At 40.8% G+C, this 144,179-nt stretch overlaps 3 protein-coding genes across 9 annotated transcripts; 2 read left to right on the plus strand and 1 right to left on the minus strand.

The window, feature by feature from the left end:
- Positions 1–23,477: 23,477 nt before the first annotated feature.
- Positions 23,478–30,404, plus strand: LOC147603764 (shaggy-related protein kinase epsilon-like). Of its 3 annotated transcripts, none has more exons than XM_086796148.1 (14): positions 23,478–24,293; positions 25,528–25,806; positions 25,977–26,069; positions 26,294–26,353; positions 26,869–27,141; positions 27,231–27,305; positions 28,119–28,175; positions 28,324–28,464; positions 28,646–28,696; positions 28,864–28,959; positions 29,054–29,137; positions 29,523–29,625; positions 29,723–29,811; positions 29,905–30,404. In XM_086796148.1, the coding sequence occupies exons 1-13, from the start codon at positions 24,234–24,236 to the stop codon at positions 29,803–29,805; spliced, it is 1,455 nt and encodes a 484-aa protein (XP_086652274.1). In that variant the 5' UTR covers positions 23,478–24,233; the 3' UTR covers positions 29,806–29,811; positions 29,905–30,404. The 3 variants fall into 3 exon arrangements, with proteins under 3 accessions (XP_086652274.1, XP_086652273.1, XP_086652275.1); XM_086796149.1 differs by having other exon boundaries at positions 23,549–24,293; positions 25,534–25,806; XM_086796147.1 differs by having other exon boundaries at positions 29,723–30,404.
- An 18,973-nt stretch (positions 30,405–49,377) lies between these two features.
- Positions 49,378–78,901, minus strand: LOC147603765 (Protein kinase superfamily protein). 5 transcript variants are annotated; one of them, XM_086795827.1, is made up of 9 exons: positions 78,727–78,901; positions 78,431–78,587; positions 77,102–77,192; positions 76,954–77,025; positions 67,244–67,332; positions 66,950–67,068; positions 66,653–66,793; positions 63,396–63,472; positions 49,378–49,688 (listed from the first exon to the last, which is right to left on the minus strand). In XM_086795827.1, the coding sequence occupies exons 1-9, from the start codon at positions 78,833–78,835 to the stop codon at positions 49,542–49,544; spliced, it is 1,002 nt and encodes a 333-aa protein (XP_086651953.1). In that variant the 5' UTR covers positions 78,836–78,901; the 3' UTR covers positions 49,378–49,541. The 5 variants fall into 5 exon arrangements, with proteins under 5 accessions (XP_086651953.1, XP_086651954.1, XP_086651957.1 ...); XM_086795828.1 differs by lacking the exon at positions 63,396–63,472 and having other exon boundaries at positions 78,727–78,900; XM_086795831.1 differs by lacking the exons at positions 49,378–49,688; positions 63,396–63,472 and adding an exon at positions 65,149–65,166 and having other exon boundaries at positions 78,727–78,900.
- Positions 78,902–138,518: 59,617 nt separating this feature from the next.
- On the plus strand, positions 138,519–142,036 carry LOC147603766 (proline dehydrogenase 2, mitochondrial-like). Its single transcript, XM_086795786.1, has 4 exons — positions 138,519–140,222; positions 140,530–141,175; positions 141,339–141,579; positions 141,818–142,036. Exons 1-4 carry the CDS (start codon positions 138,990–138,992, stop codon positions 141,858–141,860), a joined length of 2,163 nt encoding a protein of 720 aa, XP_086651912.1. The 5' UTR covers positions 138,519–138,989; the 3' UTR covers positions 141,861–142,036.
- Positions 142,037–144,179: the final 2,143 nt, after the last annotated feature.

The following is a 144,179-nucleotide window of genomic DNA, read 5'->3' on the forward strand; positions in this document are numbered from 1 at the left end:
ACCTGTAAAACTGATCCAAGATAGACTCCACAACTTGGATATAGGCTCAAACTTGAGTTCGAGCCTCCTCTACATAGAACTTATGTGTTAATGCTCGACCTAGATTGAGACTTTGTTCTCCATACTAGTGCACCGGCCTTAAGGCTCGAACTTGAGTTTGAGCCTTTGCTCTCCATGCTAGTGTACCCCGCCCCAGCCTTAAGGCTCGAACTTGAGTTCGAGCCTTTGTTCTCCAATCTAGTGTACACCGGCCTTAAGGCTCGAACTTGAGTTGGAGCCTTGGCTCTCCCCAGCCTTAAGGCTCGAACTTGAGTTGGAGCCTTGGCTCTCGCCAGCCTTAAGGCTCGAACTTGAGTTGGAGCCTTGGCTCTCGATGCTAGTGTACACCGGCCTTAAGACTCGAACTTGAGTTGGAGCCTTGGCTCTCGATGCTAGTGTACACCGGCCTTAAGGCTCGAACTTGAGTTGGAGCCTTGGCTCTCCCCAGCCTTAAGGCTCGAACTTGAGTTGGAGCCTTGGCTCTCGATGCTAGTGTACACCGGCCTTAAGGCTCGAACTTGAGTTGGAGCCTTGGCTCTCGATGCTAGTGTACACCGGCCTTAAGGCTCGAACTTGAGTTGGAGCCTTGGCTCTCGATGCTAGTGTACACCGGCCTTAAGGCTCGAACTTGAGTTGGAGCCTTGGCTCTCGCCAGCCTTAAGGCTCGAACTTGAGTTGGAGCCTTGGCTCTCGATGCTAGTGTACACCGGCCTTAAGGCTCGAACTTGAGTTGGAGCCTTAGCTCTCCCTAGCCTTAAGGCTCGAACTTGAGTTGGAGCCTTGGCTCTCGATGCTAGTGTACACCGGCCTTAAGGCTCGAACTTGAGTTGGAGCCTTGGCTCTCCCCAGCCTTAAGGCTCGAACTTGAGTTGGAGCCTTGGCTCTCGATGCTAGTGTACACCGGCCTTAAGGCTCGAACTTGAGTTGGAGCCTTGGCTCTCGATGCTAGTGTGCTTAAGGCTCGAACTTGAGTTGGAGCCTTGGCTCTCGATGCTAGTGTACACCGGCCTTAAGGCTCGAACTTGAGTTGGAGCCTTGGCTTTGAGTTGGAGCCTTGGCTCTCGATGCTAGTGTACACCGGCCTTAAGGCTCGAACTTGAGTTGGAGCCTTGGCTCTCCCCAGCCTTAAGGCTCGAACTTGAGTTGGAGCCTTGGCTCTCGATGCTAGTGTACACCGGCCTTAAGGCTCGAACTTGAGTTGGAGCCTTGGCTCTCGATGCTAGTGTGCTTAAGGCTCGAACTTGAGTTGGAGCCTTGGCTCTCGATGCTAGTGTGCTTAAGGCTCGAACTTGAGTTGGAGCCTTGGCTCTCGATGCTAGTGTACACCGGCCTTAAGGCTCGAACTTGAGTTGGAGCCTTGGCTTTGAGTTGGAGCCTTGGCTCTCGATGCTAGTGTACACCGGCCTTAAGGCTCGAACTTGAGTTGGAGCCTTGGCTCTCCCCAGCCTTAAGGCTCGAACTTGAGTTGGAGCCTTGGTTCTCGATGCTAGTGTACACCGGCCTTAAGGCTCGAACTTGAGTTGGAGCCTTGGCTCTCGATGCTAGTGTACACCGGCCTTAAGGCTCGAACTTGAGTTGGAGCCTTGGCTCTCGCCAGCCTTAAGGCTCGAACTTGAGTTGGAGCCTTGGCTCTCGATGCTAGTGTACACCGACCTTAAGGCTCGAACTTGAGTTGGAGCCTTGGCTCTCGCCAGCCTTAAGGCTCGAACTTGAGTTGGAGCCTTGGCTCTCGATGCTAGTGTACACCGACCTTAAGGCTCGAACTTGAGTTGGAGCCTTGGCTCTCGATGCTAGTGTGCTTAAGGCTCGAACTTGAGTTGGAGCCTTGGCTCTCGATGCTAGTGTGCTTAAGGCTCGAACTTGAGTTGGAGCCTTGGCTCTCGATGCTAGTGTACACCGGCCTTAAGGCTCGAACTTGAGTTGGAGCCTTGGCTTTGAGTTGGAGCCTTGGCTCTTGATGCTAGTGTACACCGGCCTTAAGGCTCGAACTTGAGTTGGAGCCTTGGCTCTCCCCAGCCTTAAGGCTCGAACTTGAGTTGGAGCCTTGGTTCTCGATGCTAGTGTACACCGGCCTTAAGGCTCGAACTTGAGTTGGAGCCTTGGCTCTCGATGCTAGTGTACACCGGCCTTAAGGCTCGAACTTGAGTTGGAGCCTTGGCTCTCGCCAGCCTTAAGGCTCGAACTTGAGTTGGAGCCTTGGCTCTCGCCAGCCTTAAGGCTCGAACTTGAGTTGGAGCCTTGGCTCTCGATGCTAGTGTACACCGGCCTTAAGGCTCGAACTTGAGTTGGAGCCTTGGCTCTCGCCAGCCTTAAGGCTCGAACTTGAGTTGGAGCCTTGGCTCTCGATGCTAGTGTACACCGGCCTTAAGGCTCGAACTTGAGTTGGAGCCTTGGCTCTCCCTAGCCTTAAGGCTCGAACTTGAGTTGGAGCCTTGGCTCTCGATGCTAGTGTACACCGGCCTTAAGGCTCGAACTTGAGTTGGAGCCTTGGCTCTCGCCAGCCTTAAGGCTCGAACTTGAGTTGGAGCCTTGGCTCTCGATGCTAGTGTACACCGGCCTTAAGGCTCGAACTTGAGTTGGAGCCTTGGCTCTTCCCAGCCTTAAGGCTCGAACTTGAGTTGGAGCCTTGGCTCTCGATGCTAGTGTACACCGGCCTTAAGGCTCGAACTTGAGTTGGAGCCTTGGCTCTCCCCAGCCTTAAGGCTCGAACTTGAGTTGGAGCCTTGGCTCTCGATGCTAGTGTACACCGGCCTTAAGGCTCAAACTTGAGTTGGAGCCTTGGCTCTCGCCAGCCTTAAGGCTCGAACTTGAGTTGGAGCCTTGGCTCTCGATGCTAGTGTACACCGGCCTTAAGGCTCGAACTTGAGTTGGAGCCTTGGCTCTCCCCAGCCTTAAGGCTCGAACTTGAGTTGGAGCCTTGGCTCTCGCCAGCCTTAAGGCTCGAACTTGAGTTGGAGCCTTGGCTCTCGATGCTAGTGTACATGGGCCTTAAGGCTCGAACTTGAGTTGGAGCCTTGGCTCTCGATGCTAGTGTACACTGGCCTTAAGCCTCGAACTTCAAATTGAGCCTTTGTTCTCCATGCTAGTGTACTCTGGCTTTAAGGCTCGAACTTGAGTTTGAGCCTTTGCTCTCCATGCTAGTGCACCCCGGCCCCTTAAGGCTCGAACTTCAGATTGAGCCTTTGTTCTCCATGCTAGTGTACTCTGGCTTTAAGGCTCGAACTTGAGTTTGAGTCTTTGCTCTCCATGCTAGTGCACCCCGGCCCCTTAAGGCTCGAACTTCAGATTGAGCCTTTGCTCTCCATGCTAGTGCATCCCGGTCCCTTAAGGCTCGAACTCCAGTTTGAGCCTTTGCTCTCCATGCTAGTGCATCCCGGTCCCTTAAGGCTCGAACTTCAGATTGAGCCTTTGATCTCCATGCTAGTGCACCGCGGCTCCTTAAGGCTCGACCTTCAGATTGAGCCTTTGCTCTCCATGCTAGTGCATCCCGGTCCCTTAAGGCTCGAACTCCAGTTTGAGCCTTTGCTCTCCATGCTAGTGCATCCCGGTCCCTTAAGGCTCGAACTTCAGATTGAGCCTTTGCTCTCCATGCTAATGCACCCCGGCCCCTTAAGGCTTGAACTTAAGTTTGAGCCTTTGCTCTCCATGCTAGTGCACCTCGGCCTTAAGGCTCGAACTTGAGTTGGAGCCTTTGTTCTCCATGCTAGTGTACACCGACGGCTTTAAGGCTCGAACTAGAGTTGGAGCCTTGGCTCTCGATGCTAGTGTACACTGGCCTTAAGGCTCGAACTTCAGATTGAGCCTTTGTTCTCCATGCTACTGTACTCTGGCCTCTTAAGACTCCAACTTAAGTTCAAGTCTCCCATACATGGAACTTCGCCTTAAGGCTCAAACTTGAGTTTGAGCCTTGTCTCTCTATGCTAGCGTACCCCTAGCATATGAGGCTCAAACTCAAGTTTGAGCATAAGCTCCAAATGATTGAAAACCCATAGATGCATAATTCCTCCTAATATTTTGTGATATCCATAGTGAGGGGGCTAACTTCTTACTTTGCAACTTTGCAGGCCTTTGTGGAGACCACGGAGCACACATTACATAAGAACTTTGTCAAAAATGATTTACACTTGCTTCTATGTGATGATGATGTATGGCAGAACTGGGTTAAGATCATGAGGCTTTATGCAAAAGGCTTGCTACCAAATACAAAGGGCGAAACTCAAACTAAAGGTCTTGATCAAAATCCCAGACTTCCAACTTTGAAGAGTGGGCAAATTCAACAGGCACCAGGAACAGTCCAACTAGGCCCAACGCTGTTTAGGTGCATTTTAGGCCTTCAGAAGAGTGAAGTTTTGGACATTCAAACATCACTTCTTGACAAGAGAATACTGCTTAAAAAGGGAAAGCAAACCCATCAAAGAATGGATATGGAGGAGATGGCTTGGAAGCTAAAAACAGATCGAGTTCTCAAAGATGCAATAACCACCTTCTATTTTGATCTGACAAGGGAAAAGATGACTTGGGAACAGGTGTGTGAGACATATAAGCTAGGGGAGTATGAGTATAATCAATTGAGGAGCTACAGCCAGTCCTTTGTTAGGGATGCTCTCAATCCTTCAAAAAAAAATCCTTCACTTTCAAAAAGTGTAGTAACTTTACTGAATCACCTATATAGAGCATCTATGGGTATTGTATCTCAACAAGAGTCTATTCCTTGGAAAATTAGGGGGGTGGGTTTTGATATGACAAAGATTATAGCCTTCTGTAGTGAAGAGCATGTACCATTTCAGCTAGCAATCATGGACCTACATGGTACAAAGGAGCAGCTCTCGTCAGAATTTTTCTCCAAGTTGGCACTTGCTTTGAACACACTAAACTCACAATATGAATATATTCTTGTGTGTTTTGTTGATTTCATCACCATTGGAATGCTTATCGAAGGGATTTCTAGCCAGTCAACAAAGGTGCACTATGAATTTGGTGTGATCCACACACAAAAAGATGATGCCTGGACATCTGGAACAGTTGAGATTGCAACTGTTATTCTTTTCATCAGCAAGGTTGACAAGTTTGAGGCCATTGATAAGGTTCTCACAAAAAAGGTATTCATCTCAGGATCTAGTGGCCAAAATAGAGAATTCATCGACAAAGGCTTTATTGATGGTCTCATCACAGGGTTTTGTCCTAAACAGAGCTATGTTGTAGAGATATATTGTGGTGGAGTTGTGCTAGAGGAGAGCTTGCTAAAGAAGAGAGGATGTATTGCTTTATGAAAAGATGATTTGGAAGCGATGGCATTAGAATCAAAGTGCTCTGCTCTTTTAGATGGTCACCCGTCCTTGCAAGAGTGGTGTGGTGCAAGTGGAAGATTGGGGATACAGATGTCAACAAGGCTTTCCATGCTCATAGCCCATCAAGCTCTCAACCAAAGAAAGGTAGAAAAGTGCATTGATAGTGCTTATTATGAATGTACAACGAATCATTGAAAGGAGCTTATCAACAACTAATATTAGCAAAGGTTTTGTTCAAAGTGTGGATTTGTTGAAATAATAATTTGTCTTTTGATTAATACATTGGCTTTTTTGGATTCACTTTTAACATTTTTCTATTAAAGTGAATATTTCTATTCTATTTATCCTTTATTTCATGCCAACGTCTAGTACAAATGATGATGCACACTTACTATTAAGAAATTTCTCCATATCCTAGTGTAGCAGTGAGGCTCAAAATTAAGTTTGAGCCTAATACAAATGATGACGCACACTTACTATTAAGAAATTACACTTACTCCATATCCTAGTGTAGCGGTGAGTCTCAAACTTAAGTTTCAACCGTACCTCCACTTATGTCCAACCTTGGGGATGTCTTCCAACACAAGGCACAATCTCAAGTTGAGCGATCTTTACGTTGCCCTTGTAAGTGAGGCTCAAACTCAAGTTTGACTCTTATGTTATGGTTCCTAATTCATTATGGTACATCAGTCGAAGTTTAGTAATCTAAGTTTGGATACAAAGTATATGTGTAGATATAAAAATGACTAGTATTGTATTAGCCTTGTTGTATTATTTAAATCCTAAAAGTAATAGCATTTTATTTTAATCTTACAGATATATACAAAGAAGGGAAAGACGAAGATAACATTGCTCAACTAGAACATCATCATGAAAGCCCTACTAGAGAGATCAACTCTCATGATTTAAATGCTAGAAATAATGAAGACAACATGGTGGAGGTAGATCACATCAATGATTCAGCTTTGCAAACATCTTCAAGGCCTTCAAGTGATAGGACTAAAGAGACTAAGGACATTCCTAATTTGAAAGTTAATGTTGAGGTTAGTGAGAATAAAGATAAAGTCAATGAAGAGCTTCAAGAGACTTCTGCAACCAAGGAGAGACAAGAAGAGATTGTTGAACAAATGGATGAGGCTACATATGCTACAAATAAAGGGAAAATAGTTGAAATCAAGGACTCTGTGGGGCAGAGGGTGTTGAAGAAATTGATGAGGCTACATATGCTACGAATAAAGAGAGAATAGTTGAAATCAAGGACTCTGTGGTGGCAGAGGGTGCCAAGAAAACTAAAGGTATATCTTTTTCAATAGGATGTTATTTAAGATGATTTATTCAGCAATTTTGTGTGTTAAAAAGTATGTTTCTCAGCGAGAGTTGTTTTTGCAGGTATAGCTGCTTCTAACAATCACAAGTTAAGTACGCAAGAAATAGAGCAACGTGTTGAGGAGCTACGTTCCGATACACAAAAGAGTAGGCCTCTAGGAAGTTTATATTCTTTTGAGAGAGATGGAGATAGATTAGTATTTCAATCTTCACCAATCAATAAGGAAATGCAATCACGTCTAGGAGCCATCGTCATAGATGAATATGGGAGCATGAAACGAAAGTAAACTTGTGGATGTTTTGTTGTAATTAGCTCTCATTGATAATATAGGATCACTTGTTTTAATATTGTTAAGTATGTAAACACATTAAAGTGTTATCATTCTTCTGTATTGTATGCAGAAAATATTCCTCGTGCAATCACCATAAAGAAACATGCACTTATACTTGATCTTAATGGAGTTTTACTCAACAAGGAAGAGAAGAGGCATCCACAAACAAATTGTATTCGAATTGATATTGGTCGCACCACAGTTGTTATTCGCCCCGGGTGTTTTGAATTTTTGGATGAGATTTGCCAGTACTTTCATGTTGGTATTTGGTCCACCATGCTACACAAGAATGTTTGTGCCTATGTAAACACTCTTGAACAGTATGCACATAAGAAATATCATTTCTTTATGGTGTGGGGACAAGAAGAATGTTATATCCATAATCTTCGAAAAGTGTATAGGCCAGATAAGCCTACTGTTGAGGCTATGTTTAAACCTTTACTCAAGGTTTGGAATCAGTTCCAAGATATTTGCAATAAGAAGAATACATTGCTTATTGATGATAGCCCTTTCAAGGGATGTGTTAATCCAAAAGACAACTGTCTCTTCCCTGAAAGTTTTCAAGGAGGGCACGACTACGTACTGTGCAATGACCTTCTACCCTACCTTTTAAATCTAAATAATACAAATGACATTAGGTCTATTATTTTGCTTAATCGGCTAGGTCAATCTCCTATCACACATGGCCATAATTTATTTATTGATTTTCAAGATGTACTGGAAGAATGGCTCCAATTCACCTCCCTATTTTTGCAAGAAGAAGTGGAAAACTCATCTTCTGCATCTTCACACTTACCATTATATGGTGATAAGCTAAAGTATGTCCAATCAAGAGGGGAAAAAAGAGAAGTAGAATCTATAAGCAAGGATCTAGCAATGTTGGCATCCAAAGCTGGAGTACCATTACTATCCAAAGACCAGCTAAGCTTGTTAAAAGTGTGTTACAAAAGAAGGATTTTGAGTGATCAACACGCTATTGCTTATGCTACTCGCTTGGGATATGATCGTGGTCATCTCATAAGTGGAGTTGCAGCAAAAGCATACATATCAAGGCTACAAAAGGCTTACTTGAGCTTATGGGTAGGATAATGTCTGGTTTCATTAAACATTGAGTGACAGTATAATCAGATTCCAACCTAACCCAAACTAGTTATTGCTGTGCAGGTCGAAGGAAACCATTTCTAAGGTCTAAACGTGCAGTTTGAAGTATGAGATCTGTACAAATATCAAGACTTGTTGGGTGCAGAATGTTTGGAGCCATTTTGTACCTAAAAGCCCATAAGATAGACTTAAGCTTTGGCCAAAACAATGTACTTAGATGGGTTTAATTTTTGGATTGTACGAGCCAAATCTTTACACTATTGTATCAAGAAATCAAATGCCTTCAAACTTACTGTCATTTGATTATCTCTTTTGTCAATATTTGCAATTCGATTGCAATAAAGATGTGTTTGTTTTTTATTGAATATATTGCCTTGTCAAGGTGTAAGGCTATGAATATCATAATAATTTAATTTGGATAGACTCAATTATCTCAATAGTGAAAATCTTTTATACATCATATTCAATAAATTTGATGAAATTTAGCATTGACAATATACTCGCTCTTTTATTTTTTTGGTTGAACTAATGAGGTATTGGAGCATTTGTCTATGAAGGTTTAAGACCATCCATATCATGGATGAATTTATGTTGTTGGCACATAATATATTTATTCAAAATTTTGAATGTACATTAACCAAACATTTTGTTTTCAACAGGATATGTTGAAGCATATAGCTTTGATTTCAAGTGTACAGAAAACTTACTATTGAGGTGGCACCAATCATTGGTGACTTATGTACCTAGAGGCAAAAGAGTTCCACCACCCCCAGATACAATAAGGAAACAAAGAAGAGTATTGATACTTGAACTCAATGGTGTTTTACTTAAGACCATTGAGATGCAACATGGTGATGTATGTCCAGACTGGGCCAAACATATGCATCTTGTGGAAGAGAATACAAGTGTTTGGCATTTGATTCGCAAAGATGCATTCACTTTCCTTGATTTTTGTATGCAATGGTTTGAGGTATGGATCTGGAGTACTAATAGACTACAAAGGACTCGACGCATTCTTGAGTTGTGCTTTCCTCGGCACCATCAAAAGTTTAAGGTCGTAGCAGGGCATGCAGCATGTCAAAAGACGGATCTTCTTATTGGATATCGATTTGTATACCACAAAAACTTAGATGTAGCATGGAGAATTTTTCATGACCTGGATGGAAATAACACACTAATTTTTGATGATACCCTCTACAATGTAATGTGGAATATGTCCGGAACCTACTTGATTTTTCCAAAGATGTGGAATCAAAATATAGAGGAGCTTCAAAGTTTTTTGGAGACAACAATCAGCGCATGGTTACTTGGTTGGATTTATGCAAAGAACAAACGGGAGTATACTTGCAACACTTTAGTAAATGAAGCAGCTTATGATAGAGAAACTTTGTATGTATTGGAGCAATACATGAGAAAACGCTATGTTTGAGATACAATTTGTACTCAATTATTATCTTGACGAAGGATTTTTGTCTTCGGATAAATTGTAAACTTGAATGTAACAATCTCATTGAATGTAACAAGTGTTCTTTGGCATTATCATCCCATGTTTTTACTTCAATGTCCCTCAAATTTGAGCATATATATCATGATTTATAATCTTGATATAGTGTCTAAGATGGGTTTTTATCTGTGGATCAATCGTAAACTTAGCATATTGTTACTGTCATTGAGATTTACTTTTTGTTTTGTTGTTTCTAACACCACACCCTTTAGAGATCTCTCTTTTTAAGGTTCCTTTTTATAATGATATTTAGAATTCTTTTGGCAAATTAAATAAACCCCATGTTTTTACTTCAATGTCTCAAAGTGGAGATAGTATTTAACATTATCTTCTTCATATGAAAGGTGTTGTATAATCTCAATTAAGTTTAGTGTCACGTATGTATCTATACAACTACAAACAAATACGCCAAATAGTTGTGTCAAGATATAATCTATTGGCACAAAGATTGCACCAACAAATAGATGTTAGCTCAAACTACACAAAAATACCGAGTTTCCAACCAATCCTATAAGAAATGGGACTCGAATAATTCCCAAAATTCCTAAATTTGTCTTGGTTGCTCTTTTAGGATTAGCATTATTAGGTTCAAATACAACCGGTGATCTTGTATAACACTCAACAATGCTAAGCATGCTCTCTTGAGCTTGCTTTTTGTGTTCTTCATATGTCATATGATCATGATTTTCAATTTGGGGTGGTTGGGTGGGTTCTAGCTTCTTGATTGGTCTGTGAGGTGCACCTAGTGCCGAATCAGAACTTGTTTCATCCTCACTTATAGACGTACTAGAACTTGTTTTATCTTTTGACTTTCATTGGATCTCATTAGGTTTTCATTATGTTTACCCATGCGATGAGAACGAATTTTCTTTCGAGCTTTTGTATTTTGTGTCGCACATATGGGTCTTGTGGTTTGTGTGGTAGACTTTAAGGTGGATGCTTCAGCATTATGTGTAGTTTTTAGCTCTTTTGGGGTTAGGTCTTCCACGGGCACTTTTTCCCTATCCTTTAATTCAACCTTGGTGTCAATAGTTTGTTGCCCCTTGTTTTTCTTTGGTTTAGGTGGTTTTATTTTCTCTTTTGGTTTTTGCTTTAAGGCATGTTCTTCTACCCATGCATTCTTTTTTTCCGTTTCTCATGCCTTGGCTTGCAATCCCATAAGCAGGTATCGTGGACAATTTTCCATTTTATACACTTAAGATGTTTAGAGTTATATTATGTGAGGAGACAGGTTGCAGTGAAGTAACTCGCCTTGGGCAATCTTGGAACATGTAGTCGATGCCACAACGTTCACACAGGGGGTTGCAAAGTGTCAGTGATTGTGGGCATGGGAGTATTCCAAACTGTGCAGTCTGCTACTTTGTGAGGTCCATGACAATAGAAACATTGAAGTGTTTTCTTCACTGCTTCTTGAGCAGTTTCTACGCTTTCGGGTGTTTCTGTTTGGTGCACGAGAAATGGAGGTTTTGAGTTATTTGTAGATGAAATGGGACATTGGGTAGTATCACGATCAAAGGTTTTGCAATATATGCAATACATAAAAACAGGTGCCTTGTAATATATGCAATACATAAAAACAGGTGTCTTGTATGCACAATGGGGATTGGGATGGTCGTAGTGATTACACTTAACACAAGGCATTTTTCTCATCACTTGGAGAGGCATTAAGGATGTTTGGTTTTGGAAGTGCTCATCCTCTCCTAGAGATGTAGGTTGTAAGTTTTCAAGCAAGGCTGCTTAGAATTTAGGGAATGACAATTCCAAGATCAATCTTTCTTTTGCCATTACTTCACTTGGTTTAGATGAGGAACATCTCATAGCACGATCATCTTCCATTATGTTGTCATCTAAACGTATTGCTTCTTTACAACATTGATCAAATGTTTCTGGATTGGATACAATGATCAAGTTGTGTAAGGTATTTTTTTAAAAGCCCATCATGAAACATCTCTTCAATTGAGAATCATTTAATTTTTCCTATGACTCACATCGTGGGTCCAAGAGTTTTATCTGAAGAATAAAGTCTCTAATGGTTTCGTTTTTGGTTAACTCTCAATTGAATATAGTTCTTTCTTTGCACTCCATCGATCACCTTGTCTTGAAAAGCCATAGACAAAGCTATTTTCAAGGTTCTAAAGTTGGTCTTGATCGTCGCCAAATCAATGTGATGAACCATCGACTAGTTCCTCTATTGATGCCATATCTAACGCTGTCAATTGCTCCTTAATGAGCAAGCACACGTGTTTTTTTTTCTCACAGCCTATTCACAGCCTTAGGAGGCTTGGCATACCCTTCGTTGGGTCAAACGAGTGTCCGTTTGTCCTAATAATTAGCACACTACACGCATGTGAACCTCAGAGATATTTTTTCGGAAAAGGTGCACGCTAGTAGCTTCCCAGATGGAAGAGGAAGTCCTAAAACCTATTTTCCATCATTGTCTCACGATGGAAAAAAAATCACAAATTTTTTTCTTGTTTCGTAGCCCGTTTTTGAAGGTGTTCCAAAAGGAATTTGGAAAAACCATGTATGAGAGAGTTGTAGTGTTTTTGGAGTAATACAACTTTGTCTCGCTAAGTCATTCGTGATTTTATCGTTTAGACCCTCAAAAAGTAGCCTGAATATCGTTTGCAATAATTTTCATGCTGTTTTGGGCAATTTTTAGTGCTTTAAGGACCATTTTTGGCCTCGATTTTCAAGTTGCATTTTGAGACTTAATTGGAGACCAAAACGATCGATTTTGCCCTCGGATGGTCGAGACCAATTTCGAAGAGCTCGATGTCGGCTTTCCGATGAGCACTAGACCGCCTTCATCGGATTCACAATTTAGGAGATACAAGTCTCCAAACAGGGCTTCTTTTTTTTGCCGATGGCCCCCCTTTCACATCGTGAACTAGCAGAGTGTAATTCACGGCGTGAAGCAGACTTCATGAATTTTATTAAATTTGATTATTTTTTTGCACCAACTATTTCACGCCGTGAGATGCTTAGTGTTTCACACGTAAAATGCTTAGGGTTTCACGCTGTGAACCAAACTTCACGAAAAATTAAATTTGATTTTTTTTTCACGACGCGGGGACTGTTTCACGACATGAAACACTTAAAGGTTCACATCGTGAACTGCTTTAAGACGTGAACCGATTTTTGAAAAGAAAAAAATTTGGGCGCAGACCCCTAGGACACGAACCCTTAAGGCATGAGTAAAAATTGTTCACGGCATGAGCCACGTGGCTCACACGGATTTTGTTTCCCATGCGGGGACTGTTTCACGATGTGAAACACTTAAGGGTTCACGTCGTAAACCGCTTAAGATGTGAATCGATTTTTTATTTTTTTTCCACCCGCGGGGACTGTTTCACGACATGGAACACTTAAGGGTTCACATGTGGACCACTTACGACGCGAACCGATTTTCAATTTATTGTTTGGGGGCACAGATCCCTAGGACATGAACCCTTAAAGCGTGAGAGTGGAGAAATGGTTCACAGCATGAGCCACATGGCTTACACGGATTTTTTTTTTGTCTACTGGGAAATTTGAATTTCCTTGTTTGGGGGAAATATTTTTTGAATTTTAAATTAAGGAGATATGGGCATTTTTCCAAAAAGGCAAGTGAGAATAAAAAAAGTCAACCTTTTTACACCCCGTTATACCCTTCATAAATGACCCCCAAAATAGATAATTTAACAACTCATGAGCATCTACTCATTCAATGCTCATTAGAGTTATGTAAAAAAAGTGATTAGAAATTAATCAAGAATTAATCCTTTCACTAATCTTTTCCTCTTTGAGACTAATCAAGGGTTCTAATTAACCCCTAATCACTAATTAATTCACACAATTGAGCACATCATTGGATAGAGCAAGGAATTGCTAAGCTATGTGCATCAACTAATGTGTTGCTAAGCTATGTGCATCAACTAATGTGTAAATTAATGTATAATTAGAGATTATTCAAACTCTTAATTTTGGTCTCTTCTTTTAAGGCAAAATTAAGCAAAAGAGAGTCAAATTCCTCCAATTTGATGAAGAAATTGATGTAATTAGGTGTTTTGATGCATCTAGATGCTCTCAAAACACTCAAAACTACTAATTTAGACTACTTACATGACCAAATTAGACCCCAAAAAACATATTTTCTAAAATTTTTGTCTCTTGAAGTGGATTAATTACTCTTAATGACAAAAACCAGTCAATTAAGAGAAATTAGCCGACTACAAGGGTTTTTGATGGTTTTGAGAAATTTTTTAAAGGATTAAGCTACTCCTAATGCTTGCTAATACTCTAATGCATAAAATTCCAACAAAAAACACACAATTCAAGCTAAAATTAATTATTCTAGTTCTATGTTTAACTCTAAAGAGAGTTAACATTCACTAAAAATTGCATTCTATTGCATTGTTTGATGCAACGGATGCAAACTAAACCTAATAAACTCTATGTGCAAGTCCTAAGAACATTAAAAACCACATTATCAACAACAAATTAAGCTAAAAATTAAGTAAAAAGCATTCTTTACAAAAACAAAAAAGAGAGCTATTCTACACCAAATTACATACAAATTACATACAAATTACAATCAAATCCATATCTTTTTCATGGGAAACCATTAATCAAGACAATGGGCAATGGGTAATGCGTAGATTAGAGAAAAATGATGGAAAAAGCCAAGGGATAGCTCCTCGACAACGGCACCAAAAATGTTATGGCTCACCCTAACCCCCCAACAAAAGACTAGCTAGTGAACCGCAACTGTCGTGAGGATCTTTCCAATGGCCGAGCTTATAATCCTTGAGATCTCCAAGCTTTACAACTCCTTGAGAAGCAATTCCAAGGCACCTCCCGCAAGTGTTGTTACACGGCCGCGTTACACTACGTGTACTTGTCCCTCCTCTCACCTCACATCACTCACACACACTCACTAGCATGCATTAGAGAGAGAGATTAGCAAGAGCAAGACTCAATTGCACAATGGGAGAGTATGCTTGTATTATGAGAGATATTCACTTATATACATGGCCATAAGTGTTCACACTCACTTATACTGTGGGGCCGACTGGGTAATTTAGGCTCATAAGAAGCCTAATGCTATTACAATGACTACTCTCATAATATATTCATGAAGTACATCACTTAGGACTTCATCCTAACTTACTACCACACGCTCTTAAAGTGGGAATCACCTTAAGTGTTCCATCGGACCATTACAGGCGCCCGTCCAAGCTGTAGATTTGGACACCATTGCTTCATATCTTGGATGTATGACCTTTTGATGTATCTACCTTGACTCCTTGATATAAGATAATGGCGGTATCTCTTGTTAACCCTAGAAATGGGTTAACAAACCGGTGTTTTGTTACCTAAAGGGCACCAATCACTTTGGGTTATTTTATCCCAAGGGGCTAAATGACAGCTGCATCCATTTACAAACTCATACTGGGCTGGATGTTATGACACACGAGTGTCCACCACGAGTGGTTTTTGTTTTCGCCTTGGTGCCTCATACATGTCATGGCTCAGTAAGAAGCAACCCACTATGGCCACTTTTAGCTGTGAAGCTAAGTACAGGGCAGCATTTACAGTTGAGTGTGGTAAGCTTAGGCGCCTTATTGTTGCTGATTTGGATATTGGCGAGTCCTTAGCCACTACCACCTTCACTGGAAGTTAGAGCGCTATGGCAGTTGCGAGAAATCCAAGTACATTGAGGTGCACTATCATTATGTCAGGGAGAGATGCTCTAACAATGAAAATCAGCTTGGCTTATGAGCCAACACAGGACAACTTGGTAGATTTGTTCACGAAGGCTATCCCAGGAGAGAAGTTTAAAGCTTTTCACAAAGCTTTAAACTTACTTCCCTTTGGGGACTAGTCTAGGCTTCCTATCATAGTTCAAAGAGCCTGGCACATCTCTATACTTTCATCACTCCTAGGGGGGATTTGTAGCCATATTTGGTAGTGATGCATGTGAACACACTAAGACCCCAGCCGGGGCACCTTTTTCCTCTTTAGGAGATTTTTTTCCCCATGCTAGTATACATCCATCTTGGGGTATACTTATCTTTGTATAGCACACATTCATTATCTATCTATCAGCTCATTGTGTGCTCCCTTGAGCTTCTCCACTATGTGCATGTGTGTGTGTGTGCATTCCTACATTCCTATTTCCAACATTAACCCAATACTTATTGATGGTGATGTCTACTTTGATTTCTATCTTTATGCTCTGCTTGAACTTGTTAATTTGATTTAATTTAAAGGTTTAGTTCTATTGATACATTGTTGTGAGGGATTAATTCTTCAAGCTGTACAAAGATCTTGACAATGATATCAAAGCATTAGGTATAAGTACTTGAAGAAGCTCACAAAAATCTAAAGGTTAAGGAAGCCAAGGACATAAAAACCTTTGGAGAAAAGATGGGTGATCTTGGTGAATTTTTTACACCACAAGATTGAACTTTAATCAAGGGCAAGGAGTCAATGTCAGCTTTTGAACAAAAACCACCTTTGCTCATAGAAAAACCACACTTCATGGTAGAAAACCACTTTTCTCTTCGTCGCCTCTCCTTCACATCAGAAGCCACTAATGTGATCCTCTTACCTTGAACCCCTAATACCACTCTCAAATACCATGCTCTTCTTAGTGATTCAACGGCAAAACCAGTAGCTTTAACTTCTTTTTTTTCTCTCCTTGTGCTGAAATTCAATGCAACACCATTTCTTCCACAAAATTAGCTAAGTCTAGCCTAGACTATAAGGCTTTAAGGCCTTTGACTATAGGGAAAAATAAACTACAAAACCTATAATAAAAACCTTTTCATTTCTTCAAAAAGGAAAAATTTAAGAATACATTTTGGGCTGTAAACAACAACTAAAATTTTAGAATTTGGAGCCAATTAACTTTCGTTTTTCGAAGAGTTCAAAAGTAGCGTTTCACAGGTTCCTCATGGTGGCGATTACGTTCTCACTTTGATACTACTTGATAGACTTTTTTGTCACTTGTGAATTATTCTTCTACTGCACACTTGAACAAGCTGACAACTTTCTAGAAATTGCGGGTGAAAGTGATACGAGCTACCATCATTTGAGAAATTTTCAATTCCATCTATTTACATATGTTTACACTTTTTCCTTAAAATCTATCTACATATCTTCTTCACCATGAATCCTTAACGCCTTTCTGTTCAAGAACAACTCTTGGCTTTTCAAACCTAAATAGCCAGATAGGGAGATGAGAAGGAAGTTAGAAAACTACTTAAACCATAAAAAGAGGCGTAAAAGTAAAGATTCCATAGATTCTGAGATGATAAAATTTAGAGAATCTTAGCAGCTACCTTTAAAGCTCAAACTTCTAGAAAGGAATCATGCATTAGCCGAAAATATTTTCAATTTCAGAATTTTGATGGGAAAAAGGATGCATAGACTATACTGTCTTAGTTGAGCTATTTCTTAGGCGATAAATTTTCTAAGAAAGACAAAATCAAGTGTTTAATTGATAAGGCAACATTATGGTGGAATGCTACTAAGAAGGGCCAACATAGACCCAAAACTTGGAAGTCATTTCAAAAGCTCATTAAAAAGTATTTCTTGCCCACAATATAAGGCTAGGGCTTGGCAGCAGTGTATAATCTTTGACAATTAGAGAAGGAGATATTCTAGATGTATTTAGATAAAATTTGGCAAACCCTTATCCAATTGCAAGCCATAAAAAAGGTGTCTAAAAAGAACCAAAAGAGGAAGTTTATAACAGGACTCAAGACTACCCTTCCAGCCAAAGTGAACATGTTCCATCCCCACTCTCAGACTTTTAATATTTCCTTAGCTGTAAGTTGTGAGAAGAAGAATGGAATTCCTAAGGAGGCTAAATATTATGATGCTCGTACTTCTAACTATCAAAGGAATGGTTCTTTTTCTAAAAGACTTAACATGCCTCAAGGATGCAATCACTTTAATAAAGTTCCTAATAGAAACCACACGAATCAGGATGGCAATAAGAAGAATCAAGTTTCAACTTTGACCAACAAAGATGATGTTAGACCTAGACCTATTCATTGCTATAATTGCAACCGGAGAGGGCATATTGCTCCCAATTTCCCGGAGAAGAACAAGCCTTCCGTCTCGCTAAGGTGAACATGATTGAAGATGAAGAATTTGACGATGACGACTATCTTTCCAAGCAAGAGGGTAACTCTAAAGATAATCTTTCTGACTCATAAGGCTAGAGCTACCTTCTCATTGGAGAATTCACAATTCTTTTCATATCAGCTTGTTAAGGCTATTTAGAGGACCAATCCCTACTCATCCTATTTATGAAGAGGCACCCCAACTAGTTAATAATAATGAAGAACAGTTAGTACCTGATGCAATTGTGGATCACCAACACACCACTACACACACTGACAACAATTATAACAAGGACCTTTTAACCTTTAAGAACCATCTAAGAGAAAATTCCAAATGGATGCCTGAGCGATTATTTTGCACTCACCCAGATCTCATGCATTCTCACCCAGATCTCATCCATTCATACAACCAAATAAGTAACTAAGGACAATTGCCAATCTGAGCAAGAGGGATGTTAGCTACATACCTCTATGGTCGATCGAGGATGCTTGTGACGCCATTTTACTTCCTATGGTACATGGGTGGTTCCACACATGGCTGATTTCCACATATTCCGCATGGATAGTATATGCATGATTGGGCCTAACTATTTGTATTTTGCAGGATTATTTGCATGTGTCACAACAAACATTATTGTTTATCATGAGTAGGTGTATGAGAGGTGAGTATTCGCATTGTAGTGTGTCTTCCATTGAAGCTAGCACACAGTTGAAGCTAGCACACAGTTGAAGTACGTCTCTCATGGATGATGATCTATGTGCGGTCGAGTTAGTTTATGGTATATGCGTGTGTCACATGGCTCTATTTATTGAGCATGTATTTTGAGTCATTTATACCATAATTTTGATTATTTTGGACTATGGTCATGTTCCCAATGTGCTAAAATTGTACATATGATCTAGCCATTATTTTTGGGTTCACACATTAGTTTATTAGTTGTACTAAGGTTTATGGTTAGTCCATCTATTTTTGTATTAGCTATACTAAGGTTTATGGTTAGTCCATCTATTTTTGTGTAAACAAACCCAGTTTTGGAAAAGGTACACAACTAATGCTCCTTGGGCTATTTTGCCAAACATGATTAAAATACTCTCATAAGGAAGGAGGAGCCACTTATGCAAAGGGGGATATTCAACCCAATACTTGTTGATGATGGTGATGTCTACCTTGATTTCTATCTCTACGAGATGTCTACTTTGATTTCTATCTCTACGTAGAGGGGAGATTCAATCCAATACTTATCGATGGTGATGTCTAGTTCTATTGATACATTGTTGTGAGGGATTAATTTAGGTTGCACAAAGATCTTGGCTATTAATAGCTGGGGTGTTTTTTGTGTTGTATGTGATAATTCTCTCTCTCTCTCTCTCTCTCTCTCTCTCTCTCTCTCTCTCTCTCTCTCTCTCTCTCTCTCTCTCTCTCTCTCTCTCTCTCTCTCTCTCTCTCCAAATTTAATGATTCTATAAAGACTCATTTGGTTTTGCTTTTCAAAGCTCCTTGTTTTAAGCTAAAGCTTTATAAGGCCGTCAAGGTTAATTAACTAATCCTTATGTCAACAAACTCAATTGTTCTTGCAAAAATATTATCACATACATGTATACATGTTAAGTTGGTAAAGTAGAAATCAAATATACTCCTCTTTAGATCATTTTAACATAGTGTGGCCTACATGACTACTGGTGTAACACACATAGACCATGAGAGGTCTTGATCTTAATCTAGAAATTAGAGACAGAAACCTACTACATACCTATAATTTTATCTTGTCCATTTTCATCTATTTCGGGGGGGGGGGGGGGGGGGAGAGAGAGAGAGAGAGAGAGAGAGAGAGAGAGAGAGAGAGAGAGAGAGACGGGGGAGGGGGGGGAGCGGGAGGGGGGGGTAAGGTGGGCTTTACCAAAACATCTTTTTGCTTGCCAAGAAATTATGCTAAAAGAAGTGCCACAGGTTAAGCTATAACTTCAAGGATCATGCTAGTAAGCATAATATGAGTTGGTAGATGGATATTTGCTAGTGTTGAATCTCATAAAATTAAGGATACGAATAGTACTTGCACTCTTTCTTCTAAGTGAGTGGATGTACACATAACTAAGTGTTGAGCTAAAAATGTGACCCATGAGGTGGATAAAGGACTACAAACTACCCTAATGGTTTTCTTGGAATAGTGTAAGACATAACACATAAGCACGCTCTATGGCACAGAAGCCTCATACTCGAGTGTTGCATCTAATATAATTTATCCTATTCCCAAAGGGTTGTTCATAAGAGGTAGTCTAGAGTTGTTGAGCCTATGGTTGGGTTTATGGTTGCTTTCCATATTTGTTGTTGTTGTTGTGTGTGCGCGCGTGCACACGCGCACATGTATACACCCATGCATGTGTACATATGTGCGTTGATTTGGTGTGCACGTTGGATGCTTGGGGTTGTAATAATGGCATTATGTGTAGTATCACTTAATGATTTGATTAGTGTGGGATCTTTCCTTTCTTGATTTGTTCATGATTTGAAAATGTTTATGATTATGGTAAATGAGAACTAAACAAATGTGAGTTTTTTTCCATTACGTAAGAAGTAAAGTACTAATAGGCCCATGATATAGCAATAAAAGATGTGACAAGTTATACTAGCAATAAGAAATAGTAAAACTTTATAAGAATAATCACTTAGCATATATGATTTGAAAATGGAAATGTTTTTTGAGAAAGAGAAGTCCAATTCAAAATTTAATTGCCATATACGATGTTAATGGTTGTTCTACTATTTGACCCTTTCTTACTCAATGTATAATGATAAGAAATTTTTTAATTAGTATTAAATTCTCATTTAATTTATTGTGAAGAAATGACCAACACTCAATTTTAAACTTCTAGTTATAAGAGGGTGCAAGTAATAAAATTATTGCTATTTATTAAGTATCATAAACCACACTTTTTTCACGATAGGTTTTTCAACTTCTTAATTTACATCAAGCATCGTTTCAATATTAAATTTTCACTTTTGAGTTGATTTTTTTAATATTAAAATCACAAATATCATTGTTTCAATCATTTTTAATAATTTTCACTAGTTTCTATATAGTAATAGTGTGAGAGTTCCTTGGTGTTCTCTTTGACCTAGAAAAGACAAATCAATGAAATTGGTGATCCTATGCCACTCAATGAAGCAACATAAGTCTACAAGTGGGTGGGAAAAAAGTTGCAAGCATGAAAATGCATGCGTATTGGGCAAGCAACATGACATTTTTTTCTCTAATATCCCACCACAATAAAAAAGAAGCATGAATGGGAGGGATAATGAAGCATGATAGAGATGGGACAAGGTGGCTCAAATGCCAACCCATTTTTCACATGCAAGTTGGGAGTGATGAACTTATCATAATGTTTCATTTCAATATAATAGGGAGTGATGGGTGTTTTCCTTTATGTGAGGCAATGCTAGTTCAAGGTGGGGACATATTAGTGGGCGGGATGCACTCCACACAAAAGAAGGAGGAGCACATGGCAAGCCAATCCATATGGCTAGTACATTTGAAAATAGGTTCTTTTTTGTCCAAGTATATGATTATGACACTTAGAATTGGAACATGATTGACATTCTATTGTTGCACTCTTTTTCATTCAAGAAAGTGTTTTTCCACATGAAGACAATGTGACAAGCTGATTCTCCTTCAATAATAATGGAAACCTTTATCTGCTCATTTTCTAAGGAAAAACTATATGGCTTACACTAGTTTAATGTTTGTTATAATAACCATTAAAACATGTAGTGGCCACCTTAAAGCTTTTCACAAATATGGTTAAGTGACTAAGTCCCATCCATGCTTTGAAAATGTTGTTGAATTTCCACCTAAATCAAGGGGCTAATTACATATGGTTGTATTGAGTGTTTCATTGGCATGCAAGTGATGTATTTCCACCTAAATCAAGGGGCTAATTACATGTGGTTGTATTAAGTGTTTCACAAGTGATGCACGATCCAAATTCAAAACCTTTTAAGCCAAAGCTCCTTAGCATCAAGCTTATTAATATTTTTGCAACTGATTAATCAAATGGAATGAATTGCTTGAAGTACCAACTCCTTGGGTCATTGAGTGTTGTAACTATTTCAGAAATGCCATTTGGAATGCAATGCTCTTGTTTATAGATTTAAGTGAAAAGGCAAGGTAATTGCAATCAACAATGGTAACTTTCAATAATTTGCATGCTTGACCTATTTTTGAAATGTAGAACTATTCTTAAATATCAAACTTTTCCTAGTCAACACATTTTGATGGAAACAAAAAATTTTAGGCAAATAAATATGTGCATGAGAAGGATATACCTCCTTAGGTTTATGAGAAAAGGTCAAATGAATTTCAAGTTTGAATGTGAATTGAACAACAGACGTGAAATATAGCTAATGAAATGAGGGCTTTGAATGCATCTACTTTATTACCTTCTTGATGCGCTTTGTGATGCCAATACGGAAATGCTAACTTTCATGGAGTTCTTCATTTTTCATAGATCGAGCAGTTGACAAATGAACATACATTCCTTAAAGTATAATGGAGAAACAATGTACATACACTAGTTTTAAGGGTCCTTTAAGAAATCTCCAATACCCACAATTAGAGGTGCGAGGATTGGATGGGAAGTTCCCCCCGCCCATGGCTTAAGGACAAGTGAGTGAACCCCTTTTTAGGGGTGGAGTTGCCCCCGCCCATGGCTTAAGGACAAGTGAGTGAACCCCTTTTTGGGGGTGGAGTTCTGGGGTTATGTCCTTAAAGTTTAAACACAAGGGTAGATTCGAGCCATGTACATTCCTTTTGGGGAGGCAAGGGTGCAAACATCGGTGGGGACGAAAGCCGAGGAGGCTAGGATAGAAAAAAGCTTGCCCCTTTGTTTTTTTCCCCAAGTTTGAACTTTGACCCAGGTGTGGAGTCTATGTTAGAGTCTCGAGGAGTAGAAAGGGAAAGATTTAAGAAAGGAACTGATGAGGGAATTAAAATTTAAAAAATATATATATTAATATCTATTCCCCCCAAAAAAATAAAAATAAAAAAATTAGAAGGTGTAAACCTTCTCTAGCTATGCTAAGGATAAAGGTAGCCGACAGTCCTAGATTACTCATTCAATATATGTGGGGGCATAAAACACAGAGAAATTACTTTTAATTTTTATTTTTGGGATTTTTTTTAATAAAATGGAGATGGGGAGGTCCCCATCCAGTTTCAAACTTTCTCGGGGATGCTTTTAAGGAAAAGCGTGCTGGTCTTCGCTTGGGCCCAAGTGCCGCCCTGACCAACCAATTCTCGACACGTGGCACGTGATAAAATGGTACCATTGAAGAGGTATATCCCGCCACGTCACCGACCACCTTGTCCGTTCTTTGGTTGACCGTGGGCCCACCTACCACGTCCGCACGCTGAAAAAAGCCCCCTTGCCGCGTCAGCAATTCCAAAATGGCCCTTTGCCACGTCACCCAATCAAAAGAGCGTCGGTCCCATTGCCATATCACCATCTCTGCCAGGCTGGCAGATGACATCGCCCCGCCGCGTGTCGGTAAGTTTGTCCTTACCCAATCAAAAGAGTCCCTGTCCCATTGCCACATCACCATCTCTGCCAGGCTGGCAGATGCCATCCCCCGCCGCGTGTCGGTAGGTTTGTCCTTTGCCGCTTTCCGCGGCACCGACGGCACCGGCTGTGGCCAGTGAACCGGGAAAACGGCGGGGCGCAAGTTTGACGTTGACTGGCTTGTGTAGTAGTATTCAAGCTTAAATTTCAAGCTTAAATGTAAATGACGAGATTAGTGACGATAATTCCAGTTGGTTATTTATAATCAACGGGGGGTCATTTTTGTGTGCCCGCTCGCGCCGCCCCTATTATTTCTTCCTCCTGCGTCATGCCATAGCTTGATTTTTGAAAAAAAAAGCGCTGTCGCTTGGATTAATCAGGGTTTTGTAGGCGCTCTAATCACCGCTCTTGATTCGTATAATTAGTCGTGGTTCGATTCGTCGGAAGAATATCCAAAAAAAAAAACGCATGAGATATTAAAGATAATAGGCTATAAGAAGGATAAAGAGAGAGGAGAAGAGCCCCCGACAGCAAGCCATCCCTGATTCCTTTCTCTCTTTTCCACAGAAAACCCTAAATTTTCCGCAGGAAAAAAGGGAAATTCGCTGTTGGAAAGAGGTTCATGCATTTGGGCTGTTGCTTAACAGGGATTATCAGAATTTGGCGCTTTCTTAGCCTAGATTCTTCGCAATTTCGCGCTTGCTTAGCAACGCAGGAAAGAGATTTGCGCATTTGGGCACTTACTTAGCAGGGGATTTTTGCCAAATTGGGCCTTCATATAAGCAGAGGGCAGAGATTTGTGCTGTTGGGCACCTGCTTCGCCTTGGTCTTGAGCCTAAATTAGAGAGAATCCTGCACTGAGAGAGCTGCAATTGGCAATTGGGGGCGCCCATTCAGCCTTCCCACAGGGTATGGAAAACGCTAGAACCCTGCAGCCCATCACCGCTCCTGCGTACAGAACGAACCTGCGGCCATGCATATGATGCGACGGTTGAAGAGCTTTGCTTCCGGCCGCTCTTCAGTGCCTGACCCAGTAAGTAAACCATACTTAATCCTCGTAGCAATTTACTTAGTGTAAGTAAACCGTGCTTATTCCTTGAAGCAATTAAATGTTCGTTTTATGCTGATTTTGTCTTTGGGGTTCTTCAAAGATATCCTTTCTGTGTGCCCTTTTAAAAATCCTGGCTTGACTCTGCAATTTTATGTCATGTGGTTTATTTGCATCCACTCTTGATGCTTGGTGGGCATTTTTTGTGTGGATTTGGATAGCCTTTAGGACCTTGGGATGTGTCTTTACCGTAGAGCCACCCACCTGTGACTGTCGATATGTACCATGCTTCTATGACCATGGCAAAAAACTAGGTTCTTCCCTCAGTGTTTTACCTTCAGAGATCGACGCTACCTCAAACTCTTAACAGCTACTTTGTTGGGCCTATCCTTGTCCGTCTGCCGATGTTGTTGTGCCCCTCACTTGGGACTTTTTGATGACTCCCATTGTTTCTAGCATCCTGGTGCAATACTGTTTCTGAAGGCAACCTGCACATTGAGGGCAGCTAGCATCTCGGCCAACTCCACCATCTTGTCAACCGTAAACATCATGAAAATAAAAAAACTAGAGTAAGGTAAGGGAACCCAAAAATGACCCTAACTATGCTCTTCTAGCTCTACAGGCTGATCCGGCAGACAATGCATGGGATGCAGGAAAATAATATTTTGCAGGAGCCCTAGGCTCTGATACCAAATGCAGACCTATGGGTGCTATACACAGAGAGATGAACAAAGGAAGATTTGCAGGAATGCAATCATACACTAGCAATCTACTCTAAACTTGTAGTTATTCCGAGAATACGAGCCCAATTATACAACAGGAAGAAGAACATTGGCTATCTAGAACCTACAAGAGATCAATGCTCAGATAGATGAAGCCCAGGTTGACGGAAGACACTGCTATTTTCAAATGCTCGCAGTCTCTTGCTGAGGAAGGAGGCTTGGTTGATTGAATGATTAATGAGTGAGGGGGGTGAGAGACTGTATAGGTGAAATCCCCTGGTCATGGCGTGGTTGGCTGGAAAATCAGCAATAAAATACCTTTGATTAAAGGTTTACTTTTCATACATGTGGGCTCCCAATTATGATGCCTGGCCTCAAAATCCCCTGGTCAATTGAGCCTGGATCTCTGCTTTTCAAGGGGAAAATATGTTTTGCATTTTGTTAAACATTAGTGACTTAAAGTTTTCAATTCATAACGGTAGTTATGTGTTTTAAAGGCGCAGACTGGAGAGGCTGGTAAAAAGAGAGCAAAGGTAGAACAGGAAGGCGTAGTGATCAATCAACATTCTTCTGAGTCATCTTTCCAAGCTGCAGAGACAGCACACTCTTCAAAACAGCAGATGACATCTGTAAGGGTACAGCCTCCCGTGGCTGGTGCTGCATTGGCAAGCTCTAGCATGTTCCATGCAGGATCCATTGGAGCAGACCAGCTTCCAAAAGAGATGCATGAAATGAAGATACAGGATGACAAAGCTAATGTTTATGCTCATGATAAGGTTAATACGTACCATTCCCTTGAAAACTTCTTCATGGAGAAAGTAATCAGTTTTTTTGGCCATAAATGCCATGCTAACTTGATTTTGTTTACAGGAATTGTAGTTTCAAGTTACTGTATTTCGAGTTATTTTTTGCTCAACAAGTGCATCTGCATTATCTTGTGATACAGGAATCAGAACCATCTGTTGTTGATGGCAATGGCACAGAAACAGGCCACATAATTGTTACAACGGTTGCGGGATCAAATGGGCAACCAAAGCAGGTACTGCTTTACTTGCCTCTTATTGCCCATTCTACATTGTATTTGAAGGGATTGTCTGTTTTTCGTGTTCATGGTATGATTGTTTGCATGTATGTTATGATGTGTGTATCTTGTGTATGTGTGTGCATGGGTGCGTGCGTGTGTGTGTGTACTTATAGAGCAAACGTGCACTTTTTTAATTTCTTAAATTTTTTATTTAATTTCAGTCCTTTGGTGGTTTGCAGACTATCAGTTACATGGCTGAACGTGTTGTTGGCACAGGATCCTTTGGCGTAGTATTTCAGGTGTGTGGAATTGAAGGACTCAATTTGAAAACACAATGTTTGGTTTGTTATTGTGACATCTATTACATGGACTACAGGCTGGGATTATTCGTCAATGCCCTGAGAAGGGGGCTCTCCTTTGCATGTTTTTATCCCAAGAGGGCCTTGCACCTCTTTTTTTTCGACTAGCCTTAGGCCCAAGATCCTGTAGGCGCCCACCAGTAGGCGCATTTTATCCGCCCATAGACAATGCCATCGAGGAAGTACCTTGTGGGCTTTTGAACCTAGGACCTCTTGGTCCTAGGCAAACACCTTCACCACTTGGGCAAGAGGTCCTAGGCAAACACCTTCACCACTTTTGCTATCACCTCATTGGCAGCTTTGCACGTTTTTAGAGTTCTCTTTGTTGAATATCAAAAAGATAGCTAATTGGTAATTGTCCTTTTATCCCAAGAGGTCTTTGCACGTTTTTTAGAGTATTCTTTGGTGAATATCATGAAGATAGCTATTTGGTAATTGTTCTTTTAAAAATGCAGGCAAAGTGTCTTGAGACAGGTGAAATGGTGGCCATCAAGAAAGTGCTACAAGACAAGCGCTACAAAAACCGTGAGCTGCAAATCATGCATGTGCTTGATCATCCAAATATAGTGACCCTCAAGCATTGCTTTTATTCAAACACGGAGAAAGATGAGTTATATCTTAATCTAGTATTGGAATATGTACCCGAGACTGTCTATCGAGTCTCCAAGCATTACAGCCGAGCCAATCAACGAATGCCCCTCATTTACGTCAAACTGTACACTTATCAGGTGACAAAACATGCTTTAGTGTTGTGATTATACTAAAGCATTGCCAATATATGTTTTTTAATGACTATTAATGAATTTCAATTGTGTAGATTTGTCGGGCATTGGCCTATATCCATACTGGTCATGGGATATGTCACAGGGATATCAAACCACAGAATCTTTTAGTAAGTTGATTTCTTAGCCCTGTTCTTTATTTGGAATTTTATCTACATTAATCTCAGAAGGAAGTGGCTTGATTATTTAGCTCTGTTTTTAATTTGAAATTGATGTACATTAATCTCAAAAGCAAGTGGGTTGTATAGATTCCACGCACGCACCCACACCCACACCCACACCCACACCCAGAGACAAGAGACAGAGACAGCGAGACACACGCGCACAAACTCAAAAGAGAGAGAGAGAGAGAGAGAGTGGTTTTTGAATGTGCAAGAAAATGTTACTTTTATCAAGCTTTGTGTGTTGTTTAATTGATTTACGTTTTGACTTGTGTCCTAGCTTGGACATTGTACTTTGCCCTTCTTTTGAGCCCTGTTTTAATGCTGAGAGAGAAAGAAAGAAAGAAAATTATATTAACGTCTTCAAAAGACCACTAGGGTCTATGAGACCAAAAATATGTTACAAAGTATCCATGGGTTACAATGATCCTGGTAAATAACATAAATGGAAAAGAACAGCATCATACCACATGCTGTCTTGGTGGATTTATATCTAATTGAATGACAGTTTCACATGATGAGCTCATTTAATCTGTGTTTAAAGGGATTTGGTTACCTAAGTGATGGATAAATGATTGTGTTGATAACCACTTTTGGATCAGTTTGGCCATGGCAAGTGAGCATAGGCACGTGTGCATGTGCCACCTGTTCCACACACATGCATGCAGGCACCACATTTGTGCACCCATCCACCTTGTACTTTGGACTTGCACGCATGCATGCACGTACCCTTTCTTACATTTTCACTTTCAAAATTACCAGGTCAATCCACATACCCATCAATTGAAGCTCTGCGATTTTGGAAGTGCCAAAATCCTGGTAAGGCTAATTATCTTTTGGGATGTATTTCATGATTAAGCTTATAAGGTAGATAAGCTGTTTTTTCCCGCTTTTAAGATACGAGAATCTCTAAGTATTTTGTGTTTCAGTATATAATGACACTGTATGATAATACTATGGTTTGTAGGTAAAGGGAGAGCAAAACATTGCATATATTTGTTCTCGATACTATCGAGCCCCAGAGCTCATTTTTGGAGCTGTGCATTACACTACAGCAATTGACATCTGGTCACTAGGTTGTGTCATGGCCGAGCTGCTTCTTGGGCAGGTATACTACAAGTTTTAAGGTGATATTAATGTATATCCCTTACAAGCATCATACTTAATGTGCTGAGATCATTTTGGTATGTTTCAGTTTTTTTTGTTCTGCTTTATCATGGACTCTGGCTTTTGCATTTGATTTTTGTGGTGCTAGTTGTATTCACAATGGTCATGCCTTTTTTGTCCAGGCTCTTTTCCCTGGAGAGAGTGGTGTCGACCAACTCGTGGAAATAATCAAGGTCAGTGGCATTCAAATAGTACTTCATTTACTATTCTATCAAAAGATATTATTAAGCTGTTGGCCAGCAATAATCTATTTGATTATCAAGATCATCATAAAATGTACATTGGCATGCTGGGAACTTAACTTGGGTGCTGTCTTGATTTTTGAATTTTTTGTTTAAAGGTTCTGGGTACCCCTACAAGGGAGGAGATCAAATGCATGAATCCAAGCTATACAGAGTACAAGTTTCCGCAAATTAAAGCACATCCTTGGCACAAGGTTTGCATACCATCATCTTTTACATTTTTATGGTCGTTTGGTGTTGCTTATGGTTTGGTGGTTTGGTGATATATGCGGCCGTTTTCTGTTTCAGATTTTTTCAAAACGGACTCCACCAGAAGCTGTTGATCTTATCTCCCGACTGCTCCAGTACTCACCCAGCCTGAGATACACTGCTGTAAGTGTATAAGCAGGCCATTGTTGTGAAGATTGTCCAGCCTATTGAGTGAGTGAGAAGGGGGATGAGACATGAAGAAGACGATGGGTTGGAGAGGAGATGGAGAGGGGGAGGGGGACCTAAGACGTGAAGAGGGAGGGGGTTTGAGGGATGTAAGGCATGAGGAGAAGAAGATGAGCGGGAGAAGAGGGGTGAGACATGAGGGATGGGGAGTGCAGAGGTGATGGGAGAGGAGGAGGAGCTCCTCCTCTGAGGGTTGTAGTCCTTTCATGAGTGGACATTTCTCATTTCTACTAATTGAGTGTACTTTGGGGTGTTTGGGATTAGTAGGCCACCAAGGGAGTTGTTATTTGACTTCTCTATCTGTTTTTGTTTCTTCCTGTAGCTCGAAGCATGTGCTCATCCCTTTTTTGATGAGCTTCGTGATCCTGCCACACGACTGCCGACGGGGCGTCCCCTTCCGCCTCTTTTTGACTTCAGGCCTCAAGGTGAGTTATTAGCTTCTATCAGTTTCAATTACATGCTTTTGAAATCATTGCTTCACATTGATTGATTGGATCTGTGGCTGTTGTTGCTGTTTTACAGAATTGAAGGGTGCAATGCCAGAGTTGCTTCAGAAGCTTATACCCGAGCACGCACGAAAGCAAAACCCGATGCTGGCCATGTAGATCTGGGTGGGTTGTAAAGCTTCAAACTCCTTAGAAGCAGTGCGAAGTGTTCACTTTCAAGTAGAATATCACACAACAAGATGTGGCGTATGTATGCAGGGTGGCACATGTTGCCAGTGAGATCATGCTTGTTGGAGGGAAGCATGATATGTTTCAAGAGAACGAGACATGCCACTTTCTCCATGAAAGTTTTTGAACCAATCAACTGGCGCTTGTTACCGGTTCTGTTTGTCTTAGCACTGAAAGCTGACTGGAACTAATTAGAACATACTATTCAGCCAATGCTCAATTAGAAATGGGAGAGCATGTTAACACAAACCTCCGAATGCCAGGAATCCTGGCCTTCTTTGTAGTATTTTGAGGCTTGCTTGAGAAGTTAATGTTAATCAAGCTGTCTTTGAAAGTTTGGCTGGATACACAACCTTCCCACCCAGGCGACGGATGGGTAGATGGACCCACAAGATTGCCCCGCAAGCGGCCTGGATGGACCCCCACTTGTCAGGCAGGGGTTGGTTGTGTATCCATCCTTAGATTTTCCTACAGATCATGTTTTTGTTTTGAAGCCTAGTTCTTTAAAATAGCTTGCATGAATGTGATCTTATAGGTGAGTACTTTATCATGCTTTGCAGCTACACCTTGGCACAGTCTTTGAGTAGTGTGAGACACCTGTGGGGAAAGTACCACCACCACTTCCCAAAATGGTCATAAAATGGGTTTCTTTTATTGGATTGTTGACAAATGCAAGCTCATGTGTTCTTAGAATATGACTTCTTGTGCTGCTTGTGCATTACCTTGGACAGGTAGCATTGTTATAAAACTAGAAGGAAGAGAGGAAGCATTTTCTAGCTTATTGAGGAAGGGTTTGAATAGTGTGACGTCCACCAATGGTTTTGTGCTTAGATGATAAGAAAGTAAGACCTTCAAGACAACTATGATATCAGTATTAAAGCAAGTTCTCTTTAGGTCATCTTTATTCTCCTCTTACCTCTAGCCATCATTGAGTAACCATGTGATGGAGATTTGTTTTTCTCATATATATTTTTAGCTTTCTTAGACCATATGTGAAGAATCTCCTCTCATAGGACTCCATGATTTGAGCTTTTGTGAGAAGGCCATCATCTCTCAAAAAGACTCTATTTGGTTATTGTAACATGATTATCAAAATATAATCCAAAAGCCAACATCATCACCAAAAAGCTCAAATACCAAACAACAAAGCAAAGTACTTGATCTTGTTGGATATCAATGCTCCACTCTCATATTGTTTTGTCCAGGCATCGTACGGGCTCCACTATGAGGAGCAACCATGGTCGAGCAGCTCGGGTGCTTGACATCCTTGTATTCACATGGGAAGATGGACTAAGAGGCTAGATGGTGTAAAGACAACTTGGATTAGATTTGGCACACTACCAAATAGGCTACATGCTACACGGTTTATACATGGAGCAGGTAAACTTTACTCTTAAGACACTCTGTCTTGACATTGCGAGCCCGGATGGTTGTGGGAGGTGGAAAAATTGTTACGTTGTAGCTAGTACATCTTTATAGGTTGAGTCTACGCCACGGATAGTGGCACCAAGTATGACCACGGACCTACCCACCTTGCGTATACATGCCTATGATGATACAGTGGAAAAATTGTTACGTTGTAGCTAGTACATCTTTATGGGTTGAGTCTATGCCACGGAAAGTGGCACCAAGTATGACCGCAGACCTACCCGCCCTGCGTATACATGCCTATGAAGATACATGGCCAATCCCTTCTCCGCACAGTTCATCAGTATTCATAGTTTACGTTCTAGCTTCTACTAGCATACAACCTCTGTCTTAGTAGTTCCAGACGAGCCATCGAAGCTCTCTTCATAGAAGCACATGGGTGTGGGGATTTGCCATCTATTGTATCAGTTCAATATTACATTATTCTTCTCTATCTTTGTTATTCTACAAAGTTTTGTGCTGTGAAAGATCTTACTCCTTGTGAGTGTTCTCTTGTATACACATGTTGTATCCTCTTACATGCTACTATCAAAGCACAAGCTTGGGACAACTTCTTTTTCTAGTTAGTGTCTAGCAGCCTATTAAACGAGAAATGGCATCTTCTATAAGACCACCCACCACCATATTCGGTGTGCTGATGGAAAGCTTAATGGCACTATCCTCTATGAAAGTTCAAAATTATTGCTTTTCTTTCCTTCTATGAGCTCTAGGACACCGTCATTGGTGTTGATATTCACCCGCCGCCACCACCACCAAAGGATGCAGACAATAACCATGTACCACCTACTACTGATCTTGTCCAAGCTTGGAGATGAAGGGATTCACATGCTCTCTGTGCTATTGTCATAGTGTGTTGACCATGGTTCAGTATGTCTCCACAATTAAAGAAGCATGGACCTTGTTGTAGAGCCAGTATGAGACTACAAATCCCTTAAGGATTCAATATCTCGAAAATTAGCTTCAACAAGAGGTTGAATGAAGGTGAAATGGTGGTGGTGTTTCTCACCCGAATCAAAGATCTTCGTGACCAGGTGGCTGTCATCAGTATGTGTGTGCCCTCCTCAGATCTCGCTTGTTGCATTGTCACCTAAGTATGATAGTTTTGTTCCGTCTTTTCATTTTGGTGTCAAGCCTACTCCTCTCACATTTGAGTTCAACTCATTGCTTCGGGATGAGGAGATGAGGATGCAGAGTCACAATGGTAGCGATCAGGCTTTCTTTGCTGACACAAAGAAAAAGGGTAAGGGTTCTAACTCTTCAAATCAAAAGAAAAGGGTTTAATGCTTTTATTGTAACAAGAAAGAGCACATAGATAAATAATGTAGGAAAAAGCAAGCATACACTCTAAAGACCAAGAATAAATCTAGTCATGTTGCAAAAATAGAGTTGTTTATTGTCCTTTAAGAAGTGTGCAGTGAGATAGCTAATATTGCAACACATGATGATTCTTGGATCATCGACACTAGGTTCTAGTAGTAAGGATTGGTATTCCTCCCTAAAATCTTGTGGGAGATGACATCGTGGTGGCATTAGTGTGGGCAATGATGCAAAGGGCCTAATAAAAGGTTCATGTACCATCTCGCTTATGTCTAAAGATGGTTGTACAAAAAGTAGATATGAAGAGAAACCTCCTTTCTGGTCTCGGCCATTCACGGATCGTGACTTACGGGCTCACTTTGACAAGAATGGTGCAGTCATTCTTGATGGCAATGGTAAGATCATTGCAAGGGCATGTTTGCAATCGAGATCGACGTCTTGAGTAGCAGTAAACTTTGGCATGAGCGATATGGATATCTCAATATGCTGACTCTTTCAAAGATACAAAAAGGTATGCTAGTTGAGCATTTGCCACCGATTTCTAACAATCTGGATGTATGTGAAGCTTGCATGAGGGATAAGGCAACACTGGAAACCCTTTCCACAAGAGGCCAGTTTTAGGGCCAAGGCTCCTCTTCAGCTTGTACACGTTGATCTCTATGGAAAGATGAGTATAATTGCACTTGGAGGTTCTTTCTATTTTCTCATATTGGTAGATGATTACAATAGGAAGACTTGGGTGTATTTTCTTAAGGAAAAGTCTCAGGCTTTGGAAAGTTTAAGAAATCATTGCTTGCATTGGTTAAAACTGAGACAAGCACAAAATTGAAGCAATTTAGAACAGATCGTTTTAATGAATTCTTGGGGTTTCTGCAAATAAAGAGGCAACTCACTACCACTGACACTCCATAGCAAAATGGTGGTGTAAAGTGCAAGAGTCATGCTATTGTTATGAGATAGCAAGGATTATGCTTAATAACATGAATCTACCTAAATCCTTTTGAGTTGAGGTAGTTAACAGGCGTGAATATTTTGTACATGTTCAAGATGCTCTTAGAGTACCAAATTGGATATCAAAATCTAGAAATGCAGCTTCTTAGGTTACATCATAGAGTCAAAGGGATATTGTCTCTATAACCCAGCAAATAAGATTCTAGTGAGTCGTGATGTGGCATTCCAAGAACAGTCACATCGGCTGGAGGAGGAGCTTCTTTCTTCTTCATCATGCAACAAGGAAATCACCCAAGCAACACAACCTCCACATGTAACACGGGCTTCCTCGCATCATGATGGAGAAGATGAAGAACAAGAGCATGATGTGCCACAAAATGACAGGGGATCACCAAAAAAAGACCTCACAAACACGAGATGCTCAGTGCAGAGTTTGAGATGACAGATCTTAGGCTCGTAGAAGCTAGATAACATTTACATCTCTCAACAAAATAATACACGTGAGGTACTCAAAGCATTTGGCATGACTAAATGCAAGGTAGTTGGTGCCGCAATGGAGGTTAATCTAAAGCTGCCCATTGAAGGCACCTCATACTTTGTGAATGAGACCTTATACAATAAACTAGTTGTGTAACCCCTTTGGACTTGATGATGAGCAGGTCGCCTTTCCAACCCAAGGTTAGATGTAGTCAGAACCAAAAACCATCTTGGATGTTTGGGAGAAACCTTTCAAGAAGGCTAACAAACACCCTAAAAATTACAGTTTACGGCAATCAAGACATCTCTCCTTTGCTATATCATTATACGAGTGTTCCACAAAACACCAACATCAAGCACATAGAATGCAAGCAAGAGTTCCACCCAACATTAAGTTCGAGACATGTCTGCTTTGCTATATCGTTGGGAGATGAGTGTTCCATAAACACCCAACATCAAGTACAAACAATGCAAGCAAGAGTCCCACCTTCTCAAAAAGCCCACTATAGAAGCTTCTTCACCATTCCCCACGAAATGAAGTTCCAATTCTTCTCAGTTCGGACGAGGAATGGGGAATGCAAGGAAGGGTAGAAAATGGATGGCAGGGTGGACCAGAGCTTGGGTACTTTCCAAAATGAACCTCTCTAGATCTTAGTACTTCCTATTATCCAAAAATCGAAGAGGGTAAACCAAGTAATCGAAGATATTATTCGAGTGTTCTATAAACGAGAACCTAGAAGATGGATGAATTGTTTACATTTGGTAGAATTTTCTTATAATGCATCTCGCCATTCGAAGCATAGGGATGAGTCCATATAAGGCACTTTACGGACAAGATTGTATAACACCCTTAAATTGATCCGATCCACTAATGAGAGTAGAAGTGTCAAAGCAAATGTTGGATAAAATGTATCATCAAATGTAGACTAAAAAGAAGGACATTAAAGCTACCCAAGATAGACAAAAGCTATATGTTGATCTAAAAGCAGGCTACCAGAGACTTTGATGGAGATGATATGGTTTTTCTTCATGTACAACGCAAGAGAAGTTCCTCTCCTTGGGAAAGTATAAGAAATTATCATTGTGGACCCTATGTGATTACGTAGAGAGTTGGAGATCAATTTTATGAACTTTTACTTCCTCGGTACTTAAAAATTTTCATGTGATGTTATTGAAGAAATATGTTCCAGATCCGAGTCATATATTGAATGATGAGTAGGTTGTTTTTCTTGCCCAAGGTCAAGCGGAATTATAACTAGAGATAATTTTGGACGCTAGAGAAAAATCCCTTAAAAAATATATAATCCAATGGAAGTTTTCCCAATTAAGGATGCTACTTAGGAGAAAGAGGAAGAGTTTAGAAAAGAGTTCCCTAGTTTACGAGATGAGGACATCTCGGATCTTCAAGTGGGGGAGAATATAAGATTCCTCTTCCCCTATGCTAATATAACTGAGAGATTATTTTCTAAGGTGTATTTTTCTTGCGAGAGAATGTGAATCTTTAATAAGGTGTCCATTTAAGAAATTAGAAAAATAAAATTTAAGGCTAATGCCCAAGGCTCCGTGCACATAAATTTATTGGGGTTTTTCCATGTACACATGTGCACCGCACATTAAAGTCATAGAATGAAAATTATATATATATATATATATATATATATATATATATATATATATATATATTGTTAAGATATCGAGCTCATCTAGTGAGGCGGTGGACACTGATGACCGACGCCTGGGGGATAGGCCCCACACTTACACCACTGGCATGGTTGGTGAGATCATGGGTGATATGCGGCCAGTGGGATGACAGGCTGTGTGACAATCATTCTTGAGACTGGCATAGTTATAGCACCAGCTCATTTTAGTTGGGTTCACACTATAGAGAACCCTAGTATGTATTTGGTTAAGTACCTTTTCATATGGTGTGTACTCTTATCTTTGTATATGGTGTGTTGAGTGTTGTGTGAAGAAGAAGAAGATTTTCAGCCTCTCACCTTGTGTGTTCTCTTTTAGGGTTTTGTGAGTGTGTGTGTGTGTGCTTGCAAGAGCTCAAGCTCTCTTCTCCCCTGCATCTTTTCATGGTATCAGAGCCTAGGGCTGAGCTGCAAGCAAGAGAAGCACAGGAAGCGGTACGAGGGTAAGAGCTTCATCTACTCTTCCTCCCTATTTGTGTTGGCGACTACACCCTTGTCGGGAGCTCTACGGGAGGCACCGGCAAACGATCTCTGATTGAGGAGCTTTCTTCGTGGAAGTAAAGCTATAGGGCAACTATATTGTCCTATTGGACTAATTTTTTCGGGCCGAAAAAGCATTTTGGGCGCGTTAGGACCTCCGTTTTTCAGAAAGCAGGCGATTTCGAGCACTGCGAGAGTAAGTTATCGATTCTGTGCAGAACTTTGTTTTAAGAACTACAGGAAGACATATTGGTTGTGCAGACATTGTGTGTGCTGCAAGGAGGTCAACAGTTGCCATTGGGTGTATGTATGCACATTGAGGTCACTGGTTGTGGCATTTGAGTGTAGTACAGTACCGCTGTAGAAAATACAGCAGTTTGTATGCGGGACAAACCAGAGTGTTGTTTCTGGTAAATTTGTGTCTGGCAAGATATCAAATGATGGCATAAACCAGATTGTTGCTGAGAAGCTTGATAAGAACAACTTCCATGCTTGGAGGTTCAAGTTGACGAATTTCTTGATGGAAAAGGGTTATTGGGACTACATAGAAGGTGAGCATGAAGAGGCACCGGAGATACCGGAGATCAATCTGACTGCTGCAAATGTGAAAGACTTCAAGGATTGGAACCAAGGAGCCACAAAAGTTATGTATTGGCTCTTTATCAGTATATAGGATACCATGATTAGGCACATACAGGATGCCAAGTCCCCCAAGGAGGCGTGGGACACCTTGGTAAAACTCTATGAAACGAATACCAAGGCACGAAAGATATAGTTGAAGAATGAACTTCATACTGTGGAGAAAAAGAGTATGTCTGTGAATGACTATGCATTGAAGATCAAGGGTATTGTGGAATCCCTTGCATCTATTGGTGTTTCAGTAGATGATGATGATAAGGTGGAAGTCTGTCTACGTGGTCTCGGGCCACAATACAAGGCGTTCAAGACGTCTATTCATACTCGGAAAAGAATTCCCAATTTCATAGATTTGGTGTCTATGGAAGAGAAGAGCTTGGGTGAAGAGACCAACAGCCTTCACAAAATAAAAACAGTTCAGAGCAACAGGCCTTCTCCACAAGTTCAAGAAGAGGACGAGGTAGAGGAGGTCGTGGACGCGGCCAAGGAGGTGGCCGAACAGGTAATCAGAATTATGGCCAGCAGCAGAGCAGCAACAACAACAGTCTCCGAGAATTCACAACAATAACAACACGCAGGTGGAAGAGGCCAATTCAGAGGCAGGGGGAGTCAAAGAGGTCGTGGAAATTGGCAAAGGCAGTATAATGATACACGTGGATGCTTTTATTGTGGTGAGCCTGGACATGTGTAGGCAGATTGTTATAAGAAGCACGCTGACATGCAAAATAGAAAATTGCAGCAAAACAACTATGCATCCTCGAGGAGAAACAATGAGGATAATGAAAGGTTGTTTGTTATATGCAGCATGTCGTTAATGCCATGTCTAAAAATGTTGAAGCAGCACATAAAGATGATGTATGGTACATTGATTCAGGTGCTTCGAACCACATGACAAGTCATGGGGAGTGGTTCAAGGAGATGAAAAACCTTGAAAGACCAGGTTTTGTGGAAACAGGGGATGACACTGCTCATCCAATTGCCCATGTTGGAGATGTACCATTGTCTATGCATGATGGCAAAGTGAAGTACCTTGCCGATGTACTTCATGTTCCGAACATAACAAAGAATCTGGTTTCAGTTGGCCAGATGATTGAGCAGGGTTTGCAGGTTTGGTTTAACCCTGATGGTTGTTATGTTGAAGACTTTAAAGACAAGTGCAGGTTGGTTGCAAAAGGCAACAGAGTGGGCAGAATGTTTACATTGAATGTAAACATGCTTGAAGTGAGTGCTGCGATGTTTGCAAATGATTCAAGAATTGTTGCAGACACAGACATTTGGCATAAAAGAATTGGACATGTGAATGTGCAGAGAATGAAGTCTATGCAGACTAAAGGAATTGTGACACGGCTGCCAAAGTTTAAAGTTGAAGGTATGCAGAAAATATGTGAAGCATGCCAATTTGGAAAGCAAACAAAGCATGTATTTTCATGTGACAAAAATGTGAGCAAAAATGCACTAGATGTTGTGCATTCAGATGTATGGGGTCCTACGAAGACCATGTTTATGGGAGGCTGCAGGTATTATGTGACATTTATTGATACCACACAAGGAAAGTGTGGGTATACTTCATGAAGGAGAAGGGTGAGGTGTTCACTCATTTTTAGAATTTCAGAGTTATGGTTGAAAAGCAAACAGGGAAATATGTAAAGTGCCTAAGGTCAGATGGAGGGGGAGAGTACTTCTCCAATGAGTTCTCTGAATTTTTGAAGAAGAATGGTATTCGGAGACAGTTTACATGCAGATACACTCCGCAGCAAAATGGAGTTGTTGAGCGAAAAAACAGGCACATTGCTGAGATTGCGCGAGCATTGATGGGAGAGAAGAATATGCCGCATAGCTATTGGGATGAGGCTATTTCTACAGCAATTTACATCATGAACAGGACTCCAACTCTGCAGCCATACATGATGTAACTCCAAAGGAGAGGTTTACTGGCAGAAAACCTGATTTGTCTCATCTGAAAGTCTTTGGATGCATTGCATATGTGCATGTGCCAGATGAGCTGAGAACTAAGCTGGATCCAAAAGCTGAAAAATGTGTGTTTATTGGGTATTCCCTTGAGCAAAAGGGATACAGGTGTTATAACCCTGCTACACGTGAGTTGAGGGTGAGCAGGGATGTTGTTTTTTATGAGATGAGCAGCTGGTATGTTGCTGAAAAAGAAGCTGTTGGGGCTGATGTGAGTGGAAATGTGGTTGCACAGAATACAAGTCAGCAACAACAATCATAGTCTTTGAGTGGACCAGGAGAGTCCTCACATCTACTGGTTCAGTTGTTGATAGACCATGGAGTGGCAGGCTGCATCATAATACCAGTCCTGCAAATGTGATTAGTACATCACATAAAGGCAAAGAGAAAGTGGTTGAGCCCCTTAGTATGCCTGACATTTCTGCAGGGGCATTCTCATGTTGATATGGAGAGTCTAGTGGCTCAGAGGAGCCTTGATGAGGAGAGTCTAGTGGCTCAGAGGAGCCTTGATGAGGAGCTTGGGATACCAGCTATGAGAACACCTGGTGTAAAGAAGGATATGGAAGCCATGAATGCAAAGCTACGAAGATCTGGGAGAGTGAAGAATCCTATGCAGAGGTTTACCTATGATGGTTATGTGGCACATCACTATGCATACATGTGGCAAAAGTTGTACAGGTTGTTGTAGAGCCCACATGCATTGATGAGGCTGTTGGAAATGTGTGTTAGGAGAAAGCTATGGATGAGCAGATGGATGCATTATATGGAAATGAGACTTGGGATTTAGTGCAATTGCCTGAAGGCAAGAAAGCCATTGGATGCAAGTAAGTGTACAAAGTAAAACATAACAGTGATGGAAGCATAAGCAGGTACAAGGCTAGATTGGTAGCCAAAGGATATGCGCAGACATATGGCATTGATTATGAGGAAACTTTCAGCCCAGTTGCCAAGATGGCAGCAGTGAGAGTTGTGATAGCAGTGGCTGCGTGAAAACAATGGTCTTTACATCAGATGGATGTAAAGAATGCATTCTTGCATGGGGATTTGCAGGAAGAGGTGTATGCCACCTGGTTATGAGGATGTGAGTCACCCCGAGCATGTTTGCAGGTTGAAGAAAGCCTTGTATGGCTTAAAACAAGCACCAGGAGCATGGTCTGACAAGATTTCTAAATATCTTGTCACTATTGGCTTTCATGTAGCCAATGCACATTTCTCTCTGTATGTGAGACACAGTGATAGAGGGGTTGTGCTTGTTGTAATCTATGTAGATGACCTGATCATTACAAGGGACCATGATGCAGAGATCTTTGATGTAAATATCTTGCTTAGACAGAAGTTTGAGATGAAGGATCTGGGGGAGCTCAGATATTTCTTGGGCATTGAGGTGATTAGGTCACCGCATGGTATTGGATTACTGCAAAGACAGTATGGCTTGGACATGTTGTTCAAGTATGGTATGATAGGCTGTAAGCCTATCTTAGTGCCATTGGATCAGAATGGCAAGTTGAGTGCAGATTCAGGAGAGATTTTGGAGGATCCTACTATGTATAGGTGCATAGTAGGAAGCTTGATCTACATGACGATCACCAGGCCAGATTTGAGCTATGCTATTGGGTTGGTGAGTCAGTTTATGCAGGTTCCTCGTCGGAAGCCGCATTTGGATGCATTGAGATGCATACTGAGGTATGTGAGGTCTACTTTGCATTGTGGACTATTTTATGAAACTGGGACAGAGATGCTGATTGGTCTGGTAGTATCTCAGATAGAAGATCTACTAGTGGCTTCATGTTTTCTTTGTTGGGGAGTGCTGCTGTGACTTGGAGCAGCAAAAGAAGCAGCCTACGGTTGCTCTATCTAGTACAAAGACTGAGTACAGAGGTGCTGCTATGGCAGCATGTGAGGTAGCTTGGTTAAGAAAGCTACTTGCAGATTTGGGTCTATCAGTGGGGATAGACAAGTTGTCATTTTCTGTGACAACATTAGCAGTATATAGTTGGCCAGGAACCCAGTTTTTCATGCTCGCACACGAAGCATATAGAGGTCCACTACCATTTTGTCAGAGAGAAGGTTTTGGCAGGAGACATTGACCTTGTTTATGTCAGCACACAGGATCAGGTCGCTGACATCTTCACCAAAGCATTGGGTACAGAGAAGCTACGTAGATTCAGGGCTTCGCTTGGTGTACATGAGATGGAGTTGAGCTCAAGGGGAGAGTGTTGAGATATCGAGCTCATCTACCTAGTGAGGCGGTGGACACTGATGACCCGCCTGGGGGATAGGCCCCACACTTACACCACTGGCATGGTTGGTGAGATCATGGGTGATATGCGGCCAGTGGGGGATGACATGCTGTGTGACAACCATTCTTGCGACTAGCAAGTTATAGCGCCAGCTCATTTTAGTTGGGTCCACACTATAGAGAACCCTAGTATGTATTTGGTTAAGTACTTTTTCATATGGTGTGTACTCTTATCTTTGTATATGGTGTGTTGAGTGTTGTGTGAAGAAGAAGAAGAAGATTTTCAGCTTGTCACCTTGTGTGGGGGATAGGCCCCACACTTATCTTTGTATATGGTGTGTACTCTTATCTTTGTATATGGTGTGTTGAGTGTTGTGTGAAGAAGAAGAAGATTTTCAGCTTCTCACCTTGTGTGGGGGATAGGCCCCACACTTACACCACTGGCATGGTTGGTGAGATCGTGGGTGATATGTGGCCAGTGGGATGACAGGCTGTCTGACAGCCATTCTTGAGACTGGCATAGTTATAGCACCAGCTCATTTTAGTTGGGTTCACACTATAGAGAACCCTAGTATGTATTTGGTTGAGTACCTTTTCATATGGTGTGTACTCTTATCTTTGTATATGGTGTGTTGAGTGTTCTGTGAAGAAGAAGAAGATTTTCAGCCTCTCACCTTGTGTGTTCTCTTTTAGGGTTTTGTGAGTGTGTGTGTGCTTGCAAGAGCTCAAGCTCTCTTCTCCCCTACATCTTTTCATATATATATATATATATATATATATATATATATATATATATATATATATAAGAAAATAAATGAGTTATTTTAAAGCTATTTTAATATTAATAATTATCCATAAAATATGCTAAGGTGTATACATTAACCTTGGAAAATTTATAAATAGAATGTACATTTAATCAATCTAAGTTTGAATGGATGAAAGTCTAAAGTCTAAGGTTGAAAGGTGCATATGTTTAGACTATAAGTAGTCATTTGAGTGCGAAGGAGTGATGATTGGGATTGTATAAGCACCTTGTTATCCTTTTAAAAAAACTCATGGACTTTTGAAGAGGAGGGAAGCTCATTTGTCTGCACATAGGATACAACAACCCCCTTTCAAACCAATTTTCAAAGGTACAATTAGACCCTTTTGCTTAAAATATTTTTATTTTTTCAATTATTTTAAAATTTAATTATCTATTTCATGGTAATTTAAGTTTAAATTAAATAATAATTATAATTTTCCATTCTCTGCACATTTCCCAAAAATAGAGATCTCTAAGGTCCAATTTTGACCCTTCACCCTTAATGTAATTTAAATATTGCACATAATCTTTGTAGAGACCTTTAAAAATATGGGAGCCTTCCTATTGCCTAGAACCAAAGGAAAAAATTAAGTACTGGGATTAGTCTAAACCTAGGGAAAAGTAATATTTCAATAATTTATGAAAAAACCTTAGGTTAGATTATTTCTTAGAGAGAAGATTAATCTAGGTGCTTTAATTGAAGTAAGATTTTGGATTAGTTTATGGATGGTGACATTTAATTAGGAAGATTACACCCAAATTATGAGAATTAGGAATGCGCCCATGTCTAGAGAGAATGTAGAGTTAAGGGTGTAGAGAGAGAAAGGTAGTAGAAAAATGAGATATTGGTTAACATGAAGTAATTAAGAATAATTAGGATTGAGAATTAAATTTTATTTTAGGAAAAAATCATTGTTGCAAGAGTAGCCAAGGATTCTAGAGAGAGAATGAGAGAGATAGAGAATTTGTTTACTTGCATTAATGTGCATGGGTAGATTTAAGGCTGAGGTTAGCCTAGACCCTAGATTTGACCTTAGAAAGCCAAATTGTGTGAAAGAAGAATAGATTGTATCAATCTCTTCAAGGACAACCTATCTTTAGAGAGAGAAAATCTCAATTGAATCTGGGATATTGGGAGCACCTTATTGATCTTAATGAAGTGCAAAGCTATATCATAGAGAGAAGTCTTGTGTGCCTTAATGTGATCAAATTAAATAACATTTTTGTAATAAACAAGAACTAGGAATAAGGTCAAATTTAGGAAAAGTGAAGAGAACAATATGTGCTCAAATAGAAAAGGCGAAGTCCTTAAGTTTGTAAAGGAATTGACATCCCACCAATAAAAAGGAAAATGAATCCAACCAAGAAAAGAAATCAAGGTTGAGACCATTTGAGAATCCTACAAAGAAGAGGATCTCAAAATTTTAGGTACATAAGTATGCACTAGATAATGACTCTTCGAGATTTTCCACATGAACATAAGACCCAAATAAGAGAAGTAGACGGATGATTTTAGAAAGACCTTCTTTGTATGCAAAGGGCTTTACTTAAAGTTGAATGGAATGACTTATGGAATCAAGGCATAGAAGTAACCCTATGGAAGGGAAAATATTGAGAAGACCTTGTCTAAATATCTGTGGGGGCTGAAGGAATTGACTTGCTTAGAGTTCTAACTTGAGAGTTATGATGTCTCATCGAGCTTGTGATGGTTTACTTTGTTTTGGACATAAATATGTTGCTTGAATCTGTGTCATGGAATTAGTATTTAGACTATGTATTCATGTGATGCATATGTGTTTGTTTATGGAAGCCTATGAGGTACCACACATGTTTATGGATTATCGTGTAGGTGTCATTGAAGAGGTGCACTACATAAAGGCAAACAGACCTTGACCCCTCTCAGCTGACATGGATGTGCTTTTGGCATGATTGGTGTGTGGGATAAGGGAGCGACTTTAGAGTGAATCGGGCAGGGTAATGCCTGGTGGTGAGCTAAATGTGCATATTGGTACTAGGCATACGTGGCTCCTGATGATGGTACCTAGAGTGCTCTTGTTCTGAATAGGTGATGACTGATAGAAGCGACTCCTAGAACTATTTGGCACTTGTGTTGAGGTAGTTGTGATGAGACATGCAGGGCTCCTTTGACCACATCACGATGGTCCGAGAGTTCATGCTCATTGGTGTGTGTTATCTTCGTCAAAGGATCACGGTCATGGTGTGAGGAGATTTATGATGATGATGTGACATTGATGTGTTACTTGTGATATGTGATATGGAAATGTGGAATATACATGATATAAAGGAATTGTATGATATATGTTTTTATGAAAGGATTATTTTACAGGAGTGCATGTGTGAATTTATTTTAAGTGGTGTGTGAGTAAAGTGGCAATTTAAATTATGAGTGCATGAGTTCACACCGACTCCATAGGTCTAGTGGAGGGCAGAAGGCTAGACCCATGGGATTGGATGGGGCTAGGCTAAGCCTATGGATCTAGTTTAAGTAGAAAAGGATCAAACATCAGAAAGTGGGCAACAAGGTGGACCCGAGTTACGAGTTCTTCCCAAAACAAATCCAAAACGAAACAAACTTCATAGATGTTTACAAACAACCCATATATTTGGAGAAGTGTGGGCCCAAGGTTTATGTCAAAAGCAAGACCCTATACATGAGATTCATCGTATTTGTGTCGTTACATGGGACTCTTTTTCTCTTTGAGCAAATATGGATGGTGTTAAGCAAGTGTTGGGCAACTTGATATCAACTTGGATGGAAACAATTGGGGCATCCTATTATAAAGAAAAAAATTGGATGATCAACCCCCCACACATCCACTCTTCTGTTTGGGATCATGCCGAATGGCAGAGATTTGAATTTACGAAATTTGAGGAGGAGAGGGTTGATCTTCTTATTTTCTTTGTACTCCTACCACCTCATGTGCTTGCACAATAGCATGTATGTTAGATTTATTCTTTGGTTATGGCCTAGTAGTCTAGACTGTGAAGATAGCGGAGTGCCACTTGGGCTGATTCCCCACTCTTAAATGCCTTGTCATTTGGCTAGCCTTACACTCTTTGATGGGTGTGCTCTATAGCCATTTCTTCAAGGGTTGCTTTAAGGTAGAGCTGCATGATTAGGATCTCGAGCATGTGTTCACCATCGGTGGGCTCTTGTCGAGGAACATTCTTTTCAAGCTTGTAAATGGCTTCATCATAGTCGTGGATTGGTTACAGGTGGGAGATCCTCTTGCACTCTCTCTTCTTCTTCAAAGAAAAGGTTGATGGGATTAAAATGACCAAGCAGGGGGTCGCACGCCCATTGTGGTGTGGCCTTTGATCTATTCCAAGTGGGACCTCACCTCCTTCTTGTGATCTCTGATCTATTCTGAGTGGGACCTCCCTTCTTTCTTGTGGTTTGTTGCCCTCTTACGACTGTGGTGGTTGCTCAAAAGCTTCGGTGTTTAGGTTTGGGAAGTCGATCCCCTGGGGGGCATGTCTTCTCTCTTTGTGTTCCTTGGAAGGCTACAACATTCTTTGGCTACTCATATGTAGATTTGCCTAAGGGAAACTCTTTCCCCTTCTTTTAGACCCTTTGTTGGCATCCTTGGCATCTTTGTTGGCTCCTTCACTAGGTCCTCCCAGGCATGACCCTCTCGACTTCGCTTGCTTGTAGAGGAAATGGAGCCTTTCCACCTCGATTTCCTTGTTGGATCCTTCACTGGGTCCTCCAAGGCCTGACCCTCCCGACTTCCCATGCTTGTAGAGGAAATTGAGCCTCTCTAGCTCATCAATAAAGTCAAGTGCTACCTCATCACTCTCCATCTTGTCAAAGGTAGGGTAGGCCACTTGCAATAGTTAAAAAAGAGTGATGCCTTTTTCTCTTCACTTGTGCCACAATTATACAGTAGTAAAGGATTACCACGTCAATTGGGTCAGATATGGCACCATATAAAGCTCTTTATGTGGCCGTTGTATTTGCCAGACCCTCTTTGTGAATCCATGTCTCTACATGGTTCATTATTGCATCCACCATGGTTGTGTATGTATGTATGTATATGTGTGTGTATGTGTGTGTTTGTATGTATGTATGTATGTATGTATGTGTGATCAATCTCAACCTTGTTGAAATAGAAAGGTTAGAAGAGACAGCCGTGTAAAAATGACCTATCATGTTTTATGGAGAGGAGGTTAATACATCACGCTTGAACACTGACTAGTGCTAGGTGCTTATCTATATTGTACTGGTTTCTTTGGGTTAATCACGAGTCAAAACACGATTAGGACACTCACGCGTATTTAGCCAATTTTTAATGTAGTTAGTATTAATTTTGCAACATTCTCCAATTTTTTTGACGATCAACGATTGGGTGTGGAGAAATATTTTCTTTATTCATAATAGCTGTGCGACTGCTGAAGCTGCTATTGGATCAACCTCCGCTCTTCTTATTCAGCGAACAGAAGATCGACTTGTATCGATCAATTCGATCTATTAAAATGGCAATTGATCAGTAAATATAGCATTTCTCTAAATCTAATCATTGTGGTGTTCAATTGAAGAACGAGTATTGCTACCGATGGGATCGTGTCACATTCCCCCCCCCCCCTCTTTGATAAGTAAGTTTCTCTCCTTATCCTATACTTCTATATTCTTATTTTTATTTTATCAAAAATAAGGTAATGAAAAAAAAAAGAAATAATTCTCTATAAGCATTATATCCGATTAGGTAAATCATATAAAGAAAGAGAATGTTTCACTTGATAATCAAGAGTATCAACATAAGGGGTGGGGAGAAAGAGGTGTATCCTAACCATTTAAATAAAAGATTATTTTTGGTATATCAATACGATAGGAGTAAATAGACTCAATGGCACATTCAGTGAAAATCTATGATACATGTATCGGTTGTACTCAGTGCGTAAGAGCATGTCCCACAAATGTATTGGAAATGATACCCTAGGATGGATGTAAAGCCAATCAAATAGCTCATGCTCCTAGAACAGAAGATTGTGTAGGTTGTAAGAGATGTGAATCCGCTCATCCTGCAGATTTTTGAGTGTACGCGTCTACTCGGGAGCTCAAACTACTCGCACTATGGGTATATCTTATTGATTAGCCCGGTAGAGGTAGAAATAAATTAAAAATTAAGAAAAATTAATTTTCACTTTATTTCGACTCATACCTCGAGGCTTAATGATCATGAAGTTCGGGTATAAGTCGGAATATTTAGTTTACACAGTCCTTTCTATCAAAAATTCTTTTCTATCCATGATGAGTAATGTACCTCGACTAACGATAATCATTCTCTTTCCAATTTTTGCAAGTCTGCTACTTTTGATGTTGCCTTGTAATGGAAATAGAATCATTCGATGGTATACCCCAAGCATCCATATACTAGAATTTCTACTAATCATTTATATTTTTCATTGAAACTTCTGAATCAATTACCAATCTATTCAATTGATAGAAAACTTTAACTAGATTAACTCCATTAATTTTCATTGGGGGTTAGGTATTGACGGACTTTCTATGGGTCTCATTCTACTAACAGGTTTTGTTACTACTTCAACAACCCCACCAGCTTGGCCGATCACACGTAATACACGGCTATTCTATTTTCTAATGTTAGTTATGTATAGCAGCCAAATTGGATTATTTGCTTCTCAAGACATTTTGCTTTTCTCTTTCATGCGGGAGCTAGAACTAATACCAACCTATTTACTTTTATGCTTGTGGTGTGGAAAGAGACGCTCAACTCAACCACGAAATTTATCTTATACACAGCTGGTGGTTCCATCTTTCTCTTAGTAGCAGCTTTAACCATGAGTTTCTAAGGAACTAAGGTATTCTCTTTTGATATTCAAGACTTGACAAATAAATCGTACCCCATATCATTGGAAGTACTTTTTTACTTGGAGGTTTTAATCGCCTATGTTGCAAAATTACCAATCTTTCCCTTTCATACTTGGTTGCCAGACACTTATGGAGAGGCACATTGTTACTAGCTAGAGTATTGTAAAAAATGGGAGGATACGGAATGATCCAAATAAATTTGGAGTTATTGACCCAAGCACATTCCATATTTGGATCATGGTTGGTACTATTTGGAGCAATCCAGATTGCATACGCTTCTCTAATTTCTCTGAGTCAACACAACCTTAAGAGAAGAATAGAGTATTCATTAATATCCCATATGGGTTTTGTAACCATCGAAATTGGTTCCTTGTGGTCTCTGATCTATTCTGAGTGGGACCTCGCCTCTTTCTTGTGGTTTGCTACCCTCGTACGGCTGTGGTGGTTGATCAAAAGCTTCGGTGTTTAAGTCTGGAAGTCGATCCCCTGGGACATGTCTTCTTTCTTTGTGTTCCTTGGAAGGCTGCAACATTCTTTGGCTACTCATATGTAGATTTGCCTAAGGGAAACTATTTTCCCCTTCTTTTAGACCTTTGTTGGCATCCTTGGCATCTTTGTTGGCTCCTTCACTAGGTCCTCCCATGCATAACCCTCTCGACTTCCCTTGCTTATAGAGGAAATGGAGCCTTTCCATCTCGATTTCCTTGTTGGATCCTTCACTAGGTCCTCCAAGGCTCGACCCTCCCAACTTCCCATGCTTGTAGAGGAAATCGAGCCTCTAGCTCATCGATAAAGTCAAGTGTTGCCTTCATCACTCTCCATCTTGTCGAAGTTAGGGTAGGCCACTTGCAATAGTAAAAAAGAGTGATGCCTTTTTCTCTTCGCTTGTGCCACAATAATACAATAGTAAAGGATTATCACGTTGATTGGGTCAGATATGACACCATATAAAACTCTTTATGTGGCCGTCGTATTTGCCAGACCCTCTTTGTGAATCCATGTCTCTACATGGTTCATTATTGCATCCACCGTGGTTGTGTGTGTATGTGTATGTATGTATGTATGTATGTATGTGTGTTTGTGTGTGTCTGTATGTATGTGTGTGTGTGTGTGTGTGTGTGTCTCAAAGGTGAGAAAGGAGTGACTAAAAATAAATATAAATATAAAGGTTCTCCTAAGAAAAAAAGTATAAGACAAGTATACTCGTAGAGGTGTGTGCATGTGCACACATCTCTACTTCCCTTTCCCACACACACGAACATGCTTGTGGAAAAGAGAAGCGTTCTTTTTCATCTTTTTTGGGGGTGTAGTAGCTAGATTTTATATATTCCATGCATGCAAAATGAGTATGTCTTTCAAACTTAAGCATGACGCATTATATCAATCTCCAAAAACATATATATACCTACATGAATCTAGGAACATGCCCAAATTCACCTTTTAGAAACGTGCATGTTGTAGACTCATGGTAGTCAACCCACAAGACTATATAACGATCAACTCCATTATGCATGGTATGGACTAGATACTACGACATCCCCACTAACGTCATCAGTGCCCAATTGTGGGTGTAGAACTTTGTATCAAGATATGCTCTGACACACGCACTCCACACACACACACACATAAGAGCATATATCACACAGAGCCCTTCATACTAAGTTTCTGTCAACCCTCCGGATGCCTCTTTTATAGAACACGAGATATGTACATCACACTCCAGCTTGACTAAGGAAGAATGGCACATATGGCCTCCCTTGTTTTCAAATAACACGACCAAAATGGTGGCTTGCAAATTGTTCGTGCCAACCAAATCTACAGTCGTAGAAGATTCATGTATTTGTCAAGAATAGCGGTGCATGAAGAACGATAACCCGAGCCAAACATATTGTAATGGTTTAAATAGTGATACAGTTTATACAAATCTGTTCGCTGCTCAAACCCTGGCTGCCTTGGTATGACCTGGTCAAAAACAAAACATCCCTTGAGGAACAATAGCAAAATTTATTAGCTAAGCAGTTTAGAAAAAATTAATGGAAAATCTCGTTTTCGTTCAACATACATCTACACTACTTACTGTCAATTCAAATAAGGTGCATGCAACCATGCATTGGTCTGTTATGGATCATTATATTGCTTACATCCCCCCAACCCATGATGTCATGATGCAAGTCAGCCTCTTATCAAGCATTACCATAAATAAACGGCATTGCACATGATGTGGAACATAGATGGACTCCATAAACCAAGCATTTGAGTATTCCATCTTTCATAAATTCAAGCCAGAAATTGAGCAAGGCTACTGAGTCCTACGTACGCAGAGTTCGTAGGCTCCACATGATTGCAAATGGGAAGTCTAGAAACCATTGGCGTACTAATCATGGAAAAGTATCAACAAGAATACTTTACCCCCACCTGTGTCCACTGCATAAATAACTCTTTTCTAAAACTAGCCTCTCATGGGAAGAGGCATGGAGACAGTCATTTGTCAAACAACACCACCGCACTTGCGGAGAAGCTCCTAATGGGAGTAACCCCCATTTCACATATAATTTCAATGCTTTTGCAAGGTGCTCAAACTCTTTGGCTGCTTGCACACCACACCCCCCCCTCCCCCCCTCCACCTCTCCCACCCCACCCCCATGCACATGGCCCGTGTGTGATTGAGCTCATGCTTCATACTTTTCTCCAGCTCTTTGTTGCAACACTAATAGAGCTTGCCAGAGCAAGGTTCTCCCTGTCCACCATTCCCCACCCCCCCCCTACCCCGCCCCCGCGCACATGGCCAGTGTGTGATTGGGCTCATGCTTCATACTTTTCTTCAGCTCTTTGTTGCAACACCAATAGAGCTTGCCAGAGCAAGGTGTCCACCATCCTCATCTCGAAGACTATTTGCAATGACATGTACTTGTGCATCAAAAAAATGCAGCAATGAAGGGAGCAGAAAAAAATGCAGAACTTTATCCTGTGTGAATCAGAAAAATGTGGCTCAGATCAGAAAAAAACAGCAGGCAGAGGTGCCCACAGCATAGGTGGTGAAGGTTGGGCAGTAGAGAAAAATGCAAGGCTGAATGGAGGAAAAAAAAAGCGCAGGTTTGATGGTGGGGCAGCAATGCTGAATTATGCTTATATATATGCTGAGGTTGCTGGTTGGCCTACAGAGATGCTGTCAGCCAATTCTTGGACAAACAATATTCATATAATATCCTTTAAATGCTGACTTCCATGCTCACCCATGTGATGGACCGACTGGCTGTAGACTAGCTGCCTGCTTGCTTACGTGCCCCTTGATGACTGCCGACTGCTGGCTGGATGCTTCTCATGGATGCCGACTGGGTCCCATGCCCTCCTTGATGTTGATGATGATGATGATGATGATGATGATGTCCTAACTGCTGTCCTAATCAGGGATTATGTTGTTCATGCTAAAGATTAACCATGGCACGGACATGCATGTGACATTTCTTTAAGCAAGAGCTGATGTAACTTGGACACGTTATTACAGTTAACAGTGTCCAACATTGATCATGAAAAGATCGGGAAGGTCTATGAATAGCCAATCTTGAATCAAGTCCTTTTTAGGATTTGTCAACTTCTTCCATACATTTATCTAGAATTATGCAAAGATTTTGGTGCTATCTTTGGAAGTCCAACAACCATACCTTTTGGACGAAGGAGTTGGATGGGTGCTTTAATGAATTGAAACATCAAGAAACCACTACTCCAACAACCATACCTTTTGGACGAAGGAGTTGGATGGGTGCTTTAATGAATTGAAACATCAAGAAACCACTACTCTTATGTTACAAATTGTGAATCCAAGTAACCCGTTCGTGGTTGAAACGGATGCCAGTCATTATGCCATCCGAGCCGTGTTGTTCCAAGATGGTAGGCCAATTGCTATTGGGAGTTAAAGCTAACTAACCCTCAGATAAAGTGGCCTATGCATAAGAAAGAGCTCTTGGTTGTTATTCATGCTTTGAAAAAGTGGAGACACCATCTTTATGGCTCTACTTTTGTCGTATTTGTTAATAACTCATCTCTCAAATACTTTTGCAATTCTCCAAAGTTTAGGGAGAAAAGGCTCGTTGGTCTAAGCTTATGCAAGAGTTTGATTTCAAGATCCGTTATCAAAAAGGATCTACCAACAAGGTGGCAGATGCTTTGAGTAGAATCGGTCATGTGAATCAACTTTCATTTGTTGATATTCAGTCTAGCCTACTCGACTCTCTCAAGGGCTTCTATCCTCGTGATAGATTCTTTGGTAAGATATGGGATATTGTCCACGCTGGGATGACCTTTATTTCTTTGAGTTTGAGGGAGCATTCTATTCGGAATGGTTTGCTCTTCCAAAAGGGAAAGATCTGTGTTGTGTACCCGATGTTCATGGTGCGAGGAGTCCCATCATGTTTGAGTGTCATAACACACCTTTTGCTTGGCATTCAAGTGTGCTGAGGACTGAGCATTTAGTGAGAAGAGGCTCCACCTTACTCACCTTGTCTATCAGACCACACGGCAAAGGGTGATTGGTTTCCATGCGCATGAGTGGAACATAGAGCCTCCACCGGCCGAGGTGGCCATAGAGATTCTGGCGGTTATGGATTTGGGAGGGTCGCCCTCTCACACAACTCCAATGAAACCCGGGGGAGTGGACATGGCATGATCCCTATGGCAGGAGGCTCCAGTCACCCCTTTCTTTGCTTACACCACACAGTTGGGCCGCACATTCAGATGCTAGAGATCGGGGGCACTCTAGCACCAGCAAGGTGCTGGCAGTCTTAGGGCCTCCATCCTAAGTTTCTCTCAGATTTTTGAAAGAGGCTATGGGACTGTTTTCGACAGCAAAAGATCACTCTCTTTCTGTGGCAGCAGCTAGCACATCATCGGAGCCTAGCGGTTGGCACTTGGCTGGCCATAGGAGGTAGGCCAGCAGTCTATTCGAGGTGCGGCCATCTCCAGGAGTCCCACCATCATTGCCTTCGGGATTGCCCGAAGGCTCAACAGGTTTGGCAACGGATTCTCTGCAGCCCACTTGGCACTACAGACCACCTGTGTTCCCCCCTCCCCAAATTGTATGAGATAGCTGTCTCCTACCAGAGTAGTCAGCCGGAGGGAGGGGAGCAGCATCCTTCCCTCTTTTTAGTTTCTTGACTCTCGCTCCCCTCTATGGAGTTGAGTTAGTACTTAGCCATTATGGTTGTTTTGCTCGGTAACTAATCAAAGGATCTCTTGTTAGGGGCTCGCCCGCACGTATTGTGGGAAGCTTTGAGTACCGGCCCACTCGGTCACTCGAAGATTGTCTTATTTTCAGACAGCTGTCCCCAAAGGCCCAAGAGAGGAGCCTCACTGGGATACGGGATAGGGACAGACTTGGCCTCGACATCAACTATTACATCCCCCTAGAGCGGCTGGCCCCGATCCCGGTCCCCACCCCACCCCGCAGTGGGTGGTTGGGAGTGTTCATCAAGCATAACATGCCTTTGGCCGTTCATCGTGCTGATTGGTTTCCATGCACATGAGTGGCACATAGACCCTCCACCAGCCAAGCTGGCCATAGAGATTCTGGCGGTTATGGATTTGGGAGGCTCGCCCTCTCACGCAACTCCAATGAAACCCGGGGGAGTGGATATGGCATGATCCCTATGACGGGAGGCTCCCGGCACCCCTTTCTTTGCTTACATCAGACGGCTGGGCCGCACGATTCAGTTGCTAGAGATCGAGGGCACTCTAGTAGCAGCAAGGCACTAGCAGTATCAGGGCCTCCATCCTAAGTTTCTCTCAGATTTTTGGAAGAGGCTATGGGACAGTTTTCGACCGCACAAGATCACTCTCTTTCTGTGGCGGCAACTAGCACATCGAAGCCTCGCGGTTGGCACTTGGCTGGCCATATGAGGTAGGCCAGCAGTCTATTCGAGGTGTGGCCATCTCCAGGAGTCCCACCATCATTGCCTTTGGGATTGCTGGAAGGCTCAACAAGTTTGGCAACGGATTCTCAGCATTTTCACTTTGGACCGGGCCCTCTCTCGCACAATTACTTGGGGCACAATTGCTTGGGCCACTACGGCCGAGGCCACCATGGCATGAGGAGGGATGTGGGGGACTTGCCCTGTAGGTCTCTCATCTCCGTATTTCTACACTACCAGTTTCAACTCCATCCACTGATCACATTGGACTCCTAGTTCCAACTAGAGATGGGAGAATTGCAGCAGTATTGTTGTGTGGCACATTTGGAGAGCTCGTTGTAGTAAGGCCATCGAGGCCTCACCCCACCAACGGAGTCCATCTGGAGCATCTGGCTTGGTATCATTCATACCCTCCATGGACAGTGGGGAAAGCTTCAGGGTGGCTCCAACCGTATGCGGAAGCGCCGCGAGGTCTTCCTCCTGAGGATTTGGCGTAAAGGTCCCTTTCTCACTGACAGTGGTGGTGAGCCCACTTGGCACTATAGACCACCTGTGTTCCCTCCTCCCCAAATTGTATGAGATAGCCTTCTCCTCCCAGAGCAGTCAGTTGGAGGGAGGGGAACAGCATCCTTCCCCCTTTTTAGATTCTTGACTCTCGCTCCGCTCTATGGAGTTGAGTTAGTACTTAGCCATTATGGTTGTTTTGCTCGGTAACTAATCGAAGGATCTCTTGTTGGGGGCTCGCCCGCACGTGTCGTGGGGAGCTTTGAGTACAGGCCCCACTCGGTCACTCAAAGATTGTCTTATTTTCAGACAACTGTCCCCGAAGGCCCAAGAGAGGAGCCTCACTAGGATACGGGGTAGGGATAGACTTGGCCTTGACATCAACTATTCCATCCCCCCCGGAGTTGCTGGACCCGATCCCGCCGGTCCCCACCCCCAACCCTACAGTGGGTGGTTGGGAGTGTTCACCAAGCATGACATACCTTTGGCCATTCATGGCGCTGATGAGAGCTCCGCCTTACTCACCTTCTCTATCTGACCACACGGCAAAGGGTGATTGGTTTCCATGCACATGAGTGGCACATAGACCCTCCACCAGCCAAGGTGGCCATAAAGATTCTGGCGGTTATGGATTTGGGAGGGTCACCCTCTCACGCAACTCCAATGAAACCTGGGGGAGTGGACATGGCATGATCCCTATGACGGGAGGCTCCTGGCACCCCTTTCTTTGCTTACACCACACGGCTGGGCCGCACGATTCAGATGCTAGAGATCGAGGGCACTCTAGCAACAGCAAGGCACTAGCTGTCTCAGGGCCTCCATCCTAAGTTTCTCTCAGATTTCTGGAAGAGGCTATGGGACATTTTTCAACTGCAAAAGATCACTCTCTTTCTGTGGCAGCAGCTAGCACATCGGAGCCTTGAGGTTCGCACTTGGCAGGCCATAGGAGGTAGGCCAGCAGTCTATTCGAGGTGTGGCCATCTCCATGAGTCCCACCATCATTGCCTTTGGGATTACCCAAAGGCTCCACAGGTTTGGCAATGGATTCTCCGCATTTTCATTATGGACCGGGCCCCCTCTCGCACAGTTACTTGGGGCACAATTGCTTGGGCCACTAAGGCCGGGGCCACCATGGCATATGAGGAGGGGGGTGGGGGACTTGCCCTGTAGGTCTCTTATCTCCATATTTCTCCACTGCCAGTTTCAGCTTCATCCATTGATCATTGGACTACCAGAGATGGGAGATTTGCAGCGGTATTGTTGTGTGGCACATTTGGAGAGCACATTGTAGCAAGGCCATCGAGGGCATCCTCACCCCGCCAACGGAGTCCATCTAGAGCATTTGGCTTGATATCATTCATACCCTCCGTGGAGGGTGGGGAAAGCTTCAAGGTGGCTCCAATCGTATGCAGAAGTGCCGCGAGGCCTTCCTGAGGATTTGGCATCAAGGTCCCTTTCTCACTGACAATGGTGGTGAGCCCACTTGGCATTATAGACCACTTGTGTTCCCTCCTCCCCAAATTGTATGAGATAGCCTTCTCCTCCCAGAGGAGCCAGCCGGAGGGAGGGGAACAGCATCCTTCCCCTTTTTTAGTTTCTCGACTCTCGCTCCCCTCTATGGAGCTGAGTTAGTACTTAGCCATTATCGTTGTTTTGCTCGGTAATTAATCGAAGGATCTATTTCCCAGGAAAGAAAAAAGAAGATAGACAGGACATTTTATCTGAAGGATGCAGCAATGTTGACGGCTTGTCCGGAAGCACTACCAAACCCGTCAATAAGTTAAGCAAGAGGGAACATTCTGCATTGTCCAAGATGAGGCACCAAGGGTGGTCAAGTCAAGTCGTGCAAGTCCCACACCGTAAAGTTGTACCAGTACGACACCAAACATGTAGCCCACTTGCAATGTAATGAAGTACAAGGTGTCACGACACTTAGACAACCCCGGTCAGAGTCAGCCTTTTAGGGCAAGGTCCACCGTTTGTCCAAGGTGCTAGCAACAACCAAGTTAGGTAGGGAACTGCATAGAGTGTTTAGAGGGCTGTGGCCAGCCCCATGAACAACCACACAGGAACCCAGCACAATCAGCCAAGGGGGCAGGGCAGGGCACCCATGTGAAGTCCCTTGTTGACCTCTTCAGGGCCACGACCAGCCAAGGCCTTAATCGGCCAGGTTGGCCAGCCCCAGGCCCAGTCGGGCTGTTCAACCAGACATCAGGTCCTCTTCCTCCCATATCTCATCATGGAGCAAGCATGTCCCTGCTAGGCACAACCAAAGGGCAGCAAGGGGAAGGCAAACGCAAGGTGCAGCAGCAGTAGAAGTCTAAACGTAGGCATCTGAAGGACAGCCAGTTAAGCAGCTAATTCCGGCAGCCCGTATGCGTTGAAGTTAGCATAATCCTACAGAGGAAAACGCATACTTCAGTCCAGTCCAGCAGTTGGGCAGATTCAGCCCCAACTGTCCTCATTGCAGAAAACACAATAATAAAGCATCCGCAGTGGGGGGCCTGCAGTGGGTATTGCAAGTTGCAACCCGATTCAGTGTACAGTGCACGTCTCTCTCTTTATCTCTCTTCTCCATCTGTCTGGCATGCGAAAAACACACATGGTTTTATCTCCATAATTGACAAGAAAGATCTTTTAAGCGTGCGCATGTAACATTGGTATCACAACTCCAGCTTGAGTTGTGCAAAGAGGAACTGTTGCATGCATGCGGAAACGTGATCATGATCAACACAAAAAAAGAGAAATTATCGCTAATCTTGATTAACACTAAACAAGAGAAATTATTAGTTTAGCAAACACACATACAACACGCAATGTAACACTAATCTACTGTATTTTCCAAAACACAAATATGTCCAGTGGTTCTTGGATCTAGATTAGATCCGGTTCATGCATGCTAACCTACTGTGCTTACAAAAGATGTCTTGCTCAATCCACAGCTTGGTTGTGCTCTTCAGATGTTTGCATTCTTGCCTAGAGCTGCCTTGGGTTACCTCCATGTGGTGGTTCTTTCCAACACCTAAGAGATGCTTGAATGAGGGCTGAAACTCTCTTTATATAGAGTACTTTGTTGGTTCGTTGCTCGTCGTTTTTAGGTCAGCCGTACAATGATAGATATAGGCTTCCATGATACAAGTCGGCCTGTAGAACTGTTGTCGGCCTATAGAAAATACCCATGACTAGGAAAAGTACATGTTTTATGCTGCATTTTCACACATGTGGGGTCAGGTTGCTGACATGGCACCCTTGGATGATGCCGACTAGATATACTGTTGTAAATGCTTGCCGACTGGATGATTATGTCCTAAATGAATGCCTGAATTGCTGCCTAATGCAGGATTAGATTAGGGATTAGCATGACACGTGACATCCCCTCCTGCTAAACTTGATGACAGGAACCCAACTTTCACAATCTTTTGACTTTGGATGGTTGTCATCATCCCCCCTTGACTCCGTTGGGACTCCAACTTGTCATACTTCTTCCCTGGCAACTTAACTGAAATCCCTGTCACACCTTTGAATCTGCTCCATGACTAGCGTTGAAAATGTGCATGTTGTTCCAATGTTGTCCCCTTGCTTGCATACCCGTCCCTTACCACACTGATGACTTCTTACTCGGGTTGATCGAGGCACCTAACTAAGGCTGCACCTCCTGTTCCTAGGAAGCCGCTAGTGAACGTCACTCTCAATCAAACCCAGTCATCAGCACCATCCTTAGTAGGGTGCTGGAAGATAAGCAAGAGGGAACCTTCAGGGAGCTAGAAGCTAAGCCAGAGGGGGGTTCAGTAAAGAAAGGTGAGTTACTCAAGTGTCATGGTCATCTCGAAGGCCCCACCCAATTGTAGTCTTGTTTGCCTACGGAAGTACGGAGAATGTCATTTCTCAGCACATTGCCCAACAAGCCCAAATTGACTTCATTCCAAAAGACAATACAGTCGCTGATTTTGGCATAGATATGAGTCTTCAGATCAAGTCAATTGCATGTAGCACAAGATTGGTATTCTTGCAGGTGGAGTTCATGCACGATTTCATAATCAAACCACAGACTGGTGCAAACATGATTTTCAACCCACAAGGTGAAAAGCCAAATCCCATGAAGTGGTTGGTCCACTCTGTTTTGTTCTCCATTACACCAGTTTGCTAGTTTTGAAAGCATGGTTTTGAATGTTAGTTTTTAGGTAATTCAGACATATCAGACAGATAAATCATAAGATTACTCAAGATTGTTTGCAAGCTGAACCAAGAAAGAGGCAAAGAGCACGAAGAAAGAGAAAGACCACCAGCATACAAAAGCAACACAGGACGTTCAGTCATCTGACCCTCACCAACAACTTCGCCATCCACCAGATCAGGCTAGAGGCGAATTCCCGTGGATACCAAAGACCACGGGATCATTGCCTTCAATTTATCTAGGTGGGTACCACAAGAAGGCAACCTTTTCCGATCCCAGAGCAGAAGACCCTTCAGGGGTTGACACAAGATTTTACCAGAATGATGCAGCATGGTTGACAGATTGTTCCAAAGCACTGCCAACCCCATCAACAAGTTAAGCAAGAGGAAATGTCACATGCACCCCGCACTTGAATGCCAGGTGGACATGACTCAAAAGACAATTGCAGGACCTGACAGCAGACACTATCCAAGGACGAGTCGCCAGTGCACAGCCAAGGGTGGTTGAGTCGAGTCCTGCAAGTCCCACATCGTAAAGTCATGCCAGTCTCACACCAAACATGTAACCCACTTACGATGTAATAAAGTACAAGGTGTCTGGACACTTGCTAATTGTTGTCGAATGTCCCAGCGACAACCCGGTCAAAGGCAGTCTATTAAAGCAAGGTCTGAGTGTGTGAACCCGTTTGTTCGCGGAACTAGCAACAACCCCATTAGACAGGGAAGAGCGTTGACTGTTTAGAGGCCTGTGGAGTCTGGACAGCCCCATGAACAGCCAAACAGGCACCCAGGACAGTCGGCCAAGTGCGCAAGATATGGCACCCACGGCCAGAGTCCCTTGTTGACCTGTTTGGGGCCACGACCAGCCCAAGGCCTTAAGAGACCAAGTCAGCCAGGCCCAGGCCCAGGCCCAGTCAGGCTGTTTGACCAGCTATATGGGGGGCTATATGAAGGCCCATTGGGTCCTCTTCCTCCCATATCTCATCGTTATGCAATCAGTCCCTGCTAGGCAGCCAAAGGGCAGCAAGGGGAAGGGCCAAGGCAAATGCAAGGTGGAGCAGTAGATCTCAGTCTAGTCCAGCAGTTGGGAAAATTCAGCCCTGATTTTACTCATTACAGAAAACGCAGCAGTAAAGTAAATAGACCATAGTGACATGGGACGGGTGGAACGGACCCTAGGGACGGGGAACGCCTGGGACGGGGGCGGGACGCCCGCGGGACGGAGGGACGGGGACGGCAGCCAGCCAGCGCAACGGGGACGCCGGGAACGCGTCCCGGGAACGTTCCGGGAACGGCGTTCCCTGTCCGTACGGGAACGGTCAAACTGACCGTTGCGCAGTTTTTGACCGTTGGGCGGGGCTTCAACGGCTGTCTCTCCTAGCCGTTTGGTGATGCGCAACTCCTCCTCAAGGCTGAAGCTCTCCCACATGGCTCTCCTTCTTCTATATAAGAGACCTCCATGCTCTCCTCAAGCCATCTCCTCTCCAAGCTCTCCCTCTCCAAGACCCAAGGCTCAAGGCTCAAGCTCTCCCTCTCCAAGCTCTCCTTCTCCAACATCCAAGCTCTCTCTCTCCAAGCTCACCCTCTTCAAGCTCTCCTTCTCCAACATCCAAGCTCTCCCTCTCCAAGCTCACCCTCTCCATTGTCCAAGCTCTCCTTCTCCAACATCTCCATCCCAATTCTCCATCTTGACTCTTTCTCAAGCTCTACCATCCATCTCAAGCTCTACTCTAGTCTCTATCACTATGGCATCCTCTTCTCAAACCCCTTCCTCTCCTCAACCCGGGTCCGCCGCCGCCTCCACCACTTCAACACCCGCTCCATCACGAAGGAGGAGGCCCGCCGTACATCGATGGAGTTGGTGGGATGAGGTAGAGTGCTCACAATACGGTCAAGGGGGTGGTTCAAGACCATGGGTATGTAAGCTTTGCGGCTACAAGCGAACCGGCGGTGCCCACAAAGTGCGTGCTCACTTCTTGCATGAGCCCGGCAACGAAGTGCAATTTTGCAAGGAGGTTTCGGCCGAGAAGAAGAAGGAGCTCCTTGAAAAGCTTGTGGTTTATGAGGCGGCCGAGTTGGCAAAACGCAATCCTCAAGTGGCCGTCGACCCCACATCCTTTGTGAGGACATCAACGCCGCATGTACCTCGTTCATCAAGAGAGGCATCCGCTTCCCGGGGACGCCAAAGTACGCTTGATGAGAATTGGAACCCTCAATTGAAAGAGGAGGTGGACATGGCGGTGGCACGATTCTTCTTTCATGACCACATAGCATTTCGGGCGGCACGGTAAGTCCTTGGCACTATGCTCATGTACTATTCAAAATTCAAATATCATGCTCTAAACTTTAAACTTTAAAGACTAAAACTTAAAAGACTAAATGATGGTAAAAATCTGAATTTTGTTTGTGTTTTGCATATGGTGTTTTGGATAGATCTCCATACTTTCGGGCCATGTGCAAATTGATAGCGGAGTATGGACCCTCTTATGTTCCCCCCTCTTCGGAGACCATCCGCACCTCTCTCCTTGACAAGGAGAAGGCAAGCGTGGAGGTGGCGGCCAACCACATGAAAGAGCAATGGGCTGAAAATGGTGTTACCCTCGTCGTTGATGGGTGGAGTGACACTAGAAAGCGCTCCATCCATGGAGTTGTTGCCTACTCACGAGGGGAGACATACTTTGTCGACTCCCATGATGCTTCCGGGACGGGGAAGAGTGCCGAGATACTTGCTGCGGAGTGGGCAACAACACTAGAGACGGTGGGGGCGGAGAATGTCATTGCCATATGTGCGGATGGAGAACCGGCAAATAGGGCGGCGGGGACAATTCTCCAAGCAACCTATCCTCGCATCACCGTGTGCTTTTGCATGGCCCATTGCCTCAACAACCTTATCAAAGACATAGGGGCCTTGGATTGGGTTGCACCTGTCATTGAGGGTGCCAACAAAATAGTGACCTTTGTCCTCAACCATCACAGGGTGCAGCACGAGTTTTCCAAGAAGTCAAGCCTCTCTCTTCTTAAGTATTCCGAGACGAGGTTTGCATTCAACTTTCTCATGCTAGGCCGCTTGTGTACATGTAGCGGGGCATTGAGGGGACTCTTCCTCAGTGATGAGTTTGCACGCACTTCAGAGGCTTCCACGACGGTCGGCAAATTTTGCAGGGAAAGGGCGGATGATGCGGCATGGTGGGAGGAGGCCAAGGCGCTTGTGGAGATGGTGCAACCGATTATTGATCTCCTTAGGGTGGTGGATTCCACTCAACCATGCATTGGCAAAGTGTATGAGGCAATGGATCGCATGACAAAGAAGCTAAAAGCAATGTTCAAAGTCAAGCCTCACTATAAACAGGTCAAATCCCTATGTTTGAAAAGGTGGCAAGCCTACCACTCTCCCCTCCATGCTGCTGCCTACATTGTTGATCCTGAGTTTCAAGGCAAAGGACAACACAAGGACAAAGAGGTGAGCAAAGGCCTTCGACAAACCTTGGATCGCCTTTACACTAGTGAGGAGGATCGCCGCACAATCAAGGACCAATTGCAGATTTATAGAGAGAAGCGGGGGGCTTTTGGTTTGGCAGATGCACAGGCGGACCGCTTCAAGGTAGGGTCTGCACTTTGGTGGGAGGATTATGGTGCGGAAACTCCAAAGTTGCAGGAATTTGCTGTGCGCGTACTCTCACAAGCTTGCAGTAGCAGTTGCCTAGAGCAACTCTGGTCAGTTTATAGCCACATTGCCTCTAAGAAGAGGAACCGCCTTGGTGTACAGCGTGCAAATGATTTGGTGTTTGTCAGTGCCAACTTGCGAATGCTTTGCAAGGGCTTGACAAAGAAGGCAGATCCTTTCACCGAATGGGAGCAGGCACAGCAGGACCCACATCTCTCTGATCAGCAGAGGGCCGAGATTTTAGAGGAGCTTGAGGTTGTGCCCGAGGCATTGTCCCCCCCACCTCCCCCTCCCCTCCCACTTGAGGACCAGCCTATGGAGGACTTCACCGAGGAGGTCACGATTGATCTTCACCCTTTTCACCCTCTTGCCTAGTCTCTTGACTCTTGAGTCTTGTATCTTGGCACTTAGTCATTTTGCCTTGAGTGTACACCCTCCTTGGGCCTTTCATTATGCCATTTGGCATTTTTGTTTAGATTGATGATTGATCATTGTACACTCACTTTTGTTTATCACGCCATCGGCGCCCCATTATAGTTTTTTGCTAATACGACTATGCATTTCTCCTCTTTTTGGTGCAATTTTGTGCTTAATGTCTTGGTTTCTAAGTGTAAATCAAGTGTGTTAAAAAAAATTGCAAAAAAACAATCGTTTTCAGATTGCCGTTTTTTCCACCGTCCCCGGGACGGCCTTTTGCCCCGTTCCCGTCCTGTTCCCCGTCCCCGTCCCCGTTCCCGTTCCCCGTCCCATGTTTCTATGAAATAGACCATCCATAGCGGGGGCCCTTCAGTGGGTATTGGGACCAAATCCTGTGTACTATGCACTTCTCTCTCTTCTCCATCTCTCTTTCATGCAAAAACACCGGTTCTATCTGCATAACTGACAATAAAATTTCTTGAAGCTTCCCGATGTAACAACAAAGGAGCATTACATCTGCAGATGCCTAGTGTATGATGAGGTTTGGGGGAGATTTCACTGCCTCTTCTGGGAGGGTTTCAGCCCACTCTCCACGATCATCGACTTCCCAGAACAGCACCGCCAGGGGCTCTTCCAGATGGAGTTCCTGATGGAGTTACACAGACACACCTCCTTAGGGACACAGAACTCAGACTCAGGATACCTCACAGCCCCAATTATGAGCTTCTTCTAGATGATACAGGAGAGCAGTACCAAGCGCCAGCCCTGCAACCCATCAGACACTGAGGATCCCCTCAGACAGTGTAGACAGCATTTACAGGACAAATTTCCCATCCAAGCATAGCTCTCCCAATTCCCTGTCCATCGTCCAATCTCTGACAGAAAAAGCATGGTCGGACACGTGTGAGGTCCCTAAGGCAGAGTAAGCAATATAGTATTCTTCAGCATGAAAAGCACCAAACATGCAGGCTCGAATCACGGAAAGAACAGTTCAATAAATGGGCTTACTTCAAAGTATGCATTGTAAAAAGAAGGTCCGAAACCGGCACACCATGACATCCCAAACTCTGCTTCATTGTGTCCATCTGCCCCATAAATAATGGATCAATCTTACATTCAACCAAGCTTGAATGTACACAACAAAATCATGCTTAACTCAACACTTCTAGCTCATCTTTTCTCCACGCACAAATTTCAGCTGCTCCTTTACCTTAATAAAACAAAGTAACTTTGCAAGTTATTATCACTCATACAAGAAATGTGACAAAACACACGCTTGTCATTACTAAGGCCTTTTAAATGAGCAAATGTAAACCTAGTATGAGCTTCAACAAGACGAGGAAGGGATCTCTCTCTCCAGCCGCTCTCAGACGACGGAGGGATGTGACAATGGTGGAGGGGGTGGAAAAAGCCACACTGGTGGGGGCCTGTATGGTCAATCAGTTCCTTGTCCCCCCTGGTGAAGAAGGGGCCCAGACTCCATATATGCAAGAGGGCTGCACAATGTTGTTGTATCTGCTCCAAGTTGCCTGTGAGGCACTCCCATCTTCCTCTAAGAGTGTGAATGACCGTCCAAATAGAACAGACCGTCTTCCCAGGCAGGATGACAATTCCATCAATAGCCTCACTACATCTGACCTGCCAGATATGCCAGCCGGTAATGCTGCTGATGAGCTCCCAACTCTGGCTCACACCGGACTCAGGGGTCCATTGTGGGACTGGAATCAAGGAAGCAAGAAAGACCTGAAGTGTGAGAGCTGCAGGATGAGACTCGTGCCATCCTCCTCATTGAGTAAAGCCGCACCCACCTCTGTGTCCCAAGAAATTGTGCCTCATGTAACAAAGCAGAGAGTGTTGAGTTCGGAAGCGAACAACCGGAGAATCCTCCACCAAACCTACTGCACCTTTGGGTAATCCCAAAGGCAATGTCATTAAGTCGATGTGCCAATAGCCTGTAACCAATCCCAAGGCTTTTGAGACACTCAATCCACTTAAGACCACAGCCACTCAAGACCACAGCCACACTCAGTCTAGCTATTGATGTGAGTAAACACTTAGGACCACAGCCACACACTCAATCCACAAGCATAAACTTGAAATACAGTGACACCACAATGGGGCCGATCCCCCCTTGGAATATCTTTATTAATGAAGAAGTATTGAACATCTACAAGCTTTGAGGGCTTCTCCTTGCATAAGAATGCCAGATTATCCAAATACAATATTCAAAGGGCCGAAACCATTCATGAAAAGACTGTGGAACTTCAATCGTATCTAATACAGTCGGCATATAAAAAGGTAGTGCTCCTTTGTCTCAACCCCCCAAATGGAGTAGAGCCTGCAGATCCTGTTCCCTTTGCAATGCCATCTATTCTCCTAGTCTTCACTCTCAAACAGTGGGATAAGACTCGCATATGTCCAATCGCTATCTGCATGGCATGTGACATGTGTCAAACTAGACAGGTGGGCTTTTGGATGAAGCCATCATCTGGTATCCGTAAAAAGTGCTCCCACTAAAATTGCAGCTTCATAGGAGCTCTAGTTTGTCTAGCCATGTGTTGCAGATATGTAGCCTGAGCAGGTCACAGTAGATAAGCCACTTGATATCGTTTCTTGGGAGGAAAAATAGTGCAGCTGATTATAATGGAATGGCAATAAGTGATCCATGAAGACTCCATGTCAGAGGAACCATCATGTATTCCTCACATATGATGCCCTATCCTGGCCCTCCTCTGTAAGTCGCCTAGATTACTCCAATGCAAGTCTAGGTAGTCAAGCTCTGTCCATAGTGAGCCTTGAGGGTGAGTAAAAGCATTAACCTGTAGCAAGTTCAAACTTCTAAAACAAGACCCTTTTGATTGTGACTAAAAACTATGGATTTTTCTTTAGAAAAGAAAAAGAATATACAAGTGTGATTGAATGCAACTGCAAGGAATTTAGGAAGGCATTGGGGAGAGAGTGATTTTTCAACAATTTTAAAAAAATGAAAATTTATCATGTTTATATCACCTTGTTGATTTTTGGCAAGTGATGAAAAGGAAATAATAATGCTACTGAATAAAAATGCAAACAAAAACAAGTGGATTTATTTGAAAAAAACCAGAGATTAAGGACGCGAGAAGGGGAAAATAATGCAATTGAATGCAAATGCCACTGCTTTACAGCATATTCTAGAAAATAGAAAAATTGAAACATTTAAGTCATCTTAATTGTTTAACAATAGAATAAACAGTGATGGTAATGCAATTGAATACAAATGAGAGCAAAAAAAGGATTTTACTTCAACAATTTCCAAAAAGACAAAAATGCATTGTGTGAGGTTTGGGTCACCTTAATGATCTTCAGTATATGAAAAGGAGGGAAGTAATGCAAATGCAATCAATTTATTCCCTTGATTTCATGGAAAAGATTAAAAGTGGCCATTCGGTCACATGGATGCTTTTCACGTCCCCAAGATTCAGGGGCACTTGCAAGTGAGACATGGAGAAGTTGCACATTGGCATTCCTAGAGATTGAAGTGTGAAGAGGGCATCAAGAATGGCACAACAGGCTGCCAACAGGAAGTGGATAATGCTTTTTTGACTAGCCCATATATTATTGAGGCTTGTCCACAGCATGTAGTCGAGTTGGTAGTTGATTGAACTCTTGAGCAAGAGGTCTTGGGTTCAATCCCAGCTTGCTGCAGCCAATCTATAGGACTCCCTGCTCCCCATAACTCTTCAAAATAGGGATCGAGATCGTCAGTGACATTGGCAATGACTGAAATGTGAGAATAGTATTGGAACCATCCACCAACACCGCGTTTTGACAATGATCTCATAAATCATATCCATAGATGAAAATCCATACACGAGAAAAGATAACCATTAGTATATACAAATTTATGCATGCTCCAGCATTAAAAAATCTTGATATATAGCCATACATGCAGAAACCATACTCATTGGTAGAAAAAATGTGAGACCCAATACAAGATAACCAAACTAAGGTGCACCAATTTGCATTATGTATAGAGCATGAAGCATGGCGGGCCAACTGGAAGGAGCAATATGAGCAACTGGGAGGAGCAATATGAGCAATGACCATGCTACCTTCTTAAACCTTCACAAATCACACCCATCATAACATATTCACAGTTCTCCTGCATGTGCAATCTTGAAGTCTAGGAGTGAGCTTTTTATTGTTGGCAAGCAGGATCGAACAAAATGAATATCTCAACAATTTAATCATTAAGCCACTTTTTGAAAAGTTTTATATAGTCTTACAGTAGCAAGCAGGATCAAGTATAACCGGATTCCCATCCTTGTCGGCTGCTACATTGCCACTCCAAAGATCTCCATGAAGAAGGCATGGCTTCACCTCTATATCCTTGAAGAGCAGCTGCATATTCTGCAGCAACTTCTGCCCTGCAATGAGGCAGCACATTGTTGAAATAGCAAACTTAAGGAGTGCAAGTAGCAGCATACTGCTTGAGATGCCAGAAGTGTTGTGATACCTATATATAGTTGCAAGTTAAGATGACAATTAATTCAGAAGCACAATGCAGTTTTCGTGCACCTCACCTTTTGCATAAACATCATTGTCCCGGTATTGCTGCTGTGCAAGTTTAAGCTGGTAACCTAGCCTATGTTCACTGTAGAAGGTGACCCAATCATCTGTCCAAGGATTCTGTTGAGGCGTACTGCCAGCAATAGTTAGTTTCTAGTTAATGGCCCATGCCAAACATAACAAGATGTCATTAGCATTTATAAGCATTCAAAGAACTACAGAGACAATATATGAAAACTTCAATACTAGGCAAGGCCTAGAAATATCATAAGTTTTAAAATATGATGATTGTGATATCACCATCTTACCTGCCAATAGTGTTATCCATTGGAAAGCCAAACCCCTTCTCAGTTGTCCCAACCTTGTGCATCTCTGCAAGTTTTCTTCCAAGGTCTGCCTGCAACAAGGTGGAATACATCAAGAAAACATTTTGTGGTGGGCTTTTAAAATGAACAAGATTGAAAAAGGGGGGAGAAAGAAAGAAAAAGAGAGAGATTAGATTAGCATCGCTGGAGACTAAATATAACCTGTGGATGGACTAGACCGTAAGACATCTCAATCTGGTAATTAACAAGATGAAAATGAAAGTAAAATGACAGTCCTACAGGTCTATAGGCTCATCTGAATTGAGTGCACATACACCCTCTTGGGGCTGGGATTCCACTAGCTTTGGCTTCTTGAATTCCCAAATAAGGCATGTAATGGCCCATTTTACTGCCTTAAGTGCTGCTTTAACCTCTTCTCGTTCTAATGTCACATGCATCAGTCCTCACATGCACGTGCCAAGACAACTAAGAACATGTACAAGGTCATCTAGGAGAGTTAGGGTTTAGCTGTAACTTGGTTGAACACAATGCTAATCAATACACTTAAATACACTAAGATTTGATGTACACTTGCTCAAATACAAGAAGTAAATTGCTGAATTGACAAGAGACACACAATGAGCCGGAACGGCCGACCCCTCCCTCAAATAAAGTATATTCATCTTGGGAGAATCAAGTAAATAGTGTCATGGGCATTTCTAACCAGATTTCCATACCAATGCATATGAATACAGTATTGCAAACAAGTGATTGTCGATGTAGACTTGCAATCCACACTACCCTCTCAAGTGCCCATGTTCCCTACCATCTGCTCTCTATTGTTCCACCAATACATGGTAGCAGCAATCTGCAAGAGAGCACGTAGGACAAGAGAACACTACACAAGGTATGTGATCTTGTAATCCGGTTTCTCCCTCCCGCTACTTGCTTCCAAATTTAAGCATAAAAGCTTACCAAATGCAAGTAGAGTTGATGACAGCGGAAGTCTTCGCGATGGACATCCTTGGAGTGTTGAGATCTTCGATTTGTCGCATTTCTTCACGACAAAAGTCTTCAAGAGGATGAAGGGAACCTTGGGAAAGCTTCCCCTAAGGTTCAACTTGAGAAAGGAGGGCTGAAATTAGGGTTTTCAGCAAAAAGACCAGAAATTACAGCAATAAAGAGAGCTGTTTTGCTGAATTTCAGTCATTGGGAGTGTGTAGGAGAGTGGTTAGCATCCGGAAACACGCTTGGAAGCTTGAGAAACACCCTAGCAAGCTTGGAAATGGAGTTGGGAAGGAGAAAAGTGCAAAAAATGTAGCCCAACAGCCCTCATGAAGGAGGCGCCCTTCTCTAGAGAGAGGAGGAAGAGTGAGGTGGTGGGTTGTCTAGTGTAGGTGGCAGGTAGGTGCTTTGTGGAGCAAGCTAGAGTGGACACATGGCTGGTTACTCCCTTTGTACAAAGTGGATAGGGTCTGGGCGGTGGACATTGGGTTATGTCCACCTCAGGACATCAGTGTGTGTGAACACCGAGCTGGTCATAATTTATAAGTGAGTTTTGGTCGCCCAAAACTTAATGAAGTGTGTACACACTCACTTATAAATTAGTGCTAACTCCTAAGGCCAGGTTTATGACCAATACTTACCACCTATCACATGCCACATAACCATATCAGCAGACAGTTTCACACGCATGGTTCGCGGGAAGGCGTCCCCTTACCCGGAACTACACATTGGTCAAGCAAGCATGAAAACAACATGCAATTTCAATTACAAGCAAGTACATAAAGATGCTATGCAATGCAGCATTGGTATGGACAATCCCCGTTCATGAGACTATATCAAAATAGACGTGCTCCAGGCAAGTACACGAAGTACCAAACCCAATGGAACACCAATTCACCAGGCATTTCCGAGCATGTACACGGAGGCACAAGTCCCAACGGAAAGCCAAGTCCAAAAAAGCATTGTGTATGTGCCACTGAGTAGGTAATGCCAATCTGAAAGCCGCTTCATTGATCTTCTCGATCACTCGAAAAGACCCATAGTACCTGGTTGCAAGCTTAGGATATGCACCCTCTTTGCCACGCCTCTTTGCAAGTCTTGCTTTCTCAAATTTTAGCAATACCCAATCATTCTCTTTAACATCCAATTGCCTTCTATGCTTGTCTTGTGACCTTGCAATGGCTGTCCGTCCCTGAGCAAAAGCAATATCCAAGTCTCTTACATACTCATCGGCTGCAAATATCTCATCCTTTGTGCAAAGGATGGGTGGCAAAACCACCTTACCATAAACAATCTCAAACGGGGCCTTTCCCGTAGATGCATGCACCGTGTTGTTGTATGCAAATTCCACAAGCGGTAAGTACATCTCCCAAGAAGACTTCTGATCTACCACATAACATTTCAAGAGATCCAACACGGCTGAATTTGTAGCCTCACTTTGCCCATCCGTTTGAGGGTGATAAGCTGATGAGAAGTCCAATTTAATGCCCATATTATCAAATAAGGCCCACCAAAAGAGACTTGTAGTCCTAGGATCTCTATCTCCCACAATGGACTTCGGCGTTCCATGATGTTTGAACACTTGTGCAAGATATATTTTAACCATATGCTCAGCTTTGATGGTCTTTTTGACCGGCAAGAAGTGAGCTTGCTTGCTAAACCTGTCCACAATTGTCCAAATTGCATCATTACCCTGTTGGATCCGTTGCAAATCCATAATGAAATCCATTGTAATACTTTTCCATGGCTGCGTGGGAATAGGCAATGGCTGAAGCAAACCTGGTGCCTTTTGCCTATCAAATTTCACCTTTTGACAAGTGAAACATGCACGTACATGTGCCTCTATGTCCTTCCGCATACCCGGCCAAAAGAAATACCGCTCAATCATGTGCGTAGTAGGCATTATGCCTCTATGACCAGCATATGGAGGAGCATGGCACTCATCCAAAACCTTTTGCCTCAAGTCAGATACCACACATAGGCAATTATCTTTCATGAGATAACCCTCTTTGATCACATATGAGGCATGTGCATGACCAGCCATCAAATCAGCCCAAATAGTATGATACAAATCACACATGGCAGTCAAGTCCCCATGAGAGGCAACCGAGATAGCTGCTACATACGGCTTTTGTAACAATGCATCGGCCACTACATTCTTCTTTCCTGGGGTGTACAAGATCTGAAAATGAAACATAGAGAGAAAATTGGCCATCCTCATATGCTTCTCTGACAACTTAGTTTGGGTAAGAAAATACCTCAAACTCTGGTGATCTGTCTTCACAGTGAAATCAGCCCCAAGAAGGTAATGTTTCTATATAGTTAAGTGCATGAATTATAGCCAAGAGCTCTTTCTCATAAATGCCAAGAGATAGCTCTGTATCATGCAATCTGTGGCTCTCATAAGCCACGACATGTCCCTCGTGATTAAGGACAGCTCCTATGCAATTTCCAGATGCATCACATTCCACACTAAAAGGCTCTTGCAAATCCGGAATGATCAACACTGGACCATGAGTAGTTGCATCTTTCAATTTGAGGAATGCATCCCTCTCTACATTAGTCCATTTGAGCACGGCCTTCTTCTTTGTCAAATCATGCAAAGGAGAAGCAATCCATGCAAAGGAGAAGCAATCCATGCAAAGTGCCGAATGAACCTGCGGTAGTAAGAGCATAATCCAAGAAAACTACGGATCTCATGCACCGAACTCAATTCGGGCCAATTCCGAATTGCATCAATCTTTGCAAGATCCATCCGCACTCCATCTTTGGACACAATATGCCCAAGATAATGTATCACTGACAAGAAGAACTCACTCTCCTTTGCATTTATGAAGAGTTTATGCTTACAGAGTTCTTCAAAAACAATGGCCAAATGAGCTCTATGCTCTTCTTCGGTCTTCAAGAAGACTAGGATGTCATCAAAGAAGAGACCTGTGAATTTCCTGTACCCACGAAACATGCGATCCATCATTCTATTGAATGTAGCCGAGGCATTTGTAAGACCAAAAGACATAACAAGATACTCATAAAGCCCAAATGCTGTCCTGAAAGCAGTTTTGTGTGCATCCTTAGGCACTACACGCACTTAATGATACCCACTCTTGAGATCAATTCGGCTAAAGCATGCCAATCCATCCAACTTGTCAAGGATGTCGTCTATGCGTAGAATCGGAAACCGATTCTTGATGGTAAGCTTATTCAAAGCTCTATAATCCACACATCCGAAAGGATCCATCCTTCTTTTGAACCAAGAGGACAGGTGAACAATATGAGGAAGAGCTTGGCTGAACCAAACCCTTCTCAAGAAGCTCATTCACTTACTTCATGATCTCCTCTTTTTGGGATGCACTTACACGATAGGCTGGCCTATTAGGTGGTGAGCTACCCGACACAAGATCAATGCGATGATCTTCCAGTCGTACGGATGGCAACTCATTTGGTAACTCATCAGCAAAACAATCATTGTGCTCTTGCAAAAATTTCAGCCTATCATCACTAAGAGTGTTTACATGTATATTATTTTCCTCAACATGATCTCGTACAAAAATCAAGTACGCAAAAATACTCTTTCATTACTTTCTTAATTTGTACATGAGATACAAGGGGAATGGTATCACCCTCTTCACCAGCATCAATTACATGCTCTCGGCCTTTATACATGAAGGTGGTCTTGTAAGCCTTGCACGGATCAATACATGTATGCCAAGGCTTTCCAAGCAATACAGCACAACCATTCAAAGGCGCCACAAGAAAATCCTCATGATCCACATAGCCTTGAATGTGTATGCGCAACTTGCCAAAAATAGATATGACCTGCACTTCTTTACCAACCTGCTTCAATTTGAGGACCCATGTCCTCCACTTCAATACCCAAAGCAGCTTCCATTTGTGTGGATATGAAATTCTCAGTGATGCACAATCATCAAACATGAACAAAGCGGGCTGATCCTTAAGCTGTCCCCAAGCTTTATATACAATCCTGTCTTTGCTATCATGTGAGGTGTTGCCCTGCACATACGGAACCATATGCACATTAGGCTTTGATGCATTTGCATTATCACGATTCTTCTTGTTTGGGCATGCCTTTGCAATATGCTCGGTGCTACCACAAGTAAAGCATTTCCCCTCGCTCATATATTGCTTTTTCTGCTCCGGAGTGAGACCATAGTCTCTCAGTTTGAAGGGACGCTTCTTGGTAGTGTTATTTTCAGCCTTTGGACCATTGTTATCTTGGTTTTAGTCCTTTTTAGGTGGCTGTCCATTATTTTGCAGGTTTTGGACAGCCTCTCTTTGCCTTGAAATGAGAGTTTAGCTTTATTGGATCGACTCAATTTGAGTTCCAATTGCTCGGTAGCGGTGGCGACTGCGATTAGTTGGTGTAAAGTATGACCAGGATACATTTGTAGTCTCGCTTTGTACATGGGTTGCAATCCCGATTGAAACCTTCACTTCCTTTCCGCCTCAATAACATGCATAAATGGAGACACCTCCAAAAGCACTTTCCAAAACTTTTGTACATATGCATTTACCGATTCCCCCTCATTTTGCTTCACCCAATCCCACTTCATTGTTATCCCATTCAATGCATTGGGAGGCAAGAATTGAGCATAGAACCTCTTCTTGAACTCTTCCCATGATCTAATAGGATTCGGTGAGGGCTTCTCCGTGAGCCACCAATGGACAGCAGTGCCTTTCATGAACATGCTTACATGCCCGATCATGGATTTCTCAGTGAAATCCTCATCACTGAAAGCAATATCAAACTGGGCAATAAAAGCAAGTGCCTTTGATGCATCATATTCCCCATGATATGTATCAAACTTCATAGACTTGTCTCCGGCTTTGAAGTCACGAGACTTTGATGCATGCGCGTGCATCTCAACATGTTTTCCCCCATGTTTATCCATTGGGGAACAGCCCCTGTGTGACTGGCATCCTTTTAGCCCTATAAGCATGAGGCATGGCTAGCCCCTCAACATGCATTGATACATTTTCAGCCATAGCTTCTCCCTCACGTGCACACTCGAAAGCATGAGTGGCATGAGAGATACGCGGAATACCTGCACCAACAGAAAATTGCAACCCATGTTGCATGTGTTGTGCATGCACATTTTCATGCAGCAATGGCATTTGACATACATTTTGACCACTACCATAAACATTGTATCCTTCACGGACTACATAAGGTATTCCTGCATGGCGTGAAGTCACTAATTGTTTCTCTCCCATAGCATGGAGATTCATCCTCTTAGACATAAGTTCTTGTTCGGGCACCTGTGGGGATTCCAAGACATGTGGGATGGTTGCCTTTTCTGCATAGGCATCCTCGGTACGAGCCAAGTATGCACGTGTTGCATCCCTCGGTTGCATATGCAACTCTTGAGCAATCATTGCCATTGCATGATCCATATAAGATTCAGCTTTCTTGGCCTTCAAACGGTTATGTACCAATGGATCCTCGCGGCGGTAGAGGTTCAATTCTTCTTGTTGTGCATGGAGAAGAGCCTGCATACAAGTAAGTTCAACCCTCAAGACTATGGACTCTTCTTCTTGCATCTTCTCTTTGCCACGGGACGGCTATCCCACATATTCATGTTCCCTATTGTGCACCACATGAGTTTGCTCATCCTGTAAAGCATTGGAGGCATGCATTTCATTGTCGCTGCCTCTTATGTTAGCATCTCCAACATTCATTGTATGGCTGTCCATAATGTTCTAAGTGTAGAGATAGCTAGTGTTCACGGTGATCGTCTCTCACAATAGAAGTGAAAGAGAACCGTATGCTCTGATACCAATGTAACTTGGTTGAACACAATGCTAATCAATACACTTAAATACACTAAGATTTGATGGACACTTGCTCAAATACAAGAAGTAAATTGTTGAATTGACAAGAGACACACAATGAGCCGGAACGGCTGACCCCTCCCTCAAATAAAGTATGTTGATCTTGGGAGAATCAAGTACATAGTGTCATGGGCATTTCTAACCAGATTTCCATACCAATGCATATGAATACAATATTGCATACAAGTGATTGTCGATGTAGACTTACAATCCACACTACCCTCTCAAGTACCCATGTTTCCTACCATCTGCTCTCTATTGTTCCACCAAATCTGCAAGAGAGCATGTAGGATAAGAGAGCACTACACAGGGTATGTGATCTTGTAATCCGGTTCCTCCCTCTTGCTACTTGCTTTCAAACTTAAGCATAAAAGCTTACCAAATGCAAGTAGAGTTGATGACAACGAAAGTCTTCGCAATGGAAGTCCTTGGAGTGTTGAGATCTTCGATTTGTCGCATTTCTTCGCAAAACAAAAGTCTTCAAGAGGATGAAGGAAACCTGGGAAAGCTTTCCCTAAGGTTCAACTTGAGAAAGGAGGGCTGAAATTAGGGTTTTCAACAAACAGACCAGAAATTACAGCAATAAAGAGAGCTGTTTTGCTGAATTTCACTCATTGGGAGTGTGTAGGAGAGTGGTTAGCATCCGGAAACACTCTTGGAAGCTTGAGAAACACCTTAGCAAGCTTGGAAATGGAGTTGGGAAGAAGAAAAGTGCAAAAAATGCAGCCCAACAGCCCTCATGAAGGAGGCGCCCTTCTCTAGAGAGAGGAGGAAGAGTGAGGTGGTGAGTTGTCCAGTGTAGGTGGCAAGCAGGTGCTTTGTGGAGCAAGCTAGAGTGGACACATGGCTGGTTACTCCCTTTGTATAAAGGGGATAAGGTCTGGGCGGTGGACATTGGGTTATGTCCACCTCGGGACATCAGTGTGTGTGAACACCGGGCTGGTCATAATTTATAAGTGAGTTTTGGTCGCCCAAAACTTAATGAAGTGTGTACATACTCACTTATAAATTAGTGCTAACTCCTAAGGCCAGGTTTATGACCAATACTTACCACCTGTCACATGCCACATAACCATGTCAGCAGACAGTTTCACACGCATGGTTCGCGGGCGGATGTCCCCTTACCCGGAACTACACATTGGTCAAGCAAGCATGAAAACAGCATGCAATTTCAATTGCAAGAAAGCACATAAAGATGCTATGCAATGCAGCATTGGTATGGACAATCCCCGTTCATGAGACTATACCAAAATAGACGTGCTCCAAGCAAGTACACGAAGTATCAGACCCAATGGAACACCAATCCACCAGACATTTCCGGGCATGTACACGGAGGCACAAGTCCCAACGGAAAGCCAAGTCCACAGTATCACATGAGTGGCATCAATCCCCGGCATATACAACTGCCATAGACACCAGTCCAATGTACATACATGATGAGAAAGCACGGGTGGACCAATTGGGTGGCCAAATGGTGACATTAGCAGACCTTTGTGAGCCCTCACAAAGGGACGTAGTTGATTGAATGACTCTAAAAAAAAGTTACGTTTTGCACACGTAGGGCATGTGTGCATCAATAACAAAAGACAGCCACCTAGAGGCACATGGCCATACGGATATGAACAAGGGGAACTCCCGATAACAATATTACGCCGAAATTGGGATGCTATATGCTATGCATGAAAATGTGTGCTGCTTATGAACGGAAAATCTAGAGAGATTTACAAGACACAATCACAAGAATTAAAGGAAGATTATATGAAGAGTCAAGACCAAGAGATTCAGAAACAGCCAAAGAAGACATGAAAACCAAAAACCCCATCAAGTGTGGGCGAAAAATGAAGAAAATGCAATTGTCCCACGTGTCAAGCAAATACCACACATTGGTAGAGACTTTCAGAGGCTATGGATGAGGCCGAGATGCCTCATAATAGCCCCCTAGAAAACAGAATGGGCAAGGCAGGGTAGAGGGGTGAACAACCCTTAATAAGGGACCAAAATGGGCATTTCACCCCAAAATGCACCCACAACCAGCAGACCAACTCACCGACCAGAATGACAGGAGCAAATAGACTCTGTAAAAAGGCAGCCATGCCCCAATCTTCACATCTCATTCCTGCCTCCCCATACATAAGCAAATGCAGCCGACAAAGAGCAAGCATGTAACTCGGAGTGGGCAAAAGGGGTTTCACATAACACTTGACCATTAATGTAATTAAACACTTAACTGTAAAAGAGTGCACATCTGACACCACAGAGAGGCCGGAATGTGCCGACCCCCCCTTGGAGTATTTTATTGCCCAAGGAGAAAAATTATGTACATGCTTTGAGGGCCTTACTCTCCCCACGGGAGATGCTGGATTATCCATAAGCAACCATCATTCAACCATACATGGGCTATCATCAAAAGAAACCCCAAAATACCATGAATGTCAGCCCCTAATTAGCTGGCATTCCATGTGTGGAGAAAGGTTCTGGGTGAGACTTGGGTTATCTGGGAAAGCCTTGAGCCAAACTGGCAAGCTTGTATATAGAGGTTTCATCACCGAAGTAATAGCATACAGCAGCAATTTAGGGTATATGTGTATGCTTGTGTTTGGCCTATGTCTTCTGTTGCACTCTTCTCTCTCTTAGTACTTGCATTCTAGAAAAATAGGCCTTACACACACACACACACATATATAGAGAGAGAGAGGGAAACAAAAGGTTTTGAAATACAAGGATTCTCTCTATATTATATCCCTCGACCCCCCAAAACAAACACACACAAAGAAACAAAAGGTTCTTAAATGCAAGTATTCTGTCTATATTTTGTTGCCACCCATTTTGCCCACAACATAATGTAAAGCAACACATACCTGGCCTCTAGAAGAGCCAAAATCAATATACTCCATAATGATGTACGAACCTCTCCCTGGTAGTGGTCCTGCCTGTAATACCAAGCCCAGAATAAATATTACTATCAAGAACAAATTGAGGTAAATATACAAAAGAAATAACTTTTACCTTGAAGGGCTTTGGCACTCTTATGGTGTTGGTTGCATGCATTGCATCGAGTCCAACTGCCTCTGCTTCAAACATAGCTGGCCCTATGTTTCTACAGTAACACAACATATACATTGCACGAGAAAATTAAATTTATAAAAAGTTCCTCTCGTATTAGAAGACTTTGCATCTTTACACACTGGCCCAATGGTCACAGATGGCCTGCAACACTTGGGGCAATTTGACACAACAATCAACTCTGTCACCTGCCGTACTCAGGCCTACTCATGTGATTAAACTACAAGCTTCATAGAGCCCAATTGAAAATCTTTAGGGTTTTGGGTTGAATTTTGGGGCAATCAAATAAATGGATGTCAAGGAATTAAATACAAAGTTTAAATTCTCTAGATCATGACTCTTTTTGAGTTGCAGTCAGAACCCGAATCTGGTCCCTGCATGCTGGTAGGACCAGGCAGAAACCAATCAGGCTAGGACCCCCTGGTTTGAAAATGCATAGTTGTGTACCACGCAAAGCCAAAGAGAACACTCTCCCCCCCCACCCCCGCTCCCTCCTTACAGCTAAGCTACCCTTTCTACCCATCTAGAGTAGGCCACAATTATCTGGCCATCCATAACTGATCCACTCTAAAAAATACGTGTCGCCACTTCCCCCATCACATCTCTGATACTTTACTAGCAAAAAATAGCTAAACTTAACATATTTGTTAGAAATGAAACCCTTAATTTTCCCCCAAAAAAAAAAACATGTATGTTTACTGGCAAGTTTTTCCTATTTCACCCTTGATTATCAGAGATATGGACTGAGTTGTCCTTGGTTAAGAAGAAGGATGCTCTCTGCACAAGACTTCCCTTTCTTTTCTCTTGTTGTGCCATGTGTAATAAGACTACAAATTAAAAAACCACAGTATTAAGAGTTCTTTTTTTTTGTGAGAGAAGGTACTGAATGTAGAGGTAGATTTGAACCCGATACCGCCTTTTAAAGAGGCATGGGCGCTACTGCTGGGCTAACCCATGAGGCAGTATCAAGAGGAGTGACCCCACATCCAGCATGTAAAGAGCAGAGCCTTATTGCCAAGTTTAAACATAAGATTTGAACAGTGTTGTCAATATGTGGAACAACAGGAGACAACAAAGGGAAGTTTTGCACATATACTCAGTAAAAGAAAAATCAAAGATTTTGCAATTATAAACTCCCCTTTCCTATTTCTTTTATGAGTTGTATCCCAAAATCATAGTTGAATTTTTAGATGCTTTTGTCATTTCTGGGAAATATCGTTTAAAATTAAATTTTTTTGCCACCAAATTTGCAAGCATTCCTGCTGCACTTGCCTGTTGGTTTTAACAAAGAAAGATCCGACATCAGTTTGGTAGTGGGTTGCATTGTTGATGCAGCCACCACCCACTGAGCTCATTTTTGTGATTTTGGAAGCACCCCCTTCGCCCATAATCCACTCTTTAACAGGATCGCCCTGCAACGATGATGCCTCTGAAAATAGGGGGATTAAAAATAATTATTCCCAAGAAAAAAAAACGTAAGGACAAGCAAAGATAAATAACAAGAAGCCAAATTTTTGACAGGTCCTTCAACAGGAAATGCAGCACAATTGAGAGTGAAATGGACGTACTGATGCGCATTTCTGAACGATGGGTGCAACTTTTGTTGAGCCGAGCTTGAAGAAGCGAGCTATGGCGAGGGGTGAAGGTACAGGAGAGACTAGCAGCTTGCATAGCCATGGCTGGCTAGCTGCTAATCTCTACCGACAAAAGAGGATATAAAGCCGAATATGACCCCAATTGGTAGAAAATGAAATTTCTCAAAATTTTGCAAATATTAGGGTCTTTTCAGGTTGTGGGCAGGGCATTTCAAGATTGGTCCGGCCACCATCATGGGTGAGATTGTCCAAGTGTCAACGGCTTTGTGGCCCATATGAAACCTGCCCCTCTTTATCAACAGATCATTTTGATTTGGTGCAATAGTGAATTTCCTACCATATGCCTTGGATTAAGCACCCAAAGTCTACTTTTGCTATTAATTAATTAGATAGAATGAAATGTGCTTTCGTGTGATTAAGATTCAAGGGAAAATATTTTTTTTTTCAAAGGTGTTGCACAAGATTTTTTGGGATTTTCTAATCATGGTGATTTATGCCCTTTTGACACTTGCCCCTTTTCCTATCATAACCCATCTCCCACCTCCTCCCTGCTCCTTTTTGGCTATGGTGTTTGGGCTGCTGGTTCCAAGTAGCCTATCCTTGGCGTGTCTCCTCCTCACGCTCCTGGAGGGTCTCTTAGGCTTGATGATCGGCTCTCCATAGGTGATATGCCGGACTCTTCTTCCCTTGCTCTTTTTTGCTTTTTTTTTCTAGCTGTCTTTCACAATTCTCTCACGCTGTATGGGCCGTCTCCTTGGCATCTCTAGTCGTGTCGTATGGGCCGTATGTTTTCTAGGCCATGGCGTGTCCGCTCCTCACACTCCTGGAGGGTTTCTTGGGCTTGATGATTGGCTCTCCAAAGGTGATATACCAGACACTTCTTCCCTTGCTCTTTTTCGTTTTTTTCCGGTTGTCTTTCCTTCACATTTCTCTCATGTTGTATGGACCATGAGCATGTCTGGTCATGATGGGGTCTGTCATCGTGTATCTTGCACTCCTCCCTGCTCCTCTGGCTATGATGTCTTTTGGCCTACTCCTTGGGCTACTCTTTGTCGTGTATCTCACAATCCTCCCTGCTCCTCTGGCTATGGTGTCTTGCGGCCTGCACCTCGAGCTACCTCATGGTCCTCCCCGCTCCTTTGGAAAAAAGGTTTTAGGACCTCCGCTTCCATCTAGGAAGTTACTAGCATACACTTTTTCTGGAAAATTATCTCTAAGAGGTCGTTCACGTTAGAGATTTTATCCTTCGGATAAAACTCTTGGACTCACGTTATGAGTCATGGGAAACCTCGAGCCATGTGTCAATCTAGGTATATTATTAGGGGATAAGAAGTTTTAGAGTACATAATATGAGATGCATGTTTTGCTAGTTCTAAGAATTGAATGGAAACAAAAGTATACAAAAGTCAAGAGATCAAGGACAATGATTATTGTTAAAGATGCTGAGAATGCCATGACCAATAATTTAATAAGGATTGAGGGGATTAAGGTTAGTAGATTAATGCTTTGGTCAAGGATAGTAGCAAAGATAAAGTATATATGGTGCCATGAGGATATAGGATATAGGACTCAAGGAAGGCTAGGCTTGTAGGTTAAGCCAAGTAGCCTAAAGAGACCAATGGTGTGCATGCACAAGGAAACTAATGATCGCTGCAAAGACCATTTGTAAGATGAGCATGTTCATATGTGGGCACTTGAGTTATTAGTATATACAAGGAAACTAGCGCAAAGACCATGTGTAGGGGATGAGCATGTTCATATGTGGGAACTTGAGTCAGAGGGAATCCTTCTCCTTAAAACTTCTCCTTATGCCATGCTATTTTGGGGTTATTCTTTGCTATCTTGAGGTTATCTTCTTCTCTAATATATGCATGAGGGTTTTTGATTAAGAGTTGAGGTTTTTGAATTGGAGAGCTAGGGTCCAGGATGTGCCTTAACATTTGCAATCAACCAATAATTGGTCATCACATGATTCAATCTAATAAAATTCACTCTTTACTACTTTGAGGATAAAATGTTGCCAAGGACCAAGTTCATCAAGGCTAATTCATGGTTCAAGGAGCAAGTGGCTCAAGGAATTAAAATTGTAATTCCAAGAAATTTTTTCCCTGTTCGCAGTATGTTTTTTAGGGTGTTTCAAAAGGAATTTTGAAAAACTCTGTATGAGGGAGTTGTAGTATTTTTGGAGTACTACAACTTTGTTTCCCTAAGTCTTCCGTGATTTTTTCGTTTAGACCTTTAAAAAGTAGCGCGAATATGGCTCGTCGTCGTTTTCTTCGGACGATCGAGTCCAAAGTTGAAGAGCTCAATGTCAGCTTTCTGATGAGCCCTAGAGCATATTCATCGGATATATGGTTTAAGAGATATGGGTCTCCAAACAGGGGTGTTTTCTAGAGTTTTTTTTGGGCCGATGGACCCCTTTTCAGGCCGGCGGACTTCACGGATTTTATAAATTTTGATTTTTTAAAATTTTAATTTTTTTTTGGACGAACTTTAGTTTTGTGAAGTTGCAAAAAATGGTTCACACCGAGCCGGACTTCACAGACAACATTTAAGCAACAAATTCAAGAATCAATACCCACGTCTGTTAACGGAGACTTATGAGCGCATCAAGAACAAAATAACAATGCTCTTGTCACCCATCTGGATGTGAGAAATAAGTGCACAAGAACCTCTTGCTCGCAAGTCATGACCTAGTTGTCCCATAAAATCAATTAAAATAAAAAAAACCATTGAGATCAAAACCTGTAATTTCACGAAATTCCAAGTCGACGGACTTCACGGGTTTTATAAATTTTAAATTTTTTTCTTTTAAATTTTTTCTTTTTTTTGGGTGAACTCTAGTTTCGTGAAGTTGCAGAAAATGGTTGATGTCGTGAACCAGACTTCACGAAACTATTAAATTTGATTTTTTGTTTTTACGCATGATTCCCGAGGACGTGAAACTTTTGGGCGTGAACTCTAGTTCCGTGAAGTTGCAGAAAATGGTTCACACCGTGAACCGGACTTAACAGAATCTTAAATTTGATTTTATTTTTATCTTGTTGACGGACCCTTTTCACGCCGACGAACTTCACAGGTTTTATAAATTTTGATTTTTTATTTTATTTTTGGGTGAACTCTAGTTCCGTGAAGTTGTAGAAATGGTTCATGCCGTGAACTGGACTTCACGAAACTATTAAATTTAATAATTATTTTTTTTTGTGCGCGGTTCCTGAGGACGTGAATCTTTTGGGCATGAACTCTAGTTCCGTGAAGTTACACAAAATGGTTCACGCCATGAACCGTACTTCACGGAATATTAAATTCGCTTTTTTTTACGTGTGGTTCCCGAGGACGTAAACCTTTTAGGCATGAACTCTAGTTCCGTGAAGTTGCAGAAAATGGTTTACGCTGTCAATCGGACTTCACGGAATATTAAATTTGATTTTTTTATTTTTATTTTTTTGTGCGCGGTTCCTGAGAACATGAACCTTTTGGGCCGTGAACTCTAGTTCTATGAAGTTGCAGAAAATGGTTCACGCTGTGAACCGGACTTCACGAAACTATTAAATTCGTTTTTTATTGCGTGCAATTCTCGAGGACGTGAACCTTTTGGGCGTGAACTCTAGTTCTGTGAAGTTGCAGAAAATGGTTCATGCCATGAACCGGACTTCACGGAACTATTAAATTCGATTTTTTAAATTTTTATTTATTTTTTGGAGTTAAGTGGGAAATACGAATTTCTCTTTTTGGGGGGGGATATTTTTTTAATATAAAATGAAAAAGATATAGGTATTTTCCCAAAAAGGTAAGTGGGAATCAAAAAAGTCAATGACACCCCTTTTACACCCTTCATAAATGACTCCCAAAATGGACAAATTGACAACTCATGAGCATCAACTCATTGGATGCTCATTAGCCTTATGATAACGCGGCGATGTAACAACGTGGTGATGTGACAACGCTCGCGGGAGACGCGGTGGAATTGCTTCTCAAGGAGTTGTAGAGCTTGGATACCTCAAGGGTTACGAGCTCAGCCATTGGAAAGATCCTCACGACACTTGCGGTTCACCAGGTATCTCTTTTTGGAGTTTCAAGGAGGGTTAGGGTGAGCCATAACAATGAGCAAATTATCTTGAGATTCGGTTGCCCATCAAAGTTAGTCAGTGATCGCAGTTCACATTTCATTAATGAGGTGATTGATCACTTACTTGTTGGATTCCTAGTAGTCCACCGGAAGTCATAACCTTATTATCCATAGGCTAATGGTCAAGCAGAGAGTATAAATAAGATTTTGTGTACTATTTTGACGAAAACATTGGAAGCAAGCCAAACAGACTAGGAGCATAAGCTAACAATAGCCTTATGGCCATACCAAACATCATATAAGGTAGCAATGGGATACACTCCCTTCTGTCTAGCTTATGGTGTTGAGTCAGTAATGCCTATGGAATACCTAGTTCCAAGCTTAAGGATTGCAGTGCAAGAATGTCTGATGGAAAATGCATTAGCTGAAAGGCTAATCGATTTAGAGAAGCTTAATGAGACCAGACTAATTGCATCGCATGGACTTATGGTCGAAAAACCACGGAGAAAACATTGGTTTGACAATAACTTAAAACAAAAAGAACTGGAAACGGGGAACCTCGTCCCCCTCATGTATGGTTTAGGGAGCACCAAAAAAAAGAAACTTAAGTATAGAGGCCTAGGACCCTTTCGAGTGTCTGAGATCACACCCTAGGGGTCGGTTAGAATTGAGACAATTGAGGACATATAGATGGAGGGTTACGTCAATGGGAGTAAACTTAAAAAATATTTTGGACCACTGACCCAAGAGATGCTCTTGCAAGAACATCTCGCAAAAGAAAAAATCCTACAAGCTCAAGAAGAGGCTAAGCCAAGGCAGGCCAAAGCCAAATAGATACTCTAGAATAGAATATTGCACGTGAACATGGCTTCACTAACTCTCCTAAACGAAGAGGAACTAAACATTGAGCTAGTGCGACTCAGGGTGGAACTCTCTACGGCTAAATGTTATGCAACAAGCATTGCATTGATAGATATGGGATTAAGTCATAACCTGATCTCATATGAGACATGGGTAGCCTTAGATAAACTATACCTTGAAACCACCAATGCACAAGTACGCAGTGTGCACTTGACAACTACGAAAGCTAAGGGATTTTTAAATGTTAATGTTTCAATCAGAAATAATTCCTTGGTTGGGAAGGTGTTTGTCATGCCTGCAGGTTCCATGGAGGAGGAAATGATCCTAGGACAATCCTGGATTTACGCCAGCAACTGTAATATCCAATGGAAGAAGAGAACATCACTATTGAACGAGGGAAACAATGCCATTTCCACCCTTATGGAGCCCAATAAACATAGGGAAGCAGGCCATGATTGAGGATATAGAAACACCAAGCATGGTGACATCAGCTCATGAAGCAAAAAAGGCATCAATTTCGTAATCCCTACGCAAAAAGCAACCTAAGTCACAGGGTACACAGCATTGGGTGCCTAAGGGTCAACTTGGAAACCAGCTCTACAAGGATGAGAAGGGCGTTAATAAGGAATCAACAAGAAAGGGTTCAAAAGGGAGATAAGGGATAGAAGTGGTCTTCACAGGTAAGTTGGCAGTACTCCAAACAAAACAAAACTCCACAAAGCATTCATAAGCAATGGGTTCGAAAGGATTTACTAAGGGCACAAGGTTATAACCAAGGCAATACAACAGTATGGGTGCCCAAACTCCACCCAGTGGCCATCGTCAAACACCTCCGCGAACACAAAGCAAAGGGTAGTAAAGGCATTCAAAACTAGCTCCCAACTATAACCAATGTTAAAAGTGCACAAACACTAGTGTGGAGGAAGAAGCCAACCCAACATGATGGGTTAAATATAACCAAACCAATACCTGTAACGACCTCGAGCAAGGAGCTAGACAAGGACATAGAAAGGAGGAAAAAGAAGGTGCAACAAATGGACATTGATACAAGCTCCAATCCACAGGACTCAGTAGAAACACTATTTAGTTGGGTGGAGGGAAGAATCAAGCACTCTCACACGGATTAAAACGCCTGCAACAACATCTACCCAAAAGTGCCAAAGTACCACCTTGGTTTCCATGGCAATAAAAAGATGAAGGTATCCATTAGTCACAAAGGATAAAAGGTAAATTTGGGTATCATTCAATTAAACATAGAATTAAAGAGAATCTAATTTTGATATACAAATTCTTTATGCATCTATTTATGCATAAAATCAATTTAATAGGAATAACACTTTTAAAATAAAAAGATGTCCAATATGCATCTTTCTATGCATAGAAATTGAACCTAATGAGAATAACACTTTTATAATAAAAAATATCTAATATGCATCTTTCTATGCATAGAAATTGAATCTAACGAGAATAACACTTTTATAATTAAAAAATATCCAATATACATCTTTCTATGCATAGAAATTGAATCTAACGAGAATAACACTTTTATAATTAAAAAATATCCAATATGCATCTTTCTATGCATAGAAATTGAATCTAATGGGAATAACACTTTTATAATAAAAAAATATCCAATATGCATCTTTCTATGCATAGAAATTGAATCTAATGAAAATAACACTTTTATAATAAAAGGAAAACCTTTTGTACATCTATTTATGCATAAAATAGGAATAACACTTTTAAAATAAAAAGAATTTCTTTTAGAATACACAAACGGTGGGGATTATTCTTTTTGAATAACATAAAGATAAAACTTATTTCCACAAAATTTAAGAAAATTTTGCCCCATAACCTCCTTTGTATGGCTGACCATTTCTCAATTTTTACATTCTAAATTTGCTTTAAAATTTATCCCAATATGAAATAAAGCACTCTAATCTAATCAACTTTTCACTTCTAAAGAGTAATCAATAGGAAAAGTTTAACTCAATTTATTTGTTACTCATTTTAGGATAAAGAAAGGCTGAAGTTTTTAATGAAGAGAAGGGGGAAGCCTTTTCATCAAGGCTTATAATCCATAATCACATTAAAAAGCAAAGAATTTAGAAAACCATAGACTAGAATTTAAAAAAAGTAGAATTAATAACTTACATGGAGTTTTGTGAGCTGTCTTTTGGCTTTAGGGATTGAGGGTTCTACTCTTATTTGGATCAAGAGAGTGCACCAATTCTTTGTAGAGGAGTAAGTCAAAAACAAGTGAATTATCAAGTGAATTCAATGTTTTTGGCTCTGGGGAGGAGGAGTAGAGTAACAATGCATAAACATTATTAAGCTTTTACAAAGGGGGAGGCTTCTATTTATAGAAAAAAGTGAGCCTCAAACCAAGCAAACTGATTCTAGAATTTCCAGATCAGTTTGGTCAATTTTTGACTATTTTTGGATCAGTTCAACTTACTTTTTGGGGAACTAGACTTGAATTAGGAGAGAGGAGAGATGAAATATCTCATTTTATTGATTTAAAATGGAAAGCAATGATGAGAAAAAAGGCGCCTCCTTCATGAGGGGGAATCTCATCATCTTTTGGTCCGTCGTCATTCTTCTTTGCATCCTTTTTCTTCTCTTTTTGCTCTCTTTTCCTTGCATAATAGTCACGCTTGATGTGCCCCTTCTTGCCACAATGATGGCACTCAATATTCTTGCGACTGCGTGACTTACTGTGTGACCTGCCTCTTTCTGTAGACTTCCCCCTGAACTGCCGTCTACCATGGTCAACATTGAGAGCTGCATCTTGCTTGCCATGATCTACAGACTTCTTTCTGATCTCTTATGCAAGCAAGCTACCCACAACATCATCAAAGTTCAGTACTCCACCAGGTGCAGAGTTACTGATAGCAGTGCGGAAAGTATCCCATGATGATGGCAATGAACATAAGAGAAATATCGCCTTCATCTCCGCATCAAAATTCAGCTTCTGTGCTTAAAGCTGACTGAAGATGATATTGAATTCGTTCAGGTGCGATGTAATGGATCCACCCTCTTTCATCTGCCTGCAGCTCAAATAACCATTTCATGAGATAGACTTTGTTAGAGGCAGTCTCTTTCTCATATGTGGCACATAGCTTCATCCACAGCTCATGCGTAGTCTTCTCATTCACCACTGTAAAGTACACTGACTCAGCAAGATGAAGTCTGACAGTAGACTTTGCTAAGGCATTCAACTCATTCCAATCCTCTACATCCATATCTGCAGGCTTAGCAGTTATCCCCTTCAAGGGCTTCAACTGCTTCTTCTGAATGAGCAAGATGAAAATCTCTTTCCACAGCGAGAAGTTCGTACCATCGAACTTCTTGATGTTGTACAATTCGCGCTCTGAATGCGACGAAGACATGATGTACAACACCAATGGCAAAGATCACAGATTTTGAAAAATTGGGCAGAGTTTCCCCTGCAAAACCTCAGTATCCACCTCAAACTGTATGCCAAAATCACTATCCAAGTGTCACAGACTACGTACTGTCACATCAAGCAGGCATGTGTGCTGACATCCACTGGCATATATCCAACTGCCAAAACTGATGTACCTGCACCTGCAAGAAAAGTATGCAAACTGCTCACTAGGATGAGAGAGCCGAGCTCTACGACGAGGAAATGAAAGGGCCACGGGGTCGATTGTATAATATGAATGCAGGGTGCTCGAAAAGAGAGTGTCGATGTAGGCAGCCGGAAGCTGATTTGCTAACCAAAAACACTCTATCCCGCACTTAAACCAGTGCCAAAACCTTCAGCAACAAGTGCATAATCCTTGCATACAATTGCATTGACCCATCATGGCATACGACATCCAAATTGTAGCTAAAACATTGTGCAGGCTGCAACTTTTTGATGTCTTGCAGACCTTATAACTTGTGATGCATAATCCAGATGAACCGACTGTCAAAAGCAAACTTGTAGCCTGTTTAATGTCGCAAACTGTCTAGATCAGACCTAGACTGAATTCTTTACAGTCAAAAAGATATTCAGTGTCAGAAGCACACAGGCTTCGCAGGCTGCAAACTGTAACTTTTTGTTGTTTTTGCAGATCTGATAACTTTTGACAGATAATCCAAATTATAAAACTTTCAAAAGCAAAGTTTTAGTCCTTGAACTGGTCTACAACTTCTTTGTTCAACTCAGATTCTGAATCCTCACAGTTTGAGAGATATACTCTCTTGAAAGTGACTGTTTGCACTCTGATACCAGTTGTGGTATCAGAGCTGAAGCAAATCCTTGCTCAATAGGCATCCGAATCTGATTTCTTGCAAAAGTTCTCCCACTTCAAAATAGCTTCCAAATGAATGAAAGAAGCTCAAATAGCATGAAACCATGAAGCAACAACCTCTAGTACTCGTAGCAGTAGAATCCCGTACACTCATAGCAGTAGAATCCCTTCAGATAGCAACTCGTTTTTGCTTCCAAAGACCAAATAGTAAAAACGACCAAGTATATGTCAAAATACAGCTCCCACCACGGGCAACCCATGGGCAGTGGCAAGCTCTGACAGGCAGGGCAATGGAAGGAGGAAACTTCTCGGGCAAAATTTGAGCATTTTGAAGTAAGAAGATGGCTGGAAATTGCTGCTATAGCCCAAAAAACGAGATCTATTCTCTCCGTTTTGAAGCTCCAAAGAAGGAGAAACACTCCCGCATGCTTCCACAACAGTAGGAAAGAAGTGGGCAACAGGAAAGCAATGAACAATAGCTCTGATACTAGTTGTGGTGGGCAGCTGGAAGCAGTGAGCACACGAGGAGAGTAGGAGAGAGAGACGACACAATCGTTTTTTGGTGGTAGCAAAAACTACCTTATCTTCTATTATTCCATTTATATATAATGGGCTAAGATACCCATATACAGGGCCTTTACACCCAATAGTGAATGAAGGGATGAATAGATGTGATGTGAATAGAGGTGAAGAGATGTGTGATGTGAATAGAGGTGAATAGATGTGATGTGAATAGAGGTGATTAGATGTGATGTGAATAGAGGTGAAGAGATGTGTGATGTGAATAGAGGTGAAGAGATGTGTGATGTGAATCAGATAGATGTGAATGAAGGGATGCATAGATGTGATGTGAATAGAGGTGATGAGATGTGAGGTAAATAGATGTGATGAGATGTGTGATGTGAATCACATAGATGTGAATGAAGGGATGGATAGATGTGATGAGAATAGAGGTGATGAGATGTGAGATGTGAGGTGATGAGAATAGAGGTGATGAGATGTGAGATGTGAGGTGAATAGATGTGATGGGATGTGTGATGTGAATCAGATGGATCAATTGAGAAGCCAAAAATGTCAAAAATTGATGAAGTAAGAGTAAAAGGTTGAAATTGTGTGATAACTTCATACAAATTGTTATTCAGACTGAAATTCATAAATTGGTAATTGGGTCTATAGATAGAAGTACCGCAATTATATGGAATCCTTGACTTGCTTGAGGCCTAGAAATGATGGTATTTACCTTATAATTCCAAGGACCGTGACTACCCGTATATACTGAGGGTATAACTGTTGCTCTTTACTGGCAGTATATACGAGTAAATCTAAGACCTTAAAATTATAAGCATAAATGCTATCCAGATGATGAATTCAAATGTGGTTGATATGATTTCAAAATTCTGGTTGAGGAACTGATAAGTTGAATTGGATTCTGATTGAAAAATGATGATTCTTGAATTTTGGTTGAAATGTAATAAGCTGAGCAAAAACCTCAATGAGGATGAATGGGAAGAGTCCCTCTGATGATGTTCATAACTGGAATGACGATAATGAATGGGAAGAGTCCCTCTGATGATGTTCATAACTAGAATGACGATAATGACTTCAGCAAATCACTATGAGATTAGTGGATTATGCTGACAAATTGCTACTATTAACACTTGACCCAGTGGATCAAGTTAAGGGATGACATTATAAAAATCTGTATAATTGAAATCCCCATGGAGGACTGTTCAGATGGAAATTTTGGTCTAATGGACCATTATTGTGTTAAAGATATGAATGAGATGTTCTGAATGAATTGTTATCCGATAATGAGTTCTATATGAATATCTTTATCCCATGATTCTGTGAAGAACTGACCAATCTAAAGAACCCCAGAATTAGTTGAATCTAAAATCCGATTTGAATCATAAATAAAGGGACTTAACAAGAATTTTCGTATTGTGATAGGAGCATGGATCGAGGTCGTCGTGGTAGAAATGATAACCCCCAACTCGATGAGGAAGAGCTCGACTTGGATGTTCATAAAACTCTTCATAGATCGTAGCCTAGACCTTTCAAGGGTGAAGGGAAAACTTGGGTGAGGCTGTGGAGAAAAGTGGATCGAAGCAATGGAAGAGTACTTCGATGTCATCGGGTACAATGAGAAGAGCAAAATGGCTCTTGCAAGACTCAAGATAGTAGAAACAGCCAGAGTGGCATGGAGAAACCACTGCGAGACAAACCGTCTGGATCGGAATACCCAGACATGGAATGATCTCAAAAATTACCAAAGGACGAGGTTCTGTCGTCCCGGCTTTTTGGGAAACAAAGATGAACGAATTCTTAGAGTTTAACCCTGAATTATATCACCAAGCGTTCGCTCTCCTCCTCAAATTCTCGCCACCGCTGGATGAAGAACAACTGATGGCTAGGTTCATTCGGGGACTGAACGAACCTTTGAATATCCTGGTGAAGAATGCCAAGCGAGTTTCCATGGCTGAAGCAGTGCGGATGGCGAAGGATTTCACCAAGGCCTTTGATGTCAAAGTCCTGCCGAAGCCAGCACCATCACCTTTCAGAAGGTTTTTAATTCCAGAAGGTGATTCCAACCTTTCGCCGCCTTCTGCCGCCTAAAAGATATCAGGGTCAAGCCCAGGATATGGGAAGTTCCAGAATGGAAGAAATGTCCTTTTCCCAAAACTCAATCCCCTGGAATTCAACTTTAGAAGTTCCACCCTTGAACAAGGGAATGAAATGCTATAACTGTCAAAGATTTGGACATCACAATATGGATTGCCCAACACCTTTTGGATCAAGGTTTTTGGGGCAGGGAAATCAGGGATCAAGATTCTAGACTGCAGCTCCTTCCTTCCAGAGTAATCAGGTTTCTTTCTGCCAAAGTCAAGAAAATCCCAAAGGTAGACCCTCTTACTAACCCGCAGTCTCAATCCAAAGCAATGTAAGACCTTCGCCTCAAAATAGGGGACGGCAAAGAGAGATATTTCCAAATCGGCCGTCCACTTCCAAGGCAGTAACGCTGGAAGTAATCGAAGAAGAAGAAGAAAATCCCAGAGGTAGAACCTCTTACTTACCCGCAGTCTCAATCCAAAGCAATGTAAGACCTCCGCCTCAGAATAGGGGAAGGCAAAGAGAGATATTTCCAAATCGGGCATCCACTTCCAAGGCAGTAACGCTGGAAGTAATTGAAGAAGAAGAAGAAGAAGAAGACGAAAGAGCTCATACTCCACCTACGAGATGAGGACATCTCGCGTTTTTCAGGTGGGAGAGAATGTAAGATTCCTCCCTAGTTCCTCAAGATGTCCAGTTTCTTCCCCTGTAAATCAATCCCCTTTTCACAATAATAAAAGATCTTGTTTCTACCTGTTTTGGCCTAGAGAGAGAAAATATTCTAGAGAGAGATAACTCACTTTTTTGATATCTTTAGATGGAAAAATATCCTTTCTTATTAAACTAAATTCTCCCGAAAACAGAAGTTTAAAAAGAATTTCCTCAGGTGCGTTTGAAATAATTTATAATATGCTCAAAAGGCCTTAGCCTAAGGGTCCAGATTTTCTGAAAATTTTGGATTAAGGTTCTGAGGGACCAATCAGATTAATCTAAATGTAGGGAGAGGAGGAGATAAATTGAAGAAATAAAGAAAACCCCCCCAAAAATGAGTAAATACTCACATAAGATGAAGAGTGGACTAAGGACCAAGGAAAATAGTTAAAAAACTGATTTTTGACACCTCAAAATGGGGATTCCCCCTCATGAAAGAGGCGCCTTTTTTCTCATCATTGCTTTCCATTTTAAATCAATAAAATGAGATATTTCATCTCTCCTCTCTCCTAATTCAAGTCTAGTTCCAAAAAGTAAGCTCAAAAATTGACCAAACTGATCCGAAAAATTCTAGAATCAGTTTGCTTGGTTTGAGGCTCACTTTTTCCTATAAATAGAAGCCTCCCCCTTTGTAAAAGCTTAATAGTGTTTATGCACTGTTACTTTTACTCCTCCCCAGAGCCAAAAACATTGAATTCACTTGTTTTTGACTAATTTCTCTACAAAGAATTGGTGGCCACTCTTGATCGAAACAAGAGTAGAACCCTCAATCCCTCAAGCCAAAGGAAAGCTCACAAAACTCCATGTAAGTTATTAATTCTACTTTTTTTTAATTCTAATCTATGGTTTTCTGAATTCTTTGCTTTTTTAATCTGATTATGGATTATAAGCCTTGATGAAAAGGCTTCCCCTTCTCTTCATTAAGAACTTCAGCCTTTCTTTATCCTAAAAGTAGTGACAAATAAATTGAGTTTAACTTTTCCTATTGATTACTCTTTAGAAGTGAAAAATTGATTAGATTAGAGTGCTTTATTTCATCTTGGGATAAATTTTAAAGTAAATTTAGAATGTAAAAATTGAGAAATCGTCAACCATACAAAGGAGGTTATGGCAAAATTTTCTTAAATTTTGTGGAAATAAGTTTTATCTTTATGTTATTCAAAGAATAATCCCCACCGTTTGTGCATTCTAAAAGAAATTCTTTTTATTTTAAAAGTGTTATTCCTATTTTATGCATAAATAGATGTATAAAAGGATTTCCTTTTATTATAAAAGTGTTATTTTCATTAGATTTAATTTCTATGCATAGAAAGATGCATATTGGATATTTTTTTATTATAAAAGTGTTATTCTCATTAGATTCAATTTCTATGCATAGAAAGATGCATATTGGATATTTTTTTATTATAAAAGTGTTATTCTCATTAGATTCAATTTCTATGCATAGAAAGATGCATATTGGATATTTTTTTATTATAAAAGTGTTATTTTCATTAGATTCAATTTCTATGCATAGAAAGATGCATATTTGATATTTTTTTATTATAAAAGTGTTATTTTCATTAGATTCAATTTCTATGCATAGAAAGATGCTTATTGGAAATCTTTTTATTTTAAAAGTGTTATTCCTATTAAATTGATTTTATGCATAAAGAATTTGTATATCAAAATTAGATTCTCTTTAATTCCATGTTTAATTTCCATGAATATTTGATAAATGAATAAGTAAATACTCTTAGAGGAAAAATTCTATCGTTTCATATTCACTCGATTTGTAAAGAGAAAATTCAGGAAATCTATCGAAGTCAAAATATTTAGATAAATGATTAATTTATTCCTCATCAAAATTCGTGATTAAATTAGAAATCAATTAAGTGAATATTCAATGAATGAAATTCAGTAAATTAGTAATTGAAATATCACCCCCTTTTTGAGAAAGATAATTCAGGAAGAAAAAGAGATGTGAGGTAAATAGAAGTGATAAGATGTGTGATGTGAATCAGATAGATGTGAATGAAGGGATGAATAGATGTGATGTGAATAGAGGTGATGAGATGTGAGGTAAATAGATGTGAAGAGATGTGTGATGTGAATCAGATAGATGTGAATGAAGGGATGCATAGATGTGATGTGAATAGAGGTGATGAGATGTGAGGTAAATAGAGGTGATGAGATGTGAGGTAAATAGATGTGATGAGATGTGTGATGTGAAACAGATAGATGTGAATGAAGGGATAGATAGATGTGATGAGAATAGAGGTGATGAGATTGTTGCCATATATATAGGCAGTGATGTGTGTGAACACACTTAGGACTGCCGGGGTACTTTTTCTCTCTTTAGGAGGTTTTTTCTACCGACTTGTATATACGCCCATCATTCGAGGGCTAACTTATCTTTTGTACATTGACACAATCTAATACACTTGTGTTGTGTGCATTCTTGCTTCTTCTTCTCCAAGCTTTGTGTGCTTTCCTGCAACCCTAATTCCAACAATTGGTATCAGAGCAGGTATCGGCTCCCAGGGCTATGCCGCTAGCACCCTCCGACTCACGTTCTCCGATTGAGGTAAGCTTTCATGAGCGCTTGCAGGTCCCTATTCTCTATAGATAAACCCGTAGGGCTTTGCGTTCTCAAAAATTGCATCTGAGGTCGTTTCGGGCTCCGTTTTTGTATTGCAAGTTTTGTACAGGTGTTTCACTGTGCAGAAATTTCAACAGTGCAGTTTTCTGCAAAACAAGCATACGTATTCTATTCTGGACTGTGCTACATAGCACGAGTTATTTTTTGTTCAGTCTTTGCTTCATTACACGTAGCTTTTACATCAGTTTCAATCAGTGGCCATGGCTGATAACAGCAATGATGTATTTCGCATGTTGTCTGCCTGCTGATGACAAATTGGATGGAGACAGCAACTACCCACTTTGGGCATACATGATGCAGCATGTTTTAGTTGCAAAAGGAGTGTGGAACATTGTGCAGGGTATGGATGTACGTCCAGGTTCTGTGGATGTAGGATCTGTTGAGGATGTTACAGGTTCTAGTAGCTCTACTATTGCTGCTGTTTTACCCACTGCTGAACAAGCTCATTGGGATGGTAAAGATGCACAGGCTCATGCCTTGATTGCACTTTCTATCAAACGTAACATCACCCCACATATTCGTTCAGCTAAAACAACAAAATAGGCTTGGGATATTCTAGCTGGTTTGTATGCAGGTCGCAACGAGGCAAAAATCTCTTACCTGCGTAAAGAGCTAGAATCAAAGATTATGCAAGAAGATGATGACATGAATGTTTTTCTTGCTGAGATTAAAGATCTCAAGGAACAGTTGATTTCTGTAGGTGAGATTATTCCTGATCATTCTCTTGTGCAGACTGTTCTTGATGCTTTACCTGAGTCATATTAGACTTTTGCTTCCACGTGGAGACTTGTTTACTGAGGACAGACCTGATGTTGTCAAGTATGACACTTTAGTCAACAAGCTCTTGCAAGAAGCGCAGTCCAAGAAAAACAAGGCTAGGCAGCGTGCAGTTGATCAAGCATTTGTTTGCTGCCCAGCAGAGAAGAAGTGGTAAGGCAATCCCTTCCACTATTTCTTCTCCTATTAGTAGGTATGCAACTTCTTCTCCTTCCACAGGTAGCAACAATGGGTCTGAGAAGGCTCTTGATAAAGGCAAGAAAAAAATGAGGTGCAACTATTGTAAGGCAACTGATCATGTCATTAAGAATTGCCCTAAGCTAAAGGCTAAAGAGGCAAAGAAGAAAGAGTCAAATGCAGCCACAATAGCAGATACTTCTACAAATGCAGATTCTGCAAATGTTGTGCACGATACAGAATGGGTGTTTAGCGTGTATTGCCAGTATGACCCATCTATACATGATGCATTTTTGGCAGTTTCTGTTGACTCAGATGTATGGTATTTTGACAGTGGTGCTACAAAGCACATTACCTCGCATCGTGATATGTTCACTTGTCTTGAGGCTGTCCCTAATGGGAATACTGTCACATGTGCCAATAATGCTTCTTACCCAGTGAAGGGCATTGGTAAAATTATGCTTTACTGCTACAAATGGCAGTGCTTTCACACTTTCAGATGCTTTGTATGTGCCAGGGATAAAGAAGAATCTATTGTCTATCTCTGCGCTTGCTAGACTTGGACTTGTAGTCAAATTTGTGGATGACAGATGTACTGTTCATGATTTGACTTTTGGTGATACGATTATTGTATTTGGCACCTTGTTTCGTGGGCTGTATAGGCTCAATTCTTATGACAAGTGTGTGGAAGATTCAGCAAATGCAGTTTCTGATGAAAAGGCAGTTTCAGATGCAAAACTATGGCATGCTCGTTTTGGTCATCTGAACTTTGCTAGTTTGCTGTGTTTGCAAAAATTTGATATGGTTGCTTCATTGCCCTCTCTTGAGGCACCATTGAAACATGTTTGTGAAGCCTGTATTTTGGGCAAAATGCAGCGTTCTGCGTTTCCAAAGGATGGTTCTGTGCGGGCCACTCGAATTGCAACTTGTACATAGTGATGTATGTGGGCCTATGCAAACTCCGTCATTTGGTAAACACTTGTACTTTGTGACTTTCATTGATGATTACTCAAGGCATGCATGGGTATATCCACTAAAGGCAAAGTCTGAAGTGTTTTTGTGCTTCAAACAGTTTTTGCTTATGGTTGAAAATGTATCCAATTGTACTGTGGGCACCCTCCGTTCTGATCGAGGGGGGGAGTACATGTCTAAAGAGTTTGATGCATTTCTGGCTAGTCGTGGGATAAAACACCAATGTATAGTGCCGTATACCCCTCAGCAAAATGGTGTTGCTGAGAGGAAAAACAGGTCACTTATGGAGATGGCACGATGTATGGTCAAGAGCCAAGCTTTGCCACATGCGTTTTGGCTTGAGGCTGTCATGTGTGCTGCATATGTACTCAACAGGTATCCCACTAAGGCCTTGCAGTCTGTGACTCCATACAAAGCTTGGCATGGTAGGAAGCCTTCTATTGGTCACTTGCGTGTCTTTGGTTGCTTGGCCTATGCTTTAATGCCTATGCAACAACGTAGAAAATTGGATGATAAGGCTATCAAATGTATTTTTGTTGGTTACAATGCTGAGAGCAAGGGTTACAGATTGTATCATCCGCAGTCAAAGCGTATCTTGATTAGTCGAGATGTTGTTTTTGTGGAAGATGCTGTGCAGCCTTTGTTATCATGTACCAAAGAGACAGGTGTGAGCTCACGGGATGTATTTGATACGTTGTTGCTTCTGTTTACAGGTGGGAATTCAAATGTAAGTCCTAATGAGGCAAATATTCAGCCTATGCAGATTTCAAACATCATAGATCAACCTATTTTTGATGCAGATTTACAGGATGTAATTTATGAGGATAGGGCTGAAAATGAGCAGGCTAGAGGTATGCCTAAATGGCTGGTGCAAACCTTGCATGATAGTAAAATTGATGCACCTATGTCTAGTCGTACTCGTTCAGGTTTTCAACATGCCTCTTATGCATCAGATTATTATGCTTTGGCTGTGTCTAATATGTGTGAAGAGGAAGAACCTCTTTCATTTGATGAGACACAAAAATCAGAAATTGGTTAGCTGCAATGCAAAGTGAATATGATGCTATAATGAAGAATGGTACATGGTCTTTGTGTGTTTGCCTACTATTGGTAAAAAGGTCATTGGATGTAAGTGGGTTTTTACGTTGAAACGAAAGTCAGATGGCAGTGTTCATCGCTATAAGGCGAGACTTGTTGCAAAGGGTTATGCTCAAGAAAAGGGCATTGATTTTGATGAGACCTTTGCTCCCACTTATCGTATGACTACCATTCATAGCATTTGTGCATTGGCAGCTCATAATGGTTGGAATGTACATCAGTTGGACATAAAGACTATGTTCTTGAATGGAGATTTGCATGAGGAGGTGTATGTAGCGCAGCCTCGTGGTTTTGTTCAAAGGGGGCAAGAAAACAAAGTGTGCAGGTTGAAAAAGGCTTTGTATGGTTTAAAGCAAGCTCCACGAGCTTGGTATGAAAAGATACATGCATATTTGACTGCACATGGTTTTCAGAATAGTCCAACAGAAAGCACTTTGTTTGCTAAACGTGTGGATGATGTACATCTAATCATTGCTCTCTATGTCGATGACATGCTGACCATACACCTCATCGTCAGCCGCTGGCGAGGACTCAAGCCAGCCTGTCGTCCTCTTAGACTCCATTGCTCAATCCTCTCGCCCCTCAAAGGGATGTCTGCACACTAGGGTGGGCTTATTCACCGCACTAGCCTATCACAGGACCAAATGAGAGCCATATTGCTAATTTTAAGGCTGATTTGAATGCCTCTTTTGAGATGTCAGATTTGGGCATTTGCATCATTATTTGGGGATACAATTTAAGCAGTGTGATGGAGGTATTGCTTTGTGTCAGACAAAGTATATTGAGACATTGTTGCAGAGATTTGGCCTTGAAGACTGCAAGCCTATTGCTACTCCAATGGAGACAGGTTTGAAGTTGAGTCTTCATGATGCTGGAGATCACTTTGATGTCACACTCTATCAGACAGCTGTTGGTTGCCTCATTTATGTATGCATTACGAGGCCGGCCATTCAGTTTGCAGTCTCACAGGTGAGCAGGTTTATGCATAGCCTAGGGTCTCAGCATTGGAAGGCAGTTAAACGCATCTTTCGCTACTTGAGTGGCACCATACATCTTGGGTTGTTTTATCCCAAGGGGGGATCATTGCCGCCAGATTTACATGCTTTTTCGGACTCAGATAGGGCTGGTTGCTATGACACAAGAGTGTCCACAAGTGGTTTTTGTTTCATGCTCGGTAGCTCATACATATCTTAGTTGAGCAAGAAGCAACCTACTGTGGCCACATCTAGTTGTGAAGCTGAGTACAGGGCAGCATTCACAACTACGGTTGAGTGTGTGTGGCTCAAACGGCTTATGGTGGCTGACTTGGGTGTTGGACAGGAGTCTGCCACCTCTATCTACACTGACAGTCAGAGCACATTGGCAGTTGCGACAAACCCAGTTTTTCATGCTTGCACAAAGCACATTGAGGTGGTGCATTATCACTATGTCAGGGAGAGAGAGATCAGCTTGTCCTATGTGCCAACACAAGACAACCTCGCCGATCTTTTCACAAAGGCGCTTCCTCGTGAGAAGTTCGAAGCTTTCTGCAAAGCTTTGGGCTTGCTCCCCTTTGTGGACTGATCTACTTTGGGCATGGCACTTCCCTATACATGAGTGCTAGCTCTCGTTCACACCATCACTCCCAGGGGGGATTTGTTGCCATATATATAGGCAGTGATGTGTGTGAACACACTTAGGACCGTCGGGGCACTTTTCCCCTCTTTAGGATGTTTTTTCCCCCGGCTTGTATATACGCCCATCATTCTAGGACTAACTTATCTTTTGTACATTGACAGAATCTAATACACTTGTGTTGTGTGCATTCTTGCTTCTTCTTCTTCTCCAAGCTTTGTGTGCTTTCCTACAACCCTAATTCCAACAGAGATGTGAGGTGAATAGATGTGATGAGATATGTGATGTGAATTAGATAGATGTGCATGAATGGATGGATGGATGTGATGTGAATAAGGGTGAAGAGATGTGAGGTGAATAGATGCGATGAGATGTGATGTCATGTGAATCAAGATGTAAATGAATGATATGGGATGTGAATGTATGTAAAAGAATGTGATGTGGATGCGTATGCGTATGCGAAGGAATGTGATGTGATGAAAAATGATGTGACGTGACATGAATATATGTGGATGTGAAGTGATAGATATGAATGTATAAATAGATGTGGGTAGTCGTATAGGTGAACGATTGGATGGATGTGTATGAATGAGATATGGTGTGGACAGAAGTGATGTGATATAATGTGGATAGATAAAGTTGCAACAGCTGACGGAGAGTCAATGGAGGATGTCTCACGTAGCAAGGTCGGCCGAGGTCTTGACCAGCCTCGGTTCGATTAAAATGGTGAGCTTCCGGTACGGTGGATGAGGGACCAAGGAAGCGGCCTATGAGTGAAGCGCTAGGTCACCTGCGAAGAATCCAAGAGGGTGCTGACCATACGGTGCCCGTATGTGCATCGAGGAAGATATTGGAACAAGGAGTAAGAGTTGTTTTCTAAATTTGGGCATGGATCTGGTTGATTGACTTTTTTGGTCCTCAACGGATGAGTCCATGGCTCTTTTATATGGATCCGTTGGTTGATCTTGCTGATCTACAATGGAGATTCCATTTTGTTATGTGAATATATTGTCGAGTACTATGAGTTAGGAACCATCGAAAAGGCCCCTGAGTAGACAGGTGTGGTGAGCGTTCTGGTCGCCAATGATGCCATAGGTACACCGATGAAAGAATGTTTGGAAATAAGGATTCAACCGGAGATTTTAAGGTTTATGATCAGTGACACAATGGTTTCATTAAATGATTGTTTTTAAAGATAGCTGATTATGTGAAAAAGGTAATTTCATATTGGGTGTGTAAGTGGTGTGACTAGTTTTAAGTTTGCATGAATATCTGCCTAGGGGGCCTGGGAACTCTTTTCCCTGGTACCCGGGACAAAACCTAACCAAATTCCTAACTGGATCCCATCACTCAGGTGGTTGGGCCGTTGGCCAACCCATGGGACTGGATGGGGTTAGGCTGGCCTAAATTGAGACTCAATTCTGTTATGGTACGATAGATGAAGTAAATCTCGGACAAAAATTGTTCTATGGAAAAGAATCAACGGCTGTGCCTCTCAATAATGAGGAAAAAAGCGTTGGTCTCTATGATCCAAGTGCAATCTTTCCCCGATCTGATTATGGGACTTACGGGTTTGGTCAGATCAGTTCAGTTAGTTAAGACTTTTTTACTACGTTAGAGAAAAATTATCCTGGAGGAATCGCCCGTGCTTTTCGGGCAATGGGAAGTTCTTCCGGGTTCGGTTTTAGAAGAACTGATGGAATAGTCTCTTGTCCGGATATCCGTGTGGGCGAGGCCCCGAGTGAGGGACCCTGGCCCGCACAAGAAGTGCTGCTTCCGCTGCTGCTAGCGGCCTTGAATTCGTTGCGCGGTGGGGACAGGGACCTTACAGCTGGTATCGGAGCAAAATTGGCTAAAGTGGATCAACTGAGAAGCCAAAAATGTCAAAAATTGATGAAGTAGCAGTAAAAGGTTGAAATTGTGTGATAAATTCATACAAATTGTTATTCAATCTGAAATTCATAAATTGGTAATTGGGTTTTCAGATAGAAGTACCGCAAGTATATGGAATCCCTGACTTGCTTGAGGCCTAGAAATGATGGTATTTACCTTATAATTCCAAGGACCATGACTACCTGTATATACCGAGGGTATAACTGCAACTCTTTACTGGCAGTATATACAAGTAAATCTAAGACCTTGAAATTATAAGCATAAATGCTATCCAGATGATGAATTCGAATGTGGTTGATATGATTTTAAAATTCTGGTTGAGAACTGATGAGTTGAATTGGATTGTGATTGAAAAATGATGATTTCTGAATTTTGGTTGAAATGTAATAAGCTGAGCAAAAACCTCAATGAGGATGAATGGGAAGAGTCCCTGTGATGATGTTCATAATTGGAATGACGATAATGACTTCAGCAAATCACTATGAGACTAGTGGATTGTGCTGACAAATTGCTACTGTTAACACTTGACCGAGTGGATCAAGTTAAGGGATGACAAATTAAAAATCTATATAATTGAAATCCCCATGGAGGACTGTTCAGATGGAAATTTCAATCTAATGGACCATTATTGTGTTGAAGATATGAATGAGATGTTCTGAATGAATTATTATCCGATAATGAGTTCTATATGAATATCTTTATCCCATGATTATGTGAAGACCTGACCAATCTAAAGAACCCCAGAATCAGTTGAATCTAAAATCGGATTTGAATCATAAATAAAGGGACTTAACAAGAATTTTCGTATTGTGATAGGAGCGTGGATCGAGGTCGTCATGGTAGAAATGATAACCCCCAACTCGACGAGGAAGAGCTCGACTTAGATGTTCGTAAAACTCTTCATAGATTGTAGCTTGGACCTTTCAAGGGTGAAGTGGAAAACTTTGGTGAGGCTGTGGAAAAGTGGATCGAAGCAATGGAAGAGTACTTCGATGTCACCGGGTACAATGAGAAGAGCAAAATGGCTCTTGCAAGACTGAAGATAGTAGAAATAGCGAGAGTGGCATGGAGAAACTACTGCGAGACCAACCATTTGGATTCGAATACCCAAACATGGAATGATCTCAAAAATTACCTAAGGACGAGGTTCTGTCCTCCCAGCTTTTTGGAAACAAAGATGAACGAATTCTTAGAGTTAACCCAGGGGAGAGGAACTATTGAATTATATCACCAAGCGTTCGCTCTCCTCCACAAATTCTCACCACCGCTGGATGAAGAACAGCTGATGGCTAGGTTCATTCAGGGACTGAAGGAACCTTTGAATATCCTGGTGAAGAATGCCAAGCCAGTTTCCATGGCTGAAGCAGTGCGGATGGAGAAGGATTTCACCAAGGCCTTTGATGTCAAAGTCCCGGTGAAGCCAGCACCATCACCTTTCAAAAAGGTTTTTAATTCCAGAAGGTGATTCCAACCTTCTGCCGCCTAAAAGATATCAGGGTCAAGCCCAAGATATGGGAAGTTCTAGAATGGAAGAAATGTCCTTTTCCTGAAACTCAATCCCCTGGAATTCAACTTCAGAAGTTTACCCTTAAGCAAGGGAGTGAAATGCTATAATTGTCAAGGATTTGGACATCAAAGTATGGATTGCCTAACACCTTTTGGATCAACGTTTTCGGGGCAAGGAAATCAGGGATCAAGATTCCAAACTCCAGCTCCTTCCTTCTAGAGTAATCAGGTTTCTTTTCGCCAAATCCCAGAGGTAGACCCTCTAACCAACCCGCAGTCTCAATCCAAAGTAATGCAAGACCTCTGCCGCAGAATAGGGGAAGGCGAAGAGAGATATTTCGAAATCGGCCGTCCACTTCCAAGCCAGTAACGCTGGAAGTAATTGAAGAAGAAGAAGAAGATGAAAGAGATCATACTCCACCTGCGAGATGAGGACATCTCACGTTTTTCAAGTGGGAGAGAATGTAAGATTCCTCCCTAGCCCCTCAAGATGTCTAGTTTCTTTCCCTGTAATTAATCCCCTTTTCAGAATAATAAAAGATCTTGTTTCTACCTGTTTTGGCCTAGAGAGAGAAAATGTTCTAGAGAGAGATAACTCACTTTTTAGATATCTTTGGATGAAAAAATATACTTTCTTATTAAACTAAATTCCCCCGAAACAGAAGTTTAAAAAGAATTTCCTAAGGTGCATTAGAAATAAATTATAATCTGCTCATCAAAAGGCCTTAGTCCCAAGGGTCCAGATTTTCTAAAAATGTTGGATTAAGGTTCTGAGGGACCAATTAGATTAATCCAAATGTAGGGAGGAGATAAATTGAAGAAATAAAGAAAAACCCCCCAAAACTGAGTAAATACTCACATAAGATGAAGAGTGGACTAAGGACCAAGGAAAATAGTTAAAAAACTAATTTTTGACACCTCAAAATGGGGATTCCCCTTCATGAAGGAGGCACCTTTTTTCTCATCATTGCTTTCCATTTTAAATCAATAAAATGAGATATTTCATCTCTCCTCTCTCCTAATTCAAGTCTAGTTCCAGAAAGTAAGCTGAACTGAACCAAAAAAGTCAAAAATTGACCAAACTAATCTAGAAAATTCTAGAATCAGTTTGCTTGGTTTGAGGCTCACTTTTTCCTATAAATAGAAGCCTCCCTCTTTGTAAAAGCTTAATAATGTTTATGCATTGTTACTCTACTCCTCCCCAGAGCCAAAAATATTGAATTCACTTGATAATTCACTTGTTTTTTACTTACTCCTCTACAAAGAATTGGTGGCCACTCTTGATCCAAACAAGGGTAGAACCCTCAATCCCTCAAGCCAAAGGAAAGCTCACAAAACTCCATGTAAGTTATTAATTCTACTTTTTTTTAATTCTAATCTATGATTTTCTGAATTCTTTGCTTTTTAATGTGATTATGGATTAGAAGCCTTGATGAAAAGGCTTCCCCCTTCTCTTCATTAAGAACTTCAGCCTTTCTTTATCCTAAAATGAGTAACAAATAAATTGAGTTTAACTTTTCCTATTGATTACTCTTTAGAAGTGAAAAGTTGATTAGATTAGAGTGCTTTATTGGGATAATTTAATAAAGCAAATTTAGAATGTAAAAATTGAGAAATGGTCAGCCATACAAAGGAGGTTATGGCAAAATTTTCTTAAATTTTGTGGAAATAAGTTTTATCTTTATGTTATTCAAAAAGAATAATCCCCACCGTTTGTACATTCTAAAAGAAATTTTTTTATTTATTTTAAAAGTGTTATTCCTATTTCATGCATAAATAGATGTATAAAAGAATTTTCTTTTATTATAAAAGTGTTATTCTCATTAGATTCAATTTCTATGCATAGAAAGATGCATATTGGATATTTTTTTATTATAAAAGTGTTATTCTCTCATTAGATTCAATTTCTATGCATAGAAAGATGCATATTGGATATTTTTTATTATAAAAGTGTTATTCTCATTATTAGATTTAATTTCTATGCATAGAAAGATGCATATTAGATATTTTTTTATTATAAAAGTGTTATTTTCATTAGATTCAATTTCTATGCATACAAAGATGCATATTGGAAATCTTTTTATTTTAAAAGTGTTATTCCTATTAAATTGATTTTGTGCATAAATAGATACATCAAGAATTTGTATATCAAAATTAGATTCATTTTAATTTTATGTTTAATTTCCATGAAAATTTTAAAAATGAATAAGTAAATACTGTGAGAGGGAAAATTCTATTGTTTCATAGTCACTCGGTTTGTAAAGAGAAAATTCGAGAAATCTATCGAAGTCGAAATATTCAGATAAATGATTAATTTATTTCTCATCGGAATTCGTGAATTAAATTAGAAATCAGTTAAGTGAATATTCAATGAATGAAATTCAGTAAATTAGTAATTGAAATATCACTCTCTTTTTGAGAAAGATAATTTTAGGAAGAAAAAGAGATGTGAGGTAAATAGAAGTGATGAGATGTGTGACGTGAATCAGATTAGATGTGAATGAAGGGATGAATAGATGTGATGTGAATAGAGGTGATGAGATGTGATGTGAGGTAAATAGATGTGAAGAGATGTGTGATGTGAATCAGATAGATGTGAAGAGATGTGTGATGTGAATCAGATAGATGTGAATGAAGGGATGCATAGATGTGATGTGAATAGAGATGATGAGATGTGAGGTAAATAGATGTGATGAGATGATGTGAATCAGATAGATGTGAATGAAGGGATGGATAGATGTGATGAGAATAGAGGTGATGAGACGTGAGGTGAATAGATGTGATGAGATGTGTGATGTGAATCAGATAGATGTGCATGAATGGATGGATGGATGTGATGTGAATAGGGGTGAAGAGATGTGAGGTGAATAGATGTGATGAGATGTGATGTCATGTGAATCAGGGGTGAAGAGATGTGAGGTGAATAGATGTGATGAGATGTGATGTCATGTGAATTAGGATGTAAATGAATAATATGGGATGTGAATGTATGTAAAAGAATGTGATGTGGATGTGTATGCGAAGGAATGTGATGTGATGAAAAATGATGTGATGTGACATGAATATATGTGGATGTGAAGTGATAGATATGAATGTATGAATAGATGTGGGTAGTCGTACAGGTGAACGATTGGATGGATGTGTATGAATGAGATATAGTGTGAACAGAAGTGATATATAATGTGGATAGAATGTATGTGATAGGATGGTTATGAAAATGTATGTGGTGGTATGAATGAACGAATGTGATGGATATGAATAAATGAGATGTGATGGTGTAAATGGATGTGATGTAATTGAATGTGATGGACGAGAATTGATGTGGTGTCATGTGAATTATAATGTGAATGATTTGATGTGATGAGAAAGGGAATACAGATGAAATAAATGAGGAATGATGTGGAAAGACGAGAGTTTGCTATAGAAACTGTATTTATGACCTGTTTTTTTAAAATGACTGTTTTATGTCAAGAATTCTGGGGAAGCATTTTGACCGTCTTGTCAATGAGGTCGTGTGGAGACCTAATCTGATAAAGTTGCAATAGCTGACGGAGAGTCAATGGAGGATGTCTCGCGTAGCAAGGTCAGTCGAGGTCTTGACCAACCTCGGTTCGATTAAAATGGTGAGCTTCCGGTACGGTGGATGAGGGACCAAGGAAGCGGCCTCTGAGTGAAGCGCTAGGTCACCTGCAAAGGATCCTAGACGGTGCTGCGACCATACGGTGCTCGGTCTCTTAGTTGATACCAACACGTGCATCGAGAAGGATACTGGAACAAGGAGTAAGAGTTGTTTTCTGAATTCGGGCATGGATCTGGTTGATTGACCTTTCTGGTCCTCAACGGATGAGTCCATGGCTCTTTTATATGGATCCATTGGTTGATCTTGTTGATTTACAATGGAGATTCCATTTTGTTATGTGAATATATTGTCAAGTACTATGAGTTAGGAACCATCGAAAAGGCCCCTGAGTGGACAAGTGGTGAGCATTTTGGTTGCCAATGATGCCATAGGTACACCGATGAAAGAATGTTTGGACATAAGGATTCAATCGAAGATTTTGAGGTTTATGATCAGTGACACAATGGTTTCATTAAATGATTGTTTTTAAAGATAGCCGATTTTGTGAAAAAGGTAATTTCATATTGGGTGTGTAAGTGGTGTGACTAGTTTTAAGTTTGCATGAATATCCGGCTAGGAGGCCTAGGAACTCTTTTCCCTAGTACCCGGGACAAAACCTAACCAAATTCCTAATTGGATCCAATCACTACAATGGTTGGGCGGCAGTTGGCTAATCCATGGGTTTGGATGGGGTTAGGCTGGACTGATGGATCCCTAAATTGAGACTCAATTCTGTTATGGTACTATAGATGCAGTAAATCCCGGACAAAAATTATTCTATGGAAAAGAATCAACGGTTGTGCCTCTCAATAAGGAAAAAAGCGTTGGTCTCTATGATCCAAGTGCAATCTTTCCCCGATCTGATTATGGGACTTACGGGTTCGGTCAGATAAGTTCAATTAGATCAGACTTTTTGATTACCTTAGAGAAAAATTATCCTGGAGGAATCGCCCGTGCTTTTTGGGCAATGGAAAGTTCTTCCGGGTTCGGTTTTAGAACAACCGATGGATTAGTCTCTTGTTCGCATATCTATGGACGAGGCCCCGAGTGAGGGACCCTGGCCCACGCAAGAAGTGCTACTTTCGCTGCTAGCGGCCTTGAATTCGTTGCGCGGTGGGGACAAGGACCTTACAGCTGGTATCAGAGCAAAATTGGCTAAAGTGGATCAATTGAGAAGCCAAAAATGTCAAAAATTGATGAAGTAGTAGTAAAAGGTTGAAATTGTGTGATAAATTCATACAAATTGTTATTCAGTCTGAAATTCATAAATTGGTAATTGGGTCTTCAGATAGAAGTACCGCAATTATATGGAATCCCTGACTTGCTTGAAGCCTAGAAATGATGGTATTTACCTTATAATTCTAAGGACCGTGACTACCTGTATATACCGAGGGTATAACTGCAACTCTTTACTGGCAGTATATACAAGTAAATCTAAGACCTTGAAATTATAAGCATAAATGCTATCCAGATGATGAATTCGAATGTGGTTGATATGATTTTAAAATTCTGGTTGAGAACTGATGAGTTAAATTGGATTGTGATTGAAAAATGATGATTCCTGAATTTTGGTTGAAATGTAATAAGCTGAGCAAAAACCTCAATGAGGATGAATGGGAAGAGTCCCTGTGATGATGTTCATAACTGGAATGACGATAATGACTTCAGCAAATCACTATGAGACTAGTGGATTGTGCTGACAAATTGCTACTGTTAACACGACCCAGTGCATCAAGTTAAGGGATGACAAATTAAAAATCTGTATAATTGAAATCCCCATGGAGGACTGTTTAGATGGAAATTTTAGTCTAATGGACCATTATTGTGTTAAAGATATGAATGAGATGTTTTGAATGAATTGTTATCCAACAATGAGTTCTATATGAATATCTTTATCCCATGATTTTGTGAAGAACTGACCAATCTAAAGAACCCCAGAATGAGTTGAATCTAAAATCGGATTTGAATCATAAATGAAGGGACTTAACAAGAATTTTCGTAATTATAGGAGCATGGATCGAGGTCGTCGTGGTAGAAATGATAACCCCCAACTCGATGAGGAAGAGCTCGACTTGGATGTTCGTAAAACTCTTCATAGATCACAGCCTAGACCTTTCAAGGGTGAAGGGAAAACTTGGGTGAGGCTGTGGAAAAGTGGATCGAAGCAATGGAAGAGTACTTCGATGTCACCGGGTACAATGAGAAGAGCAAAATGGCTCTTGCAAGACTAAAGATAGTAGAAACAACCAAAGTGGCATGGAGAAACCACTGCGAGACAAACCATCTGGATCCGAATACCCAAACATGGAATGATCTCAAAAATTACCGAGATTCTGTCCTCCTGGCTTTTTGGAAACAAAGATGAACGAATTCTTAGAGTTAACCCAGGGGAGCGGAACTATTGAATTATATCACCAAGCGTTCACTCTCTTCCTCAAATTCTCGCCACCGCTCGATGAAGAATAGCTGATGCCTAGGTTCATTTGGGGACTGAACGAACCTTTAAATATCCTGGTGAAGAATGCCAAGCCAGTTTCCATGGCTGAAGTAGTGCGGATGGCGAAGGATTTCACCAAGGCCTTTGATGTCAAAGTCCCGCTGAAGCCAGCACCATCACCTTTCAAAAGGTTTTTAATTCAAGAAGGTGATTCCAACCTTCCATCGCCTAAAAGATATCTGGGTCAAGCCCAGGATATGGGAAGTTCCAGAATGGAAGAAATGTCCTTTTCCCGAAACTCAATCCCCAGGAATTCAAGTTCCGCCCTTGAACAAGGGAGTGAAATGCTATAACTGTCAAGGATTTGGACATCACAGTATAGATTGCCCAACACCTTTTGGATCAAGGTTTTCGGGGCAGGGAAATTAGGAAACAAGATTACAGACTCCAGCTCCTTCCTTCCAAAGAGTAATCAGGTTTCTTTCCGCCAAAATCAAGAAAATCCTAGAGGTAGACCCTCTAACCAACCCGCTGTCTCAATCCAAAGTAATGCAAGACCTCTGCCTCTCATAATAGGGGAAGGCAAAGAGATATATTTTCAAATTGGTCGTCCTATTCTAAGGCAGTAACGCTGGAAGTAATTGAAGAAGAAGAAGAAGATGAAAGAGATCATACTCCACCTGCGAGATGAGGACATCTCGCATTTTTCAAGTAGGAGAGAATGTAAGATTCCTCCCCAGCCCCTCAAGATGTCCAGTTTCTTCCCTGTAATCAATCCCCTTTTCAGAATAATAAAAAGTCTTCAGATAGAAGTACCACAATTATATGGAATCCTTGACTTGCTTGAGGCCTAGAAATGATGGTATTTACCTTATAATTCCAAGGACCGTGACTACCCATATATACCGAGGGTATAACTGCAGCTCTTTACTAGTAGTATATACGAGTAAATCTAAGACCTTGAAATTATAAGCATAAATGCTATCCAGATGATGAATTCGAATGTGGTTGATATGATTTTAAAATGCTGGTTGAGAACTGATGAGTTGAATTGGATTCTGATTGAAAAATGATGATTCTTGAATTTTGGTTGAAATGTAATAAGTTAAGCAAAAACCTCAATGAGGATGAATGGGAAGAGTCCCTCTGATGATGTTCATAACTGGAATGACGATAATGACTTCAGCAAATCACTATGAGACTAGTGGATTGTGCTAACAAATTGCTACTATTAACACTTGACCCAGTGGATCAAGTTAAGGGATGACAAATTCAAAATCTGTATAATTGAAATCCCCATGGAGGACTGTTCAAATGGAAATTTCGATCTAATGGACCATTATTAAGTTAAAGATATGAATGAGATGTTCTAAATGAATTGTTATCCGATAATGAGTTCTATATGAATATCTTTATCCCATGATTCTGTGAAGAACTGACCAATCTAAAGAACCCCAGAATCACTTGAATCTAAAATCGGATTTGAATCATAAATAAAGGGACTTAACAAGAATTTTTATATTGATAGGAGCATGGATCGAGGTCGTCATGGTAGAAATGATAACCCCCAACTCGACGAGGAAGAGCTGGACTTGGATGTTCCTAAAACTCTTCATATATTGCAACCTGGACCTTTCAAGGGTGAAGGGAAAAACTTTGGTGAGGCTGTGGAAAAGTGGATCAAAGCAATGGAAGAGTACTTCGATGTTAGCGGGTACAATGAGAAAAGCAAAATGGCTCTTGCAAGACTGAAGATAGTAGAAATAGCCAGAGTGGCATGGAGAAACCACTGCAAGACAAACCGTCTGGATCGGAATACCCAGACATGGAATGATCTCAAAAATTACCTAAGGACGAGGTTTTGTCCTCTTCGGCTTTTTGGAAACAAAGATGAACGAATTCTTAGAGTTAACCCAAGGGAGCGAAACTACTGAATTATATCACCAAGCGTTCGCCCTCCTCCTCAAATTCTCACCACCGCTGGATGAAGAACAGCTGATGGCTAGGTTCATTTGGGGACTGAACGAACCTTTGAATATCCTATTGAAGAATGCCAAGCCAGTTTCCATGGCTGAAGCAGTGCAGATGGCGAAGGATTTCACCAAGGCCTTTGATGTCAAAGTCCCGCCGAAGCCAGCAACATATATGGGAAGTTCCAGAATGAAAGAAATGTCCTTTTTCCGAAACTCAATCCCTTGGAATTCAACTTCAGAAGTTCCACCCTTGAACAAGGGAGTGAAATGCTATAACTGTCAAGGATTTGGACATCACAGTATGGATTGCCCAACACCTTTTGGATCAAGGTTTTCGAGACAGGGAAATCAGAGATTAAGATTCCATACTCTAGCTCCTTCCTTCCATAGTAATCAGGTTTCTTTCTGCCAAAATCAAGAAAATCCCAGAGGTAGACCCTCTAACCAACCTTGCAGTTTCAATCCAAAGTAATACAAGACCTCCGCCTCAGAATAGGGGAAGGCAAAGAGAGATATTTCCAAATCGGCCGTCACACTTCCAAGGCAATAACGCTGGAAGTAATTGAAGAAGAAGAAGAAGATGAAAGAGATCATACTCCACCTGCGAGATGAGGACATCTCGCGTTTTTCAAGTGGGAGAGAATGTAAGATTCCTCTCCAGCCCCTCAAGATGTCCAGTTTCTTCTCCTGTAATCAATCCCCTTTTCAGAATAATAAAAGATCTTGTTTCTACATGTTTTGGCCTAGAGAGAAAATGTTATAGAGAGAGGTAACTCACTTTTTAGATATCTTTGGATGGAAAAATATCCTTTCTTATTAAACTAAATTCTCCCAAAACAGAAGTTTAAAAAGAATTTCCTAAGATGCATTAGAAATAAATTATAATCTGTTCATCAAAGGGCCTTAGCCTAAGGGTCCAGATTTTCTAAAAAATTTGGATTAAGGTTCTGAGGGACCAATTAGATTAATCCAAATGTAGGGAGGAGATAAATTGAAGAAATAAATAAAAACCCCCCAAAACTGAGAAAATACTCACATAAGATGAAGAGTGGACTAAGGACCAAGGAAAATAGTTAAAAAACTAAAAGGAAAGCAAAGATTGAGGAAATCAATGCAGTCACCACTGATAGTAGAGACACTGAGATACTTTTCATGTCATGCCTACCTGCAGAAGTGCTTACTACATCCGATGATGGATATTCTCAAGATTGGATCCTAGATTCAGGTGCTTCATTTCATGTCACTCCCCATAGGGATTGGTTCAGCACCTATGATAGTGGAATGCATGGCTGTGTTCATCTTGGAAACAACTATGCATGTGACATAGTGGGAGCAGGGGACATTAAGTTCTCATTTGCAAATGGTTCGTCATTTACTCTGAAGAATGTACGTCATGTATCCAAGCTGACTAAGAGTCTTATATCGGCTGGTCAGTTGGATGATAGTGGTTATCATACTATCTTTGGATCTTAGAGTTGGAAGATTCAAAAGGGCTCTATGGTTTTGGCTAGAGGTGCCAAATGTGGGACGTTGTATCCCTTGCATGTATCAGGTGTTTCTGATAATGTTGTTGCTATAACCGAGCAGCCAAGCACTTCTTTGTGGCATTGCCGGTTGGGCCATATGAGCCAGAATGGAATGAAAAGCTTATGCCGTTTTGGGTTATGTGCCGAGTTTGAGATTTTTTGATTTTGAATTTTGTGAACATTCTGTGTATGGCAAGCAGTCTAAATCAGCCCACAAGCGACAGGCTAAGACAGAGCGCTTGACAAGTTGGGTTTGGTTCATTCAGATGTATGTGGTCCTATGCCTACTCGATCATTAGGAGGGGCTGAATATTTTGTCACATTCATTAACGATGCAACCAGGAAAGTTTGGGCTTATCCTATGGCTCGTAAGAGATGCATTCAATGTGTTTCAGAAATGGTTGGCTTTGGTTGAGAATCAGTCAGATGGAGGGCTTAAATGCTTGCGGACTGATAATGGCGGAGAATATGTCTCTGATGAGTTTCGACATTTCTGTGACACACGTGGCATAAAGAGGGAGCTTACCACTCCTCGTACTCCAGCTCAGAATGGAGTGCAGAGAGAATGAACCATACTATTCAGGAGAGGATGTAGTGTATGCTTTCTCATGCTAGCTTGTCAGATGGATTTTGGGCTGAGGCATTGAAGACTGCAGTGCATGTGATTAACAGATCACCGAATAAGAATTTGGATCATAGCGTTCCTGAAGAGGCATGGAGTGGCAATAAGCCCTCTTACATCACTTGCGCATATTTGGGTGTGAGGCATTTGCACATGTGCCAAAAGAGCTTCGGAAGAAGCTAGATCCGAAATCTAAGAAATGCATTTTTTTGGGTTATGGTGAAAGTGGAGAGATGGGATATCGTCTCTGGGATCCAGAAGGCAAGAAGATCATACGCAGCCATGATGTGGTCTTCAATGAGAAGAAGATGCATAAGACACCCATCAAACATGTGGAAATGCGCAGAGTCACCTTTCAGGATCTGGCACATGATGGTAGAAGGCAAGTTGTTCATGCACCGACGAATGTGGATCAAATGGTACAGCCAGGTACTCCTAGTGGTTCACAACAAAGGGCAGATGATAGTTCATCAATGGACGTGATGAGCAGGATATGGCTAATATGCATGATGGACAACAAGTTGACATGCCTTTGAGATGGTCAACCAGAATCTCTAGACCGCCAGATAGATTTGTGCCAGGCGCAAACTATGTTATGTTGACTGACTGCGGAGAACCGTCATGCTACAAAGAGGCTATGTTTCGTGATGACAAGCACAAGTGGAAGCTTGCTATGCAGTCAGAGATGGATTCACTCAGAAAGAATGATATGTGGGATCTTGTTTCTTTGCCTAGAGAGAAGCATGTGCTTCCATGCAAGTGGGTGTTCAAGATGAAAGTCACAGGTGATGCAGTGCCTAAGTATAAGGCGCGGTTAGTTGCCAAGGGATTCAAGCAGGAAAAGGGTGTGGACTTTGATGAGATCTTCTCGCTAGTCGTAAAGATGACTACACTCAGATGTGTGCTTGGCTTGGTAGCTAAAGATGACATGGAGTTAAAGCAGATGGATGTCAAGATTGCGTTTCTTCATGGTGACTTGCATGAGACATCTACATGCAACAGCCTGAGGGCTTTGTGGAAAAAGGTAGAGAGAAGTTGGTATGCAAGCTTAAGAAGAGCCTATATGGTCTTAAGCAGGCACCCAGGGAATGGTATCACAAGTTTGATGCATTCATGAGATCTCAACATTTTAGGCGGAGTGAGTCAGATCACTGTCTTTACATCAACAAGAAGGCCGCAGATGGCAGCCTGGTTATACTCATTCTATATGTGGATGATATGATACTTGCTAGCAGAAATAGCTATGAGCTAGATGGTATTCGGGCCAAGTTGCATGAGGCATTTGACATGAAGGACTTGGGAGATGCAAGACACATTTTGGGCATGCGCATTATGCGTGACAGAAAGCAAGGACTCTTATGGTTATCCCAGAAAGACTATGTCAGCAAAGTGCTTGAGCGTTTCAATATGGCGGGGGGGAAGGCATTGAGCACTCCTCTTCCTCCATATGTGAAACTCAGCCAGAAAGATTGTCCAAAGTCAGATGGTGAGAAGGTCGAGATGGCTAAGGTTCCTTATGCATCAGCAGTTTGATGTATGCTATGATAGCTACGAGGCCGACATTGCATTTGCAGTGGGAGTTGTTAGCAGGTACATGGCAAGGTAAAAAGCATTGGGAGGCAGTGAGGGGTTTGATGCGTTACTTGTTTGCGAGGTACGCAATATGCTTTGGTAGACGAGATGCATGTGTACTGGGCTACACAGATGCAGATTATGCAGGTCACCCTGACACGAGGAGGTCTACTTCTGGCTATGTGTTTACCTTTGCTGGAGGTGCAGTGTGATGGATGTCACATGCACAGAAGTGTGTTTCACTCTCTACCACAGAGGCTGAGTATATTACAGCCACAGAGGCATGCAAGGAAGCCATTTGGCTTAGTCAGCTAGTGGGAGATTTGGGAATTATAGTTGATACTCCTGTGTTGCATAGTGACAGTATAAGTGCTATACAGTTGGCACGAAATCCGGTCTTTCATGCAAAGACCAAGCACATAGAGGTCAAGTATAGAGAGGTACTTGAGGACAAGTGGCTTGAGCTTATCAAGGTGCATACGGATGATAATCCTGCAGACCTCTTGACGAAGGGTCTAGCATCTGAGAGATTTGCATGTCTCAGAGAGATGATGGGCATTGGGTGAGCACTATGCTCGCATGTACCACTCTCGCTTAGAGCCACATTGGCCTTTAAGTGGGAGGTTCTTGGGGGTAAAGGCCCCTGTATATGGGTATCTTAGCCCATCATATATAAATGGAATAATAGAAGATAAGGTAGTTTTTGCTACCACCAAAAAACGGTTGTGTCGTCTCTCTCTCCTACTCTCCTCGTGTGCTCACCGCTTCTAGCTGCCCACCACATTCACATCTATCTGATTCACATTCACATTACATCTATTCATCCCTTCATTCACATCTATCTGATTCACATCACACATCTCATCACTTCTATTTACCTCACATCCCTTCATACCTCACATCTCTTTTTCTTCTTGAATTATCTTTCTCAAAAAGGGGGTGATATTTCAATTACTAATTTACTGAATTTCATTCATTGAATATTCACTTAACTGATTTCTAATTTAATCACAAATTTTGATGAGGAATAAATTAATCATTTATCTGAATATCTCGACTTCGATAGATTTCCTAAATTTTCTCTTTACAAACCGAGTGAATATGAAACGATAGAATTTTCCCTCTCAGAGTATTTACTTATTCATTTATCAAATATTCATGGAAATTAAACATAGAATTAAAGAGAATCTAATTTTGATATACAAATTCTTTATGCATCTATTTATGCATAAAATCAATTTAATAGGAATAACACTTTTAAAATAAAAAGATTTTCAATATGCATCTTTCTATGCATAGATATTGAATCTAATGAAGATAACACTTTTATAATTAAAAAATATCCAATATGCATCTTTCTATGCATAGAAATTGAATCTAATGAGAATAACACTTTTATAATAAAAAAATATCCAATATGCATCTTTCTATGCATAGAAATTGAATCTAATGAGAATAACAATTTTATAATAAAAAAATATCCAGTATGCATCTTTCTATGCATAGAAATTCAATCTAATGAGAATAACACTTTTATAATAAAAAATATCCAATATGCATCTTTCTATGCATAGAAATTGAATCTAATGAAAATAACACTTTTATAATAAAAGAAAATCCTTTTATACATCTATTTATGCATAAAATAGGAACAACACTTTTAAAATAAAAAGAATTTCTTTTAGAATGCACAAACGGTGGGGATTATTCTTTTTGAATAACATAAAGATAAAACTTATTTCCACAAAATTTAAAAATTTTGCCATAACCTCCTTTTTATGGCTGACCATTTCTCAATTTTTACATTCTAAATTTGCGTTAAAATTTATCCGAAGATGAAATAAAGCACTCTAATCTAATCAATTTTTCACTTCTAAAGAGTAATCAATAGGAAAAGTTAAACTCAATTTATTTGTTACTCATTTTAGGATAAAGAAAGGCTGAAGTTCTTAATGAAGAGAAGGGGGAAGCCTTTTCATCAAGGCTTATAATCCATAATCACATTAAAAAGCAAAGAATTCAGAAAACCATAGATTAGAATTAAAAAAAAGTAGAATTAATAACTTACATGGAGTTTTGTGAGCTTTCCTTTGGCTTGAGGGATTGAGGATTCTACTCTTGTTTGGATCAAGAGTGGCCACCAATTCTTTGTAGAGGAATTAGTCAAAAACAAGTGAATTATCAAGTGAATTCAATGTTTTTGGCTCTGGGGAGGAGTAGAGTAACAGTGCATAACCACTATTAAGCTTTTACAAAGGGGGAGGCTTCTATTTATAGGAAAAAGTGAGCCTCAAACCAAGCAAACTGATTCTAGAATTTTTCGGATCAGTTTGGTCAATTTTTGACTATTTTTAGGTCAATTCAGCTTACTTTTTGGAACTAGACTTGAATTAGGAGAGAGGAGAGATGAAATATCTCATTTTATTGATTTAAAATGGAAAGCAATGATGAGAAAAAAGGCACCTCCTTCATGAGGGGGAATCCCCATTGTGAGGTGTCAAAAATTAGTTTTTTAAACTATTTTCCTTGGTCCTTAGTCCACTCTTTATCTTATGTGAGGATTTACTCATTTTTGGGTGGTTTTTCTTTATTTCTTCAATTTATCTCCTCCCTACATTTGGATTAATCTAGTTGGTTCCTCAGAACCTTAGTCCAAAATTTTCAGATTATCTGGACTCTTAGGCTAAGGCCTTTTGAGCATATTATAATTTATTTCTAATGTACCTTAGGAAATTTTTTTTAAACTTCTATTTCGGGGGAATTTAGTTTAATAAGAAAGGATATTTTTCCATCCAAAGATATCTAAAAAGTGAGTTACCTCTCTCTAGAATATTTTCTCTCTCCAAAACAGGTAGAAACAAGATCTTTTATTATTCTGAAAAGGGGATTGGTTACAGGGGAAGAAACTGGACATCTTGAGGGGCTGGGGAGGAATCTTACATTCTCTCCCACTTGAAAAATGCGAGATGTTCTCATCTCGCAGGTGGAGTATGATATCTTTTATCATCATCTTCTTCTTCAATTACTTCCAGCGTTACTGCCTTGGAAGTGGACGGCCGATTTCGAAATATCTCTCTTTGCCTTCCCCTATTCTGAGGGTGGAGGTCTTGCATTACTTTGGATTGAGACTGCGGGTTAGTTAGAGGGTCTACCTTTGGGATTTTCTTGATTTTGGCGGAAAGAAACCTGATTACTCTGGAAGGAAGGAGCTGGAGTCTGAAATCTTGATCCCTGATGTCCCTACCCCAAAAACCTTGATCCAAAAGGTGTTGGGCAATCCATACTGTGATGTCCAAATCCTTGACAGTTATAGCATTTCACTCCCTTGTTCAAGGGTGGAACTTCTGAAGTTGAACTCCAAGGGATTGAGTTTCGAAAAAAGGACATTTCTTTTATTCTGGAACTTTCCATATCCTGGGCTTTTGACCCTGATATCTTTTAGACAGTGAAAGGTTGGAATCACCTTCTGGAATTAAAAACCTTTTGAAAGGTGATGGTGCTGGCTTCGGCGGGACTTTGACATCAAAGGCTTTGGTGAAATCCTTTGCCATCTGCACTGCTTCAGCCATGGAAACTAGCTTGGCATTCTTCACCACGATATTCAAAGGTTCGTTCAGTCCCCGAATGAACCTAGCCATCAGTTGTTCTTCATCCAGCGGTGGTGAGAATTGAGGAGGAGAGCGAACGCTTGGTGATATAATTCAATAGTTCCTCTCCCCTAGGTTAACTTTAAGAATTCGTTCATCTTTGTTTCCAAAAAGCCGGGGAGGACAGAACCTCGTCCTTAGGTAATTTTTGAGATCATTCCGTGTCTGGGTATTCCGATCCAGACGGTTTATCTCGCAGTGGTTTCTCCATGCCACTCTGGCTGTTTCTACTATCTTCAATCTTGCAAGAGCCATTTCTCTCTTCTCATTGTACCCGGTGAATAAAATTTTTAGAGTTAACCCAGGGCCGCAAAACTATTAAATTATATCACCAAGCGTTCGCTCTCCTCCTCAAATTCTCGCCACTGCTAGATGAAGAACAGCTGATGGCTAGGTTCATTCGGGGACTGAACGAACCTTTGAATATCCTGGTGAAGAATGCCAAGCCAGTTTCCATGGCTGAAACAGTGTGGATGGCGAAGGATTTCACCAAGGCCTTTGATGTCAAAGTCCCACGCCGAAGCCAGCACCATTACCTTTTAAAATGTTTTTAATTCCAGAAGGTGATTCCAACCTTCCGCTGCCTAAAAGATATCAGGGTCAAGCCTAGGATATGGGAAGTTCCAGAATGGAAGAAATGTCCTTTTCCCGAAACTCAATCCCCTGGAATTCAACTTCAGAAGTTCCACCCTTGAACAAGGGAGTAAAATGCTATAACTGTCAAGGATTTGGACATCACAGTATGGATTGCCCAACATCTTTTGGATCAAGGTTTTCGGGGCAGGAAAATCAGGGATCAAGATTCCAGACTCCAGCTCCTTCCTTCCAGAGTAATCAGGTTTCTTTCTGCCAAAATCAAGAAAATCCTAGAGGTAGACCCTCTAACCAACCCGCAGTCTCAATCCAAAGTAATGCAAGACCTCCGCCTCAGGATAGGGGAAGTCAAAGAGAGATATTTCGAGATCGACCGTCCACTTCCAAGGCAGTAACACTGGAAGTAATTGAAGAAGAAGAAGAAGATAAAAGAGATCATACTCCACCTGCGAGATGAGGACAACTCGCGTTTTTCAAGTGGGAGAGTATGTAAGATTCCTCCCCAGCCCCTCAAGATGTCCAGTTTCTTCCCCTGTAATCAATCCCCTTTTCAGAATAATAAAAGATCTTAATTCTACCTATTTTGGCCTAGAGAGAGGAAATATTCTAGAGAGAGATAACTCACTTTTTAAATATCTTTGAATGGAAAAATATCCTTTCTTATTAAACTAAATTCCCCCGAAACAGAAGTTTAAAAAGAATTTCCTAAGGTGCATTAGAAATAAATTATAATATGCTCAAAAGGCCTTAGCCTAAGGGTCCATATTTTCTGAAAATTTTGGATTAAGGTTCTGAGGGACCAATTAGATTAATCCAAATGTAGGGAGGAGATAAATTGAAGAAATAAAGAAAAACTCCCCAAAAATGAGTAAATACTCACATAAGATGATTGTGGACTAAGGACCAAGAAAAATAGTTAAAAAACTGATTTTTGACACCTCAAAATGGGGATTCCCCCTCATGAAGGAGGACAACCTCGTCCTTAGGTAATTTTGATATACAAATTCTTTATGCATCTATTTATGCATTTAATCAATTTTATAAGAATAACAGTTTTAAAATAAAAAGATTTTCAGTATGCATCTTTCTATGAATAGAAATTGAGTGAAAATAACACTTTTATAATAAAAAAATATCCAATATGCATCTTTCTATGCAGAGAAATTGAATCTAATGAAAATAACACTTTTATAATTAAAAAAAATATCCAATATGCATCTTTCTATGCATAGAAATTGAATTTGATGAGAATAACACTTTTATAATAAAGAAATATCCAATATGCATCTTTCTATGCATAGAAATTGAATCTAATGAGAATAACACTTTTATAATAAAAAAATATCCAATATGCATCTTTCTATGCATAGAAATTGAATCTAATGAAAATAACACTTTTATAATAAAAGAAAATCCTTTTATACATCTATTTATGCATAAAATAGAAATAACACTTTTAAAATAAAAAGAATTTCTTTTAGAATGCACAAACGGTGGGGATTATTCTTTTTGAATAACATAAAGATAAAACTTATTTCCACAAAATTTAAGAAAATTTTGCCATAACCTCCTTTGTATGGCCGACCATTTCTCAATTTTTACATTCTAAATTTACTTTAAAATTTATCCCAAGATGAAATAAAGCACTCTAATCTAATCAATTTTTCACTTCTAAAGAGTAATCAATAGGAAAAGTTTAACTCAATTTATTTGTTACTCATTTTAGGATAAAGAAAGGCTGAAATTCTTAATGAAGAGAAGGGGGAAGCCTTTTCATCAAGGCTTATAATCCATAATCACATTAAAAAGCAAAGAATTCAGAAAACCATAGATTAGAATTTAAAAAAAGTAGAATTAATAACTTACATGGAGTTTTGTGAGCTTTCCTTTGGCTTGAGGGATTGAGGGTTCTACTCTTGTTTAGATCAAGAGTGGCCACCAATTCTTTGTAGAGGAATTAGTCAAAAACAAGTGAATTATCAAGTGAATTCAATGTTTTTGGCTCTAGGGAGGAGTAGAGTAACAGTGCATAAACACTATATAGCCTTAACAAAGGGAGAGGCTTCTATTTATAGGAAAAAGTGAGCCTCAAACCAAGCAAACTGATTCTAGAATTTTCCAGATCAGTTTGGTCAATTTTTGACTATTTTTGGGTCAGTTCAGCTTACTTTTTGGAACTAGACTTGAATTAGGAGAGATGAGAGATGAAATATCTCATTTTATTGATTTAAAATGGAAAGCAATGATGAGAAAAAAGGTGCCTCCTTCATGAGGGGGAATCCCCATTTTGAGGTATCAAAAATCAAATTTTTAACTATTTTCCTTTGTCCTTAGTCCACTCTTCATCTTATGTGAGTATTTACTCAGTTTTGGGAGGTTTTTCTTTATTTCTTCAATTTATCTCCTCCCTACATTTGGATTATCTAATTGGTCCCTCAGAACCTTAATCCAAAATTTTCAAAAAATCTGGACCCTTAGGCTAAGGCCTTTTAAGCTTATTATAATTTATTTCTAATGCACCTTAAGAAATTCTTTTTAAACTTCTGTTTTAGGGGAATTTAGTTTAATAAGAAATGATATTTTTCCATCCAAAGATATCTAAAAAGTGAGTTACCTCTCTCGAACATTTTCTCTCTCAAAACAGGAAGAAACAAGATCTTTTATTATTCTGAAAAGGGGATTGATTACAGGGGAAGAAACTGGACATCTTGAGGGGCTGGGGAGGAATCTTACATTCTCTCCCACTTGAAAAACGTGAGATGTCCTCATCTCGCAGGTGGAGTATGATCTCTTTCATCTTCTTCTTCTTCTTCAATTACTTCCAGCGTTACTACCTTGGAAGTGGACAGCCGATTTGGAAATATCTCTCTTTGCCTTCCCCTATTCTGAGGCGGAGGTCTTGCATTACTTTGGATTGAGACTGCAGGTTGGTTAGAGGGTCTATCTCCTCTGGGATTTTCTTGATTTTGGCGAAAAGAAACCTGATTACTCTAGAAGGAAGGAGCTGGAGTCTGGAATCTTAATCCCTGATTTCCCTGCCCCGAAAACCTTGATCCAAAAGGTGTTGGGCAATCCATACTGTGATGTCCAAATCCTTGACAGTTATATCATTTCACTCCCTTGTTCAACCCTTGTTCAAGGGTGGAACTTCTGAAGTTGAATTCCAGGGGATTGAGTTTCGAGAAAAGGACATTTCTTTTATTCTAGAACTACCCATATCCTGGGCTTGACCCTGATATCTTTTAGGCGGCGGAAGGTTGGAATCACCTTCTGGAATTAAAAACCTTTTGAAAGGTGATGGTGCTGGCTTCAGCGGGACTTTGACATCAAAGGCCTTGGTGAAATCCTTCGCCATCCGCACTGCTTCAACCATGGAAACTGGCTTGGCATTCTTCAACAGGATATTCAAAGGTTCGTTCAGTCCCCGAATGAACCTAGCCATCAGCTGTTCTTCATCCAGCGATGGCGAGAATTTGAGGAGAGCGAACGCTTGGTGATATAATTCAATAGTTCTGCTCCCCTGGGTTAACTCTAAGAATTCGTTCATCTTTGTTTCCAAAAAGCCGGGACGACAGAACCTCGTCCTTTGGTAATTTTTGAGATCATTCCATGTCTGGGTATTCCGATCCAGACGGTTTGTCTCGCAGTGGTTTCTCCATGCCACTCTGGCTGTTTCTACTATCTTCAGTCTTGCAAGAGCCATTTTTCTCTTCTCATTGTACGCGATGACATCGAAGTACTATTCCATTGCTTTGATCCACTTTTGTACAGCCTCACCCAAGTTTTCCCCTTCACCCTTGAAAGGTCCAGGCTGCGATCTATGAAGAGTTTTATGAACATCCAAGTCGAGCTCTTCCTCCTCGAGTTGGGGGTTATCATTTCTACCACGATGACCTTGATCCATGCTCCTATCAATATGAAAATTCTTGTTATGTCCCTTTATTTATGATTCAAATTCGATTTTAGATTCAACTGATTCTGGGGTTCTTTAGATTGGTCAGTTCTTCACAGAATCATGGGATAAAGATATTCATATAGAACTCATTATCGGATAACAATTCATTCAGAACATCTCATTCATATCTTTAACACAATAATGGTCCATTAGACCAAAATTTCCATCTGAACAGTCTGGGGATTTCAATTATACAGATTTTTAATTTGTCATCCCTTAACTTAATCCACTGGGTCAAGTGTTAACAGTAGCAATTTGTCAGCACAATCCACTAATCTCATAGTGATTTGCTGAAGTCATTATCGTCATTCTAGTTATGAACATCATCACAGGGACTCTTCCCATTCATTCTCGTTGAGATTTTTGCTCAGCTTATTACATTTCAACCAAAATTCAAGAATCATCATTTTTCAATCAGAATCCAATTCAGCTCATGAGTTCTCAACTAGAATTTTAAAATCATATCAACCACATTCGAATTCATCATCTGGATAGCATTTATGCTTATAATTTCAAGGTCTTAGATTTACTCATATATACAGCCAGTAAAGAGCTGCAGTTATACCCTCGGTATACACGGGCAGTCTCACGGTCCTTGGAATTATAAGGTAAATACCATCATTTCTAGGAATCAAGCAAGTCAGGGATTCCATATAATTGCGGTACTTCTATTTGAAGACCCAATTACCAATTTATGAATTTCAGTCTGAATAACAATTTGTATGAATTTATCACACAATTTCAACCTTTTACTGCTATTTCATCAAATGTTTGACATTTTTGGCTTCTCAATTGATCCACTTTAGCCAATTTTGCTCTGATACTAGCTGTAAGGTCCCCGTCCCCACCGCGCAACGAATTCAGGGCCGCTAGCAGCGGAAGTAGCACTTCTTGTACGGGCCAGGTTCCCTCACTCGGGGCGAGGGCCCATGGATATCCGAACAAGAGACTAATCCATCGGTTCCGAACCTGGAAGAACTTCCCATTACCCGGAAAGCACGGGCGATTCCTCCAGGATAATTTTTCTCTAATGTAGTCAAAAAGTCTTAACTAACTGAACTGATCTGACCGAACCCGTAAGTCGCATAATCAGATCAAGGAAAGATTGCACTTGGATCATAGAGACCAACGCTTTTTTCCCTCATTGAGAGGCACAGTCGTTGATTCTTTTCCATAGAATAATTTTTGTCCGGGATTTACTTCATCTATCGTACCATAACAGAATTGAGTCTTAATTTAGGAATCCATCAGTCCAGCCCCAGTCCCATGGGTTAGCCAAGCGCCCAACCACTGTAGTGATGGGATCCAATTAGGAATTTGGTTAGGTTTTGTCCCGGGTACCAGGGAAAAGAGTTCCTAGGCACCCTAGCCGGATATTCATGCAAACTTAAAACTAGTCATACCACTTACACACCCAATATGAAATTGCCTTTTTCATAGAATCAACTATCTCTAAAAATAATCATTTAATGAAACCATTGTGTCACTGATCATAAACCTTAAAATCTCCGGTTGAATCCTTATTTCCAAACATTCTTTCATCGGTGTACCTATGGCATCATTGGCAACCAGAACGCTCACCAGCTGTCCACTCAGGGGCCTTTTCGATGGTTCCTAACTCATAGTACTCAACAATATATTCACATAACAAAATGGAATCTCCATTGTAGATCAGCAAGATCAACCAACGGATCCATATAAAAGAGTCATGGACTCATCCGTTGAGGACCAGCAAGGTTAATCAACCAGATCCATGCCCGAATTCAGAAAACAACTCTTACTTTGTGTTTCAATATCTTCCTCGACGCACGTGTGGGTATCTTCGGCAACCCAGCACCGAATGGTCAGCACCTTCTAGGATCCTTTGCAGGTGACCTAGCACTTCACTCATAGGCCGCTTCCTTGGTCCCTCATCCACCGTACCAGAAGCTCACCATTTTAATCAAACCGAGGCTGGTCAAGACCTCGGCCGACCTTGCTACACAAGACATCCTCCATTGATTCTCCGTTCAGCTGTTGCAACTTTATCAGATTAGGTCTCCACAACCTCATTCATAAGACGATCAAAATGCTTCCCCAGCATTCTTGACATAAAACAGTCATTTTAAAAAAACATGTCATAAATACAGTTTCTATAGCGAACTCTTGTCTTTTCACATCATTCCTCATTTATTTCATCTGTATTCCCTTTCTCATCACATCACAATCATTCACATCACAATTCACATAACACCACATCAATTCTCGTCCATCACATTCAATTACATCACATCCATTTACACCCATCACATTCAATTACATCACATCCATTTACACCCATCACATCTCATTCATTCATATCCATCACATTTGTTCATTCATACCACCACATACATTTTCATAACCATCCCATCACATACATTCTATCCACATTATATCACATCACTTCTGTCCACACTATATCGCATTCATACACATCCATCCAATCGCTCAACTGTACAACTACCCACATCTATTCATACATTCATATCTATCACTTCACATCCACATATATTCATGTCACATCACATCATTTTTCATCACATCACATTCCTTCGCATACACATCCACATCACATTCTTTTACATACATTCACATCCCATATCATTCATTTACATCCTGATTCACATGACATCACATCTCATCACATCTATTCACCTCACATCTCTTCACCCCTATTCACATCACATCCATCCATCCATTCATGCACATCTATCTGATTCACATCACACATCTCATCACATCTATTCACCTCACATCTCATCACCTCTATTCTCATCACATCCATCCATCCCCTCATTCACATCTATCTGATTCACATTACACATCTCATCACATCTATTAACCTCATATCTCATCACCTCTATTCACATCACATCTATCTGATTCACATCACACATCTCTTCACATTTATTTACCTCACATCTCTATCTGATTCACATCACACATCTCTTCACATCTATTTACCTCACATCTCATCACCTCTATTCACATCATATCTATTCATCCCTTCATTCACATCTATCTGATTCACATCACACATCTCATCACTTACATCTCATCACTTCTATTTACCTCACACCTCTTTTTGTTCCTGAATTATCTGTCGCAAAAAGGGGGTGATATTTCGATTACTAATTTACTGAATTTCATTCATTGAATATTCACTTAACTGATTTTTAATTTTATCATGAATTTCGATGAGGAATAAATTAATCATTTATCTGAATATTTTGACTTCGATAGATTTCTTGAATTTTCTCTTTACAAACCAAGTGAATATGAAACGATAGAATTTTCCCTCTTAGAGTATTTACTTATTCATTTATCAAATATTCATGGAAATTAAACATAGAATTAAAGAGAATCTTATTTTGATATACAAATTCTTTATGCATCTATTTATGCATAAAATCAATTTAATAGGAATAACACTTTTAAAATAAAAACATTTCCAATATGCATCTTTCTATGCATAGAAATTGAATCTAATGAAAATAACACTTTTATAATTAAAAAATATCCAATATGCATCTTTCTATGCATAGAAATTGAATCTAATGAGAATAACACTTTTATAATAAAAAAATATCCAATATGCATCTTTCTATGCATAGAAATTGAATCTAATGAGAATAACACTTGTATAATAAAAAAATATCCAATATGCATCTTTCTATGCATAGAAATTGAATCTAATGAGAATAACACTTTTATAATTAAAAAAAATCCAATATGCATCTTTCTATGCATAGAAATTGAATCTAATGAAAATAACACTTTTATAATAAAAGAAAATCCTTTTATACATCTATTTATGCATAAAATAGAAATAACACTTTTAAAATAAAAAGAATTTCTTTTAGAATGCACAAACGGTGGGGATTATTCTTTTTGAATAACATAAAGATAAAACTTATTTCCATAAAATTTAAGAAAATTTTGCCATAACCTCCTTTGTATGGCTGACCATTTCTCAATTTTTACATTCTAAATTTACTTTAAAATTTATCCCAAGATGAAATAAAGCACTCTAATCTAATCAATTTTTCACTTCTAAAGAGTAATCTCAATAGGAAAAGTTTAACTCAATTTATTTGTTACTCATTTTAGGATAAAGAAAGGCTGAAATTCTCCAAGACTGTGAAGAGGTCTTATCCTTTTGAAATCGATGCAAAAAGGCATTGCAAAGGGTCGCATAAAAGTTGGAAATGTATTAGGGCTATACTGTGCATGCCAATTTGTTGCCCATCAAATGTGCCACTAAATGTGTTGCGCTTCTACACTGTAGTGACGGTGAGTGGCATGCCATTGGCTAACTAGGTGTTTTCAAAATTTACCACGTATGTATCTAGATCCTCCTTCTTTTCATGGAACTTTGGATACTTAAGAGACGCATGTTGAGCCATGACTAAAAGCTGTGGAGGCAAGGTTGCATTAGAAAGGCCAAGTGGACTTGAAAAGGTTCCCATACCTGTTAGAGCTGGAGCAACAGTAGGACGTGTTAAAGGTAATTCACCTACTCTGATAAGCAGCAATATGGTAATCAAAATTTTGAGCCACACAAGAGGTTACCCATTGGTGGAACATTGAAGTCATCCATATGTTGACTATCCTCCAAGTGAACACTGATGCTATCTTCCTCGAGCCTAATATTGGCACCAGCATCTTCCTTTGCAACAGAGACATTTGTGAGTGATTAATTAAACAAGAATAACTATGGGAAATGGGCAGAAGGTATGCAGGTGATGTGCATGGGTAATGGATAAAAGGTATGCTCTATGTGTGTATTCCTCCAAACTCAAAGATTTCTCCAGCTCACTACTTTCTTCGACTTTTTTTATTACTTTCTTTGACATTTACTCAACATCTCTTTTCTTGGGGAGTCAAGATGGTAGCAGACTTTGCCCATAACTACAATGGAGCTCAATTTGTGGCTCGAGGATTTGGCGTTAATAAGTACTAGGGATAGAGGCAATACGGATCAATGTGTAGTGGGGCTAAGAAGATACTACTAAAGGTTCTTGCTCATTAAGGAAGGTCCACCACCATAGGCCAGGCTTGCACCCGTCATGGTCCCCCCCCATCTAGAGATGTACTTAGATAACTGTTGACCACCCCATGAGGCTAAGATATCGGTGCCTATTGATTTGTCTACTAGATGTAGAGCATGTGTGTATATTGCAGGTGTCATGCATGGGCTTTGGGCAAAAGGTGTGCCCAAAGGCCATGCTCCTTCCAATGAAAACTCTAACACACCGCTTTATTTGACAATGAGTTGGCTACTTTCTTTGACTCTTACACATGGTTTGAGATAGCGAATTGGGTGTTGATGTGTTACAACGTCGATAAGGCGGGTGAAAACTCTAACACACCGCTTTCTTTAACACTTATTTGTCTATTTTCTTTGACTCTTACACATGGTTTGAGATAGGTGATTGGGTGTTGATGTGTTATAAGTCTAGTCGTCGATAAGGCAGGTGTGAATGAGGTTTAGTTGCCCATGAGAATGAAACAATTTAGGACACCCAATGTATATGGCATGTATACTGGTAAATTGTGAGCTATGGGTGACTTGCCAAAGAAGGCCGAATGGATCGCACTTCTTGAGCCTCTTTTTAAAAAGTTCATGTCTACTCAGCCCACTTCCTTCTTGAAGCATGGAGATGGCTTGACCTTTAGAGCATCTCTACCTCACTTGATTTTAGCATGGTTGTAATGGTTTGTGCCTTGGCATATGCAAAGCCCAATTGATTCTAAGGCTTTTTCAGGCTTTGGTTGTTGTGTTGCCAGCTCTTCTCCCCCTAGTTAAGTTCTCTCTTCTCGGTTCTCCTCGAGGGAGGTTGAGGTTGTCATGCTCTCTCTCTCTCTGTCTCTCTCTCTCTCTCTCTCTCTCTCTCTCTCTCTCTCTCTCTCCTTCTTCCTCTCTTTCTCTCCTCGAGGGAGGTTGAGGTTGTCATGCTCTCTCTCTCTCTCTCTCTCTCTCTCTCTCTCTCTCTCTCTCTCTCTCTCTCTCTCTCTCTCTCTCTCTCTCTCTCTCCCTCCTTCTTCCTCTCTTTCTCTGCTCTCTCTAAAATAAAATAATTAAAAAATCTTTTTTATTTTTTTGTGGTGCCACACGACACACACATGTGAGCTTGTGTTGCCACGTGGTGGCACACATAACCCTATTTTTAAAAATATTTTTTGGGGTGCCACCTAGCACCTATGGGCTTTCATTGCCAAGTGGCAATCATAAATTCTTTTAAAAAAATCGGTACCATACGTAACCCCAAGTTTTTTCCTTTTTTGAGCATGTTTGTGTTGTGTGTATGGAAATTTTCTCCAAGAGAGGGGGTGTGTCAAAAATTTATGGGAGGAAATTTAAAGGGCCCATAGGGGGTATTTTTTTAAAGAGGAAGAGGGGGTAAAGGGGGTATGTGCATGCGGCATTCATGGTTAGTGTGTGTGATGTGTGCAAATAGGTATATGTGCGTGTTTTTAGATTTTTATCATTTTTAGCTTTCTTTTGAGTTTTAAATATTTAAGCATTCCTAGGTATACGTGTATGTACAGTTAATATGAAGTACTATGTTACATATGTATAATAACATTTTGGCTTACCTTGTGGCCTCAAAAGTGGTGGAGAGTCGCTGACCCATTGTGATGGAAGCCTTGACATCACTACCACTAGCTTTATTGATGCACTTAATTGAGCTTTGTCTTTCCAGTTTTAGCTAGTGAGTTGGTGTGATGTGTGTTAAAATTACAACAATGTGATGAGCTATGGTGGATCAAATGCTAGAATCAACATCATTAACAAGAGATTAGATGATAATTAAGATGTGATTAGTGAGCAATTAAGATGTGGTTAGTGAGCAATTAACTGATAGCTTAATGTAGGCATGGATAATAAAAAACCAGCAAATTCTCATTAGGCCAATGCCTCAATTTATAAGGTTTACATCCAAGCATCCAATCCCACTGATTTCTCCTTGATTCACTCCACCTCTTTTGCTTGATTCTTGCTTGATTCTCTCCACCTCTCCAAGAATATCTCCACACCTCCTAAATCTCCTCATGCTACCCTTTATTCTCTCCCAGTAGATTCTTCTCACCTTTTCACAGGTTCTCTCACATTTATAGATTCTCTTTTACAGCCTCTAGCCAAGGGCTTGTTCTCGCACACACCCTATTCACTTGTATATTCCTCAAGTGAATACTCCTAGCACACCTGGACCCTCCTATACCAAGTTTCCCTCTTACTTGGTAGTCCGCAACCAGTGCCTCAAGTCCCTAAACTCATAGTCCTTGACACACTCTCTCTCTCTATGTGTCCAAGGCTACTACAAGTGAAGTTTGCCGATGTCGTTCCTTCTCCACTGGGTTTGCTGTAGCAGTCTCTTGCCATGTGTCTTGACTTTCCACAGTTGTGGGGTAAGTGAAGGTCCTTCCTCCTACTCTGCCTCTTCCTCGCCCTCGTCCTCGAGAGAATCCTCCTCGGGTGAAGAATGCTTTTTCTTCTCCTGCTGTTGAATCGAGCCATTTCTTCTCTTTGCCTCTGTTCTCTTGCTCTAGTAGAGCTCCTTCTATCTCGTGTAGCTTCAATTCAGGTACATTCTTTAGTGTTGCTACAATGTTTTCATATTCACCTTTGTCCACACTCTTCAGAAGCACTGCTAGTGCCTCATCATCTTCTACCTTTTTGCCAATAGCTGCCAGTTGTTGCTTAATGCTTTTATATCTGTTCAAGTGTGTGATTAAAGGTTCACCTTCCTTCATATCCAATTTGTAGAATTGCATTAACAGATTTATCTTTGAATTTTTAGCTTGTGTGCCAAATAATTTATTGAGTTCATCCCATGCATCTTTTGCCCATTGTATCCCTGTGATGTGATGAATGATTTCATCATTTAAACTGAGTGCGATAAGTCCCAATGCTTTTTCATTCATGCTCTTCCACTCATTTTTCCCTCACCTTTGGGCATTCATCTCTTCCCTCAACTAGCCCCCACAAATTTTTCCTCATGAGCAGATACATGGTTTTTGTCTACCATGTGTAAAACTGCTCCCCATTAAATTTGGCTATTTCTTGTGCCGTACTCATGATAATGTGAAGGGGGTCTTACCTCTTGATCCAATTTCAAGATTCAAGGGCAGTGTCTACCCTTTTACAACTCAATCTGGTGTTTAGGAGATGATTACAACAGATTTATCAGCATAAAATCACCAAAAATTACATTAAATCAAGGGTAACCAATTTGTACGGAATGGTTGGAGTATCAAACCATCTCCGAATTGCAATCTAAAGTTATAGAGATCTGTATCAGATACCTAATGGTTAATTTGAACCCTCAATTGCACCAAAAAATAGTGATTAGCACTAATTAATCATTGATTAGTAAATTAATCCTCTGTTTTGTGTGCAAAAAACAGAGTATGCGGGGAGCCTAGATCTGAGGCCTTAGAGTTCAAATGAGCTCAAATCCTTTCAAGTCTATCAATAGCAATTAGTCTAGTAGAGGATTAAGCCAAGAAACATAAGATTTGACCAAACATTGAATGCTTAATCTCTGTTTTACCAAAGTCACTTGGCAGATTTGATGAAGAGCTTGGATCTCACTGTAGACTTGATTAAATCAAATTCTGACTTCACCAGCTTGTAGAGCACCCTTGAAAACCCCTAGGGCCAAGAGTAATTAGACCCATTGCAACTGGAAAAGAAGAGATATCATTTTTTCTTAGAAAAAATGACGCCTGCAAATTAGCGAAAATCGTGAGCTTTCATAGGCGGTTTGATGTGCTGATTCGCTTGGTTGGAGCACAGTGAGATAGCTATGTATGGCTACAAGGGCTTGAGCTAATGTTGCTCCTGGAGGGAGATCAAGCCCCTCCACTGGCTGGGGGTACAGTGGGCTACTTGAAAATAACTAAAAAAAGTGATTATTTCTTAATCATCTACTAATCTTAATTAGTTAGATAATGGGCTCATAAACTTGATGGATTCTAGGCTAGGATCTGATACCATGTTAAAATTACAATAATGTGATGAGCTATGGTAGATCAAATGCTAGAATCAACATCATTAACAAGAGATTAGATAATAATTAAGATGTGATTAGTGAGCAATTAACTGATAGCTTAATGTAGGCATGGATAATAAAAAACTAGCAAATTCTCATTAGGCCAATGCCTCAATTTATAGGGTTTACATCCAAGCATCCAATCCCACTGATTTCTCCTTGATTCACTCCACCTCTTTTGCTTGATTCTCTCCACCTCTCCCAGAATATCTCCACACCTCCTAAATCTCCTCATGCTACCCTTTATTCTCTCCCAGTAGATTCTTCTCACCTTTTCACAGGTTCTCTCACATTTACAGATTCTCTTTTACAGCCTCTAGCCAAGGGCTTGTTCCCGCACACACCCTATTCACTTGTATATTTCAACAATGTGGTGCACACGGGTGTTGTGGGGTCGTGGTGATATTTTTGAGCCTTGGGGTTGCTCGACACTGAAAGTGTGTGCAAGGCCCTATTTGGGGTTCTATGATTGGCTCTTCTTTGATCGAACAAGGATGGGTAAGGCTATACACATGGGCAAGGTACTTCCTCTTATTGCTTGGCATCCACGAACTCCTCCTTGCAAATCACCATACAAGAACATATTCTTTACATCTATATGATGTAAAGAACAACCCTTCACTACATCCATAGTAATGATGGCTCCTAATTGCCTTCTTATCCTTAGGTAAAGACACTAATTCGCATGAAGCATTTGTATCCAATGCTACTATCTCTTTATCCATGGCATCTTCCCATTTCTAAGTTCCAAGTGCTTGCTCAAAACAAGTGGGTTCTATCTCTTGTATTTCTTTGACCATGCATAGTGATGGGTTATATATCCATCAGATCTCAACTTGTTAACAGGGTATCTAACCCTAGTAGACTTGCATACTACTAGTTGTTCTCAAAATAGCCATGGATCTCTGTGCACCAAGAGAGTAACTAATGATGGAATGCCAAGCTCCTCATTAAGGCTCTACTTGGAGCCACTAAAGTCACCATCTAACATAAGAGTAACCTACTACCTGCAGGGCTATTGTGCTAGTAGATTAGGCATAAACGATTGATCTACCTTCTCCTTCCCTTTGTGTGATGCATGTGTACTATACCATGAGATGATGCATCTACATTACTTGCATCTATCCTCAACCTGCCTAACCATGATTTATTGCTAGAGGGCTCACTAGGTTCTATGGTTTTTGTTCTACATGTGGTCCGATGGCATCGTTACTTCTTACATCTATATCTTCAGTTACCTTTACTAGTGCACACCAGCTACTCATCTCATCAAAGATAACATCTCTACTTACTTACATCTTACGAGTGGTAGGATTATAGCATCTATAACCTTTTCGATCTAAAGCATAACTAATGAAGATGCATTTCTCTACTTTTAGATCCAACTTAGTTCTCATTTCATTAGGAGCATGCACATATACAATATATCCAAACACTTTCAAAAGCGAGACACATCTGGTTTTATACCTGTAAACTTTTAAAGGGTGCATAAGTTAGTGAAAACCCAGTGAGGGCACTACTCATGTGAAAACCCTATTTTAAATCTTGCCTCCATCTTCGTAGACCCATAGCTCTGATATCACTAACACGGATCTACTTCTAGGAAAATAGAGAAAATAGAGACTTGCAAGAAATATATTATTCAACTAGGGTATGTGGAAATATGTGATGATACTGCACACCCCATTGTGCATGTTGGTAAAGTGCCATTATCTATGTAGGATGGCAAAATGTAGTACTTGATAGATGTACATCATGTTGCCAATATTACATAAAACCTAGTTTGTGTTGGTGGTGATAGATGGTTGAACAGGGTTTGCAAGTGAGTTCATTTCTCAAGGGTTCTTGCTATGTGGAAGACTTCAAAAATCAATGCCATTTAGTTACAAAGGGTAACAAAAATGGCAAGGTGTTTACTTTGGATATTGCCTGAGGTGAAGGCAACCATGTCTACACATGGGACATGTGTCATTACAGATATTGACATATTAGCAAGATATTTACTTTGGATGTTAGCATGCCTAAGGTGAAGGTAACCATGTTTGCACATGGGACAAGTGTTATATTACAGATATTAACATATGGCACAAGCACATTATTCATGTGAATATACATCTACTAAAGTCTATGCAGGCCTAAAATATTGTTGCAAGTTTGTCAAAGTTTAAGGTTGATGGATGCACAAAGTATGTAAAGCATACTAGCTTGGCATACTAGCTTGGTAAGTAGGCTAAACAAGCTTTTTCGATGAAAATCTCGTCAATGCAATTCCATTGGATGTTATATATTCTGATGACAATTGCAGGTTGCAAGTATTATGTAATATTCAAGTGTAAGTTTACTTCATAAAGAAGAAAAGTCACTATTAGAGATTTAAAGTCTTGGTTGATAAAGGAAAAAGGTATGCAAATCAAATGCCTAAGAAGATCGGATGGTGGGGGAGAATATTTCTAATGAGTTTAATGAATTCTTGAGAAAGCAGAGAACTAAGATGCAATTCACATGCAAGTATACTCCACAAACAGAATGGTGTTGCACAAAAAGGAAAAACTAGCATATTGAAAAAGTTTCTCGTGTCTTGAGGTGTGAAAAGAATATGCCGGATTATTTTTAGGCTGAAGAAGAAGCAGCAAATATTGTTTACATTATGAACAGGACCCCCCACACTGTAGATGTTCATGGTATTGTAAATATTAATACATTTGGTATACATTGACATATGTTTGGGTCCTCCAATGTTTGTTATAGTTGGTTTGTATGGTAGGGTTATTCATGGGTTACTTACGCTTGTGGAAAATATAAGTGTGGTGATGGTTTGTATGCTTGTGGAATATTTATTTTTACCAATTTGTTGTTGAATATTTTATAGGTGAAGAGAACTCAGAAGATTGAGGAGGATGCACACATTATTATTTAATGACACACATTTTTGGAAACTTGCTTTATATATATTTGTGCTAGCTTGTGCACATTTTGATTTAATTTGGAAGCTTAGATTTATCAAGCTTAGACTTGAACATTCAAAAGTATTCAAACTTGAATACTTTTGTAAAGCGTTATATGCTTTAACCCTAGTCTCAATTTATGGATACTTTATTTTTAGCATAAGAGAGTGTTATGCAAGGAAAAGCACACTTTTTGTATTTTTAGAGGCTATGGCCTATGCTTGGAATGAAATTATGTAAATACTCATGTGTGGGAGGCCACACACATGAGGGGGGAAGATTGCACCCATTGTTGTGTTGCTTTCATGAGCTAAGTATTTTTTGCAAGTTATTTATTCAATTCTTGAACGCGTTTGAGAACTTGTGGTTTATACATATATCCAAACCACTCACCATGATTAGTGGTCATGTGGTTAAAGATGCCAGAATCCACATACCAAATATTTCCCAATCTTGACCATCTCCTGTGGAACTAAGCATGTGCTGCATCACAACAGCTACTCATTTCTATCATCACCTTGTTTAGTTGATGATGCATACTTAGCTTGCTACTACAACTTTCCACTTTTGATATCATTCTGCTTTTTATAGCAATCCTTTATAATGTTCCCTAGTTTGCCATAGTAACAGCACTCCATGCTATTTGTATTTTGATTTTTACAAACCACCTCAACCTCTTTTTGCATCTTACGCCTCATGGTATGCATGCACACATGCACCTGTGCTTGGAAAACCCTCGACCTTGTGGGCACCTCCAAAGAACTTTAATGCATGCAACTTCTGCATACCAACACAACTCACCCTAGTCTACGTATTCGCTCACGAAGAAGCCTTATCTCTAAGCATCATGTTGTGAGATCGGGACGTACTATCATGTCATGCCAAGAAGATATGGGTCACCATCTACCCATGCAAATCATTCCATGGGGTCTAGCGCTTATTTTTCCAATCATAGGGTGAAGAGACCATTTCTATCAACTACCTAATTTTGAAGGGTCCCGAGTCATTTCTGCAAACAGAGAGGCCTCACATAAAGAGCTTCTACACCGCCTATACCTTTCATGACACCTCACAAGCTACATACCACTTGGGCTACCCATCCTGCATCTGATTGTGGATTGGCATCGAACCATACTACTTAACCTCACACATTAACTTCATGGTGTTCCTAGACTATCCACACCTTTCCATGCCTGCAACAACTTCATCACCAACTTGGGTGATGCAAGGACGTGGTCTCAGCTTTAAAGTGGGGCTATGTCCATAGGTTAACATGGTTTCACTCGTCTAAGCAATTTGCCATCTTACTCACTCAAATGGGCATTTATCAATTTGTAAGACGACGCTAGAACATATAAAGTGGCCTTATCTTGAGCTTAATGTCAGATAGGGAAAGTCTAAGGACTTTGTGTACATACTTTCTTAAGGCTAGTAATAGTGACCAAACCATTTTTAGGTATAGTCGACCTAGTGTGAAAACTAGTCACTTGTATATAAGTCATTTTTGACACTAAGAAATATACAATCATCATTCCCTTGCAATATAATAATTGTGAGCTCTTCTCTTCTCTATTCTTGCTTACGTGTATGCTATTGAATCTTTCTTGCTTTTGATGGATATGCTAGGTAGGTTTCCCTATTGCATCAGCTTCTTCTTCTCCCCCACCTTTCCTAAGAGAGATCCGTCACGAAGGCTATCTCTTTTTTGCCTCCATCTAGGCATAGAGAGATATTCCTTTACCCCATTTGCAAAGAAGCATTCTAAAGTGACAAAAAAAGTGAGGGCAACAAACGAGCTAGTGCACTCACATTGGGAAGTTGCATTTGTAACTCGAAGGCAAGGATCAATGACATATGCCTCGGCAAGGCTAAGGTGAAGGCTAGGGTAAACTCTTGACATGAAGAGGGTCCATTAACGTGCTAGTGCCATTTTTTTGGGAGGGGGGATGCCATGGGGAGAGTGCTCTAATTTAATATCCACCCTTAGCCTTGCATGGTAGCTCAAAGTGGGGGATCTTGATGGTTGTACCCTACCCAAGGTGCCACATAAGATGAGGATGGAATGGAGATTTGGGGAGCATGCCTTGGGATTTCGAGATCCCCTTCCTCTGTGTCTGCCTAAAGAGGTTGAAGTGTAGAAATAGAATCATATGGAGCCACCCCCAAAAATTCCTCAGGTGGCGCAGTCTACATGAATTTCAATTAAGAGTGCAACTTTGTGAAGTCCATGATTATGTGTGTTATGGAGGGATAGAAGATTATGGACCTAGCACCCAAGAGATAATCATAAGATTGTGCTTACTCTCAATAATTTCAGCTAAGAGTGCAACTTTGTGAAGTCCATGATTATGTGTGTTATGGAGGGATAGAAGATTGTGGACCTAGCACCCAAAAGATAATCAGAACACCTTTTCACACAAATTTAAAGATGATCAGAATACCTTTTCACATAAAAGATGTCGTAGATTTGTGTAGAATTGATGAAATCATAGAGGCATGCTTGTGAAAATGATTGGAAAGAGCTTTTGAAGAAAAGAAAGATTCTCATAAAAAGGAAGATTGGGATAGGAAAAATAGATTTTTAAAAAGTGTAGAAAAGAATATAAATTTTTCAAAGGCTTGAAATAAAGGAAGCTTCAAGATACTAAGATATACATGCACAAGATCTAAAGATATGGGAAGTCCCAAGATTCTAGACTCTCTAGAATGAGGATTATTGGGGAGATTCAATATTAATACATGTCTCTAACTATAAGCTTATTTTCTATATCTAGAAATATTTTTTTAGAAAAGGAATTGGATAGGAAAAGAATATCTTAAAAAGGTGTAGGAAATAATATAAACTTCTCTAATGTTGGAAGTAAAGAGAGCTCCAAAATACTAAGGCCACATAGCCCAATAACCCTCCATGGAAGCCCAAGATGTGGGTAGTAGGACAAGCGTGGATGGCCACCCCCCTTTACACACAACCCAGCAATTGTGCTAGAAATCAAAATATGGGTTGCTTACATGGGTGCCCAAGCATGAGCAGGGAAAATTGGATACCCCCATGAAGCTCAGAATGATGGGCATGAGGTCGCAGTTTGACACTCCAAGTTTGTAGCTGTGTGTAAAGAGGGTAGTGACACTCATTTCTAGCATGATGATTGGTTACCCCATTAAAGATGGGAAGGGTCTAAGATATATAGGCACAAGATCCAAAGATATGGGAAATCTCAAGATTTTAGACTACAAAAAGATATAAAACGATGATGAGATTAACTAGGGTTCAAGATTTAACTTATTTTGATCAAATAGTATGCCAAAGCATGTTCAAAGAGCAACCAAGCATATTTCCTTTATGCATACATTAGCTAAAAATTAACCAACTATTGAAATATTTGCGACATGTAATCTATGAGCTTCTAACATTTCTAGTGCCCCTACATTATCAAAAAAACTAATAGTGAAAATTCCAAAAGACTATGGTGACCTTATGATGATAGGACTTTCATCGTGGAGTGTTTGGAAGGGCATGCAAGAAAAATCAAAGAATTTCTACTTAGAGTATAAAACATCAATGATTTAAAATTTAAAGGCATAAAACCTAGACCTAATTTTTAGCAAGCTCAAAACAAACTTGTGACTAGATTTTCTATAATAAGGGGGCTAACTTTAGTAGTGCAGTTATCGCCTCGCGAGGAGGGGGCTACATGGGGAGCAACAAAAGACTAATATTTTGGCGATTTTTTGCAAATCACAACTTAATACCTCTTCATTTTTGCCAAAAAATTTAACTTCAATATTGGCAAGGGAGTGGCTAAGTACATGAGTTCTAGAGTACTAGAAACCACCCTTCTAATGGTACCCTATACCTAAGCTTATTGGGGAGTGGATTAAGTCATTGTACATAACACTACCTAAAAGTTGATCAATAAAAGGTAAAAGTTTTTTTGGGTGATCAAACTTCTTTTTAACCATTCAAAGAGAAACTAATGATAAATAATGTTTTTGCATCGGGGGGATTCAAATGTGTTATATTAGTATGCAAAGAGGTGTTCATTGTTTACACTTGGTTGCTTGGGGGCCCACATCCAATGAGGTTTTTATTGTCCATTGTGGTTTGCTCGCCCACCCTGTGAACACTTAAAACAAAGATCGGATGAGGCCACAATGGTTCCGGAATTCAGACCACCAGAGTCACCAATGACTAGACCCACTACAACGCATTGGCATTATCTCAACTTTGTAAAGATAGGGATGAACACATATGTGATGTCACAATGTTGAATTTTGAAGGCTGCAATGGTCTTTAAAGCCATTTTAACTTTCAAGCGAAGGCCACCAATGACAAAATGAGTTTCAATAAAAGGCCATTCAAAGTAAATTTTATTGAATAATGGGTTTCAAGGTGCTTTTGAGGCCTCCAAGTTGAAGGATAGAGAAAGCCTTCAACTTTAAGTCGTATGATATACCTTTCCAAGGCCTTGTGGTGGTCACACAATGCTCGAAAAAAACGGCATTCTAGAGTTTTTTTAAACCTACAGTGGCTAAGATTTGTAGTCCTTATTTTAAGGAACGACTTTTCATACCGGCATATAGTAGAGATTTTGGAAACGGAATCCGGATAGAATTTAGAGTTTGGTTGAAAAACCAACATATAGTAGAGATTTTGGAAACAAAAACCGGATAGAATTTAAAGTTGTCCTTATGATTGGTTGAAAAATGTGGTTTTTTCTAACAGTGTCATGGTCGACACAAGGCGTCGCAAGCATCATGTTTTACGAGCATTATACCCATTTAAACCTCTATTAAACATGTTTTACAAGCGGAGAAAATATGCTCTAAGAATGATGTGTGGGTGTGCATTTAAAAAGAAGAAGAAGAGATTTTGAAATCTCCTTAATTTTTATTTTTATTTAAATTTTTTTGGGGCGTCCACCTGATACTAGAAAGTCAAATGTATCCACGTGGCGGGAGGATGACCACGCCATGTCACTATTTGAACTGAAAAGGCACGTCAGCAAGAAGGGGATGCCACGTAGGACGCCGCGTGAAACGGACCGACCACTTGCCACGTTCTCCTACAAATTTGGATGCACTTTTTTTTTTCAAAATATTTTGCTTTTATTATATTTTTGCGAGGAGCTCTTAAAATTCACCTGTCTTCTCTTCTTTTCCAGTTGGGCTTCTGCTGTACACACACACACACACACACACACACACACACACACACACACAGACAGTGCTTTCTCAGCTTCTACACAGCAACGCACACGCGCGCACACACACACAGAACAGCACACACACACAGAAGAGCACACACCCGGCTTTCTCTGCAATTCGTTGCCGTCTCTGTGATGGCATGGCAGATTCCCAGGGCCTTCCCTGAGCTCTTCAAACGACCCCCCTCTCACAGGCTCTCCCCCCTCTCCCTCGCCAGACGCTCGGATGGTCAAAGCTCACCCACATCAGTAAACAAGAAGGATCTGAGCTCGTCAGCAAAAAATTTCTCTTCTGATCATGCTTTCTGTGATTCTTCCCAAAGCCATGGTGTTTCTGAAACCCTAGAAACTAACAGGTTCCATTCCCTAAGCCTACCTCTTGGAAAGCACCTCCTCTCTCCAAAACTGTGTGCAGAGCCATGGATCCTAGCCAACAGACGTAACCATGCCTGCGCATCAAACCATCAAACCCTAACCCTAGAAAAGCCCTTTCGGCCATGGGTTTTTGGAACCCTAGCCAACAGGGATTACGCCTGCACATCAAATCCTGTAACCCTAACCCCAACCATAGCCGACAAGCTCCAACTCTGCACACCAAATTATTTTTCAAATCGAACGCTAACCCTAAAGAGGCCATTCTCGTCTGCAAGCAGATCATCTTCACATCACCTGGAGCGCATTCAGGAGCTTCAGGAAGAAGAAGGAGAAAGAGTGATATCAGATATTTTACACACAGAAGATGGACAAGTACTGTATTCCGGCATGAAATCCACAGAACTGCTCTCAACTCTCCTAAATCTGCACTTGGTTGCATACGAGCCCCTGGTGGATTTGAGCATCAGAGTGCTGAAATCGCCTATGATGAGCTACGCTGCGTTCAGGCGTCCCCTTCTGGCTATGGTGAAGAAGACGGCTTACTCTCACTTCTGCGCAGGAGAAGATGTTGCAGAGGCTTCTGTGACCCTTCAGAGAATGTGGGAACTGGGCCTGAAGAGTATTCTGGACTACAGCTTGGAAGATGCTATGGACAACAGCTCCTGTGATGACAACCTGCAGGGGTTCTTGCAAACCATACAGCAAACTCTGCAGCTCCCACCTGGGTCGGTGAGTTTCTTCCTATTTTTTCCAGTCACTCATTTGTTGTATTGGCTTCTGCATAGCATATCTAGTATTACATGAGATTCTGGCAGAGAATTACTTCAGTAGAAACAGTTTTTCTAAGGTTTCTACTATCAAATGAAACTAATACTGCAATAGAACTGGTGTAATGCTATGTCCGGATATGTGCGTGCACATGCAAAAACACATACGAATTTACGTATGGAAGGCATGTTTCTAATGTAACCGAGTAATTGTATATTTACATGAACGAATCTGAGTAAACTTTAGCTGATGTTTCATGTATATGCAGGTGAGCTTCTCTTGTGTAAAGATAACTGCTTTGTGCCCACTTCCCCTCCTTGAGCGGATAAGCAGTCTTCTCAGATGGCAACACAAGCATGCAGATTTCAAGCTTCCATGGAGAGAAGAGGTGCTTCCACTGCTCGCTGATGTAAGCCCAATATATCATGTACAAAGCCCACCAGAGCCTCTAACCGATGTGGAAGAGCGGGACTTGCAAATGGCCAAGGAAAGGCTATGGAAGCTATGTAGAGCATGTGATGAAGCAAGTCTTCCATTGCTAGTGGATGCTGAATACACTTCTGTGCAACCGGCCATTGATTATTTCACATATAAAGCTGCTTTGCAATTTAATCAGAATGGACAGCCTCTCGTATATGGCACAGTTCAAGCATATCTTAAGGATGCTCTGCCACGCCTATCACTCGCAGCCAATGAGGCTGCAAAAAGGGGGGTTGGTTTTGGAGTGAAACTGGTCCGTGGAGCTTACATAACCAGAGAGTCAGCTTTTGCTGCATCCATGGGTGCTGAATCGCCTATTCATTCTTGCATAGAAGAAACCCACAACTGCTATGACACATGTGCTGCTTTCATGATGGAGCGTGCAGCAAGTGGCCAAGGGGCTGTTGTCCTTGCAACCCACAATTTTGATTCTGGTAAGGGTTGTGTCTGTACTAAAAGTTTGTTTAACTTGAGCACAGTTTTCTGTTATTATAAAGACTGCACCTTGTTGGGTGCATAGGTTGCAGTTGCCTGTTCATGGCTGGCAAAGAACCTCCTGGCTTCTGAGGTTTAACTAATGCTCAATTTGTAATGCAGGCAGGGCAGCGGCTGTGAAAGCTGAGAATCTGGGTCTACTGAAGGGTCATCCAAATCTGCAGTTTGCCCAACTAAAGGGCATGGCTGATGGGTTGTCTCTGGCATTGGTGCATGCTGGGTTTCAAGTAAGCAAATATCTTCCATTTGGACCGGTAGGACATGTGATACCTTACCTGATCAGAAGGGCTGAGGAGAACAGGGGTTTGCTTGGAAACACTCTGGCAGATCGTATTCGGATCAGGTAAATCATCTGAATGTCTTTGACCACGTCCTGCGCTGAGAGTAGACATCTACCTTGTCCATTGGACAGGGGGCTGAGATCTCCCCTTTTATCACGCAGGTATCCTGTCTGTAAAGCCCTTTATTGTGGGCATTTTACCAGGACTTGTGTCCTTCATGCTATATCCCTTTTTTCCATTGGAGAAGTTCCCACATCACTAATCTAGTCTTTGTTTGTATTTGTGTGTGTACATGTGTAGGCAAGAGCTCAAGAGGAGGCTATTTTCATACCTGCAGGTGTGATCCATTATCCAAAAGTAACATCCTTCTCGAATGAGAAATGTCTTTTTATTAAATTACCATCCTGCAATGTGCCCAAGCTGTAAGATATGCAAATGCGTTATTTAAATGTGTAAAATCATTCTCAAAATTTGTCAAACTTTGTAAAAAAAATTAACATGCAGTGATGTTCAATGCTCTCTCTCTCTCTCTCTCTCTCTCTCTCTCTATACATAGTTGACTAATTACTGTATAGTTGACTAATTACATATACAAACATGGTGTAGTATCCTCACTAGTTTCTTATGTGGTTTACAAGAGTCTTGATAAAAGTTTTTTTTTTGGTCAATCAAAAATTTGGGATAATTGCACCTTATGTGGTAAAGCAAAGAATATGTGAGTGGGATGGGATGTTCTTGGTACTTCATGGTTTGCTTGGTCTAAAAGAGACCTGCAAATATTGAGTAGAATAGAAGATTATTGATGTGTGCTTTTTGAACTCAAATTTAGATATGCTCGACTTCATGCTATTTTAAAAATAGTATTTTAGTGTTGTGCATAACCAAAAAGAGAAAAGAAAATGTGAAAACACCCCTATATTTTTATTGGCATGCGCTTGCTTGAGTGGTCATGACACCATAGTTCCAGATGCAAGGTGACCTAAATATAATATATAACTCAGCAAGAAAATACCCATCCCCTCATATTACATCAAATGGCAGATGCAAGGTGACCTAAATACAATATATAACTCAGCAAGAAAATACCCATCCCCTCATATTACATCAAATGGGAATTATTCTAACTAATGCCAACAAGAAAAGCTTTAAATGATTCATATTATTCTAACTAATGCAAACAAGAAAAGCTTTAAATGGTTCACATTAATGGGCACACAGTTGAACATAAATTCTATAGTTATAATGACGATTTGCAAATAATATCAAGTATTTTTTCAAAGGAATTATTTCTAAATAATGTATTTGCTTATAAATTTGATATTCATTTACACAATTTGAAGAAATTTTGTAGTGTGTAAAATAAGGACTTTGCACAAGGACAAAACCTATCAATGGGTGACATACTAAAGAGACATATTACTAGATCCACATGACCCTCTTTTATGTACAAATCCTAGGGATAACAAAATTCTAATGGGAATCATGAAAAGAATGGGTGTGACAACTAGCTTGTATACCTTTTAATAAATGCTTTGTACTTTCATGTAACACATGCAAGCTTTAATGTTTCAATTTACAAAAGATATAAATCTTCACATGAAAAAATGTGTTGCACATATTTGCAAATGACAATGCTATTAATATGCAGTAATTTCTTATGTCCTTCTCAATTAAATCTTTCATATTTGTTTTGTGATCACATGCATGCACAAAAAGCATAATTGGTGATAGTCATTACAAATTGTAAATTACAAGTAATTCCTTGTGTTCTCAATTAAATCTTTCATATTCGTTTTGTGATCACATGCATGCACAAAAAGCATAATTGGTGACAATCATTACAAATTTTAAATTACAACTCCACGTAGTGGGGGCCAATAAAGAGAAGATCAACATGTTCATATTCCAAGATCACACTTTCATATCCTTCTTGGTCCATATATGTCAAATTTGGAACCTTTCTCTTCAACATTCATCAAATAACCACCTTTTCTTTTAATATATGTGTACGTTTTGAGAGAGAAGTTTAAGACCAATAAAACATGAGAGTGATATTTTGAATGCTACTTGAAATAATTCAATGAAAAAGTATGTAAAAGAACAAGATAATACATTACAAACTTTGGTGTTGCTTTATTTAATTGATAAATCAATTGCTATCATAGTTGTTCATCACCACCCATATTTGTTTTTTTTATGGTGCCTTTTCTTAATCTTTGCACACGTGATCCAATAACTTATACTACATACAACAAAAATGAAGAAGATTGAAGCAAATATGGGCTCAAGAGATATACTCAACATGACGTTCAACTTGCTGATAAGCAATGTTGTCCCTATTCACACTTTTCGTATATTAGGAAATCCCCCTCTAGCCTAAGAGCATGTATGGCCATGGGACCCATTGATAAAATAATTACCTAGCCATAAGGCTTGTATGTATGAATAGAGATAGGCTATGGGCATCCACTTAAGTTGGGCGATCGAGCAAAGCCCTTTTGTACATATACAACTTTTAATAATGTGGGGAGAATCAATCATTTCTTTGGTGCAAATCTTTCTTCTTCTGTTGTGCTCTTACCTTCTTGCTTGCTTGTGGTATGCATACTTATGTGATTGCTTGTAGTGTGATTGACTATACCGCATGCTGAATATCTCGAGT

This window comes from Cibotium barometz, chromosome 63 (assembly GCF_041138505.1).
Source record: "Cibotium barometz isolate CiBa-2024 chromosome 63, ASM4113850v1, whole genome shotgun sequence".
NCBI classification, from domain to species: Eukaryota; Viridiplantae; Streptophyta; class Polypodiopsida; order Cyatheales; family Cibotiaceae; genus Cibotium; species Cibotium barometz.

Bases quoted from the DNA above. Each gene is read 5' to 3' on its own strand.
- LOC147603764 (XM_086796147.1), top strand. From the start codon at position 24,234: ATGCATATGATGCGACGGTTGAAGAGCTTTGCTTCCGGCCGCTCTTCA. The intron at 26,070-26,293 runs GTACTGCTTTAC...GGTGGTTTGCAG, and splicing joins CAAATGGGCAACCAAAGCAG to ACTATCAGTTACATGGCTGA. The intron at 27,306-28,118 runs GTAAGTTGATTT...CAAAATTACCAG, and splicing joins TCAAACCACAGAATCTTTTA to GTCAATCCACATACCCATCA.
- LOC147603765 (XM_086795827.1), bottom strand. From the start codon at position 78,835: ATGGCTATGCAAGCTGCTAGTCTCTCCTGTACCTTCACCCCTCGCCAT. The intron at 78,588-78,726 runs GTACGTCCATTT...CCCTATTTTCAG, and splicing joins TCGTTCAGAAATGCGCATCA to AGGCATCATCGTTGCAGGGC. The intron at 66,794-66,949 runs GTGAGGTGCACG...GCCTCATTGCAG, and splicing joins CAATGATGTTTATGCAAAAG to GGCAGAAGTTGCTGCAGAAT.
- LOC147603766 (XM_086795786.1), top strand. From the start codon at position 138,990: ATGCACTTTTTTTTTTCAAAATATTTTGCTTTTATTATATTTTTGCGA. The intron at 140,223-140,529 runs GTGAGTTTCTTC...ATGTATATGCAG, and splicing joins TGCAGCTCCCACCTGGGTCG to GTGAGCTTCTCTTGTGTAAA. The intron at 141,176-141,338 runs GTAAGGGTTGTG...TTTGTAATGCAG, and splicing joins AACCCACAATTTTGATTCTG to GCAGGGCAGCGGCTGTGAAA.